The sequence below is a fragment of the Emydura macquarii genome, unplaced genomic scaffold, assembly GCF_026122565.2.
Source record: "Emydura macquarii macquarii isolate MOO-44397 ecotype Brisbane River unplaced genomic scaffold, CSIRO-AGI_Emac_v2 contig_1551, whole genome shotgun sequence".
Classification (NCBI taxonomy): Eukaryota; Metazoa; Chordata; order Testudines; family Chelidae; genus Emydura; species Emydura macquarii.
In genome coordinates this window covers 23344296-23452383 of record NW_027131688.1, presented here as the reverse complement: position 1 = coordinate 23452383, position 108088 = coordinate 23344296, and the positions used below count along the sequence as shown (strand labels likewise).

Genomic DNA, 108088 nt, shown 5'->3' with positions numbered 1-108088 from the left:
CCACTCACAAATACTTGGAAACAGTCTATACTTGGGCACCCTCTTCGGGGAAAAGAGATTATATCCTGCAATTTTATCCTTTTACAATTATTAGTGAATTTAGTGATTGCAAATGGTGCTGACTTAACTGTCATGAAGGATACAGTCCTCTCACTGTGCACAGAATAGGTGCAGCATGAGCAGTCACAGTGCAAGCTTCTCTGTGCTGCCCTGCATTACACTGATCTGAAGAAAACACCACTAAGGACAAGGAAGTAATTTAGTCTTTGTGGCAAACTGAATGTTGGCCTCTGCTAAACCTACCCAAAGTGGGGCCCAACTAGTTCTTGTTGTATTCTAGTGTTTATTGTGATGCAGACGCTTGTTCACTATGAGGCAGATTCTGATACCTTTACTCACAATTTATTCTGAAAATAGGCCCATTAAGGCAATGGGACTTCTCACAAACCAATGTGTTATTCAGTGTGAGACAGGGCAGGGCTGATGGAACAATTTTTATAATGTGGCTACTGAGACTCATTGAACCAAACTGTAAACCCTGTATATAATGGAAACCACTTCAAGCCAGGGGGTGCGGGAACATGCCCAGCACTCCTAGTTTCAGAACCTATGAGAAAGGGTATTAGAATTAGGCCCTGAGAACTTAACTAAGACCAACCCCAACGAGCCATCAAATGGTAAAAACTTTCTGTCACTACCAAACTGGATTAGATTTTAACCAATCACCTAGCAGTCAAACTCCATAACCTTACTACTAACTATGCAGAATGTGCTTGTGTTTATGAACTTCTCTCTCGACATTATTGTTACATTATAACATGATAATGGCTTTTCCGTTCAGTTTCAGTTAGCTACCTTTTGTACAATGATAGTATACCTTTCACTGGCCTCACAATTCATGTTGGCATTGTAACTGGGATTCTATGCTCTTGATCTGAAATTATATATTATTCACTATCTCACATTATAATGCCACACTGGTCTGTAAGATTTCCATGGCTATGAATTACAATACTTTTGATGTGAAAATGCCAAATGATACTGTTAATGTAAAATATATAATACTTTTGATATTTACTGTTATTGCAAAAGGGTTAGCAAAGAAAAAGGAGCAAAACAGCAATACAGTACTCTAAATATCAAACGTCTTTCATTATTGCATTGTAAATGGGTAGTGAGAGCAAAATTCCTTTGCTCTAAAATCAAAATAAATTATGTACTCACACTACACTTTGAAGTGTTAACTCTGGAAAATTCACTTAAGGATTTGCAAAAGCTCTTTCATTCTCAGTAACCAATTAGTTATTTGCATTCCATTACTCACTACAGGATATACTTAAAAAATTAAATAGTTATAAAATTGTGTTTCTGAAAATGAGATGTTGCCCAGAAATTTAACATTTTCAACATGCACAAACACAAATAAATCAATCCCTATGAATTGGTCAGAATGCTCCATTCCCATTTAGATAGTTTCAGATTTTCAAAAGCACTAGTTTATATTTGTGCGAATCCTTCAAGCATATAATTTACTGAATAATGGATTATGAAAAGAATTTTTTTCTTAGGTTAGCTGCGCCACCAGAGCTCTCACAGACACATTAGTGCATCTTTTAGATCTATTGTTCCATTGTGTACATTGTGAGGATATAATTTCTTTTTCATTTTGTGGTTCTATAGTGTAGTTTAATAAGATTATAACAAGTCTAGAAATCTTTACAATGAAATTATGATATTGTTTTTCATTTCTAACCTTTGGCCTCAGAATATAATGGCATAACAGTGTCTAGGGACTTTAACTGAAATTATTTTATTTCACACCATTCAGCTGATTTGCAGAGCATGGGTAGCTGATAGGTTTAATTCAGGTGTTACCTTTACAGGAAATGTCAGAGTTTGTCAACTTTTAGGTTTTAGATATTTAATCTTCCTTTAATGGTGCTGCACTTGCTTCAGTTTTGTATTTAATTTTCTAAATGGCTTTTAATTGCACATCACTGAACTGGTGCTGTGCTGCTCCATTTGGTCCTTCTGCCTGTTTTTCCAGATGTTGTGAAATATATTAGCTCCCCACTATCAAAACTTCTGTAGCCCTGGGATTTTATTGTGGGTTACATTGCTGACAGTAGATAATTTACTAGAAAGGTAATACTTTTGAATGCAATTCTTAATTTAACTCCTGCTGTATTGGGATCTCTACAGACCTACACAGAAATTGTTTTGGCATCAAAATCTCACATCATAATGAGGTTTTCATAGATTTATATTGAAGTTGTTTGACATCTTAATGAGGTATAGATTCCACTTGCATTGACATCTTGCTGAGAGCACAGTAATTATGTTAAATCTGTCTGGAACTAATGGGAAACTAGCATACTAAAACATATTTTTCAAGCTCAAAAAGTGAGAGAATAAACTAAAAATATGAAAAGGATGTTTTAAAAGGAAATAAATTCTCAATTAACATTTGTATTAAACCTGAACTCCATTTTCTTATGCCTAGATAGTGTAGCAGGTATCTATCTGCTGAAAAAAACAAGATATTTATCTAAAGGACAACCTAGTATGTTTGCAGTGATTGAATGGACCATGTATGCCTTACAGAGAAAGGTGCAGGAGAGCTATGTTAGTTCTGCATACAAGAAATATTACCGCACACACATTTAAAATAGCAAGGAAGCAATTACTAAGGCTAAGAAGGGGTCTACATAAAATAGTGATAAGCATAAATATAAAGACGGATGCTGATATGGCCTATATAATATATATTACACTTAAGCTGGCAATATGCATATTTCATCCCAAAGATTTAAAATTGTTGAGATATTTAAATCAGAAAATCAAGGCTTCTAAATTTTAGAAACCTGAACAGTAAAAAGCAGAACTGAGCTGGACTCGTGTGTATTCTGACCTGTGATCCTTAGTATCAGAAACTTCATTTGGGAAAAAGGAACTAAAGGTTTTGTCCCATTAAATCTGCTCAGTCACTTACTGGCATCTTCTTGTGTAATTTTCTATCCCAAAATTAAGAGATTTATTCTTATTGTACCTTGCTCCTTTGGTTAAGAGTGTTTTCTTTTAACAATAGTTTCTGCTTTCATTTGCTTGTATGAACAGTTATTTTTATAAAAACAACTAGAGTTCTGTAGCGCTTTAAAGACTAACACATTTAAGTTATTTTTATAGATCTCAAAGACAAGGCCTCTGTCCCCATCGTGCTTACAATCTAAATGAAATCAGAAAAATGGAAAAAAAGATTAAACCCCTTTTTTTCTTCTTCCTTGGAGTGAATGGAGCTAAACTTTAAAACCCTAAGCAGCTCCAAGCAGGAGTTTGCAATGGAGATGCAGCCAGCCTTTAATGAGTTACAGAGCTCGCTCCCTAGATCGGAGATTGTTTTACATTAAGAGTCTTTGTACAGTCTCTTCTCATCCTCTTCTCATTCCCCCCGCCCGCCTCCCTTATGTGACTGTGTGTGGATGCTTCCCAACATCAACGAACGATAAATCGCCCGGACGCTGCCTTCTGGACGGCTCTAGTGGTTCAGTCATTTATTTACACTAGCAGATCTCTCTCGCCAGCTCTCGTGTGTGCCGGGAGTGGCGCCTGCCTCCCCGTCTGGGGGCCGAGAGGCGCTCGGCTCCCCCCAGAGCTGCCAGAGTCCGTGTGCAGGGAGCGTGGGAGGTGCGGGTCGGGCTAGAGCGAGGGGCCAGAAATGGCTCCTTGGCTGTGCCGCCTTACACCAGACACGTTCATTCCTCTTCTTTCTCTCTCCCCCTTCCCCACCCCGCTTTCACTTTCTTTTTCTCCTTCCCCATCTCCCCCCTTCCCCCCCATCACTCGGGCTCCTTCCCCCCCACCCGGCCGCGCTTTCACGCGGAGCGGAGCCGCCCGCAGCATCCCTCGCTCTGGGCCCGGCTCCAGTCGGGTGCCCGTATTTTGAAAGGGCTTCGGTGCGGCCCCGCTGCTCGGAGGAGCGGCGCAGGCTGCGGCAGCAGAGCTGGGAATGGCCCTTCTCGCCCGGGCTGGGGCAGGGGCTTCTCCGCGGGGCGGGGGCGGATCCGGGGAGGGGAGGCTGGGCTAGCCCGTCGGAGAGAGAGACCGGTGGACGCAGCCCGATCCCTGCCTGCCACTCCCCAGGGGGAGAAGCAGCCCCACTCGCTAAGGGGAGAAATAGCCCCACTTCTCCTCCCCCCCCCCACGGGGCAAGGAAAGCACCGCCCCCCATCAGTGAGGGAAGCAGAAGCAGCCCCGCTTCCCTCACCCCAACCAGGAGACGGAGCCGCTAATTAACCCCCTGAGCCTCAGTGGGGGAGGCTGAAGCAGCTCCCCCCCCCCATCACACGGGAGAGGAGAAGCAGCCGCTGCTCTCCCGCTACCCGCTTCTTTCCCGTCACTGGGAGAAGCGGGGTCTCTCCCCCCCCCCGCCCCCCGGCAGAGGAGCAGCAGCAGCCCAAGCCCGCGCGGAGTGCCTGCGTTGCTATGGTAACTGACAGAGGCAGGCAGCAGGCCGGCCCCAGCCGCCTCAGCTCCTCGGTGTGTGGGTGAGAGGCAGCTGGGAGGGAGCCGCCGCCAGCGCCGGACAGACAGAGGCCGGGGGAGCGCGGAGAGCCGGGACATGGAGGACGGATTCTCCAGCTACAGCAGCCTCTATGACACTTCCTCGCTGCTCCAGTTCTGCAACGGTGAGAGAGGGGGCTCGGCCCCGCGGGAGCCCGCCCGGGTGCGGGGCTCGGGCTGCTCCCGCGTGGAAGGGGGGGGGGCCTGGGGACGGGAGAGGCAGCCCGGGCTGCGGGGAGCTGCCGTCTGCCAGCCGGGGCTGAGTGCGGAGCAAGGACCGGGCTTGGAAACCGGCCCCCGCCGCCCGCTGGCTGGGGGCTCTCCCGCGAGGGCCTGCCCTTGGCGCCTGTGGACAGTCGCCTCTGCCGGCTAAACCGTGGAGCTCTCGATTCCTAACTCAGCTGGAGAGGGAGGGGAAACTTTGCCCCGCCGCCCGGCTCCTTCCCTCCGCGCGGAGCCGGCCACGTTTGCTTTGCGGCTGTGCGCGCGCGGAGGGAAGGACGGCCCCTGCGCGGAACTTCTTGGGCATCTGCTTCGTTCGCGGGCGTGGGTCTGTAGTCGCGATCTGCTCTCCTCATAGAGCGAAACCGTGGAGCCCCCACGACCCTGCACGTCTGCATTTAACTGTGCATGAGCCAGAAGGAGCCACCACCTTGCTGGTACACACCATGTCCAACGGACACGTGTTTATTTCACATCCTCCTGTCTTATATGAAGCGCGCGGGGGGGGGGGGGGGGAGTTGAAAGTTGTAAGTGATGTGCATTAGGTAAAGATTTTCTCTCTGGGCGTTTGATGCTTTGTCTATTGCTGGAGATGTGTTACATTTGTGTGCTGATCCCAAGTGAGGCTATTTTTAGGATAAAATGCCGGTTTGAAACTAAACCCATCAGTTTCTAAGTTCTGTAGTTTCTGACATATTTCTTAGGAGGGATTTGTTCAAATCGCAGTTGTGCTTGGATGGCCACATGAAAGAAATGCAGCTTGACTTGCAATAAAAGAGTGTAAAAAAGAAGGAAAAGGGGAATAACCAATACTGTAAGAGAAAATACAATTGGCCTTGGAGGGTGTTTGGAGGAATGTTTATTTTAGCTAACTGCTGTTTGCTGCTGCTTGGGGAAATATTTTAAGTTAACTTTAAAGTAATATAAAATAAAAAAATAACGCTAACAATAAAATGCATCAAAATGTAAAGAATTTTTCATTGCAAATCTTACAACCCAGATAAAAATGTTTGAGATTTGTTTATTCCTTAACACTAAAATTGTAAGTGTAAATTCAGTATTTTATCTTAAAAGTTTTACTAAATATTCCTTCTTCCCCAGATTCCTAGTAATAATTGACCTAATTCTTGCTGTTCAAGTACTAGCAAGAAGGAAATGTTAAATTGTAATACCACAGTTGCAACTTCTCTTCAACAAATCTTGATGATGATGATGATGATGATAAATTCTGACTGATTTTTCTAGGGGGGGAAACTAAGCTAACAGGGAATCCTAATACTTATGGAACATAAGGATATGTGAATACTTTTTAGAATGTTGAGAATACTATGCATGATCCAAATGTACTATATTGCTATGTGTTACATACACTTTATTTTCTGCACCCCTGAAAACATTAAACTAACCCTTTTTTGTGTTAGTACTATTGTCTATTGGTAGACTTTTACATTATGCTTAAATGTAAAGAATAATTAATTCTGTTTCCAGGGATGAAATACATAATAGTTTATACTTTAGCCTCTAAAATATTATAGTGAGTTGTTTTGCTGAGCAAAATTTCTTGGTTACTTTCCTTTTAAATCATTAGTGATAAACATTTGTGAGCTTTAATAGATGTCCCTCTGAACAGGTTAACAAGAATATTATAATGTTGGACATAAATTTCCCATATTGATTTTGTTACGCTGGATATATCACTGTGAATGCTGTAAATATGGTACAGTACATACTACACAAAGGTTTAAAATCACATTTCATCCCTTCCATATTAACAGTTTGAAGCTGTAATACTGGATGAATGAATAATTTACCTGTTTCTTTTGTAACATAAGACTTCTAGGTATTCTTTAAATCATTTAATAGCAGATATAACAAATTGCATAATAAGTTAGTCCGTTTTATGGGGCAATGTGCATGTATATTTTTCTGTGTATAGGAGGAACAAATGGCTTGATCCTGCAGCTTTTCCTCATATGAATTAGTCTTCAATGAGACTTTCTAGGTGGGTGAGGTAATATCTTTTATTGGACCAACTTCTCTTGGTGAGAGAAACAAGCTTTTGAGCTTACACAGACCTCTTCAGTGAGACTAATTTACATGATGAAAGGCTAGAAATTGGACCCACATTCTCTGCCCTGAGGGGATCAGATAATTCAGACAGACCCATATGGCCCATGAGAAAACAATAAAGACAGAAGATGCCAATGGAGGTGTTGTGTTTGAAAGAGGAAAGATTGCTTTGTGGGCATGTGGGAAGCTCTTGCATGCATAATGGATTGGTGTGAAAGATGGTATGAAGCTGAGAGTAGGAGAGAGAGTAACAGAGAACAGTTAGAAGATTGGGACAGTATAGACTGGAAGTGTTAGAGATTTGAGGAGGAAAGATACTTAGTTGGAGCCTCAGAGAGGAACACGGTTTCAAAACCTGCATGTTGTATAGAGTGGCCTAGGGAAAAGTAAGATGTGAGGAGGGCAGATAGGTAGAACTTTCAAAGATAATCAATGTGAGTTTCAAGGTTTTCTGTGTTGAGAGGAAAGGATTCATTTTAGTATTGTAAGTGAAGAAATTATGGGCTATATTGACAGCTTGGAACTGAGGGGTAAATGGACAAAAGAAAAATCAGAGATGCATGCACCAGGCAGGATTAAATGTGTTTGATGAAGAGAACAGTGTAATGATCAGAGTAATTAGAAAAAAGAAGATGAGGAGAAGAAGCAGGAGGAAAAATAAGCTTTTTCAGTTTAATTTTGAGTTGACTTGCTTGTTAAAGCAAGTGCTCCAGCCTTTTCATTTTATGGAACACCAGGAAAGGTTTAATAGACCATAGTTTGAGAACCACTATGTTAGTGGGTGGAAATGTCAGTCAGGAGTCACAGATTCTATTTCTGGCTCTGCCACTAACTCATATTGTGACCTTGGGAAAGTTGCTTAATTTCTTTATGCCTCAGTTTCCTTATCTATAAACCGGGAGCAAATAGTGCATCCTTACTGTAGTGGGGTTTAGTAAGTTAGTTTGCAAATCACCTTCAAGATCTTCAGAAGAAAGTCTCTATAAATGTGCAAAATATTTTATTGTTTAAAAGTTAAATGGTGCATGTGTACATATTGCTTTTCTTCAAGTAAGACACTACCAGTTCCTCCTATTTGATTACTCTCTTGCACAGGTTGGTCATAAATTACATTAAAGCACCTTCTAGGCAAGCAGAGCAGATTTTATATCACATTCATAATTGACTTGGAATGTTAGAAATTAGATCTTGGATAATATTTCTCAGGTTTGGTTATGGAGATCTTATCTAATATTAGAATAGCTTTGCTATTATTTTTAGGAAGGAAGCCATTAAGTTTACCTTACATACAATTAATCACTGTTCGATTAATTTGTTCTCTAAATTAAAAAAGCAGCATTGTTGAATTAGTGAGAAAGATGTTCAGATCAAATACCATTTCTACAAATAGAAGAGGGCATGGAAGTATTAAAAGTGGGATTATGACTGTTAAGTAAATTTGTTCTTAAACTTGCATTTCAGCCCTCTCTCTGTTTTATTAATTGTTTTGATAGGGAGAATCTTCCTGGATGTGGAGGTACACTGACTAAGTCACACAGGAATTACACAGCACCTTTCTTGCCACCAGCTGAATTCTGAGATGCAGGAGTGAGCAGGAGTGACTGTACTATTTGTAACCCGGGAAGTGGGCGAGCATGAGCCCACCCACTGCTAAAGGCCCCTGCCCCTTAAGGGAAGGAGTCACTAGACCCCACAACTAAGTGCGTGGGACAGGTAGGTCAGGGAAGCAGTTAGGATGTGGGCAGAGGTTTGCAAACTGCATGGATTCACTAATCACAGTTCCATGTATAGGAGTTGTAGTAGCCAGTGTGACCCACTGCACATCCTCTGTACTTTAGAAATAGCTATGGACCTATTTAATGAGTGTTCAGTACCCAGGTGATGGAATTCAGGCCTCCAGTGTTTCTAAGTTCTGCAAAATACCCATTTACTCAAGGTTTGCACAGGGTGTGAGCTTTTTATCCTTAAATCCTAATACAGCACTTTAAACATCAAGAGTGTCACAAATCCAGACAGTTAGCTAGAGGATGAAAGTGAAACTGTCAAATATTTATTTCTGCAACTATAGACTTTTTGCATGAAAATACACTTTCAAATGTAGAATTTGTTTGTGTAGAACAGCCAAAAATTAATAAATTTTACCTCAGCAATGTGGTGGAATGGGCCAGCTGATAAATTACATTAATCTTCCAAGCTTATCCTAAATTTATATCTGATCCCTTATATGAAATTCATGTTAGAGTTTTTATGAAACCCTGATTTTGCAAAGGATGCCATGACTTTAATTAAAACAGGGTTTACTTATATATCAGAAGTAGCGGTGGTGCCTTAAACTCTGAAGTTTCCTAAAGTGGTAGGCTAAGTAGTAAGACACCTTACCCGCAATATTGAATTTTTATTTTTCATTTATATAAGTAAAGACAATAAGACTGCAACAGAAAGAAAACACAAAGGATCATCTGCTAGTGAGATTTTGCCATATAATATCTCTGTGTGGCCACATTGGCAGCAACTGGTAAAGTCACAGAAAAATTGTTAATTTCAGGGGAGAAAATAAATTAGCTTGGGCCCTGGTTCATGTGATTGTGGTCAGCTTCAGTTGTTTGTTCAATTTATATCCATCTTAAGTGCCCATTTGAACAGTCTTACAAACATTAAAACTCAGAATAATAAATACAATCACCAATTGCAATATAATAAAAATAGACTACCCATACTTTTTAATAGTTACCCACACCGAGCGAAATAAATAATTATACTCTGCTTCTTACTAAATGCCTCTAGGTGGAGATGAGTGTAGCAGAAGAATTTGGAGAGAGCCAAATCCAGAGCCAAGGAACTTTAATGGCGAATGCCCTGCTGACATCTCTCTCCCTTTAAACTTAAGTGCCTCTGCTGATCACAATTGTAGCAGCATTGTGCAATATTGGATGGATGAGGATATTAGCAATGGGATATAGAGCCTATTCACCTTCAGATACTAGTTCAAATCTAGCAACAGTTGGTAGTGACAGAAATTGTTGGTAGTGACAGAAAGTCCGTGATTGCTTTCCAGGGATGATGTGCAATGAATTAGGTCTTAATTCAGTTCTCTGTGGACAGATGTACACATCACAATACTCTCTGCACTGGCACTACTTGATGCTCTTGTTAGTCTCAGCAGAAGCCAAAAATTGAATAGGACATAGATACTAAACTGTCTCACCTCTTATTCCTAGACCCATTTCCTCCAGGAGTGTATTTTGAATTCACATGGAGAAGCTTGCAGTGCTTGTATCAGTTTTGTAGATCAGTGGAAGTATTCAGTAGCTAGAGCTGCTAATCTTGTATCTTCAGTGAGTGTTAATTTCATACCTTATAATAAAAAGTGCTAATGGATGAAACTTTATTCTTTTCTTTGGTATTTTCCTTTCATCTTTCCTATTGCCTTTTAAAATAAGGCCATTAAATTAAAGTAACAGAGAATCTATCTTTTGATACCTCAGTGTTTGTACCACAAACTTTTGAGGATGTGTAGAATGTCAGGTAATTTTTAATCAAACATTTATACTCACTCATTGAAATTCACTGCAGTGTGGAGAGCCACACAAAGCCCTTGTGCACCACATATCTACTGCTTGCAGAGGGCTTAATGGCATGAAAGCAAAGTGCAGAGGCCCTTGTATGTATGCTGAACTGGGCTGAATTTCACTTACAAACATTACCCAGTTTTCTTCAGAAGCAACACTATATTAAGGGTGGACTAATAAAATACTACACAAGTTTAATTTCAGGAACAGACTCCCTCCCCTTCCCTGCCCCCCATGTAACAGTTTATTTTTGAGGTCACAGATCACTGTGTAATTGCTGATTGATTTACAGAAGAACCAGAGAAAGTTTTAAAAATAGCATCTATGAACTATTATAAATGATACAATTCCTTCCCCACCCCCCCACCACACCCTCCTCAAAAATAGCCTGCATAAACCCAAAATATTACACATTTCTTTATGTGATAAATGTCTGTGGAATACAGTTGTATAATATGAAATAGAACTTAACTTCCAATAAGGTATGTTTTCATGATTGATATTCCTGGACCCAGTAAAGTTCAAACATATATATAATATATATATATATATATTTCAAACATATATATATACTTTTTTTTTAAAGTCACTAATTGGTATTATAAGCCTGCCTCTGTATTGAGCTATTTATTGCCAAATCACAGATTTTTATACAGAAGCTCATTCCTAGACATTGATAGTGTTAATTCTAGTTTGTTACAATTTAATAAAAACAGAAGCTATTTTAATCCATGTTTTAACACTGTATTGGCTTAGAAAATATAGCATCTGAATAAGGGAGAATTTTACAATAATAGTCAATCTTCATTAGGAAATCTGTGTCAGTGTGGATAATATGAAGTGAAACCATTAGTATCAATAATTTGATCATAAATAAAACAACATTCAAAATTGTAAATTAAAGCATTGGGCTCTCACTGGGAAATCATGTTTTATCTGATCATCAAGGAGTTATTTAAAAATTAGTGGTACATTACAATGCTGATAAAATGTGTTTTAATTTTTAATTAATTATGCCAAAATTCATTTTTGTGCTGAAGTCTAAACTGCATGCAGACAATTTAAAATGGATTTACATTTTCTTTAGAAGTCAATTATTAAACCATAAGTCAAACAATTCTATATTATTAAGTCTTAGTAAGTTTTATTCTGATTTTTTTCCCCTGGAAGCTTAAGGTGAAATATGTCATGTTGATGTTGCAATTACTTTTCTGTCACTGGGATCTTTCCTAGACCATAGTGGAGAATTTTTACTTTTCATTCTCATGGATGTAGGAGATGGTTGGGGGGAATAAATAGGGAAGTGGTCTGTAATAATCTATTTAGCGTTATTTGCAATGGACACATTAATCATGTCAATAGAAGCAACTGCAAGTTCATGAAAGGGGCCAAACTTTGTCTCAGCTTGTTCATCCTCCATGAAACTAAATTTAAAATGCTCATCCATTACATGATTAAAATGCAGAAGTAGCTCCTTGGGGATTTTCAGGGGGATGGGGTGGGGATAATGATATGTTAGCATGATTTCACTGAATTAGTTATTTGGAAAGTAATTAAGTGAGATTGCCCACAGTCCATTACTTTCAATGAGTGAAATCTGACATGGTCCATCATTTTCTTGTCTTCCCTTGAAATGACCTATGATTGAATAAATATAATCTGCTTGTACTAAAATTTGTATCAGAAATCTCAGATAATTGCCTTATTGAGTTTTAAATCTGAGATAAACATCTGATGTTAATATACAATTTGCATTCATTAACTGTATTGCTACTATAGTTGTTTGTAAAATTATGTAAATATCTTGTGGGCAGGAGGGAAATAAAATTTATTTTTATTTATACCTTTATAATCTGGCAGACTACACTCTTGCATATTGCATGTTCCATCTTACACTTAATAAATGTTAAAGCTGCCTGAGCATCATATTCTCCTTTTCAAATACTGTCCCCAAGAGTCTCCTAGAGCCAAGTTCTCAGAAGTTTAAATTGGAGCTAAATCTTGCATGAGTGAAAATTTGAACATGAAAATAGAGCAAATATGTCTATGATAATTATACCTAGAGCAGGTAAAATAGTCAAAAAAATTTCATGAAAATCTTTGTAAAATTCTTATATTTTATCCAACCACACTGAAAAAACTTTAAATCTCCAACTGTAATTTTTACACAAGGAGTGGGTGACAGCAGTATGAGCAATAAGAAGTCAAGACTCGAAATTACTGGAGGTTTCAGGAGGTTCTGCTACTCCTGTCAAGAGCATTATTGGAAACGTTGTTTTTACAAACAGCAAGCAAAACTACCATTCTAAAACTTGAGAAATACTGATAGTCACACTTAATTGAGGTAGCTGGGGTTAGGGTCTTCTGGAAGATGGGTTGGCTGGCTAGCTTGTTGGGGGTTGAAGTTCAGATTAGTTTTTATTAAAAATATTCCCTCCATCCCTAGCTGTCATACACTGCCATATGCCTGTGTTATATTTTTCCAAAGATAGACCAAAATTATAAGTTGGTGACAGCTGTGGGTGCTCAACTCATCTGAAAAATCAGGCCAGTATTATTTAGGTCCCTAAATATGGTTTCAGAAACCTAAATTAAGGCACCCAAGTTTGCAAATTTTGTTCATATATTAAATCAACTTTTTTTATAAAAGGTTTTGTGTAACAGAGGTCTCTCTTCTGATCCAAAGGTAACATATTGAAAACAATTATATTCAGTATAGTTTGTTTGGGGGCTAGAGAATTTCTGGCGCTATTAAAGTCATGGTAGTTTTGCCATTGATTTCAGTAGGGCTAGAACTTCAGTCTCTGAAATCAGTGGCAAAACTCACACTGACTTTAATAGGGCCAGGATTTCACCCAGAATTCTGTGCATTACTAAATGTAATATATACTTAATATACACAAGTTATCTGTAGGAGGTATTCACTTACTGTTCTAAGCAGCTGTTACGTATCATCCCAGAGGTAATTTTATTTCAGTAGGGGGTGAAGTAATTTTCTCTGTGTGAAGTTATTTTTATAAACTTTGATGGGATTCTTTTGGATGAAAGGTTTTATACATAATATTATTTATTATTTTTAAGTTAACTACTTATGTGTGTGCAGGACTGGGGACCTTACTGAGTAATGCTTCTTAAGGCAAGCTCCCTCAACTCACACTGAAGTTAATCTCATGAGGTGGTCAGCACCTCAGAAGATTGAGGCTGAATGGCCTGATTCAGAAAAGTACTTCAGAATGTTTTTAAATGTTGTCCTGAATAGGATGCTTTCTGGAATCAGTGCATTTATGAGCAAAAACAGTTTAAAAGAAAAAAGGAAGGACAGTGCATTACAAAGTGTACCTGATTTAATTTTGTTAGTTGTCATTCATTTTAAATTATTTATATTTTTACATTCTTTATATTAAGCATTATATTTATAAAAATACTAAAATCTTAATAATTGAGCCCCTACGGTAGTCTGGTATATGGTTTTGTGATTCCTCTGATATATTTACTGAGAAGTGAGGAGAGACCACCAACTATTTTATGTAGATTATAAATTTTTGTGGTATTGCAAATATGGATTTTTGAGGCTCTGCTGTACATTTTTTTTGAGTCAAGACTATTAAAAATGGTCAATTACACAACAAGTCAATTAAGGACTCTGGTTGCACTTGAACAGTTTTATCGATCCAGAACCTTTATCAAAATTCTTTTTCAATAATCCATTGTAAAAAGGGCAGATGGAAAATTCATGATGAAAAATGTAATAGCTCTAGATTCCTTTAGAACAAAAGACCAGTGTGTTACACTGAATTAAGCCCCAATCCTGTAATATGTAGTATGAGGACAGACTGCTGCACTTGTGCCTTGTCCCAGTAATTTTAATGTCCATAGCGGTCTGCTTGCCCACTACCTATTGCAGGATCGATGCCTTATTTTATAGTTTGTTACTATCTCTGTTTCTAAGGCTGAATAAACAAGAACATCAGAAAGTTATTTCTATTCTTGGAATATGGTTGATTGCCATAAATGATAACTGGGTATGTTTTTACTTCACTTTATATGTCAAGGAAATGTCCAAAAGTCTCTTAGAATGTAATATCTATTTATTTATATAAAACATTATTAGAAGAAAACTTTCACAGGTTTCTTTCAATAAATTACTATCTTTTTGGTGTTAGGAAAATAGGTTACAAACACTAGATTGGTTTCTGATTTCCTTTAATAGCACATATTTTAGCTGACTATATCAAATGTTATGTGCACATCAAATATAACATGGGAATAAATATTCAGTTATGGATTTAAAAATATGTCCATAGGTCATATTACTTTACAGTTAAATTATTCTTCATGTTTTATAGTTAAAATTCAGTAATTTGTATTAAAAGTTGAAGAAAATAGTTTAACTCAGCGAGGCTGTCACAAGGATATTGTGAGATGGGGACTTTGCCTTTAAGTACTGAGCTTCCCAGATAGTCTGGGCAGAGCATTATGAAGATCCTATTATGCACAGCCAGTTAGAATGGAACACATAATAAAGTAGATCTCCTGCAAGCACCTTAAGCACTGAGTGATCACTGAGCAGCACAGATAAATATTTACATTTAATTGCTTTGTATTGTGTTCATGGCTTTAAGAATATTTTAAATCCTTAATAGTAGCCTGTTTTATCTGAATATCACTGGCATGCCACTAGTAAAGCAGCAGATGTGACAGAAGAAATGGGAATGCCAGAGTGAACAGTAATGAGTGAATAATTGCCCATCCCCTAGCTGTAATTTCTGGGTAAGGACTAGAACTATGGCTGAAAACCTCTTACCTCATGAGATGGTCTTAGAATTAAGGATGTGGTTTATTCATGTTGAAGGAGTGTGGGGGAATACATTCCACTGACCCTACTATTTCATGGTTTTTTCAGGGCAAAACTGGAAAAATAAAAATTGTTTTTGTATGTATCTTTGTCTGGTTTGGTAAAGTTTGCTCTATCTCTATTTAACACACATTTGAATAAACATCAGTTTATTATTTTTTTAAGCATTATGAAGATAAAAAACACCACACGAGAATTTTTTTATGTGTGTATGGATAAAATAAGACACCACCACAGATCAGGGAAGATGTCTGAAGGATGTGAAAGAGGATAGATATCCTCTTGACATGTTAGGAGATGGGGAAGTGTGTAGGGCTGCTGAGGGGAAGGCTACCTGGAGATGTGGGAGCCTGAAGCCTGGGTGGCAGCTTGTAGCTGGGGAGAGAGATTATATTGAAGGAAAAGAGAGGTTTGAGACACCCATATGGGTGTGTGGAACAGTGAGGAAGACCATTGAGTATAGACCGTTGGAGTATAAGTGAGAGTAAAGAAACAACTTTTGGCTACTGCAGACTTGATTTAGGTTTGAGTCTGGTACATAAAGATAGAAGGTTCCCAAAAATTGTATATATCCTCAACAACCCAGTATTGGATTAACACCGTAGCTCAGTTATTAGGGAAATACTTGTACAAAGAGACTTCTTTCATACCTTAAAAGCGGAAGAGTGGCTCAGCAGTAACAAATTCCCTGGATAAAATGTGTGTTCTGCCCTTATAAATTCAAACCTGAGCTTCTTTAGCTGAAGCACCCTACTGAATACAGCTGACATAGTGAAGAGAGCAATATAGCTGGGTCATAGCCCAATTTAGGGACTTAAAGGTGAAGACCTTTTCCTGAAAGTGGATCCTGTAGTGGCCTCAAATATCTATTGAGCAAGAGGGACTCAACAAATAAGGATCCCAAGCAAGAGAAATCACCTGTCTAGTCTAACCCTATAGAATCTAAATGAGTGGAGTGAATAAAGTCAGCTAAAGTGGCTTTATTGACTCCTTCAAGGTTTTGTAGGCTTAGTCATATTTGACAGATAAATTCAGAAACACTTTCTTTGGCTGCTAACCTGCCAACCCAGGCAATTATGGCTCAGAAGGTGATGGGGATATGTGTATATAGAGTGAGATGGATGTACATTAGTTTTTTTCCCTTACTATTTTTATTTTTGTATGAATTTTAACTTTTAAAATAAATGCTTACCCTCAGGAGCTTTTGGTATCTGCTGAACTTGGCAGCTTCATCTTTAACTTGTGTCTCTAGGCATATTCAGTATGAAGTCTTTGAAGTAGCTGCAGCCCGGCTGAAGCTGCTCTGAAGAGGGGGATGGGGAAGGACAATACAATACACATTTTATCACTTTTTTCTCTGCAGAGTGGTTTGAGCCAGGCAACTATTTCAAAGACTTCATGCAAAACACCACGTGACTTTGACTATGTGCCAGTTTCAGCAGACACCAAAGATCTTAGAATTCTAAAGAACCTGGGGCCTCAAGTGGTTTCATTTTAAGTGGATTACACTCAACTGAAAAAATAGAACCATTGCAGAATTTGTCAAGTTTTAAAACATTACCCAGCTCTAGTTTTAGAAGTGGAATACCACACTCCACAGAAAGGCAATATGGTCTAGTGAATTGAACACTGAGTCTAGGAGGCAGAAACTCCAGAATGCTTATCCTGACTGTTTGGCTTTGGGCAGGTTAATTAAGCTCTTTCTGTGTAGTTTTTACTTCTGCAAAATGGGATAATGTTACCTACATCACAGGGTTGTTATAGGGATTAATTAAATATATGTAAAGTGGAGTACATTGTAAATATTCAATATTATTTACTACTCCATGTTACAGGGTTATGAGATTTATAATCTGCTGCTTGTGGTCCAAGACTTTTGAGATCATGTTTTACCATTTCATGTGAGGCATGTGCCTCCTCAACACTGAATGTTGTTACATGGTTCCTCGCAGAGGACACAATTTTAAATTGATTGATTTGGTTCAGTTTAGAGCTCTGAAGATCCTCTTCTTCAGAGTATGAGATTTTGTTTCTCAGTCCTTGTCCTGATGGTCAACAGATTAGGATTTTATTTAGTGAAGCACAGTTGGTTTTCATTGGTTTAACCTAATTCTATAATGTCTCCATTTTCATAATGACTCCTGTACATTATGAAAGTCTTGCCATGACTGAAACTTTAATTGCTTCTGTCATTTCATGTTACTGTTATAAACTTGTTTTAGAGAACAGTTTAATTAATCTGCTGATTCTAGTTGCAGGTTACCATAATAGCTTCTAACGATCTTTTCTTCAATTTGTTAAATATTTACTCACTTTTTTTTACAAAGTATAGCAATCCTTTATATTGAAATAAACTTGTAAAGCTGTACAGTAAGATTTAAAACATTCTCTATATTAGAAAGTAATATTTTACAGAAACTGAAATTCAGTAGGATCTTTTGATATGCAAATTTAGATGGTGATGTAAGGTCAAAATTATCTCAACATGGCTGCATCCAGGGAAGAATCTTAGAATAATTTAACTGCCACTGGGACTATAAAACTTGGGAGGTTCTTGGACCTTTTGTAGGCTCTTACAGCCAGAGATGCAACATCACACTGAACAAAGCAGTATTCTAAAAATGACATTTTCCAGCAGTAAAAACAACGAGAGTTCTGTGGCACTTTAAAGACTAACAAATTTAATATTTGCAGGCATAAGCTTTCGAGAGACTTCAGCTCTCTTCTTCAGATGCAGTAATACAGAAAATAGGTAACAGAGAGGCATCTTATAGATATCCAGGTGCATTGAGAACAATGGGGGAGGTGGAGTCCGGTACTTAAGACCTAATGACGACCATTGAGTAGGAGGTAAGAATGGGTGAGCAAAGTAATTTACCTTCGGTAGTGAGATAGCCACTGCAAGTGTCTGTTTAAACCCAGTTTGAATGTGTCAAGTTTGCAGATCATTTCTAACTCAGCAGTTTCTCTTTGAAGTCTGTTTTTGGGACCTCCCCCATTGTTCTCAATACACCTGGATATCTATAAGATGCCCCTCTGTTACCTATTTTCTGTATTACTGCATCTGAAGAAGAGAGCTGAAGTCTCTCGAAAGCTTATGCCTGCAAATATTAAATTTGTTAGTCTTTAAAGTGCCACAGAAGTCTAGTTGTTTTTGCTGTATACAGACTAACACGGCTACCCCTCTGGAACTATTTTCCAGCAGTGTTGAACTACTGATTATTTTTACATACCAAAGCTTGTAAAAATCATTGTATGGAGGCTTCATTGTGATTAAAAAATAGATTGTAAATAGAACTAAATATAATCAATATGTAACGTTATGTGTAGTTTTTCATTTTCCTTAATCCAGCATCTGCTCTCTCATGACCATCCAATAATGAACATGTATGCACAAAATGGAGGATATAATTTAAAGAGGAACCCAAAACCCAAAGGGAGTTATAAATAGGCTAGTAAATGACTGGATTTTATTACAGTGGTGCGGCAGTGCTCCACCAGTTACGGTTGTAACATGACTTCTGTTTAAAGGTCGACTTTTCTAAGTCCTCTAAAATCAACATGATGAATTGGGTTCCTCTGAAATTTGGTGTGCCTTGGTAGGATGCAGGTTAGGGTAATTGACCCAAATTTGGCATCATTTGAAATAGGACTTGTTGAGATACAAGCCCTAAAAAGTAGCAAAGTTTTCAAAATTTCTAGGTGGTTCTGTGTATGTGTGCACGTGCAAAACTAGAGACAAAACTATTGCTGTAAGTCTAAATCCTCTTGAGCTGTCAAGTTTTATTAAAGGTAGTGCGTGGCAGCCACCAAATATTTGGGGCACCCAAATTGAAAACGATGTTTAAGAAAATGTACATTTTTTATAGTACACATGTGCCAATACAGAAAAACAGCAAAAGGGTTTCCATTCCTACCATTTTATATGCTTTAATGCTAGACTCTTGCAAGTGCCTTAAAATCTGACTGGTTACATGGATTGCTTTGAAATGTAGTGTGCCTCATGGAGATGTAAGGTAGTATTAGTGATCCAAATTTGGAATCATTGAACCAAGGGGTTCCTGAGTCACAGGCTACCCCAAATCCTACTGAGGAAAATAGAAAGGAGCATAAATTCTGGTAAGTGTAAAAGTATAATTAAGCAAGCCAAAAAAGACCCTGATGCTGCTAGCAAAAGGCACAAAAACTAATAGCAATTTTTAAAAAAGTACATCAGAAATAAGAAGTCTACTAAACAATCCGTGGGACCACTGGATCTTTGAGATGCTAAAGGATCACTCAAGGAAGACAAGGCCATTGCAAAGAAGCTAAATGAATTATTTGCATTGGTCTTCTCCGCAGGGGATGTGAGGGAGATTCTCACACCAGAGCCATTCTTTAAAGTGACAAAATCTGAGGAGCGGTCCCAGATTAAGGTGTCAATAGAGGAGGTTTTGGAACAAATTGATAAATTAAACAGTAATAAGTCACCAGCACCTGATGGTATGCACCCAAGAGTTCTGAAGGAATTCAAATATGAAATTACAGAACTACTAACTAATTAACCTTTGTACCAGATGGCTGGAGGATAGCTAATATAACACTGTTTTCTAAAAAAGGATCCAGAGGTGATCCTGGCATTTATAGGCAGTAAACCTAATTTAAGTACCAGACAAATTGGCTGAAACTTAGTAAAGAACAGAATTATCGGACACATAGATTAACACAATATGCTGGGGAAGAGTCAACATGGCTTTTGTAAAGGGAAATCATGCCTCACCGGTCTATTAGAATACTCTGAGGGTGTCAGCAAACATGTGGACAAGGATGAGTCAGTTGATCTATTGTACTTGGACTTCCAGAAAGCCTTTAACAAGGTACCATACTAAACGCTCTTAAGCAAAGTAAACAGTCATTGGATAAGAGGGAAGGTACTCTCATACATAGATCGGTAACTAGTTAAAAGAAGAAACAAAGGATAGAAATAAATGGTCAGTTTTCACAATGGAAAGAGGTAAATAGCAGGGTCCTCCAAGGTTCTGTATTGGGACCTGTGCTGTTCAATATATTCATAAATGATCTGGAAAAGGGAGTAAACAGTGAGGTGGCAACATTTGCAGACAACACTAAATTACTCAAGATAGCGAAGTCCAAAGCTGATGCGAAGAGTTACAAAGGGATCTCACTAAACTGGATTACTGAGCAACAAAATGGCAGATAAAATTCAGTGTTCATAAATGCAAAGTAATGCTAATGTGAAAAAATAATCCCAACTATACATCCAAAATAATGGGGTCTAAATTAGCTATTGCCACTCAAGAAAGAGATCTTGGAGTCATCATGGATAGTTCTCTGAAAACATTTGCTAAATGTGCAGTGGCAGTCAAAAAAGCTAATAGAGTGTTAGGAACCATTAGGAAAGGGATAAATAATCAGACAGAAAATATCATAATGCCAGTATATAAAGCTATGGAAAGGCCCCACTGTGAATATTGTGTGCAGTTCTGATCACCCCATCTCAACAAAGATACATGAGAATTGGAAAAAGTGCATAGAAGGACAACAAAAATGATTAGGGATGTGGAGAGATTAAAACAAGGAGAGATTAAAAAGATTGGGACTGTTGAGTTTAGAAAAGAGATGACTAAGGGAGGATATAACAGAGGTCTATAAAATCATGAATGGTGTGGAGAAAGTAAATAGAGAAGTATTATATACCCCTTTACATAATACAAGAACCAGAGATCACCCAGTGAAATTAACAGGCAGCAGGTTTAAAATAAGCATAAGGAAGTACTTCTTGATGCCACGCACAGTCAATCTGTGGAACTCACTGTCAAAGGATGTTGTGAAGGCCAAAAATATTACTGAGTTAAAAAAAGAATGAGTTAAGTTCTTGAAGGATAGATCCATTAATGGCTATTAGCCAAGATGGTCAGTGATGCAACCCCTTGCTCTGGGTATTTCTAAGGGCTTGTTCACACTTACCCGGAAATTCAGCGGCAGTCGACGGGAGTTACGCAAACCACGCAGAATAGTTTGCGTAACTCCCGTCGACTGCTTCTGCGTGCTGTTCACATTGCGCTGAGCTGTTCCTGTTGGCTCAGCGCTACGCTAGTTGAGGCGGTGGACTTATTCAGTCGACTCCCTCATCGATTGAGCGGGTCTCACTGACCGCTCAATCAATCATGAAAGATCGATCTGGCGGTGGCGAATTTGCCGCCGCCAGAGTAAACATAGCCCAAGTCTCTCACTGCCAGAACCTAGGATTAGATGACAGGGAATGGATCACTCAATAATTGCCTAGTTCTGTTCATTCTCTCTGAAGCATCTGGCTCTGGCCACTGTAATTCACCCTTCAAATAATGTAACTATGGATAAATTAATCACAAGCCCCCACCTAAGTCAAAAGGACTGTGTGGCTGGAGGTTGCTACAGTTTGTGAGTCATATATGGCAAATTCATTTTGGAGGAATGTAATCAAAGTATTTTGGGGACTTGTGAATGTTTCTTGGGAGAGGAAGGGCACTGGGGTGGTGGAATGGGGGAATATGGGGAAATGAGGTTTGGGACTGAAGCAAGGGGAGTAGGGTTATGGGAAGAGAATAAATAGGGATGGGTGGTAGAGAAGGGGAAAGAGACTGGGGGCTCTTTGATGCAGAGGGATGTGTAGGTGAGCCATTTCCTTCCATAATCTCTCTTGATGTTTCCTGTTTAAAGAATGATGCTTCTAAATGGTCTAAAATTTGCATGCTTGTTTGGATTTTCTTGGCATTTGCTATATGGCATCATTTGAATCAGGGGTCCTGGAGATATAAGCCTGAAAAAATAGCCATTTTCCATAAAGTTTCTAGGTGAGGTTTCTTTGCACAGTGTTAGAGATTAAACTGTTACTGTGATGCAATGGAGTTTTGCCCAAGATAGTGCATGGCCCCACTAAGCCTTTGGGGGACACAAATTCTGAATGGTATTTAAGAACATGTACACTTCTACATTTGCATAGATGTGCAGTTTGGAAGGATTACTTTGCTCATGCACCAGTAAAGAAAAAACAGAGGGTTTCTATGTAACCACTTTATGATTACCTGCATAGTTTGAGGGAATGTACCAATATCATTTTTTTCTAGTCTGAACCTTTGTAAACCTGTGCAATAAAGATTTAATAACTCATGTTGCTTCTTACAAGTTGTCTCCATTATATTATAATGAGTTTTTATTTTATGGGGAGGTTTACTGTGAACACAGTAAATAGCCAGCAAACAGTCTAACCAAAATTATTGTTATATCAGCTGGGGAGAAGTCAGAGCCAGAGCACTTTGTATGGGGGTATGAGGTGTTGTGGCTGTGGAGGGGGCAGGAAATAAGGATGGATTGTAGGCAAGGCTGGGATGGGTTGGTTGAGAAAATCTGCATTTTACTAGCTCCTGGAGGAGATGTGGTGGGGGCAGCAAGTGGCTACATCCTGATCTTGGGGCAGTTTAATGTGGTGTTTCCAAAGTCACACAGCATGGAGATATGGAACTGACAGTGCAGGTACCTTGACTGCTGACTTGCCAACTTGTGGATTCTGGGCAATTCCTGTGTCAGAACATTACAGAAGTTTTCAGGAGAGCAAAGAGTACACCATGACATGGTGACTGCTGACTACAGGCTGATTTGGGTAAAGAGAGGTAGCCTGTTTTGCCTATTTGTAGTGCCCAACCACTGTCTTAAGAGGCTGTATCTACCAGATGTTGTGGTTATTCACTTGGGCGGAAATGGTCTGGGCCTTTGTCTGAAGTGTACACCAGAAATATGTATTGTATGAGAGCAGATTTGGACTGCATCAGAGATTTGTGTCCAGAAGCTGTGTTATTTCTCTCTGATTTGGCTGAGCATTTGCATAATTGCTACAGTGACAATATGAAAGCTATTAATAATTTTTGGAAAAAATGAATCAGAAATTGGAGGGTTCATGGCTGATGAGAAAATGTATATTGTGCGGTATAGAAACATTAGAAACCCTGACTTCTCACTGTTTCTCAGATATCTGGTATATCTGTTGGATATGGGTCAGATGATATTTCTCTCAAACATAAAACTGTCCATATATTGAAACAGAAACCATGCCTGGGATTTTTCTTGATGGCCTATCATAAATTTCACTCTCCCACCATTCTGAAACACGATCAGGATCAACATTTCTCTATAACATAGTAGTCCTTCACTCCAAGTACGGCATGTGAATCTGGTTACAGGAGGGTGGGAAGTAATGGCAACAGAAACATTTGTATACCATGGGATGAGGACTTCAGGGAGATGCTTTCCCAGCTTGTGGCAGGGGAGAGGTCTGAGTTCTAACTCCTATCAACAATATATCTTTTCCTGTTAAAAGAACTAGAAAATTAAATGGCAAAAAAATAAGTTAATGCAGAATTAAGGTAGGTTGGTGGTAAGTCATCACCTTGCAGAGCATTGGGTTGAGCAAAACTCAAATTTCTGAAAATCTGGAAACACACAGTAAAGTTTGCTTATGCAACATTAACTCTGCTCTCTTTCAGTAATGCCCCAATATGCCCCATTAACACATACACCTTTACCCCGCTAACCCCACATTGCTGAAATGTACAAGCTCTTCACCTCATTTTACAATCCATTCACTCTTACCCAAAGGATTCCAGCTAATATTATTAAAGGTCAAAAAGGAAGGAAGGAAAAAAAGAAAATTTTCTCTGGCCGCTTGTTCTCAGGTAAAGTCATGGGGGGAGGAGATCCTTGAAGCTTATTTAGTATTCGATGTAATCCCATGGGAAATGGATAAATGGGTGTTGTGCAGGTAACACAATTGAAGGTGAATCCAATTAGTGTTGGGTCCCATTCACTTAATGGAATTTTTCATGGGTTTAAGGAGCTACATTAGTACATCCATTTACATGATCAGTGACGTTGTGTGTGTGTGTGTGTGTGTGTATGTGTATGTATATTACTAAGGGTACGATTCTATCACGGGGGTCACAGATTCTGGGACCTCTGTGACTTCTTCTGTAGTGGAAGGGCAGGAGCAGCTGTCAGCCCTGGGTCCAATACACCAGCAGCCCCAGGCTAGAGCAGTGGCCAGGGTTGGGTCAGCCCCAGGGGGCTAGAGGAGCAGTGGACAGCCCCTGCTTTAGGAGCAGAGGCAGGGCTAGAGCAACGGTGGCAGTCAGTCCTGTGATTGCTGGAGCAGCAGCCACTGGCTAGCCCCCAGGCCACCGGAGCAGTGTCCAGCAGCTGCCAGAACAGCGGCTGGTAGTTGGCCCTGGGGCTGCTGGAGTAATGGCCCCAGGGCTAATGCAGTGGCAGGGGTTGGGTCAGCCCCTCTGGGGCTGGAGCAACTGCCAGCTCAGCCGCTAGTACACTCCAACTGTTAATCTGTTCCCCTCCCTCCCCCTGGGTATTTTTACTAAAGTCAGGGACAGGTCACGAGCTCTGTGAATTTTTGTTTATTGACCATGTTTGACACACTGCACCCTCATGTGCACCCTTATGGTGTGTTTGTGTATCATTCATGTTCACCTTTATAGTGCAGTTGTGTATTGTTTAATGTTGTATGTCATGTAAGATGTTTTTGGAATGCTCATGGCATACTGAACATTATTGTTATAGTAATATGTCTGTTGCAGTGTCCTGTATATGGTTATGAGGCTTCACTATGTAGTCTTCCCAAATATGTGTCTCATGGCTTGAGATAGAGCTAAGCAAAGCTCTTCAGAGCTGAAGGGCCATTCACTCCTCACTTGTATAGAACAGCCCAGCTCAGCATTCTGAGAACAAAGGACGAGCCTAGACATCAACAAGCAAATCCACAAAGAACCACAGTGTCTCAGGATGTGGAGAAAACCAAGCATGGATACTGTTTGTCACCTGACCCTGGAAGGCGGGGGCAAAGGGACATGTTGAAAAGGGGGAACATTTTGGCTGTGAGCTTTCTCTTCCATTTCATCTACAAACAACATCAAGCAACTGAAGTGTTGATCACAGAGGGAGGGCCTGGCTGGGAAGGACCAACCAGCCTGTGGTGAGAATCATAGAAGACTGTAAGGTTGCTGAAAGTGTTACGCTTAGTTTAGATTGTGATTTGTCTTTTATTTACTTTTGACCAAATCTGACCTGCTTTCCTCTGACTTATAATCACTTAAAACCTTTCTGTACTTAATAAATTTGTTTGTTTGTTTGTTTTATCTAAAACAGTGCATGTAGTTTAAGATGTATTAAGACTCCATTTGAAATGACAAGGCTGATGCATATCAATTTATTTGATAAATTGATGGACTGTTTATGAGCTTGCATTGTTCAGTGGGCAACACTGAACATTGTAAGATGGAAGTTCCTAGGGTTGTATCTGGGACTGGAGGTGTTTGCTGGGATCATTCTATTGCACAGTCCTATGACTGTCTGGCCAGAAGCACTCACCCACTGAACTGAGAGCTGCTTGCTTGCAGGAGGCTATGTGTGAACTGCCCAGAAGTGGGAGTTCACACAGCAGAGCAGAATGCAACGGGGTCCAAGAGTGAGGGATTGGATGACACAGCAATACACCAGTCCAGATTGCAGAAGGGAACGTCACACCACAATCTGTTCTTGACTTTTATTAAAAATAAGCATCTTAGAATCTTAATCTTATATATTACAAATGGAGCTGATAGCACTGCCTATTATTAAGGTTGGCCAACATTATAAGACCTTGTTTTCAGTTGCTTATAACTTTGCCAGTTTTAACTATTTTAGCTGAAATTTTCCATGCTTGATGTCTGCCTGAGACAGAATTATTTTGGAAAATTTCAGCCAAACTCAGGATATGTCTATACTGATGGCGGCAAAGTCGCTGCCGTCAAATCGATCTTTCTAGATTGATTGAGCAGTCAGTTTAGACCCGCTCAATCGATCAGGAAGTCGACAGTGGTAATCCACCTTCTCAAGTGGTGCAGTGCAGTGAAGACGGCATGCAGAAGGGAAGCACAGCAGTCGATGGGAGTTACGCAAGCTACTCTGCGTAGCTTGCGTAACTCCTGTCGACTGCCGCTGAAGTTCCAGGTAAGTGTAGACCAGGGCTCAGTGAACTGTTTTGAGAACTAAGCTAGGGAAAAAATACATTGTTTTGCCTATGTTAAAAAAAATTCTTGAGAACTTCCTTGAAAAGTTCTAGTGCCACTATGCATTGGTGGATGGACTTAAAATTTTGCAGGGGTTTCAATTATGTGTTATGGATGTACCTTTTGCAATCCCCATGAAAATCCACCCAAATTTGGCCAAGTTATAAGACTTTGAAAAATCACCATTTGCACATGCTCAGTAGAGTCTCCTGTGATTTTAGCAGCTAAAAGCTCTGAAGATTGTGTCCTCATTGAGCATTCTCAAGTCTCTCTCCACTCCTACCTGTGATTGGATGGTATATGTGCCATCTCTACAGAGTGACTGAGCATGCTTCACCCAGGTGCTAGAGGGATGAAGCCAGGCTTTCCCTATAATAATTGCTGCTGTGGGGCAAGGTGGGGCTGTGCATTAGAACTAAGAGTAAGGGAGTATGTCTCGTGTGCTCTCAGGGACAACCCCCTCCCCCACCTCATTTGTTGCAAAACTTGGAAGATATGTAGTGAATGAGGTAGAGGATTACAGGAAGAGAAAGGATGGCTTCATTGTAAAGATGGTTGAATACTGCTCTAGAAAATTGGATTGTATTCCACTGTGTGTCACAGAGTTCCTATGTGATGCTGGGACAGTCACTTAAATCAGACTTTTCAGAAGTGGTCACTAATTGTGTGTTCCTGTTTTTTCGGTTCCTGTCTCGAGACCCTAAATCTGATTTGCAGAAGTGTTGTACACTCACGGCTGCAACAGAAGTCAATGGGTACTATGATTTGAACATATAAAGTGCTGTAGCTATATATTGCTAAGTACTCTGAAAAATCAGGCCCTAGGCATTTCAGTCTAGATACCCAATGTTTAGTGGATACTTTTGAACTTAATCTTTGTGCCTTAGTTCCCATCTCTAAAATGGGGATGATATCAGCCCCTCACCTCACAGAGGTTTGTGAAAATAAATTAATACTTGTGAAGCACTCATATTCTGTATTGAGCACCATAGAAAAACCCATAAGAAAACTAATAATTCTGTCTTCAGACAAGCGTTTGACTAGTGTGTAGTAAAGAATGCTTGCAGCCACACATTGAACAATGAGGAGAAAACAAAATATTGAATAGCTGGTCATTAAGAAGAAAGATACTGGAATAAATGTTAAACAATCAATTTATAAGCACATAGAGAATAATAAGGTTATAAGGAATAGCCAGCTTGTATTTGTTAAGAACAAATAATGCCAAACTAACCAAATGTCCGTGTTTGACAGGGTAACTGGCCTAGTGGATGGGGTGAAGCAGTAGATGTGATATTATATCTTTATTTTACTAAGACTTTTGACACAGTCTCACATGAAATTCTCATACGCAATCTAGGAAAAATGTGGTTTGGATGAAATTACTATAAGTTGAGTGCACAACTGATTGAAATACTCTACTCAAATAATAGTTATCAATCTTTTGCTGTCAAATTGGGAGGATGTATCTAATGGGGTACTGCAGCAGTTAAAGTCTTGCATCCAGAATCATTCAATATTTTCATTAATGACTTGGATAATGTAGTGGAGAGTATGCATATAAAAATTTGCAGTTGACACCAAGCCGGTAGGGGTTGCAAGCACTTTGGAGGACAGAATTAGAATTCAAAACAACCAGGGCAAATTGGAGGATTGGTCTGTAATCAACAAGATGAAATTCAATAAAGACAAGTGCAAAGTACTTCACTTAGGAAGGAAAAATCAAACGCACAACTACAAAATGGGGAATCACTGGCTAGGTGGTAGTACTGGTGAAAAAGATTTGGGGTTACAGTGGGTTACAAAATGAGTGAGTCAACAGTGTGATGCAGGGTAATAAAATTCCCATGTGTATGAACAGGCATATCTTATTATGTAGGACATGGAAGATAATTGTCCTGCTCTACTCAGCACTGGTGAGACCTCAATGGGAGTACTTGTCTGGTTGTGAGCACCACACTTTAGTAAAGATATGGACAAATTGGAGCGCTTCCAGAGGACAGCGACAAAAATGAGAAACAGTTTAGAAAACCTGACATGTGAGGTAAGGTTAAAAAAAAACTAGGCATATTTATCATGAGAAAAGATGATAGAGCAGGACCTGATAGTCTTCAAATCTGTTCAGGGCTGTTATAAAGAGGATGGTGATCAATTGTTCTCCATGTTCACTGAAGGTAAAACAAGAAGTAATGGGCTTAATCTGCAGGAAGGGAGATTTAAGTTAGATATTAGTAAAACTTTCTAATCATAAAGGTTGTTCTGACCCAAGAATTCCTTCATGGCAGCTGACAAGGGTGTTACAGGAATGTCCTGATTCTGGTATTTACATTCTGGGTCACCAAAGAATGTCATGCAAGGTCTTAAATGAAAGCCGGAATCACACTGGCTATTAGTGCTGTTGTGAAATGTATGTCTAGATAAAGAAAATATATTTTAAAGTCTCTATCAAGGCAGAGTTGACAAACAGGTTTTCTGTCACCCAAAGAGATGTGTATCCATCTATCTGGCTGTTGAAATGTAAGGTAAATATTGTCTCATTCACGATGGATCTCCCATCACCAGTCTATATGAATGCAAATGAAAGACTGTAAGAATTTCCAAAAGGAACCAACAGGTAGTGAAATATAATGGGGAAAGAGAACCTTATCTTGAGATATACTTCAGAGGTGTGCTGGACTTAATTGGGAGATCAGAAAAGACACCCCATCATCCTGCGCCTAAGAACTAACTGGGCAGTGCATTTATATTCATGAAAATGGATAACTAGCCTTGGTTGAAACATTGCAGAGAACATTTGGGATAAGGTAAACATATTTAGACAGGAGGATAGCCGGTTAGTATAAGTTTAGTCTCCAGAAAGGGTTTTATGATTTTGTTTTATATGTAACTTTTTGTTTCCATTATCCTTACTCACTATCCCTGAACCTTGAATCTTTGGTAATAAATGTATCCTTGTTTTCATTATAGATATATCTAAGGGCTGTGACATTAAGCAAGGTGCTGATCCTGAGTGGAATCATACAGGTATAAGTGCCTCTAACACACTTTCTCACCTTTGCAATATTCTTGGCTAAAAGCCAGTAAATAATATTGATGATCTTAGACAGTCATCTCAAAAGGACACTTGTTTCAAGATTCTAGTTCAAGAGGGCGCTTGAGCAGTTGAAATGCAATAAGAAAGCCTGATCTTTTTGTGACCTCTAATAGGAAAGTCAAGGTTCAAATCTGTTTTTCCTTGCTCAGTAGCCCGTAATAAATGAGTGTACCAATTTTCTTTATTTCAGCTGAATGAGAATGTGCAATTAATAGTCAGTCACTCAGTACAATAGTCTTTAGTATAAAGTATTAGATTGTGTGTGTGTGTGTAATCTGGGCATCTCATTCGTATGTCTGGCTCAAGGATACCAAAGGTCATATTTTATGATCAGCCAAAGTAAGGCACCCATTCTTATGGTGGTCAATACAAATGATATAAAGACATGAAGTCAAACTTCAAAAGCATGTCAAGTTGACTCCAGCAACTGGGAAGCAACAGCCCACAACAGAGCAAGGTGGCAGCAGATTTGTTGTGATGCTGTTAACTACTTTGGACCAGCTTATGTGAAAAACATGAAAAACACAAAGCAAGGATACAGCAGCCTGCAATGGTCATGGACAATCATGTCTGTCCCACATGTAACTGTGTTTGTGGTTCTTTCATTGATCTGAAGTCTCACATACATGTTCACCTATAGTTTTTGCTATATCCTCATGTGTTGAGAATCGACGTGAGACTCCATCATCATCTTTATGAAATCCTCTTATTGCCATTTTTTGTTATCTTTTTTAAAATATAGCTAGTCTGGAATTATTTTTGGCATTCAGATGCTTGATACTGATGCTTAGCTATTGCTTATTAACGTGAGTGTAATTAGAACTAGTTGAAAAATTATATTTTGTTCCACAGAAAATTATGGCCGAAATTTGAAATATTTAGATTCAGAAATGATGCTGTGGTAAGATTTAGTTCAAGTTCCTCACGCTCACCCTCTGTGGATGGGGTGTCAGACATCTCCCACAATGCATCATAGTCCCCTGTCTTGGTGAGGAAGGTAGGGCATCATAGCAGTCACATGACTGCAGTGCATCATGGAAGATGGAAGTCCAACTCATCGAGAATAATTTGAGTATGAGGCACTCAAATTGAAATACCTCTGATGCACCTTGATGACATTTCACAATTGAAATATTTTGGTTTTCAGCTACAAACTAATTTTTTTTTCTTTATTTTTAGGCTTTCTATTTTTTGATGAAAAAATTGACATTTTTGTAGGAAAGCAGACACTTTTCACAAAAAAATTGTTTAAATTAAAAACTCAGTTTTCCATTGAAAAACAGTGTAGATGGAAAATTGTTGAGTGGCCCTAAGCTTATTAATATTAATATTTGTATTGTGTTCATATTTCCCTTCTCTGTTGTTCTTTCCTTGGCTTTCTGTCCATAGTGATTTTACATTTTATTTAAGACATTGATTTGGGGGAGCTGGAGTTGTACAATTAGAACCTCAGTTTTTATTTCAAATAAATTATGTTTTTGGCTTTTATGGATACAAAGAAAAGCTTGAAAACATGACTCATCTGTATCTGATGCCTGTCTGAGTCTGCAGAGAGCCTGTAATAATAGCTCAGTATATATGAATTGCCTCATTTATCTTAATTATGCAACCTCTTGCCATTCTGAGGGAGGACAGGACCATAATGTGGGGTTTTGCTTTAGCAAATTTCATGTGGGTTGTGTCTAGAATCCTGAAATACTTTAATTCTGCAATACTTGGGCTTCTGGAACTTTTCTTAGACTGTAGTTTAGACTAGAGCTACAGCTTTTCTCCTGACTTTGAAATGGCATTCAAAAGGGATTCTCTTCATTCTCTTTCCCACCTAGTCTTTTTTTTACATGTGTCTTTGGTCTATCTTTAATCTTGCTATATCTCTCCCTATAACTCCCTTTTACTTTCTTACTGCTACTTTCCTTTTACTAGTTTTTATTGATAATTCTTCTGTGATTTATTATTCTTTTCTCCTCCTAAACTGAATAGGCATCTTAAAAAGCAGCATGTCCTCTCAATTTGTCTGGGTACTGGCCTCACATTCTGAGTGAATATATTGTTTTCTGAAGTACCTGTTCAATGCAGTAAGGGAGAAGTGTTTTCCAGTTGTTTCCAGTGTTATCTAACTCCTACAATTCTAAACAGTCCTTAGTTCAATATGTTCAATTTACTGCCTATGGAATTCATTTCTGCTTTGTAGTAGCTAAGACATTTACAGTAACTGGGAACTTTAGGAGGGTTTGTTAAGACCATTTGGCAAATATGTATCAGTATGCCACTGAGGTACTCACACTTACTTAGGGGCTTGTTCTTGAACATATCCAGTTGTCTTCCTTCAAATGTCTGTTTAAGTCATAAAGTTGTACACAGTACTTATGTTGGGCTGGGTCATATTTGGTTGGTGACCTGATACTTATGAGGCTTCCGTATTGTATTCCAAAATCCTAACTAATTAAGAACAACAACAATAACAAAGTCTCTTGTAGAAAGAATCTTGAAGATTTGAAATGACTTTTTTAAAAATCAATGTAGCAATGTCTGCCTGAGTCTGCAGACAACAATTTTGAAAGGTACAAATTATACCATTCACCTCAGTGCCCAATAACAGACAATTCAGATGTCTGTTGGTCATTTAAATGCCATGAGTGTCAACTTTTCCACTGCCATCAAAGCACAATAAGAAGGCAGGGGGTACATCATAGATCTGCCCAATCTACTGTCAGTGATATCTCACTTTGGATCCATGAGTTGATGGCATTTGGGAAAAAAAAAACAGTGCTTCTCTTCTCTCCCATCCCCAAACACACAATCTGACCTATAGAGGTAAAAGGCTGGAGGCTGGGGGAGTATCTGAGCTCCACCAAAGGGGAGCCAGTCCCTCAAAACCCAGTGGAACTTCCAAGCCCCCCCAAACACTAAGTTCTCTTTGCCCCCTCCCAGAGTAGTGGGGGTCAGGCCTACTTTGGTATTGGTTTTGGAACCAGGTATCTTCCTCCCTGTCTCTAGTGGCTATTGCTGCAGCCTTTACTTGAGGCTGTCTGAAGACTCAGGCAGACATCACTGCATCCATTAATTTAATTTCATATTTTCAAGCTTTCTTTGCAACCATGAGGGCTAGAAAATAGTGTTTTGTTTTGTTCTTTTTTGAGTGGCTCTTTATGTTCCCACTTATAGGATACTAAGCTCCTTTGTGGAGCCTTGCAGCAGAACCGTCTTCTAGCAGCATCAGCTAGAGTGCTCTTACACATCCAACTCTCCCCTCAGTGTCTCCAATGTACTGAAGCTATGTAGGGGCCAGAGTGCCCTCACCACCTCAGTTCCTTTCAATTATGTGCGTGGCAGAATGCGAATTCTTCTAGTTGCTTTGAAACCAGAATCTTGTTTCTTCCAAAAAAGTTAGTTAGTGTTATCTTATGGTAAGTTAGTGAGTACATAATATGTCTCCCTGGTTTGGGGGTCTGGCAGAACTGGAAAAGCAAAAAAGGCTGTTTTAAAAGATGTGCTTCCTGACCAGCTGTCTTCTCAATATCAGACGACCACATGCAGTGCCGGAAGTGTCTAGGAGAAGACCACTCATCTTCTGGGTGTTTGATCTATCAGAACTTCTTCGCCAGAGCCCACAAGGACAGGGGCACTCATCTGCAACTCCTTGTGCGTAAGGAAGCCCTGGAGGCTAGACTCTCTGGATCTGTTCACACTTCAGTTCCAAGGTCTATAAAGAGTCAGCCTCACTCCCACTAGCTTCTATAGGTTCTGGTCGACTGAAGGGTTCCAAAAAGATGCAACCCCTATCTGGGCCAGATTTGGTTCCTGCAGCCCCCTCGGTCAGGGCCTTGAGATGATACATGTTCAAATCAAGGGCCGCATGGTCAGATCCCAGTGCCCCAGTTCCAGATGAAAGGATGAGGACAAGTTCAGCTGCCCTCACTCTTTCATTCCTTGTGCCTCACTGTGCCATACCTCGTGCCTCAAAGTGATACGACCCTGACATAACCCCTGCAGCTGCAGGGTGAGGGTTGGTTTTGACTGCCTCTTCCAGATTCCAGAAGATGGATGTAGGTGGTGCCTCTGAACTAGGGCTGTCAGTGAGTTCACTCTTGGATGTTGCGGCACCAAGGAAAAAGAAGCATAGGAGCAAGATGGCCAGTGTTAGCAGTGCTGATTTCTGAACATTAGTGCTAACAGATCCATTCAATTCTGATAGGGTTACCATGTTTCCGAAGGGAGACCTGTTCCATCTCCAACTTCAGTAACAAAGGTGAGCCCACTTGTATCACTGGATCCAATGATATCCAAATCTTTGGATCTGGTGTCATTTTCTGACCCAGTCTCTGAGTCAGTTCTAGCTACCTCCTCAGTTCCAGCAAGTTCTTCTTGGCAGTCCAAGTCCACCTTTCAGCTCCAGTCCATGCCTTGGATCCAGGTGTGACACACATGGTTCCTAAAAGGAAGCATGTGTCCTGAGTTCAAGGATCATCTTCTTCATCTCCTGTTAGGAAGAAGAGACCAGATCCTGGTGCTGGTTCTTGCCCAGAACAATTCCTGGTCCCTCCTCTTAGAACCCCTACAGGCTTTTTGTAAAGAGCTGGATCCCCATTCCTTCTTCCAGATCTGTTGCTATCCGCGGTACACTCTTTCTCAGATCTGGACCAGACCCAGGAGGAGGATAGAATAAGATTGCAGAGACCTGTAATGAGGTTCAGGCCACCACTTGTTTCCATGCCTTGTTGGCATGTTCTTGATCCCTAGCTGTTGGGGAGACTGGAAGTCTTGAGGCCTCATTAGGAGCCACCTCAGGATGTCCTCAGTTATCCCCCATGTTCATGGAGAGGCGATGTTTCATCTGCAAAGAGTCTGAAATCCCAAAGTTCCTTGGAATTGTCTCTCTGGATCCGTTGATACTACAGACAGGGATACCTGATACTTCATCTGGGGAAGAGGATGAAGAGTTAGCTCCTTTCTTTGAACAGGAGCATTTAAAAACCGACCTTAAGCCTGAATTTCCTCAAATGAATGTGTGGGATGTCTTCAGCCTCCTTTCCTTCTTAGGACACTATTCAGTTCCATAATTCAGTAGATGGCATGGTGTCCAACTTGAATCTCTCTGCAGTACTGGTGGAAGAGACATTCCACATAGTATTTGATATCCAGTGCCATTGCCAAGAGTAGGATACCTCTCCCAGTCCTGTGTGGTGGTACAATCCCTCTTCTTGTCAACCTATCTCTAAGAAGGCAGGCAAACTCTGCGAGATACCCTCTGAAAGGTTCTCTTATTTCCATGCTCATCCAAAGTTGATATGCTGGTGGTGGCTGCTGCCAGCAACAGGCTGGGATCTGGACAACCACATTGCAACCAGCCGATAAAGAAGACAGAAAGATTGACTAATTTGGGAGAAAAGTATTCTGCTCCTCATCCATTAGTATCAGGGTGGTGAATTATTAGGCAGTCATGGCTCATTACCAATTCTATCTCTGGCAAAAAATGTTGCTTTTTCTCCAGGATTTGCCTGACAAAAGGAGAAGATTGACAAACACCATTTTATTGAAGGGTCAGAATGTAGCCAAACGTTCCCTCAGGGCCTCCTTTTATGTTTCAGACTTTGCTGTCAGAGCTTTGTCATTGTATGTGACCATCATGGATTTGATTCTTCTCTCTAGTTGTGGACACTAGAAGTAAGATGGAATATCTCCCTTTTGAAGGGGAGGGTTTTTCAGTGAAAAGACTGACAATTTACTAGAAAATTTTAAGGACATGAGATTGACAGTTCAATCTCTGGGGTTGATTCCATTTACTTGAAGGAGATTCTCCACTCCCTCTTTCTGACACCAGAGGCTACAGCCTTCAATGTCCTATTTTTTGTCCAGCCAAAGACACCAACATATGAAGAGCCTGCAGCCTCATAGTGCCATTTTAGAAAGAGGCCTTTCAAGCAAGGTTCCAAATCTGTACAGCTTGCTTCCTCATCAGTGCCCTCATCCTGGAACATCAAGCTTCAGTTTTGACAAGATGATCAAGAGTTGAGAATCAGTCAGCCAGCACTTTTTTGTCCCTTTCTTTGGAGAAAGGTTAGCCCATTTCATCAACACTTGAAGGCAGATTACATCAGCCCAAGGGATCTTAGAGATCATGGAAAAAGGGTTATGCCATACAAATCAAAAGACTGTTTCCCCCTACCTCTGGGGACCTGTCTCACAAGGTAATTCTTTTTACAACACGATGACTTTATCCAACCCGATGACAAATGTAATGACTTGCGGTGTATTTTGAGTATGCTATCACAGGTGAGTTGCAGCAGCTCTTTTTCTTGATCAGGCATCAAGTTTAGCTCCATTATTGATTCAGGATTTTTGAAAGCAGGATTTTTCACCCAATGCTTTTCCTTCAGATTTCCAAACCCCTCTGCAGGGAAGTAGCAACTAAAATTGTCAGAGCAGTGAGATGTAACTGTGTGACACTTTTCCTTTCATTCATTTTGTCTTGACTGATGCTGTTCTCCTCTGTGTGTTGTAACAGTGTTGGGAACATGTAGTAGCTCACACGATTACTTTTCAGTCATGCTTGCCACAGTGCTAATGACTTTTGGAATGCTTATATCTGTTCACAGTGTCAAAACAAATCATTGCCTTTTCCTTGTAACTTCAAATTCAGTTCGTTTAAAATTGAGAAGATGTCAGCTAGATATGACAACTTTATTAACCAGCTGTCATCATCAAACGAATTTGTTAAGTTAGATAGTTTCTCTATCAGAAAAATGTGAATCTCATTCCTGTAAGTACCCTGCCCCATGACAGTCACTGTACTTACTGTGAAACAGTAAATGAATATGCTCCGCACCCATTTCTGAGCATAACACTTTAAAAAGCCTGCTATTCAGTGAGCTTCCTTTAATGAAATTAACAATTATCACTATTTCCTTCAATACTGCCTTAAGATCAGGGGAAATACTCTTGGACACCAAAGCTTGTGGAGCGTTTCCAGACATCATTATTAGCTGCCTCAGATTTTTTTTTCAGAACTCTGCTATTTCTACCTGTCATATTTGCTGCACCATCATTTGTAATTCCTTTCAATTAGCCTAGTCCAATTTGTATTTTCCAATTATGCAGTCATGCAGTGCTTCGAATATCTCTGCTCCTGTTGTATATGTTGGTAAAGTGAGACACCACCGTAAATCTTCCATAGCTTCCACTCAGGCTAGCTGCTCTCCCTGCTCGGGCGGGCACTGGGGGAAATTCCTGGGATCCAGCCGTGGCATGGCACAGTGGGTGACCTGCCTAGCAAGGCCCCTGGGTGGGGTGGGCACCAGCTGGTCCTGTCGCGCTGAGCTGTGGAGTACCTCCCGGCAGCTAGTGCTGCAGCTGAGCTGTGGCCGCCTTTTCAGTGGTAGGTTTCTATAGGGCAGCAATTGGTGGGGTCTCAGCCCTGCCACTGTGAGCTGATCTCTGAGCTGCATGGCCTTGGAGAGTGCCTGGCAATGGTCCAGCCCCATGCGGCTCCCTGCAGCTGACCCCAGAGAAAAGGGCAGCCACAGGCTGCAAGGAGCGGGAGGAGCTGCCCCTCAGCCTCCTGAGCTCCCTACCCATTGTGAAGGGCCGGCCTGGCACTCTTCACTTACCTGTCACTCCAGGCCCGCAGCCTGCCGCTGGCTCAGATGGGGCAGCCTCACCCCCCGACCTGGGGGGGGAACCTGGACCAGCCCTTCACAATGTGCAGGGGGCAGAGAGTGCTGGAGGGGCCAGTGCCCCCGTCCCCTGTGCGTCGTGAAGGGTCGGCCCGGTGCCCCACGCAGGCAAGATTCCTCAACCAGCTTGCTGCCTCGCACACCTCAAGTGGAACCAGCGGTGGCAGGCGCCAGGCTCCCCTCTCCACCCGCGGGTCCTGCTGAGGTCCCCCTTAGCCTGAGGCTCTGGGTTGCAGCCCCTAAAGCCCCTGCGTTAATCCGGTTCTGACTGTAACCGAGTAATAAGCTGGGCTTCCAAATGCTCTGCAATATCACATGTTTGCCGAGACACTGTGTTATTCCTGAGAGGAATACTTCTCAATTTTTCAGCAGACTTCTTGTCATAAATTATACACATCATATCCAGAGATGCAGGAAGAATAAGTTTTTTGGCAACTGTGTAGGGCCATTTTCTCTTTTTCTATATGGTAGGCAACCAAATATGATGCCAGTTGTGCCTTATCATTCAAAGCAGTTGACCAACTAAGAACTTGCACTGATAACTTTAATTTCCATTGCTTCCTCTGAAAATATTTAAGAGGCGTATCGAATTCCCCCTGTTTTGTTTCTAAATGTCTTTTTAAATTTGATGGTTTTAAACTTTTGTTTGCAAGCACCTTGCATTGCTGCAAATAACACACTGGGGCTTTGGATCTTGGTTTGCGTTAGAATAGTTGATGAAACCATGTTTCAAAAAAGCATCACTATACTGCATTGTCCTTAATTTGGTTTTCTTTTTAATAGGTGGTTCAGATGAGGTTGACGTGGCAGAATTTTGTCCATTATTACTAGAACTTTCCGTTACAGACTATATACTTACACTCGTATTTTCATTTCAGATGTAGATGGATTTGATGACTGTGTTTCCAAACTTCTTTTTCTTATTACAAAAAAATCCATGTTTCAGGATGAACGTTTGTTGATTAAGCCTTGCAACTTGAGTCTCTACAGCATTAACAAAACTGACAGTATGCGGAAAGCAGTCTTATTAGGTTAGACGATCACATTCAAAACAGCTACATTATGTACGCATGTAGTGCATCATGCATAAAAAGCTCTCCACAAACAAATGAGTCTTATTTCTGGAAATAAGTAAAACATCCAACATTTAAATTATTATAATATTCCTTCTTGATCAAAGATAACTTGAATTAGAAAACATTTCTCATAAGATTAATTATCAGTTAATCAAACAATAGTGTATTCCTCATCTGTATCAAGAGCTGTTCAGTGATATAGATGCTACAGAACTTGTCCATCCAGTCATTCTGGAGGCTCAGGATATCATAGTTTAGGCTGAGTTGAGGATTTGTTTGTTTTTTCAGTTAAAGCTGGGATTCAACCCACTTTGTTATTTATGAAAAATACAGCATAGACTCACCAAAATGTCAATATTTACCCTTTAAGTACAGAATACATTTTCTTGAGAATTTTCAAGTAAATCCATTAATTAGTTTAAATTCAAATGTTGCACTTTGTCAAATGTTTGTGTGTGTCCTGCTGATCTCAGCTGAGACACTGTCTACACAAAAAATGACAGAGAAATTAATCTTGAGTAGATTTGGTGCAGTAGATAGCATTTTCAAAAAAAATTTTAGAATCAGTGGTTATTTTTACATATTATCTTTAAAAACTGGAAGTTTCTTCTTCAGCAGAGGTTGAAGAATAATCTCCTTCAGAGAGAATCTCAAGAATGACTCTCTTTCAAAATGGTTGATATCTCCTATTGTTTTCAATGTGAATGAGAACACAGGCTGCTCTCAACTAAGATGGCCTTTTCAAAAAGGTTACCATCTCTTTGTAGTGACACCATGAGGGGGATAATATGAAAACATCTAACTTGTTTTCAAAATCTGGGATCACAGACACAAACAGGCATTAGTCATAATGATCATAATTAATAATAATGATATGTTTACTGCATGGCAAAACTACAGAGTAAAACTTGTGTGGGTATCTTCTCTATGCATATCCTTGTTTTATCATGTTTGGCTTTCTTTTGTTTACTTTTATATTTCCTGGGTTTATTGTGCTTTTTCTGGGGATAAGAACAACATTACTAAAAATATTTTACCTTAAATTACTGATATGTATTGTCAAACTTAACTCCATTTTAATTTATTTTTTGTTTGGGAATATTATAAGAGGCTGTTTTACTGTGGGACTTGGATTTTCTTACAATCTGCTGTGTTAAATGAAGCTGGTGATCCTAATACAAAGAGAGGATATTAAAAACTAGACTGCCAATATGGAGTTAAGTTTGTTGAGCAGTTATTATCTTATGCTTCAAAAGCAGCTACTTCAGAACAAATCAAGATAGAGGGTCAACCATAACTGAAATTTGTGGCCTTTTCATGTCTTTCTCTTTTCAAGGTATCTAGCAAGTTATGCTTAGTGTATAATTTTTAACTTATTCTTCAGAATGCATACACACATTACGTTCGTGTATACATTCATGAGCAAATCAAATTTATCCTAACTGGATTCTAATGAATCTCATCTCTGAACTTAACCTTTTACTAGCACTTGAACACTCATTTTGTTCTGTACTCATACTTAATAGGGAACTAGGTCCTATAGGTCAGTCAAAAAGAAAGAGTCACGGGTGGCTCATGTTCAGAGGAAAGAAAGCAACAAGGCATGTTTGGAAGCTAAATAGAATCATAGAAGACTAGGGTTGGAAGGGACCTCAGGAGGTCATCCAATCCAACCTCTTGCTCAAGCAGGAACAATGCCAACTAAATCATCCCAGCCAGGGCTTTGTCAAGCCAGGCCTTAAAAACTTCTAAGGATGGAGATCCCACCACCTCCGTACATAACCCATTCCAGCACTTCACCACCCTCCTAGTGAAAAAGTTTTTCCTAATATCCAACCTAATATCCAACCTAGACCTCCCCCACTGCAACTTGAGATCATTGCTCCTTATTCTGTCATCTGCCACCACTGAGAACAGCCTAGCTCCATCCTCTCTGGAACCCCTCTTCAGGTAGTTGAAGGCTGCTATCAAATCCTCCCTCACTCTTCTCACCAATGCTGAATAAAGGGGAATAATCACTTCTCTCGATCAGCTGGCAATACTCCTGCTAATGCAGCCCAATATGCTGTTAGCCTTCTGGACAACAATGGTACACTGTTGACTCATATCCAGCTTCTTGTCTACTGTAACCCCAGTTCCTTTTCTGAAGAACTGCTTAGCCAGTTGTTCCCCAATCTGTAGCAGTGCATGGGATTCTTCCATCCTAAGTGCAGAACTCTGCATTTGTCCTTGTTGAACCTCATGAGATTTCTTTTGTCCCAATCCTCCAATTTGTCTAGGTCACTCTGTATCCTCTCCCTATCCTTCAGTGTATGTACCCCTCCCCGCATCTTAGTGTCATCTGCAAACCTGCTGAGCATGCAATCCAGAGAATTAATAAAGATATTGAACAAAACCAGCCCCAGGACTGACCCCTGGGGCACTCTGCTTGATATTTGCTGCCAACTAGACATCGAGCCGTTGATCACTACCCATTGAGCCCGATGATCTAGCCACTTTTTACGCCTTGGACGCTCAGGAAACTGCAGGAAGTAAGAAAGCCTTCTGCAGGGAAGACCCTGATACCGGGGAGGGGTTGGAAGCCAGAGCCAGAAAACTGAGGCTTCAGTCAGGTAGGGCCTGGGAGTGGCTTGCCAAAGTGGGAAAAGCCCCAGACAGGAAGGCCTGAGTGTAGAGTGAATTGAAAACTTGCTGGGAGTGAGCAGATTTCACCAGAAAAGGATGTAGGGTTACCCTACCAAGACTACAGGCAGTAAAAGCATAGAAGTGACTCAACAATGAGGTAAAACCAATGGACTGCATTTTGGGACTTTTAGTTTTGTTATGGCGTTTTATTTATATAAACGTAGGCCTCCAAGAAGGGGGGTGAACGGACAAGAAAAGCCTGTGTGGAGTTTGTTTAAGAAGGTGTTTGAAGGATAAATTGTTACCAGGGCACTGCAGAAGTACCTCTGGGAGGCAGCTGACCCCACTACAGTATTAATAACAAACTTTTCCTAGTATTGTAAAAACAAATATTTTTGTTGTAAATCTGTTTAAAAATCACTAGGTTTTTTTTGCTTTATCGTTTGTACTATATCTGAGCATACACATATTATTTTTTGTATTTTTTTCTTTTCTTTTTTCTTATGTAAGATGAGAAATCAAAATTTATAAAAGGAAGTATGACGTTCCTCTTTGAGTGATTGCAAGTGTCCATTCTACTTCAGGTGTGTGTGCTCCCATTTAAACAGAGTTGGAGACTTTTCCCTTCGTGGTGCCCATTGGGGTGTTGCATGTGCCCTCTATTGCCTTGTGTTGCTGCACTGTGGTATAAAGCTACCCCAGCTCATCCTCAGTTCTTTCATACCACCTGTGATTGGTAATGGGAACCTGTCAACTTGCTTCTGCAAATTTCTCTCCTTACTGGGAATTTATCTTATTTTTTCTTTCTGTAAATAGTTGGTACTCATTAGGTCTTTATATTTGTATAAGTTTCATATTATTTTTATTGTTTTATTGGTGTGTCGGTTTCTTTTTTTTATGGGGTGCTGATCCTGGGTATTGGGGCGTGCCTCAGTCTCTGGGGTTTAAGCCTTATGCTGGCTACAAAAGAGCTATGTCAGTGAGTGACCCTGATTCCACCCGCCTAAAATTTCTCAGCATGGGTTATGCTACAGATGCTGCCAAATTTGCAGATCTTTAAACTGAAAGAAGAAAGACAGAGGTGAGGCTGCGCCACATCCTTATTGAGACTGCTCTGTGTCCATTTTATGAGCCTTCCCGCTTGGGAAACACACCAACTGCTTTGGCATCGATGCGGAGTGCTCCTCTGGATATTGCCTTGGAACATTGGCACCGATCCCCTTCCTCAGTGCTGAGGAAGAAGCATAAGAGGTCAGATTCATCCAAGGAGCTGAGACTTGTTTGTGCTAGAAGATCTAGGTTCCTGGTGCCATCCACCAATAAGCACTTGGGAGGACAAGGGAAAGGTGTCCTCTGGCAAGAGATGCTCGCTGGTACAGACCATATCCAGGGCCATTGAGACTGAACCCCTTCATGGTACCAACTACTTCTGTGCAGCATGAAAGGATTTCAGCACTGACAATGCCGAAGGCATATGTAGTAGCGCAAGACATACTCTGTCTTTTGGTGCTGGACTCACAAGGTAACAGGAGACAGCTCGCCCAGTCCCAGTGTATCCTTAGACACCAGCTACAGACATGCATGAGGCTAATGGCGTTGGTTCTGTGGATGGATAAAACATCAGACTGTCTGATGTTTCTCAACCAGTGTAGTCTAGGGGGGGTAAACCTACCTTGATATCCCTGGTACTGATCTCCAGAGCAGCACAGTTTAACCTCAACATTGCTTGGTACGGCATCACCAGGGTCTGCTGACTCAGGGTCTTCCTCAGAGTCTGAGGTAGGCTCTTGTGCCTCTCACTCCTGAGATAGACAACAACACTCTCCTTTTCCTTCCTCAAGAGAGTTTTGTTGCTTGTGCCCACTGGAGGTACAGAGATGCTCCAGAGAAAGGGAACCTTAAATCACTCATGGTTGGGGTCTTATGCTATGTATCCATGGCTCTCCTGAAACCTGTTTCCAGATCCTCCCCAGTTCCTCAGTCGAGATCTGCTACCAGATGCTATGAGGAGATCTAGAAGGATGTTATAAGTAGTGAGCAAAATCCTCAACCCACTATGCTGCAGGAGATCCAGTCTACATTACATTTGTCTTTGTCATTGCCTGATGAGACTGTAGCTCCACAAGACACTTTACCAGTAGGGTGGCTACTGGGCTTACCAAGACATTTTCAGACGAGTAACTACCTCTCTTGATATCCCTGTTGAAGTGGTCCAGGAGAGTTTGCCTAGCCTCATAAACATTCTGGTTTTGACAGGACCATCTAGAGTGGCTGTCTCTATCAATGTGGCCATCCTGGAGTGTGCAAGATCCTTGTGGCAAATGCCTTCCTCTCTGCCTCCAACAGCCAAGACAACTGAGAGAAGGTACCATGTGCCTTTTCAAGGCTATGAGCATTTTTATACCCGTTCTTCGCCAGGTTTCTTGATTGCCTCAGCAGTAAATGAAAGAGCACATTAGGGATGGCCTTCATCTACCCCAAAGGATAAGAATGTAAAGAGACTGGACCTTTTCGATAGAAAGGTTTACTCCATAGCTGGCCTATAATTTCATATATGTAACCAGGAAGCCTTGCTGGCCAGGTGCGACATCTCCCTCTGTGACATGTACTGATATTTCCAGAGAATGGAGCTAGGAATTCCAGGCAGGAATTCCAGACCATCTTAGCAGAGGGCAAACTGGTGACTAGGACCTCTTTGCAAGCATCTTGAGATGGGCAGATTTGGCAGCCAGAGCTATGGCATCTGCATATGCTCATGGAACTGAAGGGATTCTGGGGCAGCTCCACCCTTTATATCACGCAGTAGCACGAGGTAGGTGATGGCCCATATGCTGTCCCAACACATACTACTAAGGGAAAAATCTCCAACTCTGGTAAACTGGGTGCACACACAACTGAAGTGAAATGGACATATGCAACACATCTTGAAGAAAAAAGGTTACAGAACTGGCTAGTAACTGTTTTTTTCTATTTAATAAGAAATGGAATGGAATACACAAATAGGAATACAGTCCAAAATAACTCCATTTACTGCTTTGAGGTAAAAAGAGTGCACATTTTCTGACATGCTCTAAGCATGTACCAGTTTCAATTATTTCTAAATATAGAATTAATTATAAAGAAATTTGAAGACCAGCTGTAAATATACAGACTATGGGCCCAGTCCTTTGAGCACTTATACATGTACTTAATTTTTCACATTTAAATCAATGAGACTACTTCCGTAGATTGTTACTTATGTACATAAGTGCTTGCAGGATTGGGCCAATATTGCATCCTTTTACAAGTGTCTCAGTAAACCAAAAATGATACACGTATAGATGCAAAACAATTTATTGGTCTTCTGTTATTTTGGGTACTGACAATATTGGCTTGTCTTTATAAAGACAGGAGCTTATGTGGTAATAAATTGATTATATTGATACAGAATACAATTAATTTATTGTGGTTGAAGAATGAGTTTTGGAAGTAAAGCTATGACTGTAGGGGGCTGGATTTTACTCAGAAGCTTTTGTTTTCTCACACATCTCAAAACATTCCTTTTTATTATAATTTAATAGGACTGAAGAAATAAATTATGCTTCCAGTTAACTTAGATACACATTCTATAGTTTCTGATAACATGTTGAGATTACGTTGTTTTCGCACCATTTTGTTTAGATGACAGTGCCTCTGCTGCAAGCAGTATGGAGGTAACAGATCGCATTGCTTCTCTGGAGCAGCGTGTCCAGATGCAGGAAGATGACATCCAGCTGCTCAAGTCTGCTCTGGCTGATGTGGTTCGACGTTTGAATATTACAGAGGAACAGCAGGCCATGCAGAACAAGAAAGGACCTACCAAAGGTTTGTATATAAAATATATGTAAACAAATATATTTAAAATTGGTCAAACATTTATAAGGTATTAAAGTTTGTCATTTTGTCTTTTAAAGCACTCAGAGTGAACAAGAAAAATGAAATTTAAAAACAAAATTCATAGCCTACTAAATAACTGCTACACTTCCTTTTTTATCTATTTTTTCAGAAACTCACACAACCTATCAAAGCATCTGCATTTTCTTACTGTTTTAATCCACATTTTTAATTTGCCCACAATTCCTATTTGCTGCCTTTTGTCCAAAATTAGATCATAAACTCTTCAAGGAGTGGGTCATCTTCTGTGGACGCATATCCCTGCTTTGTTTTGGCAATACACATAAAGCTGATCAGCCAGTAAAAATGGCTAACCTGTCTTTGAGTATCTTGTACTAACTTAGCTTGATTCATGTTGTGCAACATAATGTCAGTTTATTCAAAGGTAATCAACAAAATTTAAGTTGAGCATCCAATATTTTATACATAGCTAAGGTTTGCTGCAGCCAGAATGACATGATGTAAATAGTAGTAGTCTGATGTAGTCAGATTTGCATTCGGTAAAAGTGTGGTGAGTTTGTTGCCGTTTGAAAGTTATTCAAAAATACGTATTTTTCTTCTTGTGGCAAACTAGATGTGAAAACTGATACCTGAATTATTAAAGTACTTTCATTAAAAGTGGGATATATGTTCACTTAAAACTTAACTTTTTACATGTATATTTGAAGGAAAATATGCATGTTACAGTCTTGTAATTAAGTTATGGGGTTGAGAATCAGGGATCTGGACTTTACTCCCAGGTCTGCCACAGACTTTTTGTGTGACTTTGTGCCGATCACTTACTTCGTAGGACCTGATGCAGCAAAACAGTTGAGCATGTGCTTTGGTGAATTACTACCTTTGTATGTTTTAGCAGCTCGCTGTGGCGCTAAAGTAATGGGTTGTAAAACATGTTTCTTGGCTGGAACATGCTGAAAGAGTCCACAATATTATTTTCTTTTTATCTCTTCTATTGTTGTCCTTGTTTCTTTTGCTGCCAGAAACTGTTTAAGGTCTGATAAAGTAAATACTACTGTAAGTCACCTCAGGAAAAACATGCTCCAATACAATGTAATTTTTGAGGGGTTAAGAGGCTCCATGTTACATTTATAGTCAAAATTCTTTGAGGTGAGAAAAAAAAAAGGCCAGTCACTATTGTCAAATTGCAGCCAGATCAGTTCTTATCCTTAAGCTGCATGTCAGTGCAAGAAGTACAACGACAGGGCCAGTCCTGCTTGCGTTAAAGATAATGGTACATTGACTTTGGTGGGAACAGAACTGGGCCCTAATTTAGCAGATACTTTCTTTATGATGGCAACTTTCTAAGTAGCTTGTACCACATACTGCAAAGAAAAAGCTTCAAGTAACATGAGCTGTTCGGCCATCACAAACTACTGAAATAAGTATTGATAACATTTGTGATTTGCTCTAGAACAGTTTCCCATTAATTTCCAGAAATAGGTGCTACTATAAATATTAATATAAAATTTATTTTTATCGTGATATTTCACCTTCATCATCACTGTCAGTATATCTCCTTGGAGATACAAAGTAGAATTACAAGCATCTTAATAATTTGTTGCTTTTAGCAGTTTTGACAAAATGCTAATCCTCAGTTGTGGACGTTTTTCTCATGAATTATAGGTAAAACTATTTTTGAACAAACTGTACCTCAGACAGCAGTGTAATAACACTTAATTTACTATATGTTAAAATTGCAGTTCACCTCACTTATAGGAATAATTTAATAAATTCAGAGTGATAATTTAGATTAGCAGTGACTGACAATGAGCATTACAGGAGGGATTTGACTAGAGGTGGGCAAAGCTGGAAATGCGGACATCTTGTCATGGGAGGCTGACTGAAACTCAAACTTTTCCCCATCCTCTGCACCTTTAACCCCCAATGCTACAATTATTAAACAAAAAATTGAACTTGAATCTTAAATATTCTCATGCAAAAGACTGACACATACTAGTCAGGATTTGAAGTGCAATATATCTTGATTCATGCAAGTACTCAACAATTCTCAGAGGTGCCGTGTTGGGATCCATATGAGAGAGGTCAAGACCTGGCACTGGGTATTGCAGTGGGCTGCAGTTTCTTGACTCAAATTTTCCCATGGCACAATAGTTATTAGGCTTTAAACCAAGCAAATTTGAATCCCAATTTTAGAGAGTATAATGCAGATAAAATCAATTATTGTTTGTTTCAGTGTTGGATAAGCACTTGTTTGAGCTTTCAGTCATGTAATTAAAAATACATATAATGGAACTTCAGTTGCTTACCTAGTCCACTTAGGAGTTCGTTTACTAATGACTTTTTAAAAAATTAATTAGCCTACTATATAGAGTTTGTATGACTTCCTGCCTTTCTTTTATTTTTGTTTGTTATTTTTTCCTTTTTTCAATTATTGGTTTGTAATCTTAATAGCCCTATTAATCCATAGATCAGAGTATGACTAAAAAAGCAGCTGCTGCTGAGCCTGATAAACATGTCAGTGCTGCTACCACAGGTAAGATCCTGAAGCAACAGAACTTGCAAAATAAATATATAACAACTGACAAAATAATAATATGAATGACTGAGTTACAGCGAGCTAACAGTACTGACATGTTTGGAGCTATTTGATTGCTATAGCTATTTAGAATAACTATAGTAAATAAAACTAAAAAGCCACAGAGTGCATAACTGATTGATTAAAGAATTTTAAAAGTGTTAATAGTGTAGCACTTCACAATTCCAGGTTGTTGCTGTGTTGCACACCTTTTTCACTTTAACTTTGCAGTGGCAACAGAGATAGAACTTGGATGCTCGTGCTCCTGAAACACAGGTCATTACCACTTGATAAGAAGGTGAATCTTTGTTAGCTGATTACAATATAGCATTTGAGACATGCTGAGTAATTCTGATTCCATCCAGATAGGAAGGTACTCAGTAGCCAGCTCATTCCAACACTTGTTAATGGGTTTGGGGTGTTAGACATGTATCCAGTTAAGAAAACACAGATGCTGTTGGTCAACAACAAAGTAGTTCTTCCATTTTAAAAATAAATGAATACATGAAGAGCAGATTTATATTTTAACATTGTTAAACAACTTGTTGTGGTGTCTAATTTGTATTGCAAGATGCGCTAATCCAGTTATTCTTAGTATCTCTAACACTTTCTGTTCTGGTATTGACAAACTCATATAATTTAGTGCTCTCTTCTTGTCAGATGTGCTGCAGGCTTTCATGCTCAAAATGGACTTCAGTGCACAGACATGTCGGCTAAAGTCAGCTAACATGCACAAACACATGAAAGCTTGTTTTGTTCAGTGTTTTGAAAACCAGAGGTGTGCAAGGCAATAGTGATTGAGACACTTACAACCATCATGTTCTGATGTTGTAGAAGCTGGAAAGAGTTGTTCACATAGTGTTATCTAGAATCATGTGCAGTTTTTTTCTTAGTGCTTTTACAATAGTGGTTTGTTTCACTGGTCCAGTGCCCATGGAGCATCCTCTGAGTCCTTTTAGATGTAATCTGTGTTCCCAGTAGGAGCATGAGAAAAGAACTAACTTCTTTCCTCAATGAATACGGTTTAATGCCAAAACTGAGTTACCAAGTTCAATGGGACAGTGACTGACAGCTTGTAGTTTGTGGAAATGAAACCAGCGTAGCCAATTAAAGCTCAGGACCTCATACTCTAGGCACTGTACAGACACATAGGAAAACATGGTCTCTGGCCAGAATTTACAGTCTAAGACCCCAGTGTGACCCATCCGTGCCTAGGGTAGACCACCTGAAAATGCCAAGGTCAGTGCAGGCTGCAAAAGGAGAGCAGATTCTCCCAGCAGTGGTGGTTGACACTAAAGTCAGACTTCCAACCAGCCACAAACAATGCTTCTGATTCCCCACACTGGTTATCAAGAAACTAAAACAAAATTACACAGCCTCCTGTACTGCATTTCAGTCTCTGGCTCCCAATCAGCCACTAGGTCCAGTAAAGAGATAAGTTATTTAAAAAACCAAAAAGGTTCTCCTGACCCCAAAGGGTCAGCCACATTACCAAATCATTATAAATTTGGATCTTACCCAAAATACTATGCTGGCAGCCAATCATTTAGTATCTAAAACTAAAGGCTTATTATAAAAGAAAAGAAACAAACTATAAGAGAAATGTTAAATGATTAAAGCAGTCAGATACATACAAATGATTTGAAAGTCCATATATATCAGGCTTTTATTAGAATTGTGGAATTTGTAGGCTTGTATAGTTCCTCTGGTGTACATCCAGTACCTGGATGGATCTCAGTCCTTTGTTTTACAGCTTCAGTTGTAGATGAATTGATCCAGAGGTAGGTGAAGATGATTAAAGACAGACTGAAGACTAAAGACAAAATGAATGTGGTGCAGCTGCCTTTTATGTCCCTTGACCTTTGCCATGATGCTTGTGGAAATTTACAGAAATAAGATGGAGTCCGGGGTCACATGAGTAAGTCCTGGTGACTCATAAGGTGTAGCCTCTGGGTTCTTTTCCTGAGCTTATTGTACCTTTGAGTTCCCTTAATGGGCCATCAAGCAGCTAATGTTGCAGCCATCCTGTTAGGGGTGTGGCCCAGAAACACAGCACAAGTTGAAATACAGATACATCAAACATATCCATAACTTCCAATACAAATATGACACATGTACATACACAATGTCATCATACTTAGCAAATTATAACCTTCCTAAAATGGCATATTTAATATGAATTATTGTAATTTTAAAATATTTATGTTAAATAATATTATAAATGGTCCCTCCTAATCCAGACAGCATGGAAAACATGGTCCCTGGCCACAATTTACAGTCTAAGACCCCAGTCCCTCAATTTACTGCATGTCTGCCATGTGAAGCTACTTTTGGCTCTATGTTGGCGCGGTGATGCAATGAATTGTAGGATCAAAGCCTAAGAAGTCTGAATTCTGCCCATGTCAAGACATAACAGTAGGGCAAAACTGTCAAAAGCACTTAAGTACCATTTACAAAAGTGACTTAGGAGCCTAAATCTCATTGGCCTTCAATTAGATGTAGGATCCTAACAACTTAAGTCACTTTTGAAAATGGGATTTAGGCTCTTATGTCACTTAGGCACATTTTTAAATTTTTACCCATAATCTTATAATGAAGTATGAGTCTCATTGTAAAACACCCATTCTTGCTCTTTTATGCATCAGTACCTATAGCAGAAACAGAATGGACATCTGTAGAGCCTGCACAGATACAAAATCTGATCTGTGATCCGCAAACATAGTCTGCAGATATTTGTGGATATAAAGCAGATATCCCCAGATTTGCAAAGCTTTAGACATTTGTGATTGGGTAGTCTGCCCCCATAAGGGTGCCTAGCAGTCAGCCCACCACTGGTCATGTGACATGGACCTTTAAAATGTTGGGAGTGTTTGTGGTGTATGCAGAGGCCTAGGAAATAAGCTGTATTGGTGGAGAGGAAATGGTCCCAGGAATAAGTGGTAATTTGGAGAATGTCAGTTCCTGTTGCTTTAAGGGACCAGGAGCCTTGCAGAAAGGTCAGGGCAAGACTCCCCTCTCACCCAATCAATTGGGAATGATCTGGGAGAAGGAGACTAGCATATATGCTGCCTCATAGCAGGGCAGAAATCATCAGGAGAAGGCTGTGACTTGCTGAATCCTCCAAGATAGAGGATGAATTGGGAAAAGGTGCCCAGCTGAGGGTGAAACTGGCTGAACCACAACCCCAGCTTCAGGAGGTGAACTTCTGCCTGAAAAAGGTAGCTCCAAGAAGAGAGCTGGGGCTGGAATCACTGCTTTAAGGAAGGAAATGATAAGGATGGTTTGAAACATAACCCAGTGAGTGCTAGGGAGGCTGAGACACCACTGGGAGTGGAGCAGGAGCTTGAAATAACAGGTGAAGCTGGAGGAGAAGCCACCAAAGAATCTCGGGAGGAGAGTACCATAGGGTTGAACCAGGGGAACAGTATATAGGAAAAGCTCAGTAGAAAGCAGGCCAGGGAAACAGGCTTTATACAGGGCCTTGGCCTGGAACCTAGGGAGCAGTCAGGACTGGGTTCCCCTACCAACCTAGCAAGAGGGTTTGTTAAGGACTGGAGCAAGTGGGCCACACTCAAAGAGACATGAGGCTGCATGCCCCAGTTAGAGAGACAGGCCTCCTGAAGCACCCTGAAAGGGGACAGACCCCCAACAACCCAGCTGGAGGGCTGACATTGTGGCAAAAGACCAGTAAACGAGCTCGATAGCAAAAGCTTCTTCAGAGAGCAGGAGGGAAACTGAGGCAGGCTAGCTGTGTGGCCTGGCTTTGCCACAAGTGGATGTTGAATATCAATGATGACTGTTAATATAATTATGGGCTCAATCCTGCAAAGTGCTGAGTACCCCAGCCAGTCCTGCAAAGCACTTACACGCAGATTCAGCAAAGCACTTATGCAAGTCCTGCTAACTTTTATGGGACTTCTCACGTATATAAGTGCTTTGCTGAATTGGTCCAGAGTTCTCATCACATTGCAGGAATGTGCTCTAAATGAATGACAATACCAAAAATGACAGACCCATACATAGTCTGACACAAATAGATGTGACAAACCCGTCTAGATCAATATTCCAGGAGCCTGCGTACATCTGACTTATTACTAGTTGTTTGGTTTGGGGTGAAAAGCATCAAAAAACAAATTAAAGACGTCTGTTGAAGTTGGCAGCATTATCACCAAGAGTGACAATAAGCCACACAGTCCAGAATTCAGGAGTCTAGCATCTCAACTATATTATTCCAGAATGACTGAAAAATAAAAGCAATACGTGAAATAGTCTTACAAAAAGCAAATGAATTTTGCAGAATTGTATCCCGTCCCTCTGGCTGGTGTGTTTTTCGATATTGTCCCACCTTTTTGCCCTGCCACAGCTTTCCAATAGTAATGATCTAAAAATATACAATAATCTCCAGTCGTGAAACAGCTCCGCAGCTGAGACTTGCTACCTGATTAGCTGCTTCCAACATTTTAATGATAGTTCACATTTTATATAGCGTCTTTTTGGATAGATGGATCCTAGAGTGCTTTACAAACTGATATACCAACTATTTACTGAAACCATTTGATGGGCTTCAAGCACAGCAACTGTTTAAAACAGCCTAGCTCCACTACATTTTAGGGCAGGAATTAAATAATATTTATTACATTTAAAAGGGCAGGAGAATGCAAAGAGGCAAAATATAATTTTCAGAGCTGGAATTTTGCAAGGAAATTGAAGTTACATTTTTGGTCTTGTAATAATAATAATAATAATAATTGGATCTTTTAATTATAAGTTGGTTAGAACCTAGGTTTTATAGCTTCATTGAAAGATGGTACCTCCAATAGCAATGCATATTTTAGAATCACAGTGGGGTACTGGTTTGATACTAATTTTAGAGGGAAGAGAATGCCTTCTGAATCTCACTTCTCCTGAAGATGCCTTCTTTTGGTTAGTGTCTTCCTCTAAGTTCAAAGACTTTGTCACCTTTAGAAGGGTGGATGGAAGATGACCTAGCCCAGCCAGTAGCTGCTACTCCCCTCACAGTTAGGAAAACCCAAGTAAGGAAGATCTGGAAATAATTTGTAGCAGAAGTTATCAAAGATAAGGTTCCATCAAAGTTCAGATAGCTCTATGAACATTGCAATTCTTTGCTTTTTTTCTGTAGGTAGAGAAAACTAGCCATGTTGAAAACATGCAAAAAGTTACTGTTTGTATTTGCTAATTATTTACATAAATTAAGAGAAACAGTTAAAAGTCCAGCGGTGGAATTAAAAGATCCAGTGTCAAAACATTTTCTCTAACTATATTTACTTATCTTTATATTTTCTGTTGTTCACAGCCTTAACCATTGTTTGTTTACTAATACATTTGAATTGAATGAAACGTTTTGATAAAAACAGATCCATAAATTAATCACACATATGGTGTGTACATAATTTATTTTTCTATATTGTATTTTTTTCGTCAAGATGACATGAGAGTAGAGGATCTCAGTTGATTATATCCATGGTTCTATTGATTCCAATGGCATTTTCTTGCTTTAAAAATATATACCTTATATATCTCCCCCGTTTGCTGGGTTATTGTCAGACATGAAGCCACATACTTAAAAGAAAATTTGAATGCAGTATATAGACCTTGGGAAAACTTGTTGCATAAGCCACAGTGTATAGTTTCTTTATTGAAGAACACAGGCCTCTCAGAAGGCTATTCACCTTCCTTTCTGGTGCTACATTGAATATACTTTAGAAGAAGGAAAATGGATTTTTTTTTTTTTGGAGAGCGGGGTTATTTAGAGTTGTGGTGGTTAGTATTGGACTTGCTCATGTAAGCAGTCCCATTGAACTCCAGTAACTCCCAGAATTAGGCCATTAAGCAGTACAAAGGTTTTTTCACTTATGTCAATATGAATATATTTAACAATAAAAATGATTTACTCCTTGTAGCTGAGATTTAGCAAGTGGAATTTCAGAAATGTGACTACAGGAGTATTGTAATGAGAAGTTTTTGAATGCAATAAATGATTCGAGTTGTAACATGTTACTAGTTAAAATTCAGTTTAAATTCTTATTGGAAGTCTATTCCAAAATGATTTCCTTATAATAAATAGGCCTATGTCTGAAGTTTAGTTAATTTGTCTCCGGTTAATTTTTAATCCTTAGTTTATTGAAACAAAGTTAACATTTCAAAAGTGTCTGTTAAATGTGTGTAACGTTTTCAATGCAAGCTATGATTTTTACCATCTGTCTCTCTTACAGCTAGACCCTTGGTACAAACACTGCCTTTAAGGACTACTGTTAATAATGGAACCGTGTTACCAAAGAAACCAAGTGGCTCTCTACCTTCCCCATCAGGAATCAGGAAGGAAATTGTGTCACCAGCAACGAAAAGGTATGGAGAAACATGAAATATGTGTAAGGTTATTAAACTAATTGAAAAAGTAGTAAATCTCATTATTAAGCTTTTATAAGAGCTTGTATGTGTAATTTTTCTCTCCTTAGATAACACTTTCCAAGTAATGGTCTAGATAATTAAAAGTGATTTACAGTTAAAATCTTGTACAAGTACTTACAACATCTCTCTATTCATACTGAGTTAATTAATCAGGCCTAATGTTATTGCAATAAATACCATAGGAATACACAATGATTAGTCTATTGTTTATATAGTTTTTTCTGGGTTCTGCAATCTAGTAGATTAAGAGTAGAAAATTTCTAGTTTGGATTTCAGAACACATTCTGCAAAGCAGTGCCTGGGTCTTTGTTATAGACAATAGAAGAAACAAAATCTGGGGAGGGCACGCAGTCCTGTGACAAAGTCATATAATACATTTGGTCACTTTCTCTCAGTAAAATTATTTTATGTAGAAATCTAATTTCCTGTGTTGTACAAGGAAATTTACTTATTTCAAACTATGTCTAGCAAATACTTATGCCAATTAAAATAACCCTTCTCTGACTTCTTACTGTTAACATGTATTTAATTCCCTTTTAAAAATTCCTTAAATGTCTTCGGTCTCATTAAAAATTTAGTATGCTGCATATTTGCCTATTCCTATGTATATCCAAGCTCTGGGAAACCTAGTGGGATGGGTGGGGCAAGTTCAATTCAGGCAAACTAGAGATGCACTGCAGAGCCAGTCTGTTATGCCCCTTGGTGCCAAAGATAAGATTCTGTGTGTGATTGATTTTTCTTTCTACATTCCCCTACCTTGAATGCCAAGCCAGCTTTGAGTTGTGTTGATGCTATCAGTCTGTGGAGGGCAGGTTGTAGAGACGTGTCCAGAAATGATGTGTGTTTGTTGAAGGGGCTACGGATACAGAGAATACAGATTGTATGTTAAACATGAGGGGGAAATCTGTGGTGTGCTATGATGAAAACCAGCCATTAACATAATGAAAGGGTAATGTTGCTGATTACCTAGAATCTTCAAGTTATTGTTATCACACCGCTGTCAGCACAAAGCAGTTTATACTCTACACCACACAGTGGTAGAATCGGTAAACCTCACACTGTTGTTTCTACCTAGCTCAGATGGGGTTGGGCCCCTATGACCTGGGGGCTCACTGCATTTGCAGGTTCATCAGTATTGTTTGAAGCAGCCCTGCTGATGGGAAGGAAAGGTAAATTTAAATGGGTGAAATGGCATCAGAATGTTTGAAAGCAGGTGAGAACTTATTTTAAAAAAGAAAACCTGTTTTTAGTGGTTCAGAAGTAAAGTAACACTGACTGTATATACTGCATTTTAGGGTGTTTAATTTTATTCAACATATTTCCTTTCACTAGCACTAGTAAAGAAGAGTGAAGTGCAGAACATCAGTATTAACAGACTTCACATGTACACGTAGGGTGTTATTCCATGCTCTGCAGCTAAGAGGTGCAGAAAAGAATTTGCAGCCCAGAGCTGGGGGTGACTAAAGTGAGTTTAAATCATCCTGACACTTCCTTGATTCTGGATTAATTTAGGAAGCCCCACAGGCTGACCCCTGCAGCCTAGAGGCATCATCATTGCCTGAAATCCCTGCTGTGCAAGCTATGTACTGCAGCCTTACATCTTCCATAGCCTTTCCCCCAGTGTGCCCCTATGCTTGGGCTGGTTGGAGGACAGCCTGTGGCTGTCTTCCTCAGTTCTTGTGCTGTAGAAATTCTTCACACGCCTTTGTACCCAGCATCAGGGGGGCCAAAGGAAGAATGAGATCTAATCCATAGATTTTAAATAAACAGTGAAAAAATAGCCCGTGAGATCTTCATATGGGAGAAGAAAAAGTAGACACAGGCAATCTTGCCTGCTAACTAGATGCTTATTAAGACAGTGTTATTTCTCCCATTCTCGCAAAAATGTAATTTATAAATTTAAGTGCTATAGTACATGGGATAATTGTTTCTTTAAAAAAAATCTTTTTTTAAAATGAACTGGTAAAATGGCAAATGTACTTACAAGTAATCTTCACTTTATAAAATGTAGGTATTTAATATAGAATTTGCTATTATCAAATTAATTTAAGTCTGTCTCTCAGAAATTTATATTGTACACTGTTACAGATCACCATGTAGCTAAACTTCAGGAGAAACAGAGATTTTAAAAAGTACACTTGGGTATGAGGTACTTCAATAAATTACTGTGAAAGGAAAACTGTTTTTACTTTGTAGATTATTGTCCACTGCTGATAATCCCTAATCTAACTGGTAGGATTCCAAGTTTTGATGGTAAATTATGTTCCAGATATTTAGTATTTGGAGTAGCTTTATTCTGAATAAGTATTCTATGCTTACAAATGGTGAGAAAAATTAATTCATTAACTGCTTTGCATTTATATTGGTCCATTCCACATTCAGATACTGTGGAAGAGTACGCATGTGGTACAAATGAAAATGTGTCAGCAAGAAGGAGGAACTTTTTTTTACATAACTCTTTATTTGCACTAAGCAGCTTCACTTGTTGCTTCGTTTATATAGTATGTGTGATTTTAAAGAGGCTATTATTCTGTGCTGATTTCAGTGAGTAAAAACAAGTCATTGTTCTTTTCAAACTGAAAGATTTGAAAACATTCAACTGCTTGTAAATTTAAGTATTCCAGAAGCATGGTGATGAATGTGTTAATAGGGCACAGCAACTCTACATAGTAACATACACTTAGGTGTTTTTATATCTTCATAGTATTTTACAGACATTAACTTCTCACAACATTCCTGTGAAAGATAGAATTATCATACTCATTTTACAGGTGCTGAATCTAAGGCCGAGAAATTGAAGGGATGAAGTCAAATTGTACTTCTGTATGAATTTTTTTAAACCTGTTATTGTTACTTACAAATAACATTTAGGATTAGTATAACTGAAAAATTGTTAATTCTTCAGTTTGTTGTGTGTCTGACAGCACTTCGTGTACATTCTTTGTCACTGTTTCCCCTGAATAGTCATTCAGTTCCCTCGGTTGATGTGGATCTTTCACCCAGCATAGGAAGACAGAGAGACATCTTTTAAAACAACCAGAAATATATTATTGTAAAATCACAGAGTTAATAGGGTTTTTGGAGGCAGGTGTCATACCTAAAACTACTTTTAAGTGATTTTTTAAAATTGACTAGAATTCCAAAAGATGGAGTCTCTTTCAATTGCCTTGCTCAGGACTGCGTTATCAGAGCAAGGATTAGTTCTCAAGAATCCCTGATTCCTAGTCCTGTGTCACTTGTTATTTAGCAATTTAGGACAACTAAAACTGGATCAAGGTGTCTCTTGACATCAGTTTCTTTTAAAATACATTTAAAATTTGGTGGCTAACTCATTTGGACCCACATTCTTGTCCTTCTCATTCGCTTTACCATAGTAAAGAGATCTGGTTTAGAGTTCACCTGGTTCACTAATTTGGTACTTAATTTTTGAATTGGAAGTGACTTCTTCCACTAACAGAGATGGAGGGTGGGGGGAGTAAGGAACTTGTGGCTAAGGCATGGAACTGGAACTCACAGATTTTTATTCAAGCTCTACCACAGACTCCCTGGGTGACTTTATACAAATCACTTGGTACCTTGGTTTCCCAATCTGTAAATTCAGTATGATACCAGCCATTCTCACATGGCTATTAGGAGGCTTAATTCATTAATAAGGACATGATCTTGTAAGGTGTTGAGCACGCTCAGCTCCAATTGATCTCAGAGTTGAGGGTACTTAGCACCTTTCAATATCCAGCCCTAATATTTGTGCTTTGGCACCTTCCACCTGAGCATCTCAGTGTAAGTGCTACATAGGTATAAATTATTTACTGTACAATCAGGCAAATGGTTTGGATGTTTTTGAATATCAGCATTTAGTATACTGCCTATATTATTCTGAACAATATGTTTATGTACGTGGAATAATTATTTGAAATTCCCATTCAGAATACAAGAAGAATTTTGTGTCGTGAACAGCTCATTTTTTTCTCCTCAAGATATAAAGCGGCTTGAAGTTCAGTATCTAACACAAAGTTTGTGTTCCAAGGCAGTCCAGCACACAGTGCAATTCTTTCTGTTCACAGTTAAAATCTAGATTTGGAGCTGATTTGGGATAGGTTTGTTTCCATTAGTCAAAAGTAAAAGAGGAGAAAATGTAGGGGAAGAGAATGCAGGCCATATCTTGCTCAGTAGGCATTCTGGTGTAGTCTTTAGACTAGAATGTACCTTGGCTTTCAAAAGGAAACAATCACTCATTCTCCGTGCTTGAGTAAAGAAACTGGTACCAAAAAAAAACCCCACTATAAAAAGCATGACAAGAGTTCTGTGGCACCTTAAAGACTAACACATTTATTTGGGCATAAGCTTTAATGGGCAGAAACATCGTCAGATGCATGAAGTAGAAACTTCAGTTAGGTAGGTACATGTACACATTCAAGGATGGGTGAGTTAAATCACAGTGAGGAGAGCAAGTGTTAATGAGGTAATTCAATCAGGGTGGATGAATCCCATTCACAACAGTTGATGGGAAGGTGTGAATGCCAAAAGCAGGAACATTATTTTTTGTAGTGGGCTAGCCATTGCCAGTCTCTGTTCAGACCTAGTCTGATAGTGTCAAGTTTTCATATGAGTTCCAGCTCTGCAGTTTCGTGTAGAAGTTTGTTTCTGAAGTTTTTTTGTTGAAGTATGGCAACTTTCAAGTCTGTTACTGAGTGCCCACTACAAAAAATAATGTGATGAATTAGTTTATCAGATACCTTTTGACCATTGCACCTCCATTCTGTCCACTTATCCATCTCCACCAAGACTTATTCAAACCTCTGAACAGCTTCAAACATCTGCCACTCTTTAAATAGCCTGTTACACAAGTTTCCTAATTCCGCCCCCAACCTGCCCAATTACACTGGTCTTTGATTCAAGATGGGCTGCTATCAGCCCTGGACAGGGCTTAAGCTCCAAGAAATAGAATTAGGCACTTTATGCCTTTGGGGGGAAACTATTTCCAGCCAGGGGGTAGCACTTGTGCTAGTCCTGGAAAGACCCAATATATTAGATTTTAAAACTTTGACCTTTTTAATAGAAAAGCTATTTCAGGTTACTTTTAGATGTTTTCTTCTCCCTCTGAGTTTTGTGAAGTTACTTATGGTAAATATATAGTACCTTGTTTTCCTAGTAGGGATACAAAAAATGACTCCAATGTTTTTAAACCTTCTCAAATATCTGTAAAATAGTTTTATATAAAATAATATGGTATAAAAGCTTTACTGCCATAGGCTTTCATTGCCTTGTTTATCTAACTTGTGACTTCATCACTGCTCAATGCAACCATCCTAAATATTTCTACCATTACCACACTGTTGTGTTGTGTGTGTGTATATATGTAATGATTTATATTCTTATGCTTATCCTTGCTATGTGAGTAGTAATAGTGTCTTGTTCTCTAGCTTGATATTATCCATTTTGTTTCTTATGATATCCGCTTTGATTTTCAAGAGAACTTAGGCTGTTTGTTGAAGCCGTGGATATAGTCAGCATATATAGAGAATTGCTGAACATTCTTGTCATGCAAAGATATATTGTTGGATAGTAAATACATATTTTGGACTGACCACATATCTTACTGAGGAGCCAATAAAATCCATGATACTTCGCTCTTGCATGTAATTTCATGTCTTGGATGTGCAACTATGTGTGTCTTTAATTGTAAGTTTGTTTTAAATGTGTCTTGCTTCCACACTTGTATTCACTTTTATTCTGCTTTGTTTATGCACCTCTCAGTCATGGATTAAACAGATCTGTGAATCTTCTCAATGCATGCAAACTGAAAAAATCTACTCTAAGGTGAGGGATTCTTAGTAGTATTGTAGTGTCATAATTCAGTACGTTTCCCCTCCTGTCATAGCTATCTGTACAGGATGGTTACTTTAGTGGTGGTCTTTATATTATAATACATAATAGTAGTAATTATTACAACCGTTAGTATTTTCAGGAATAAATTTTGCAACGTATATTCATAACCAATTTCTTTAAACACATCAGAACTTTTACGAAGTAGTTAACTAAATAATGGTATCTCTACTTTTCATGCTAACACTATCTCCATTATAGTGATGATGTTTCGTAATGGACATTCCTTCAAACATATTTGCTTATTGCAGCTTATTTCCTAAGTATTGTACTTATAATAAAACTTTTTATCCTGGTTTTGTACCATTAAAAACTATCTTTTCTTGAGACTAATCATGAAGGCCAAATTCTGCACTCAGTTATTCTTGTATAACCTTATAAGTCAGTGCCCTAGTTTCTGTGATCCATACACTTCTCATTTAATTTCCACTTGAAGTATCAGTATATCTGCTATGTCCAGAACAAGCATGTCAATAGTGTTCACTGTAGCATCTTAATTTTTAATTATATAAAAATAAGGTATTAAACCTACCAAAATGTGTGCATCCTTAAACTGAGTTAACAGTAATGGTGTTGCCGTAACCCTCTTCTTTTCTTGCCTCTTCACTTCCCTACTGCCTGTAACTATTGCTCATTGTGTCAAGTCTAAAATCTAAATTGTAAATTCAGTGAGGGAGGGACTATGTCCTTCTGTTTCTTCCTAGCATTCCCTTGGATCCTATAAAATAATAAAGGGCTTTCATAAGTAGGGTGACCACCCATCCCTTATTTTAAGGGACCATCCTTTATTTCATTAATTTCTCCCTTAGGGTGATCTCACCCATCCATTATTTTAAGATGTATTGAAATGTATTAAAACTGATAAGTACCATTTTAAACATTAAATTGAAGCCTATGATAATTATATTGTATATTTAAGGGCAGTAGAAATGTCCACTTCAGAGAAAAATACATGATATGCTAAAGGAAATGATGTTTCCCTGAAATATCCCTCAACAGGGAGCATTGTCTTTTATTTTTCTTGTGGTTTTCCCCTTATTTTCTATTAATAGGTGTAATTGGGGTTAGATTTTGGCACATAATCATAATCAAGGATGCACAAGGGATATATTAGAATGCATGTGTTAGTATCAGTGTCTAACATACTGTGTCATTATTAATGAAGTACTATTAGTCAATAGCAAAGTCATACTTAACCATCAGTTTTATGTGGAACTTTTCTGAGAATAAGTTTCAAATTTCTCAAACTGTCACACATTTTTTAACTGAAAACAGTGCTTTAGTTAGAAGAAGGCACTCTTAATTTCAATTCTCTTAGTATTTGTCCTTGTAATTTTTTGTTTTCAGGTTGAGTTTAAGAACATTACAAGTGAAATTGAAATTATTTATATTTAAACACAAATTCAAACATTACCATTAATGATAGAATATTAATTGCAAAAATATTTTTGTATTTAAGAAAATTGTTTTTGCCCTTCCATATTAATATACTTTTAAAATGAAACTTCTTTATCCAGAAAGAAGGCAGCATTTCGTGTGTTAAACTTGTCATTTTCACTTTCGTCCACAATTTTACAGCTATTTAATAGTTGTTGCTAATTTTTTGACATTTAAAGTGAGATTAAAATGTGTTCTGTAACTTACAAATTATCTGACATTAATGCAACAAGTTGCATCTTTAAAGACATCATGTAGTACCATTAAGTGATGTTACCTTTTCATTCCACAGCTAGTGAACATAATACAAAATATAGGCCCTGATTCTACAAACACTTATGCATAGGCTTAATTTTATGCACTGGTGTAATGTCATGAAGTTCAGTGGGCAACTCAGGCAAGTAAAGGCACTCATAAGAGTAAATGTTTTCAGGATCAGGGCCTTAGTTTGTAACTGGAGCAAAATTAAAATGGGACAACATTATGAATTAAAATGTTTTCATTATGTTCTGGCTACCAATATTTTATCTGATTGGTTGGAGGAGCTTGCTTTGAGTGTTCCACATTTATCTCTTTCATCCAGGTCAGCCTAAAATGTACTAAAGTGAAGGCAAGATTTGATCCCTTACTGCCATCGTTTCCTTGTTGGCAATTTATTTTTCCCACCTAGCTTCGCAGCTTAGCAACTCACTGTTTTCTTACGTCACTTCATCACTCAAAAGAATATTCTTATTTCTACTTAATAATTTTCATTGTGTTTGTTTTTTGTACCAAAATGCATCCAAAACAATTTGCAGCACCTTTAGATGCTCCAAAGAGAGAATATGGTAGTTGGCATAAAGCTTTCCAGGATGCATCTGATGTTCCTGACCATGTAGACTTTAACATAAATGGAAACATCCTTTCAGAGTAGTGACGGGTTAGGTAGCAACTTATCAGCTAGAGAACAGTGGTTCAGGTCTGGCAAGTTGGTGAAGTGACCACAGTGATCTCTCTCCCCCTTTAAATGTAAAGAGTTATGTGGCCATCTATTTCACTGGTTACTAAAACTGCTTATCATTGAATCTTGTGTAAAAAGAGCTGGATGCTGAAGACACACTAAAGAGTGATGCAAAACCCTCCTGGCAGATACGTTTGGAGGAAAAAAGGTTGGAAGGGAAGATTAGCCCTTTGAGAACTCTTTCACAGAGAAAAAGGGGGAAAGATACCTTTTTAGGATCTTTTTTTTTTCATAAATGTAAGTAGGAGTGTCAGATGTTGACAAGATAATGATTGAAACTGCAGAAATATTTAAGAACTCTCAGTTCTTTGGGTATATTAAAACTGGGTTGAAAGTAAAGTGTAGAGTGTTTGATAGTGAATTAATGATTGAATGGATATGAAGAAACATGGTCAACTTATTAGCACTCAAAATTTGACCTACTTTGAGAATTATGTGTAACCTGGCTGGGAATGTCATGTGTTATACCTTCTTTTTAAATCTACCACTCCATTCTGTACATTTAGGTAGTTTGGACTGATGTACAAAAATTGTAAGTGTGACCTCTTTGATATGCTGCTTCAGCAATCTAGTATTACCTGAGCAGTGGATATTCCACTGGCATCACTGATGCTAGTACAGCACATCTTGTAGATTGAAAAATAAGCAAAAAAGCAGCCACATTGATCTCTATTGCAGTAGACACCCAGCAAATTATTCTAACTTCTGCAGTTCTGTTCTTAGCAATCTAAATTATTATCTGTGCTAGAAAGTAATTAAAAGTGCAATTAAACTTTCTGAGGTATAGTTTATCAAAATTATTTTGTAATAAAATACCTTTTATATGTATTGCTATATAACTTACTCCCTTTTTTGTTAGTACTGTCAAAAGAACCAGCTCAGCTGAACGTGTATCCCCAGGAGGTCGAAGGGAAAGCTATGGAGATTCCAAAGGCAGTCGCAATCGCACTGGATCCACCAGCAGTTCTTCTAGTGGTAAAAAGAACAGTGAAAAGTATGGGATGTTTTTAATGTTTCCCTTCTCCCCACCCTGACTGTCCTAATAATGAAGTAACTAGTTTTAATTAAGTAACTATTGAAAGGTTGGCTTTTCTAGTGATACAACAATTAGACATAAGATGCCTATTCTATGTTGAACAGAGGGGAGTTTTAAAGTATTCATCATCTAAACACTTTTTCAAATTAAGAGATTACACTTTTTTTTTGCTTTATTGCATTCCAAGCCATGAGCAGTGTGAGAATTTTGAGTTGCATACAGCAATGCCAAAAAAGCTTAGAGTTATAAAACCTTCTTTCCAATATGTTGTTGGGCTTCTTCATGCTGCTTCTCATGATTTTTCTCTTGGGATAATGCAATCACTTGACTAGGGCATCATATCTGCCCTCTGCTGATACGTTAGCAGATTATTACATAAGAACGGCCATATTGGGTCAGACCAATGGTCCATCTATCTCAGTATCCCGTCTTCTGACAGTGGCCAATGCCAGGTGCTTCAGTGGGAATGAAAAGAATAGGTCTTATAAAGTGATACATCCCATTGGCCAATCCCAGCCTCTGGCAAATATTAAAGTGACTGTTCATATTCATTATGTAGGCATAGGTAACGTCTCCATAGTTAAGGTTATGTTGAGATTTTCATGTAAAGCAGGACTAAAATCTCAATTTCAAACTTTAAAACTGATTTTCGTTTCCAGGTTTGGCACAAAACTCTTTATATGACAATTGAAGTTTCCATATTTATTTTAGTGAAATATTTACTAACTTTTGCGGAAGACACATGTAAACTCCATTTTGGAAATTTTGTCTGTTTTCCTTATTTTTTTATTCTTTCTAGATAAATTATCACAGAGCTCATAAACTCTGTGCACACACATGGTGATAACCTTTTGGACACAGACCATCTTTAAAATTAAACAAATAAAAAGTTATTTTTATTCAGTAATAACAGCTTTGAGCTCCACAAAGTTTAGGTGACAGAATAGCTCAGATCTTTCTGCTACTTACATTTGCTGACATTGTCCTGCATGTATCCATGATGAAGCAGGTTTAGGTGGGGCTTTGGAAGAGAGATGAGGGCTTTGGGTAGTATGATGTGTAAAAGAGGCAGGCAGACTGAGTAAGGCTTTGCAGGGATACAAGGGGTTGAGAGGGCCTTTGGAAAGACAGATTTTCCAGGAGCCTGAGTGGAGAGAAGAAACCTATGTGCAGATGCTGTACAGAGGGCTTGGGATGAAGGGAAGCCCAGTACCTTAACACCTTGGCATAGAAACACTCTCTTCTTCTGGTGCTGCTACCTTGGCTCTCCAATGCAGAATCACTGGGGGAGACAAATGTCTGCTGAGTCATTTCCACATGTAGGATGGTCTTGGGAGGGTAGTCTTCTGTCTAAGTCACTGGAATGGCAGTCAGGAGAGCTGAGTTCATCTCCTGCCTCTGTCCCAGGGTTTGTACATGGTTTTGGCCAAACCATGATCTCTCTGTGTCTCCATCCCCATCTGTAAAACGGGGAGAATACTAATACTATTCTACCTCACAGAAAGTTAATAAAAACATTAACGTTAATGAGGATCATACAACAATATAGTGCTGCTATTCTTTATGAAATTCCTTTCAACCATGACCAGTTGACTGATTAGGGACCATTCTGGGCTTTCCCAGTTCTGTCTTTAGTGCCTAGATTAGATCATTAGTTAAAGGTTTTAGTGTAGCTTAGATAGTTTTTTAACAGTAATTGTTAAGGATAAAATTTATAGTTAATTTTAGTGATATGCTTTAATCAAGTTTTCTTTGGCTCTGGGATGCTTCATTTCATATACTTTGCTAGTGTATCATCTAGCATCTCATAATTAATTCATCATTTGGGAGTGGGCAACATGGATTGGCTGACATTCACTTTCTCATTAACTACTCACCAGGACACCTAATGTTGTGCTGTTCTACAGGGTCACTTGACCCAGGTCAGTTAGTTCCAGATTCACCATTACCCACCTCCACGTGTACAAACTAGGTGAACTGGCCATTGGCTGACCATTACCATTGGTCTTCCACGTCAGCACAGTTGCACAGACAGGGCCTGGACAAACATTCAGTGCCAAGTGCAAGTTTGGCCTTCTCAATGCTTTTCTACTGTCTAGTGCTGAGAGGCCCTGCTCCCAGAATCCTATAGCACTCAGGCTCATCAAATGTGTCCATTGCAATACTATATAGTAATTCAGCACTATCCCAACACTGAGCTTGATAAGTTTATGGAGGGGATAATATGATGGAGGTTGCCTACAGTGTCATATGGCCCATCCACGACTGCTATTAGCAAATATCTCCAATGGCCAGAGATGGGACATTAGATGAGGAGGGTTCTGAATTACTACAGAGAATTATTTCCCAGGTGTCTGGCTGGTGAGTTTCACCCACATGCTTAGGGTGTAACTAATTGACATATTTGTGGTTGTGAATGAATTTTCCCCCAGTTTAGATTGGCAGAGACCCTGGGGTTTTTTCACTTTCCTCTGCAATGTGGGGTATGAGTAACTTGCCGGTTTGAACTAGAGTAAATGGTGGATACTCTGTAACTTGAAATGTTTAAGTCAAGAATTCAGGACTTCAGTAACTCAGTCAGAGGTTATGAGCCTGTTATAGAAGTGGGTAGGTGAGGTTCTGTGGCTTACCATGTGCAGGAGATCAACCTAGATGGTCATGATGGTCCCTTCAGTTTCAGAAATCCTTTACTCGTCCACACCTCTCCTTAGAGATGACTGTGTTCTCTTTTCTTTTGGGGTCATTTGTATGAAATATACCATAGTAATCTTTAATTTTAAAGGTTTATTAAATATAGAGAAAATGGAATTAAAAGAAACTGTTTGCTTCACATATCTAGATTTACACTTCTCATAAGTGACACTAGACAAGCTGTGCTCAGCTTAGTTACAGAAGTGGGGGGTGGGAAAGAGAAAATGAATATAGCTTACATCTCTTGAAAACAATCCTCTCTCTCTCTGACTACTTTGGTCTCTTTGTCAGCATTGCATACTGTCTAGATAGCAACTCCTTTCTTGTGCCCCTGCAAATAGTTTTAAAACACACCCACACATACAAGTTTGTAAACAGCTTTAGTCTCTACTTTTCGGAGGTGATCCACTGAGGAAGAGGAAACACTTAATAATGATTGATAGTTGCCTTTCAAAGGCTTACCAACCTAGCTCAGATACCACCTTTCACAGACTACTTCAGCTGGTTGTACCCACTTTTGGACAGGCTTCTTAATTCTCTCCCCTCCCCCCCATTACGGGGTTTTGGGGTTTTTTTTCGTAAATAAACTATGAATTATGGACAGAGGCCCACTGTCACACTGATATACAGATACTTTTTTAAAAATAGAATATCTTTCTTTTCTGGTGTAGTTGTACAATTTTTGGACTAGCAAGCATTGGTGGCTGATGGACAAAATGATGATGGGATACTGTAGGTGCTAGAGATTCTTAATGTCTGCCATAGCTGGATTAGATTTTCAAAGGAAAAAGCTTGACACCAAGTGGGAGAGAGGCTGGGACCCCAGAGATGTGAAAATGGTACTACAATAAATATGAAAAAAAGTTTTGGCATTTGTGAGCTGCAGGGTACCACAAGAAAAATGTTATTTTTGCCATGTCCAAATGTTGTATGTGCTTTTTACTTAATTGATTTTATAAAATTATATGAACTGTTACTATGGCATATAAAAAGTGTTGTGTGCATGAAAACTTTAAAAGAAAACTCCCTGATTATTTTCACAGCAAACCCAAGGAACCAATGTTCAGTGCAGGTAGGTTCTATTTTATTTTTCTCCATTTCTAAAGGGAGAACTTGCATGCTGATACAGTTTTTATTTGTACAGTGATTTAAAAGGAAAATCAGCATAAGGATTCAGAGCCTTTCACTTACAGGCCACTAGTGGCCTACTTTCAATGAGTTGGTCATTCAGTCTAGTTCCTAGTGGCCAATGGGTCTGCATTACGACTGGAATCCTTTTTGGCAAGAAAGCCAAGAATGAAAAGCCATGAAAATGGAAACTGTCTTCTTACCCAATAGGGATATTCCTCTTTACAAGAGGATTAAGGTTTTTGTGGGTTGAAGTATATGTGAAGCTCAGACTATGACTCTGCACTATACAATATTTTAAGTGTGATTCTACTCATAAAAATGGGCAAATGCAATTGAGAGATTTCATATTTATGTCTCTGTTCTTTCCTAAAAAAAATTGCCAAGTTACAAATAAAAATATTGTTTTTCTAACTGCAGCTCTGGAAGCTCAACTTTTGACTTGAAAGTCAAGGTTGTTTTCTTTCCTGCTCATGAATCATCACAATTAATAAAGTTCTGCTGGCCACATTGTAAATGTAAATGAGGACAGAGTTTATTTGGCTCTGCCATTGAAACTTTACAAACAATCCTGTTTATGGCGTGTGAGACAAAGCAGAGCACAGTTCATTTCCCTGTTGGCTCTGCAGAGCCAAGCAAAAGTAAAAAGTAGTAAAAACTTACTTTGTCAGTGGACTAAGCAAGCGTGATGGAATGCACACTGAGAACCAATCTGCTTGTGCAGCACATGGCCTATTTACAGTTATTTTTCAGACTATAATTATACTTAAGTTAAAAATTGAGGATTTCTGTTTATTGGACTGGTAATCAAGGCCCCAGCCCAGCGAAGCACACAAGCCTATGCCTGACACCAAGCACTTAAGTAGTCCTGTTGACTTCATTGGGACTACTCATGTGCTTATTGTTTCTCTGCATCACAGCCCAAGTCCCTCCTGGACACTTAAGTTTTAGAACAAGAAAATAGCTTCTGATATGCTACATTTGGAATTTTGACTCATAGTCACTTTTTTCTTTTTCACTGTCCTGTAAAAAAGCACCTTTGGATTTAATATTTGTTTAAAAAAATGTCCATTGAGATTTATAACTTGAATGAGTAATTTAACCTATGTGAGTCTGATCATACCCTTCTCAATCAGGCAAAGCCTCTGAAATCAGTTAGAGGGTTTTTTCTAGGCAAAATTCCTAAATATTTAATTATTTTTAGCATGCAGTTTGATAATGGAGCTTAAACCAGTCTTTTAATGGTAAAATATCTGTAAATGTATTGCTGTTGGCTAAAAACAGCTTTGAATGCAGTTACACACATTCCATTGAATGCATGGGTCAATGTTTAGTTAAGCAACAGGTTAGCCTCTAATAGGATACAGCTGAACAACCAGTAAAGCAGGGGTGTAGGTGAGCCTGACTGTACTCAAACACATCTTTATCTAGCACTTCTGTCTCTGTCTCTGTAATCACAAGGGAAGCGCCGCGTGACACACTGCAAAGGTAGGCGTCACTTCTAAAACCTCATAGCTCTCTAAGCAAAACTGTTACCAGGGTGACAGAAGCTGTATTTTTATACAGCCAATATATGTTTTTTATTGCAAAGTTAAAGCTCTTCAATTTATTTTGAGTAAGGTTAAAAATATTCATGTAACAGTGACTGAATTATAACCCTTAGGTGCACTTTAATGATAACAATGGGTTATAATTTAGATTTTGGTTGACTTTGGTAGATAACTTTTGTTAAAATTCAGTGTTGAGAGAGCTATAGGGCAGCACCTGGATGTCTCACTGTGTTTGAAATGCTGTTTTGCACTTCTGCTGACATGCCGTATGATATAGAACCTGCTCTGTTTGCTGTTTTGCTGCAAATCTAATGTATGCTTATAGAAGCATTGTTTTTTCCCCTTCTCTATCTTCCTTGGTAGATTGTAGACTTATCAGAATTATCAGTAAGCAGAACTAGGTATATAACCAGTTTTAAATGCTTTTTGCACAGTATAGTAATACAGAATTATGTTTAGTAAATGTATAGTATTGATTTCTGAAACATAATTGAACTGAACAGTAAATATGCACAGTTGATACATGTCTGAAGCTTGTATCTGTGATATAACCAGAGATCTTTCTTGTCTTGCATTTTAGAAATTGCTTATTCTTAACAACTTTTTAATTAACCTGCATCTTTTAGCTTTACATCAGTTAAGTCTAAGCCCTTATAAAGGAATGATTGTTTTACTCTCAAGACTAAATTTTTGAAGGGGCCTCAATGCCACCACTATGTATTCATCATGCAGTTTTATGTCTGCAACCAATAGTGGGTTCAATTGCAGATCCACTTAGCTCTAAGATATCTGACTACCTAAAAGAAGAAAATGTTATTTATTTATTTTGCAATCCTTTGCACCTGTATTTGCTTGGGCTCACAAAATTTGTGGGTGCAGAAGTACAGGCTACTTAAAAATTTGGTCCTTGGTTCTTGTTTCTAGTTTTCTGATGCCTCTGTGCCTTTACATGTATAGCTTTATAGTGATCTGTTATTTAATTACCTTTGCTATGGAAAGTAGGGGGAAAGGAATGTGTGGCATTGCATGTGTAGTTTTCATGCTTTAGTAGTCCAAATAGTAAAGGTCACTGAGATTCAAGTGACCAAAGCAGTTCTCATAATAAACTCCTTCCTCCCCTACCTTTCAATAATCATGATTATTATCATCACTAAAATCTATTAACTTTCCAAATATACTGTCTCATAATGCTTCAGTGTCTTTAGTGTTGGTAATATATTCTCAGCCTAGGCCCTAATCGGAGGGGTATCACGTTCTAATACAAACAGTGGTATAGTTATCTATTTTGTGCAATACAAGAGCATATTTTGTTTGTTGGTAGAGAACTAGAAATTTAATTATTTGTATATAGTGAAACATGTCTTCAGTGTTATCAGTCATCTTCAGCTCCACACATCTGTTAACATTTTAGTTGTGTCCACTTTTAACATTGTCTTCCATTCTTTCATTAGAAATCTCAATTAAAAAACTATTAGTTTTTTTATATAGAGCCATAGTTATACATGACATTGGCAGTAGCAGTGCTATGGCAGAACAACTAGATTCCTGACCCCAAGGGATTACAGTCTGTAGGCAAAGCACATACATTTCTGCAGGCAATAGCAAAATATAGTTTAAACATATGGCATTTCTTTATTGAATGAATTCTCGATATAAACGAGAGTAGAGCCAATAATGCATGCATGTACTCCTATTAAAACACAGCTTTTAGCTTTTAAAGTTAAAATAATACTGGCATGCGTGTTAATGATACTTGAAAATCCTTAGCATAATTTTAACAGACCTAAATTGTGTAAGTTTTATTTACATAATTTTGTTACTTCTGCCCTTCCATTTCCTCTGTGTGCATGATTATTCTGTCTAGTAACTCTACAGATGTCACTGACTCCAAAACTGCTTGATTCACATGAGGGCAAGGCTGAATCCCTTGATCTGCCGATGGAGCAGCAGGAGCCAGCAAGTTTTGAATCTGGACAAACTTCAGCCGAAGTTCACAAGACACCCTGTTTGCCCCTGCCAATTTCTAAAAGTCCTAGTCAGACCTTCATGCCATTTCCTAGATCTCCTAGTTTTATAAGCCCCATGAAATCCCCCAGTCAGTACTTTCAGATCTGTTATTAATTCATGCTTCTGTTCTCAGACATATTTCTTATAAGATCCCCAACTTCAGTATTTCTAGTGTTTTTTCCTATAAATATTTACTTTCTATCAGCAAAGTTCAGTTTTGTAGCTTCTTTCCTGTACGTCATTTTTCTTTTGATAATATGTTTTCAGTGTTGTCATTCCTGTTTCAATGTTTAGCTATGCTTTAAGCACTTAACTGTTCTTGCATGTGTGTCAACATGATTCTTCTTTACTAATTGTTTGTGTTCTTTATACTTAATGTACCTTTCACATAATGTATCAAGTGTAAAGTACATCTTTACACTAAGATGCAAAGAATGCAACTAAGCATTGAAAAGTATTTTTTTTAGATGTTGATGCTCAGAAATGTAAATATCCATCAAAAATAAATAAAAGAATTTTAAGTGACATTCCTGCGTTAATTGTAATTTTTACTTTGGCGTTTTCCTCAGTTGTGGTATAAAAAGAAAATATGTACATACGGCATTAATTTTCCCTGAAAGTAATGGTTTGATCTTAATCCTTTCATTTCTATAGTTCTTTGTTGCATAGTCCTCTTGAACAGTTTGCTACTAATCTCAAAATATTTAGCGCAAAAGGGGACTTCATGCCCTTTGTTTTATAACCCCTATCCAGCATTAGTTTGTGACTAAAAACAAAAACAAGAAGCTGTATGTCATATTATATAAGTTTGAAATGCCATGTTATGTAAAAATATTATTCACTGAAATGTTAGGTGGGAATGGTTGGAGGAGAAATCTTTGTTGAAGTTTGTATGTGTAACTATCTAAACATTTCTGATCCTTTTTGTAGAAGAAGGATATGTAAAAATGTTTCTGCGTGGACGTCCTGTTACCATGTACATGCCCAAAGATCAAGTGGAATCATACAATTTGGAAGCAAAAGTAGAACTACCAGCCAAGAGGCTTAAACTGGAATGGGTGTATCCTTTTTATGCTAGCAGTACTAAAAACTACTATTTTCTTATTGATCGTGTTAAAAGTTTGTTTTTAAAAATATTAGGCAAAATTGGGGTCTTTATGTCGAATTAGTTGCTTTAATGAAATATTAGGCCACATTCACTTTTAATTAGGTGCTAATGTCTTGAGACTGCTGCTCCAGATTTTATGCATAATAGTCAAGCAGCTCAAGGAAGGTTTCACTTAAATGTTGCCTGAAGGTTATGTTTAAAACATGTTAACTATCATTGAAAGGTTGAAAGGTAGAGGAGGAAAAATATTTCCAAAGAATACCATGTAGAATTTTCCTTTTCTTTCTTTGGACGTAGTCAGTGGGACTGCTTGCAGGCTTAAAAGTTAGACTCATGTGTAAGTGTTTGCAGGGTAGGGCCACAAAGATGTCCCTATTTTTTATTATTACTTGTATTAACATAACACTTAGGAACCCTAGTCGTGGACCAGGATGCCATTGTGCAAGATGCAAGACAATGGTCCATGCCCCTAATTGATTACCACCTAAGTATAATGATAATGGTGTCTCACGTCAGTGTCAATATACAAGGATTCAGCAAACACTATAAGTGAATACATATGTGAAGTCAGACCAATGAGAGAAGTGCAAGCACAGTTCCATGGGGGGCAGGCAAGATTGTCCATGACCACTGCAGGCTCTTATATCTTTGCTTTCACATTTTTTACATAAGGTGTTAACGTGCCTTGCTTCAAAGCAGTTAATGGCAACATGACAAATCTGCAGCCTTCTTGCTCAGTTATAGGGTGTTGCTTCCCAGTTGCTTCCCATGCTTTCAAGTTTATTTCAGTGTGTCTGTATATTGTTTGTAGTGGCCTCCAGGAAAACAAGTGCATTGCTTTAGATGACCATAAAGTATGGCCTTTGGTAGACTCAATTTGGCCATACAAATGAGATGCTCCGACCAGTTCAGCTGAACTTTTATGAGCATGCTTTGAATGCCAGATATCCAAAAATGATTAAGGATTTCAGTATTGGGAATCTTGTCCTACCATTTGATCCTGCAAACAGACTGAAGACAGCACATATGGAACTGATCAAGTTTCCTAATGTGGCAGTGACATGTTGTCCAAGTCTCACAACCATATAGAAACTTTGTAAGCACGACTCTCCAATAGACATTTAGCTTAGTGCTTATTTTGATGGTCCCTATTGTTCCATATTGGTGTGAGAGCATTCCAAGTGCAGAACTGATCTTGGCTATGCGATGGGTAATCTCATCATCAGTTGTGGCATTCTCTAGGTAACAAAACTTCTTCACAGATTTGAGAGGAGTGTTGTTGATCTTAATGAGTGGTAGGCATATGCATCGCTAGGCGCAGACTTCAGTTTTCTTTCAGCTGATTTTGAAACCAAAGTGATTGACTGCACTAGCGAAGTGATCTGGTATAAATTGAATGTCATCAATCAAGGGAGCAACTAATGCACAGTCATCAACAAATGAAATCTCCTTAATGAGTAAATCCACCACTTCTGTGTGAGCACAGAGTCATTGCAGATTGCACAGCTTCCCATCAGTGCAGAACTGGATAAATACTCTTCTGTGAATGTCACACAATGCATCCATAAGCATAGCCGAAAAAGGATGGGAAAGAGTTAGAGAGCCAATAGGCAACCTTGTTTGGTGCCACTGATGACTGGAAAGCTCCATTATCTCACCATTTTCCACTACTCTGGCCATCATCCCATCATGGAAGGACCTAATGACAGTAATAAACTTTACAGGGCATCCAGAGATGAACAAAAATTTCCAGAGTCCCTCATGATTTAGAGTCTAAAGCTTTAGCTAAGTTGGTGAACTTATATAGGACCACAGTTTTGCTCCCGGCACTCTTCCTCAAGGTGACGGACTATGAAGATCATGTCTGTAGTGCCCCATCCAGACCAAAATCCACATTGAGATTTGGGAAAGGTGATTTCCACAAGATAGGTGTTAAGTCTTCAGTATGACCCATGCAAGAGTTTTCCCAGCAACAGAGAGTAGGGAAATGCCATGGTTATTATCAGTTTGCCATATCACCCTAATGTTTATAGAGGTGGACAATTCTGGCATCCTTAAAATCCTGTGGCACCTACTCCTGCTCCCAGATAAAGCAGAAGAGCCACGTTAGGAGCCTTTCAGTCTGGTAGCCACCCTTCTTATAGATATCTGCTAGAAAGCCATCCAGTCTGAGTGCTTTGCTTTGTGACATCCGCTTGATTGCTGATAAGGCGGGGGCTAGTGCAAGTTCTCCTTTTAATGAATGTTGTGGAAGAACATTAATTGCGTTCTTGGAAATTTTAGAAGGGTGATTAAAAAGTGAGCTGAAATGTTCTGTCCATTGATCATGTATTTCTTTTTTGTCAGTTAAGAGTCAGTTGCCATCCCGTGTGCATACAGGGGTTATCTCATTGCACCGGGGGCCACCACACTGCATGGATGGTCAGCTAAGTATAAGACAAAAAAACCAGAGGGATATAGACAGGCAGACGGGGAGAGCAAGCAAACAGTATGATAATGTTGGTCAGCATGATAGGCAGTGGTCTCAGCACATCAGAGGCCTAACCATTGTCAAGGTTTTTGTAAGCATCTTGGTAAAGGAAGGTTTTGAGGAGGATAGTGAGGTAGCTATGCAGATGTTTATGGGGTGGTCCTCCCACCCAGGAGAGGCAGCACAGGAGAAAGCACAAAGGTGTTTGTTTAAAATTTCACAAATGGATGATGGAGGCTGGCATTGTAAAAACCTGCAGGGCTGGGACCATGGGGTTCTGGTCTGTTGACACCTCGACATCGCCACAGGAGGCTTAGACTGCGCTCCTGTGGGAGGACCCTGTAAGGCTGTGCTTAGCAGGAAGTACTGCCCAGCAAGACCTGAGTGACAGCTTCTCACCGCTCACTGACTGGCTGGCCCCTGCACATAAGCCAGGAAGCCAGGATGGGGAGCTGTCTGAGCAACAACACAGTCTCCCTGCCTGTCGCTGCTTCAGATCCTGCATGTAAGAGCCCAGACTCCAGCTTCCAGCTCTGCCTGTCTCCTGATGCCTGACTCTTGGTTTGCCTCTGGCCAAACTCTGGCCTTCTGGTACCTTACTCAGCCTGACTCCTGCTGTGACCACTAGGTTTGACCACCCATGTCCCTGTTGTGACAGGCATTCTCTGATTGGAGGTGGGAATCGAAATCTCAACAGATAGGGTAGAGATAGGCCTTCAAGGTAAAATGATGACAACTAGTATATGTTTTACCCTTCTTCCAGGTGGTGCAGGCAGCAACAAGGGCTGGGTTCGATACCTAGGGGTTCCTCTTAACAATACAAAACAGAACCAGCTTGAGGAATCACCCAGTAATCTGGGAAAATTAAACACCACCTCTGGACATCTCTAAGAGACAGTATTTCCCCACAAGCACTGAATCTATATATAACAAAATAAAATGAAGAAAACACAGCATTAATTTGGGATAACACTGCAACAATGACTTGAAAGTACATGGCCAATGAGTAAAACTCTTGCCCCATGTATCTTGGGCAGTGTCCTTTTTCTCTGTTTCCCACCTTGGAAAGTCCAAGGGATGAATGTCTTTTTATCATGCCACTCCCCTTTTTTCTCTGCTGCACTCCACTCAATTTATTGTCCAAGGTCAGCAACATCCCAGAGTCTGGGATATGTTTGGGTGGGTTCACCTCCCACCCTTGAGGGTAGAGGATAGTTGAGTGATTCCTCCACCTCTGCCCATCAATGTCTCTGCTGTTGTTTGTCTCTGTCAGTGTCTCTGCTTGTCACTGCTGCTCACAGCTGCCACCATCACTCCTGCCTATACCTGCAATGCTCTGTTCTGAGGCTCCACCACTTAGCTCCTTTCTCCGTGATTTCAGCTCTTTTGTTATTTCGCTGGATAGTGGGGAACCTCTCTTCTCCTGCCCCTTCTGCATTGTCTTTTCACCTCAACACTGTCTCTCTACCAGGTCTAAATTTCTGCCCCCTTAGATCAGCTTAGTAGTGAGCGCAGCTCCAGTAATCACTGAGAAAAAAACAGGACTTTCAAATCAGTCAAGTCAGTTCTGTCTTTTCAAACACTTGAGGAGGGAGGGTCAAATGGTTTCTGGGACTCTTTAAACAGGTCCACACTACCAGGTAGGAACATCTGTCCCTAACCCCTCTGACTCTTGGATTTGGAATCACAACCCTACACTTAATGAGTGAGGTTAACATTAGGGTGACTCCCTCAATTAGGGCAGACTAAATACAGCCCTTCCAGCCTTTACTATAAGGATAACAGCAATTCATTTCCCTTGTATTCAATACTAAAGTGAATTTTAACCCAAAACAGCCAAAATTGCCTTTGGCAATGTCTGTCTGTTGATACCCTAGGCAGAGTAGGTGTATGTTAGCAAACAGTCTGCTCCTGAGGTCTTTTCCTCCAGTGCGTCACTAGATGTCAGAAGAGAGCTCATTCTGACCCTGCTGACATATGTTCAATGCAATACAGAAATGGGAGCCAGTGGAAGGATGTGAAGAGAGGGGTTGACATGATCAAGCAAGGGGGTAGGAGATCCTTGAATCAGCATTCTGACTGGATATGATCATGGCAAGATTGCATTTTTCACGGCCAGAGAGAAGGACGTTGCAGTAATCTAGATACAAGATGATGAAACCTAGATGAGAATGATAGGTTTGTGGATGGTTAGGAAAAGCTGCATCGTAGAGATATTATGCAGAAAGAATTGGCAAGCCTTAAACATAGCTTGCATCAAAGATGACACCCAGATTATGGGCCTGAATGACTGGCACAATGGTGGTGGAAGTAGGAGGGTTTAGAGGAGACTAAGAGCCTGTTTTAGCCTGCGTGAACTTGATCTGACAGCTAAGCACAGATAAGGTGATATCAGAGAGCCAGGCCAAGGTTTTGGTTTGGACAGAAGGAAACAGGTCTGGAGTAGAGAGGTAGATCTGTGAGCTGTCAGTGTAGAGATGGGAGTTGAATTTGTGTTTGCGACTTGCAGGTGACATTATCCAGAGATAAGGTGTAAAGTGAGAAGAGAAGGGAATCAAAAACAGAGTCCTATGGACCCCTGGAGGGAGAATGAGGTGAATCCTCTAGTGGACATGATGAAGGAGGGATTAAAGAAGTAGGAGGAAAACCAGGAAAGGACAGAGTCACAGAAGCCAAGGGGAGGACAAAATTTCACGAAGAAGAGTATGGTTGACTGTGTCAAAGGCAACTGACAGGACAAGTAACATGAGGATGGAGCACTGGTTCTGACCTTAGGCTAGGAAAAGGTCATTAGAGACTTTGGCAAGAGCTGATTCAGTGCAATGCAAGGGATGGAAGCCAGACAGGAGGGGGTCTAGGATAGAACTGGAGGGAAGGAACCCCAGACAGTGACTGAGAACAGCTCTTCTCATCTTAGAGATAAATGGGAGAAAGGGCAGTAGTTGAAGAAGCAAGGGTGTTTTGGTTTTTTTTAAGATTGGTGAGGCTAAAGCCATGTGTGTATTGTGAGCCAGGGGAGAGTGAGAAGTTAAGGAGAAGAGATGGGAAAGGATAAGAATGGGCATGAGGAAGCTCAGCTGATTGGATGGGGTCACTGAGGCAAGTAGATGGGTTAGAGAAGGAGAGCGGATGAGGAAACATCTGCATTTGTGAAGGAAGAGAGTTGTAGGAGGGGAAGGGGAAAGATCACTTTGTATTTTGTTCAGTTTTCTCTTGGAAGAAATTAATGAGATTTGTGGAGGGAGAGGTAGAAGCGGGAGGAGGATTTGAGGAGTGAATCTAAGGTAACAAAAAGGCAGCTGAGACTGAGGATCTGGGATTAAATTAAGCTAGCGAAGTAGGGTTGTTTAGCTAGGAAAATGGCAGAACTGAAAGAGGAGAAAACAAATTTGTAGGGGAGGATGTCAGCTAGTTCCTGGGATTTCTGCCAGAGGTACTCTGTAGTGCAAGAACAGGAGCAGAGGAAGCAGGTATTGAAGATGAATCATATTGGACCTTGTGATGGGAGGGTGGGGGAAGAGTCAAGAGAGTGAAGCATGGAGAGAATTAACAACCATATAAATGAAAGAAAGGGAAAAGAGGACTGAGAGCAGAGGAGAAGTCATCCACGCTGATGGACTGGAAGTTCTGTAAAAGCCAAGTGACCAGGCATGGGAGAGGGGGATAATGGGTGATGCTGAAAGAGACCAGGTGATGGTCAGAAAGGGAGGAACTCAGCAACAGAGAGATCAGAGAGAGAGCAGTGCCCATTTTAGTGAGAGATTTGAGCCATGATGCTCATCAAATTAAGAGGTGAGGGCTAGGTAACATGCAGCTAAGGGGTTGGATGGGTCATCAACATGGACGTTGAAGTCACAAAGGAAGAAGATGGGAGATTGTGAGAAGAGGAGAAGAGAAAGCCAAGACTTGAAATTGGAGAGGAAGGCTGATGTGGAGGAGTTGGGTGGATGTAGGTAACAGCAACATGGAGGGTATGGAAAAATTGACTGCAATGCTGCTCAGAAGAAAGTGGAAGATCGGGGGAGGAGAGGGTATTTTTTTTCCAACTAGATAAATATTTTATATATAATAGTTACTTGCTCAAGGATTTCTTCCATATAAATAAAGTTACATGCCATAATATTACTTAACTTCTTGACTTTCAAACCCTCATACTTCTAACCTCCATGTGCTTGATATTGACTTCAGTGGGAACAGGATCAGACTTGACAAATAGGAAGATCAAGCCAAAATGGTGTCCTGTAATCCAAGGATCAAATATTAAAAATAGCAAACTTTTAGTTTACTCCTTAATTGCCAATAAGTTATCCTTAAGAAAGACACTTACTGTTTTCATTCATGTATGCTTCTTTATTGCTGTACAGTTACGGTATCTCAAAAAACTTAGTGGAGTTCTGGTTGAAACTTTCAAAACTGGTAGCCTAAAATTGGGTTCCAGAATACATATTTAGATGCCCAAATACAAGTGGCTGTATTTTCAGAAGTGCTGAACAACCGCTAGTCCTGTTGAAATCAATGGGAGCTGCAAAAGTTCAGCACCTTTGAAAAAAACAGGAAACTTTTATTTAGGTGCCTAATTTTAGGTACCCAGGTTTGAAAATTTTGGCCTTATTTCCTGGGTCATATCAACACCTGGTTGAACAGCAAGGTCAAATCATCTGTGCCCATAATGAATAGAGAACAAAATATGTACTCATTTCTATATTATTTTTATTATTAAAAATCACTTCTAAACCACAGTAGATTTGTACTGCACTTTATAAGTATGATCTCTGCCTCAAAAAGACTGCAGTCTAATTGCATATATTAAAAGACCTGGGATAAAAATAAAGCATTGTGTCTTATTAATATTGTACAATAGTGGTTTCAACCTTTTCCATAAAACAACCTCCTTTCTTCCATGCTGGACCAACTGGGAATGTCCTCTCATTTAGCCAGGACCTAGGTAGACCACACTCTCCATATTAGCAGGATGGCCATGACCCTTGACTCCTGTTTGTTATGTACTTGAGTAAGAGAAATTAATCTGGCCAAACTGTGATCTCATTTACACTGGTTTAAACCTTTAAACGCCAGTTATTTCATTGGACTTAATTTGGTTTAGCATTGATGTGACTGGCATCAGGATCTGGCCCATTGTCTTTTAAATACTGTACCAGTTAATTGAAATGTATGATGCAACCCTTTACCATCCAGATGGATATAAAACTGTAAATGACAAGGATAACGAATCAATCACCCTGAACAAAGGATAAGGCAATCAATCCTAACATGATGCAGAGAGATACACTGGATGACCTACTAGAGTTCTCTTCCAGCCCAAATGATTCTTTCATATAACCAATCAATGTAAATAAGCACACTTGAAACAAAGCTGGTAGTGTTTTAACCTATAGTTTCCAAAAATGTCGAGGGATAGTAAAGATAGCATTTGCAAAACTCTGCAGGAATCACCATGAAAGTATATTGCTGGCCCTGCAAGTTTTCAGGGACCTGTAAGAACGTGGTATATTTTCACTTTACAGAAGGGGCTACAATATGTTGTTTTCCATGTGTGTGGTGCCATTTCATCTTAACAAGCATACTAGCTATGGGTATAGGGGTCGGGACTGTCGCAGTAACCTATACCTACTTCCAACGGGTGAAACTGTGTATTTCATTGCATCAGTAGTTGTGTTATACAATGTTGAAGAACAACTTCAGAGACATTACACTGGTCACAATGATGATGTGAAGTGGTAAGTCTCCAAGACATTCATTTTTTATAGAATGGGGCTCTGGGAATCTGTAATGTTGCCTTTTAAAAAAATTAATGAACATTCTTTCCTTTCTGAAAAGAGAATTTTAGTAAGTTATCCTCTAAATCTTCATGGGTTGGGTGTTTGTTACTTAGGAGACTGCCTGTCTCCTTGGCTCATCTGCTATTGCATTTCCTTCCAGAAGATCTACTTCTAGTCCATCTATCATAGTATCCATAGTATTTATGTGCCTTTTGTTCTAGGTCTGAACAAAGTGCTGGCACAGAGTGGTTATAAAGTGCAGATTCAGTTCCCTATGTTTGGTTCCCATAACTGGTATCTCTTTACATACTTAGAGAAGGTGGAAAACCTAGTAATTTGACTTTGGTGTTAGACCAACTTAACCTTCAGGTTCTGCTGTCTATTTGTCTATATTCCCCTTCTTTTTGTTGTTAAGATAATTTGATCATGACTTTTGTTTATCCAGTCATACCGAAAAGTGTTTCTAGCTTCCTTTATCTACATCTTTATCTAGGTTAAGCATTATGAAACACCTGTTTGCCTGGATAAGAAGCTAAAAATAGTACGGAAGTGATTAATGGAATCTGGTTGCAACCTTAACTATAGTGACAGGAACATGCTCCATAAAATGAACTAATCACATAGCCTAGTTGTTTTACAGTGAGATTTTAAGTTGGGTTTTGATTAACTGTTGCATCTCATCTCTCTTCTCCAAACGCTCCTACTCTTTTGAAATTTTCAAAGCATTCAGGATTTTAGAAAGTGGATAATATTCTGCATTGAAAGTAGAGAGAATTCCTTTTCGCCTAGCTATCAAAGTTCATTTTGCTTGCCACTCTGCCTCCAGAACTAAGTGAGAAGCAGCTGCAGTGAAAGAAGAATTAACATATCTGCAGTATGGCTTGCTCTCAAACATTACATTTTCTCTTCTCTTGGGTACAGTGGTACTTGCTGAGTACCTTTTGTTTATCTGGCAGCTGATTCTAGGGGTCAAAAGGTGTCATTTCTTATTTCTGAGACTTAGATTCACTGACCTAAAATTTGTACCCTATAACCATAGTCTTTTTCCAGAGCAAGAGGAAGACTAAACTTGATAAAAAGAACCAAGTAGTACGGTACTACTGTACTGTATGTTAAGATACTGGAAGGGCACAAATGAATTACCAACTGGTTCTAGTGTCTGAGTTGTGGTGACAGAAGAGGTTAGGAAATAAAAGGTTATGAACATAGTTTTGTCTCTATTTTATGGTTACATTTTTAGTTGTTAGAGTCCCATTAAGCATTTATGTAGTTGAAGTAATAAAACTAACTCTGTAGATTCTTACTTTAGTTTGCATGGAATTTGGCATTTGGATGTGACAATATTTCATCAGTGCTTTCAATATGAGATTTGACAACTTTTTCTTTTCCAGCCTAGCTGTCCATCCTGACAGGATCACCATAGCAACAGGTCAGGTTGCAGGTACCTCTAAGGATGGAAAAGTGAGCAAACCTTTTGTTTACAGAAACACTCATGTTTCACAAGAATGTGTTTATTCTAGACATATAGTTGAATTGAATGGTATGCTATTTTTGTGAAGTAGTTAAATCACTGTTGAATTTTAAAAATTAAAAATGAAAAGCATTATACTCTTATTTGATAGAACCTAATTGGCCATGGTAGCCAATGGAACTGTCAAGTTCTATCAACTAGTTCCATTTCCTGAAGCTGTCTGTCTATCTGTCTCTAACTCTCCACTTCCATTGCTTACAGTAACGATGAGGAGGTTTGGAGGTGAGATACAGAGGAGAGATGGGACCATGGGGTGGTGAGCAGGGACCTGTTTGAGAGTAAGGATATGGGGGAGTTGGAATGGAAGAGAAGTGCGGGAGGGTGTAAAGGAGAAGAGAGGATTTTTTTCTTATGAACCACAGAACTTTATGGTAATGTGGAGAAGGAGTTGTATGTTGCAAGGGTTGCATTGCAGATTGCTCACTGGATTTTAACAAGGCTTTTTGTTGTTTGGGAATATTAACCAAGATTTCAGTCTCTGGAACTCCGTTCCTATGATTTCCTAAACACAATTACTTGAGAAAGGAAGGCTACTTTACATTTTGTATTATTTTCAGTGAGATCCAAAAGTTTGATATCTGTGTTTGTCTTGCTTTTAAAAAGTCCACATTTATTTGAAAGCAGCTGAGTTTTCTTTAAGAGATAATTTTATTACTTATGATCAATAAGAGATCAGGAGTAATAAATGGGCCTGATACAGCATTAAAACATCAGTTGACTTCAAAGTTTTACATACACACATATACATTTTAGAATTTGGCCTTAATTTATTAGTTTATTGTATGGATAGAATAAATTCTGTGCAATTCTTCCTAGCTGCTTTGAGATACTTTTAATCAACATATACCTACTGCCCTCTAGTGGATTTAAGAAGCATTTAAGTCTCCATCATATTTGAGCAATGTGCTGCTCTATTATCATTTGAAATACTGTTAGTGGTTGTTAGGAGAGAACTTTAAATATATAAATTTGACATGTAGATAATTTTATTTTTCATATATTGAATTAATTTTAGGATAAACAAAGATGGTTATGACCAATGTTATAAAAAAGGAGACTGATGATAAAGTCCTTTCTATGGCCAACTTTCTGCTGTTGTTGAAAGTAATTAGCCAGTCGTTTACATACATAACTGATTTTCTTATTTTTGTTTATTGTGCATTACTCATTTGATACCAGATAGAAACATTATAATGTTCGCTGCTGTTAAGACTCTTTGACCTTGGAGGAGGACATGAAATGAGCTAATTGGTAGATCTGATCTTGCAAGGTGCTTAACACCTCCCACTTAGTACTGGGCACCTGGGATTTGAGGATGCTCTTTGCCCTGCCAGATTAATCCCAGTGACTAGACGTATGTATGGGTATTACTGGGTCATGTGCTAGCCCATCTGTCATTATACAGCAGGAGAACTATACTGGTGTTCCCAGTAATAATGACATATTAAATGCTGCTAAAATGGGTTTTCATGTGTTTTCAAATTTTAAAAATCGCTGATACTCTTTTCCAGTATTTTTTCACTTGTTGCTTCTGTTATAATTTTTTACAGCAATTACCACCCCATGTACGTGTTTGGGATTCTGTTACTTTGAATACACTGCATGTCATTGGGATGGGCTTTTTTGACCGAGCTGTCACCTGCATTGCTTTTTCTAAGTCTGTAAGTAAATATATGCATATATAAATGTCTGCTGAACGTATAGTTAAATAATTTAAAGTTTCATATACACAGCATTCTTGAAAAAATTGAGGGCGAAATCTTGTACAACTCAAGCAAAATTCCACAATTAACTGCAGTGAGTTTTGTTTGAGTAAATCTGTAGGATTTGGAACTAAATATTTTAATTGGAAGTAAAATAAAACTTTTCACTTTCAGTTAGGCTGTCGTGTTTAATGACTTTTAGATTTGTACCTAAGCATTACTGAATAATTTAATAATGATTTTTAAAATGTTTTGCTTCAGAATGGAGGAAGTAATCTTTGTTCGGTGGATGATTCAAATGACCATGTGCTTTCTGTATGGGACTGGCAGAAGGAAGAGAGGCTGGCAGATGTCAAGGTGTTGCAATAAGATATTTTGTGTACTACTGTGTGCTTGTATGTAGATCTGAATTTTTGTCATCAAATGTCTTTATGTATCTTTTAATTCTTATTAGTGCTTTCATTTTATAGGATAAAGAATATAAAGTATACCTAACTGTAATATTCTCATGGTTGAAAATAATGTGGGGGGCTTTTAGGGACGGAGGAGAGGAAAGGGAGGGGAAGAAAGTCTTGTTTTTTGCTTTGCTGTCATAATCATGTTAGAGTTTGTTAGGAAATTTTAAAAATCAACTGTAGGAATTTATAAAAGGGCATACAAAAAAGAAATCTGCAAACGAATTTTAATTTGAGGGGTTCCCCTCAAGAATATCTGACATAATTTTGAAGACATGCTTCAACTTCTAATACTAACAAAAAAAATGTTTTCACTTCAGCTCTTTCCTTCAAGACGTTTTACCCGAAGTGCTTGTTATGTCAGTCTGTTGTCACTTAAAGTAAAAAAGTCAGCCAAAAAACTTTCAGTCTAAATATAGTACATAATTGTTTACTATAAGTTGATCAATTTGTTTAACAAGAAAACACTTGCAAATTAATCATTTTGTTTTATCTGTATTTTAAATTTTGTTTCTCTCTCTCTTTCTTTTCAAGTGCTCTAATGAGGCAGTATTTGCTGCAGATTTTCATCCTACAGACACAAATATAATAGTTACTTGTGGAAAATCACATCTTTACTTTTGGACATTAGAAGGGAACTCCCTTATTAAAAAGCAAGGATTATTTGAGGTAAAGCAATGTATGCTCTTAACTTTTCTTTTTTGTTGTTGCTGGTAGTCCATCACGAACGATGATGACATTATTGCAATTCTCATCTATAGTTGCCCATGGGGCAGGCAAGGTTTGGGCCACCTTTTGTAGTCCCTCCCTTAAAAAGGGTGAGCAGTGCTATCCTAAAAAGGGCTGCTCAGTTGCCTAGGATGCGGCCGAACTTCTCCGCTGCACCAGGGATGGAGATGAATGGCCACTAGTCCCAATGCTGCCTATGTGGATTGTGGCTACGACCGCCAGGGGTCATCTTCACCTGTCTATGTGCCCCCATCGCCGCAGAACTTAGATTAATGATATAACGTTAATTATAATGAAATTTGATAAGATGATGTTAATAGGATAAGATTTGCAAGAAAAACTGTGCAGGAAAATTTTTAAGTGAGAAAGGCCATTGCATAGGGGCAGTCCCACTCTCTCGGCTGCGAAAGCCAAAGAATCTTTATAGCTAGGGACTTCCTTAGCTTCAGTGGGTGACCAGGACATCTTTAGTGCCTTGTCATGCTCTCCGCATCCCACAGCAAGCTGCTGAACCGCTGTCATGGCTCTTGAATCACAAATTGATTTCCTCAGCCCAGTCCACCCTAACAGTCTTCACATGCTAGAGAAAGATAATTTCCCTAACTCACTGAGGCTAAAAGACCCATTGGATTTCCTCACCTGGTTTAGCCCACTTATTGAAGTGGTTTACCGGGGTGTGGCTGCTGTCACATGCAAACATCTACTTGGAGCTACAGGTGAGAGTTGGGTGGTGGGAACCAAAACAGATAAACTGCTCTGCAAGAAGCACAATGTGTTTCTCCGCCAGTGGTACTACCCCTCCCTAGTACTCCACCATACACCCCAACTTTTCTTTTACAGCAATGCTATGCGCATACAGCAGTAAAGTTTATTTAAGGCTGGAATGAATCAAAACAACATGGTAGTTAAACTTGCTATTTTATCCTCTTGTATTTTGTACAGCATTTGTAATATATTATTACAGTACATTAGCATAGCATGTAGCAGTCCTAGATCAGTGGTGTACTGATGAGGGGTTGCGGGTGGGAGGAGCCATGGCTCCCAGGCATCGGCCGGGGGGGGGGGGGGGGGGTGGACGACATGCCGGGCCCTTCAGCGCAACATTGGAGAGGGGTGGGGTGGGGCGGGGCTAGGCCAGGCTGGGAGGGGGGCAGTTACCGTGCTGCTTGGGGCGGGGGACCATGGGCCAGACCCATGGGGGGATGGGGGCCCAGGCTGCCAGTGCCGGGAGTGAGTCTAGGCTCGGGCTGACACAAGACCGGGTTAGTCCCCAGCCCCCAGCAATGTCATGCCCTTGCTGTCTGCTCCTTGGCCACACTCCCACAATCAGCACTATTCCCCCAGCTGTGTGGGTCTCCCCTCAAGCAGCGTGCCCCCCCCCCCAGCCATTCCCTCCCGGCCATCTGTTCCCCGCCCCCACAGCACCTCCACCTGCCATCTGTCCCTCCCCAAGTAACACACCCCTCCTAGCTGTGTATGCCTCCCTTTAAGCAGTGTGCTCCCTATCCATTCTCCCTGTCAAGCAGCATGCCCCCACCAGCCATGTCGCCCCTCCCAGCTGTGTGTCTCTCCCCCATCAGCAGCGCACTCCTCCTGGGCCGTGTCCCCCTTCAGGAGTGTGGGAACCGGAGCCACACCCTCCCCCCCAACAGCACAGGGCCCCCCCAGCGAGAATTGGGGGTCACAAATGCAAGCATTGGTCCTGGGCACAGGAGACCCACAGTATTCCACTGTCCTAGATGGTTATCACTACAGTGAAGGTCGAAATCTGGTTTCCATTCTAGACCCTACATTTTTGTTTTCACTTTCTTTTAATTTTCTCAAATTCCTTTTGGGTTGAAAGTTTCCTTGTTTGGCCTTAGCCCAAAGGTAGGATTTTTTTCCCAAGGATAATTGCAGAAATACAACTTGATTGACTTTCAAATCTTTGTGAATTTTCTTTCCCATATGTTCTTCTCAGATCTAAAATTCTGCACATACGTATTTCAAAAATAGACAGCTAGAAATTCCACTCTTAGCCTATTTTGTAAATATCATTTTTACTTCAAGGTCTGGTTTTTAAAAAAGCAGGTCTAAACGTCACTTTCATTTTTGCAGTTCTGTTTGCATTCATAATTAGTGCAGTTGCATGCACAAATAAAGTGTTTCTGCAGTGTATACAGATGGCTACTATGGTGCCTAATTAACCATTGCTTGTTTAAATGATCTTACTTGCATATGCAATCAAAGCAACTGCACACAAATGTCAGCATGCATAATATGTGTGTAACAGAGATGGATTGCAAAGGTAGCATTATGTTTAACTATAATACACTTCTGTTTTTTCTGAACCTCAGCTTAACTCTTTGCTGAAGCACAGGCCAGAGTTCTGTCTTTTCAGGACTTTTCAAAAAACATTACACGGTGTTAAATCTCAAGGCTGTTTGATGTAAAACCATGAAAGTAGCTGTTAATATGATTTCTCAGTCTGCTTCAAAGAGAGAGTACCATACAGTTCCTTAGTTAACAAATATTGTACACACACAAACATTGTAAATAGCATTTGGAATACTTACCAATAACTTGTTAAACAAAAGCTATTAAGTAGTAAATCCTTATACAGACTTTCTTACTTTGTTGCTGTTACATATATTTAAATGAAAGGTTTTAACATGATGTTTATACTTCCATACTTTACTACATACAAAATCCCTGATATTCTTTCAGGGATAACCTTTCAGTCTCTGTGTAGTGGCCATAATATATAGCGTGTGTCACCTGGATTCTGCAGAGCTTGAGCAGAATGACAGCACTTTTGTTCTTTTCTGAACGCTTCAACGCCTTGTCAGCAAACAAAAATCTGGGGATCCTTACAGCTAGCAGCATGCCAGTCCTTGAGTTAACAGCCACCTGGTGTACTCAGTTGCTGATGAAATAGAAATCTGTAGCCTATATCCAAAATGTTACTCAGCCCTCAGAGCAGACAGACATTTCTCGTCGTCCTACCGAGTCCACAACCAGTCAGCCATAGGGCTGTCTTCTCTAGCTTCTCTATCTATAACCTTCCTACACACCTCCCAGCTCAGATTGACTAAGCTCTCAAACGATGAGTATGTGTCGGACCTGCAAGACTGGCTTGCCCTAAATGAAAACTTCTTATACAGCTTCACAAACGGCTACTGAGCATGCTTAGGAACTGCCATGCCCTACTTTTGGATGTTTCTGCGCCCTCTAGCTGAGTTTCTCTGCACCTATGCACAGACTATAACATATTCAACAACAACAAAAAATCCATTATCTCCTCCCCGCTGCTTCTCTCCCTTTCTTTGGGCTAAAAAATAATCAAATGCTGCAGTATAAAGCATGTGGGCTATATGTGTTCCAGTTGGCTTCTACTTTTAAAATCTGTCTCCTTAAGGCAAGCCAAATTGAAGAAAATTACTCAAGTAATTATAAAGTTATAAACATTTTAAAATCTGCACTCTTAAGTCTGTGCTTTGACATTTTCTGTGTGTTATTTTTAAATGCATTTTTAAGGATAGCCTGAGTTAAGCTGAGGCCATATTACAGATGTGTTTTTTACCTTTAGAGCAGAGGTTCTCAAACTGGGGAGCAACCCCCCTGGGAGGGCACAGAGTGTATTCTGAGCAGGGCATGAGAAGCTTTAGGAAAAAAAACTTACAGCACACATTTTACTCACCGCCATGAATAACTAGCCACACTGATCCCTCCAGACAGATCAGGTTCTCAGCCAGCGCTGTGCATTGGACTCGAGATGGCGCTGTGCATTTGGACGGATTTCTGTTAAGCTTGCATAGCATTATACAAAGTCATTGCATCTGTACTTTAATCCGTTTGCTACGACGCGGTATGCACATTTAATTGCAAGCATCGATCACCAGGGCATTTTGCTTTTGCTCCTATTACAATGGATCGTGGGCTCTGTTTCAATCAATGCCTTGTTGCTTTTCATATTTAGTGAGAGTTGCATGTTGGTTTTTCTTTCTCGGTATATGTAATTGTGTGGCGGTGGAAAGGGCGTAAACTACTCCAGACACAAAGAAGGGGGGCAAAATCAAATAAGTTTGAGAAGCACTGCTCTAGAGCAAATATGCCCAGAGCACCTAAATTTCACAGAACTGCCACATTGTTCTTCAAAGAAATCTCAAGCTTTTCTGACAGAGTTTGCAAAATTTAATTTCTGCAAGCCTATAGTAGCTCCTGATTTTTTCTTCATATGCAAAAAAAAATTACAGTATTAATATTAGTACTGTAAGTCTAAACTGAATTAAATATATACATATCTAAAAGGAATGGACTATGTGTTTCTGTAAATGTACTGATTTTCTATCCTACAGAAACAAGAGAAGCCAAAGTTTGTCCTGTGTGTGACCTTTTCTGAAAACGGTGATACCATTACAGGAGACTCAAGTGGAAACATCTTATTTTGGGGAAAAGGTAAGACAAGACAAAGATTATAAACATTGAATTGTATACTTGATTAAAATAGGACAACTGTTTATTTTCCTCTGAGTGATTCTGCACATATACATTCCATGTATGCGTGTATATGCGTGCCCAGTTCATTTGAGTCAGATAATTTTGACAGCAGTACCACTAGGCAGCATATGTGATCCTGCCTGTCTTGTGCTTAGAGCCAAGGGCATAAAAGGGGCATGACCACTGCCTCCTTCTCGGTTCCTTTTTATGGCAAGAGTTGGAGCTCTTCATTGCTCTTGAGCCTCAGTTAGCCAGCTTAGAAAGAGAATTTCTCGCTTTGTATATAGCTGTAATTCATTTAGTATAGTTCCAGAGGGGTAGCCGTGTTAGTCTATATACAGCAAAGACAACGAGAGTTCTGTGGCACTTTAAAGACTAACAAATTTAATATTTGTAGACATAAGCTTTCGAAGTCTCTCAAAAGCTTATGTCTACAAATATTAAATTTGTTAGTCTTTAAAGTGCCACAGAACTCTCGTTGTCCTCATTTAGTATAGTTATAGTTAAGTAGGCAATTAGATGACAGTGATTTTAGGGATTTTTGCCATGCAGAAATCCCCCAGATTTAAACAATGTACCATGTACAAGACTGTTATCCCTGTCACTGATAAGCATAAAAGCTGCCTATTTATTTAAGTGAGACATGGGAAGGACCGATGCCCTATCTGTCCCCTGTTCTCCATGAGGATGAAGAAACAGGGATTTCTGCCTGAAGGTTCATCTCCTCTAAAAGGTTCTGCATCCCTCTTCAGAGCCTGACCCTGACCACAAGTAAGTGGAGAGGTCCTCCACAAGGAGTGCCCCTCTGGCTGCCACAGCTTCAAAGCTAAGATCTTCTCCTTGTCCTGCGGCTTCCTTGAAACATTCAAAGCTTTCTGAGGAGAATCAGCCACACTCCTAAACTCACAAAAAGGCGCTAAAGTTCTGTTGTGCCAAGGTCTGGACATGAGCACCAACACTCACCAGTGCCATTGTTGATTCTGGTTGTTGAGACTGGTTCCATCTCTATTACTAGAGAGATCTTCAACCCTGGCACCATTGGATCTTGTACCAGCTCCCGCAGCTGCAAGCTTACTTCTATTGTTGGTGCTGCCAATGCAGCAAATGACCTACTGTGCCACCCTGTGCTGTACTCATCTCTGCTGCGTCATCCAATTCTGACTGCAGTTGCTTCAGCTCTGTCTGCTCCTCCCTCAGTTCCATCAGCTCTTCTGACACCACCTGCCACTACAGCTTCTGCATCTTCAATGCAGTACACATCAGCATTGTTGACAATCGATTCACCTTTCAACATTCTGTTCACCTTGTCTGCCTCCTCTGGTACCGTCAGATATTTCTTCAATGTCAGTATTTTAGGGTCAACGCCATGTATCTCCAAGGGGTGTTGGATGTCTGGGCACAGAACTGACTCATCCCTTCACTGAGGAGAGTCATACTTCCTCCTTGTGGGACTCCAACCCTGATAGATCTTTATTTCTGAGGTCTTTCAGATCTCCATGCAGATCTTACTATACAGATATACAATCCAGGGATCAAGATCACTACACTTATAGAGATGCCCCAGTATGGTGCCCTTGACCATGGGCACTACAAAAACTGGGTCTTTGTAGACTGCTCTAATGCCCTCTGGACCTCCATCAGCTACACAATCCAGGAGGAGTCACCTTCTCCAGCTCCTGTAGCCACTTCTGAAAGTCCATGGAACCACAAAGTCACCCCTTGACGGAGTCCACAGACAAAGAGGAACAAGAAGGAACCCCAGGTTATTCCTCCTCGCATTTCTTCCTTTTGTCCAGATGAAACTATCACACTGGAGTCAACTTCATCTCCACTTGAAGACTTTAAGGTCTTTCATGACCTCATGAGGAGAGTGGCTACTTCTTTAGGAGTACAGGCAGAACTTGTGCAAGATAATCTGCACAAACTGAAATATCCTGAAGACTTTCTCTAAGTTGTAGAGGGAGGCAGCAGTCACACCCCTTTTATGCCTTTGACTGAGCAGGGGCACATGCGCCCTAGCGTTACTGCTGGCAAAAGTCTTTGACTCGAGTGCATTGGGTGCACATACACCTACAGTGCAATGTATATGTGCACAACACATCTCAAAAAACAATAGTTTACTGTATAGGTAAGTAAAAAGTTTGAAGGTGTTGCTGTGAATGATTAGGCAAAAATTATTATATTTTTAACAAGGATAAACTTGACTTCTCTGTGGGCCTCTGCCAAAGTCTGCAAATAGAATTTGATTTTCTGTTCCCAGGTTTTAGCAGCTATATGTTTAGCAGTCATAGCACCAAACTAAAATGTAATGTGCTCTCTGTATTCAAGTGCTAAATGCCAGAGCCCAAGATGAAAATAAAACAAACTGCTATGCAGAGTGTTATGGATATTACTGACAAACAGGAGAAGTGGCAGAAAAAAGTTATTTTCTTTAATCAAAATAACTATAAGCTACAGTATGAACACTGTAGTTCTAGTTTCCTTATGGTGATCACATGTACTACTGAAGTTATGCCTGTGTATTGATAAGAGAACAGGTCCTTTAAAAATTAACAAAAAACCCTTGATCGATTATTTGAGATGTCACGGTAACAGTAGGTCTGAATGGGTTCCAGTGCTGTTATAGTAGAAGAGTTAGAACAACTGAACACAGTGACATGATGGCCTTTATATGGCTACTCTATTTATTAATCCAAATCTTCAGTTTTATTGAAAAAAACACTTAATATGGCTGGCTCCATCGATTTCATTCTCTAATGAAATGAGAGTGGCTCAGGTTTTTAAGAAAACAATTGTAGATAGCTTAATGGTCCCTCACTAATTCTTCGTTTTTGAGATTTCTAGAAAGAAAACCCTGTGTCTTCAGGCAGCACTTGCCTGAATACAAACACCAACAACGCCCTGCAGATATCTACTGTGGGGGCAATGGGGTTAGAAGACAAACCCCCGAAAAGGGTCTGCCAGCAAGGGGAGATGGGATATGGGTCACAGGCACCTCTGTTTCAGCTTCCAAGAGACTAAAAATCCACTCTGTAGGGCAGGGGAGGAAGTGCTGATGAAATCTTCAGGCAAAGTAATATTCAAACCCCACTGATCTGGTCTTGTAGAGACTTACTTACCTGAGAGCTGTTGGTCAGCTCCTACTTCTGCTCTTCACAGGCACTTTGGACTGCTGTTGGGGAAGGCAGAGGCAATGGTATTGTAGCTCAGCTCCTTTCTCTCTCTCCTCTTTCCTCAGATCCCCACCAGTCATGCCTCAAAGCAACAGATTTGACACCCATCCACTCCAAATGGAGTTAATGGGTCTAGGGTAAGAACTGCAGCCGTTTCCTCTCCCTTCCTCCCAGCTATCCTTTTGTGCTGCTGGCAAGGGAGGAGGAGTAAACAGGTGAGCTGACAGCAGCTAGTGGCTTTGCATGGGGAGCTCAGAGCTCAGGAGGTCAGTTTGAGCTCATGCTAGTTGGCCCACTAGTTTCTCCCCTGGCTGGTAGCACTCTTTCTCCCCACACAGACAATTTTAAAATCTTTTTGCATGATGGGAGGAAGTGGTAGTGGTAGGGGGAGATATTGTCCCTTGCAAAGACCATCTCACCTGCTCAGTTCTTCTGGGGACAGGCACAGGTGTTCTTCTTTCCTTCCTCATTTCAGTGCTGCAGATTTTCTTAGAGTTCTGCTGTGGTTTGAAGCAGCAGCCTGTGTTCGGGCAAGTAGTGCTTCCACCTCTTTGTAGTATCCTGAGTGGAAGGCTTTTGTCCCCCTTCCCCCTCCCCCCACACACACCCCTAAAAACAGGTAAAGGAGTAGAGTGTTGTGATCCAAACAAAATCAGGTAATCTGCAGTTAAAATAAACAAGATTAAAAAGCAAACAATCAATATCAGTCTCCCCTCACTTTTTTAAGAATTGGGGATTGCTTAAAAAAAATTAGGCATGCTTGGTTGGAAAATGCATGTTTAAATAATAGAATTGTTAATGTTTTCTTTGTGTCGTTCGCTATCACTGTGATTCTCAATTGCAAGTAAAACCTGTAAGTCAATGTATTTGGGTGTATGTCACTTGGGAGATTTACTGTTTGAGCTATGACACATATCACTATTGGCTATAATTCCAGACTTGAAGGTGAAGTGAAAAATAAAGTCAAAATGATCCAGTGAAATACATATTTCAGTAACAACATCTTTTCTCCATATGTCTAGGTACAAATAGAATAAGCTATGCACTTCAAGGAGCCCATGAGGGTGGTATTTTTGCACTTTGTATGCTGCGAGATGGTACACTGGTATCAGGAGGTGGAAAAGACAGAAAATTAATATCTTGGAATGGGAATTATCAAAAACTTCACAAAACTGAGGTGATATTACTGATCTTTAATGTTTACTTATTACTTTAAGTGGAAAATTTAAAAGAACTGTCTTATGAACTGTGCCCCCTAAATCAGTACTATTGTTTAGGATTCTTAATTCTGTGGCAATCCCAGTCAAATCAATAAATATAATATGATTTTAACACTAAAATTATACATTAACTGATTTGTTAAATAATCTTTTTAATTTAAGACCTTCAATAGTTGGTAGGAAAGCTCCTAACGAAATTTTGCTTATATTAATTCTGCTCTTTTTTGTCAAATTATTAATAGTGATAGGCATTTTTAATTGCAGGTTATTACAGTGCTTGGCATTTGTAAATATTAAACTACTTTCACACTATTTATTTTCCAAAATGATGATGGTGATGAGGATCGTTTTTATCACTTTCCATTCATGGTCTTAGTCCAGCGGTGAATTTTAAAATTATTTACTGAAACTCCTACAGCCATTATGTAGGAATTTGAAAATTTAAACTTTACATGGGAATATCCCCAGTGAGTACATCTGTTATATCTGAAAAACATAATTGTTTGATAGAGTTATGTGACCATTTAGACATTGTGTAAAGAGCATGATCAGAGGAAAACTGTGTGTTCTGGTGGGCAAACTGTAGAGGCATTGCACATGCTTTGGCAACTTGAGTAGCATGTCAGTTTTTTAAAACAAGTAAGAGCCCTGGCCACTGAAAATAGTCAGACTTCCTGCTCACCTATTCTCAACCCCCAAATAATAATTTTTATAATGGCTTACTATTAAATCACTTATTCTATTCAGATTTCCCACACAGCTGAGCTGTCCACACCGGATTGTCTTCCAGGAATCAGAAATTACAGAAGCAGTAGTGCTGTACTTATGCTTAACATGTCAGTACTTCCAAGAACAACTCAATGATTTTTAATTTCCTTAAAAAAGAAAAGGATTTTGTATACAAAAAAAGTTAATCCAGTATTAATTAGTGCGGTTTATAAAAAGTGGCTGAATTAACTGCAACTGCAACTGCAAAACGTAACCTTTTCATTTGCTGACTTACTTGGGTTTAGCTGTGCAGATTTTATATCCCATTAGTGTAGATGTCTTTTTGTGTAGTGTTATGTTAATTGTCATAGCTCTATTGAAATCAATGGATCTATAACAGTTGCATCAGCTGAGGATCTTTCCACAGCGTGTCCTACATTCTTTTATATTACATTATATAGCCTTGTATTTGACAAAACCCAAAGCCATGTGATTAGTTAAAAAAATCCATTTGTCAGGCAATACATCTTGAAATAACTACTTTAAAAAAAACTAAGACTTAAGAAACCATTTTGTACTGACTTACCAATTCATTTATCTATTATGATCACAGATTCCAGAGCAGTTTGGTCCAATAAGAACAGTAGCAGAAGGGAAAGGTGATGTTGTATTGATAGGCACTACTAGAAACTTTGTTCTACAAGGCACTCTTTCAGGAGACTTTTTTCCGATTACCCAGGTAAGGTGTTGCCTTGAACACATTAATGTTTAAAATATATATATGCAATAATAGCACTTGTCTAATGTTATGAAAATTCAGAACTAATTGATTAATTTACCAGCACAGTGACTTCAGCAATAAAGAATCTGATAAAATAAGTACATATCCAAGCTAAGTAGAATTTTTTACAGCTTAATTATACAGTAAGCTAATTTTAATCATGTTCATTGGGAAAGAATTAAACTGCATTAAAGGTGTTTAACTTGGATGTTACTGTCCATCGTCTGAAAAAACGTTGTTTGTATTTGTATAGGGTCACACTGATGAGCTATGGGGACTAGCCATCCATCCCTCGAAACCTCAGTTTTTCACTTGTGGGCATGACAAACACATTACTCTCTGGGATGCAACCAGTCATCATCCTATCTGGAACAAAATTATAGAGGTATATCTCTTTCACAGAATAAAGGTTTTCCAATAAGTTAATTTAAAAACAATTTTTGTTGGATTATGATGGAAGGGAAAGAATCAGTGAGATAATATAGAATTTAACTTTTTTGAAAATGTATGTACAATTCTAAAACCTGTGGCAGTGTTACGCCAAACATTCTAAACTCCAAACCTTTCTAAACATTCCACTGACCCTTTGGCTAAACCAAAACTAACTTGGCTGCTACATAATACAAAAATTATACTGTGTTGTAGGCACTTTATTTTATTCAGAAAAAAAATCACAAAACTGAAAGACATTTGGCATTTTATTGTTTTTTAGAAGTGTCAGACATACACAGCCTAATAATGGCTTGTCTACATGGAGCAGCAATGCACGCTTTGGGGGTGTGATTTCTTTTCAATATTACCTGCTTGCCCTCTTTCACAGGTCAGGGCACCTGCATTCTTCCCTCCATGATCCACCAAGGGTACCCAATTAAAGGTTTTTGGATCCCTTGGGCAGAGACCCATCTCTTTCTGTCTCCTGACTGGGATGGGAAGGCTGCACAGCTTTCTCATTTACACTGTGATATCCCCAGCAAGCCAGACTGCCTAAAAGACCAGCGTCTACTCTTTGCTTTCTCTTCGAAGACTATAGACAGAGCCTCTAATTAGAAGTTACCACATTATAAATTACTACACAGTCCTTTATAAGTGAGCACATTTATTCTTAAACTGAAAGGATTACAGAAAAAATATTAAAAATAATAAAATACATGTATGCAAAAAGATTACCAGAGATTACCCCAACTCCAGTCTTGTGCTCTGGTAGGTGGCAGTCCTTCAAAATCTACAACTGAGTTTTCCCTGTGGTTACAAGTTCATAACTGTCTTAGATTTAGAACCAGAACCAAGGCAGGCAGAGAAACTGTTTCCTTGTAAAGTTCGGAGCCTTTGATCTTGGTCTTCGGTGACAAATGACAAAGACCCTCTCCTCAGAGTGTAGCTTCAACAGGCTGGGTTTTTGCATAACTGGAGTTGGGTAATTTGCATTAACTTCTCTCTAGGGCAGTGGTTCTCAAAGTGGGGGGTGGGCCCCTCTGTGGGGGGCACTAGATGGATCATGGGGGGGTGCGGAGCAGGGACAGAGTCAGTCCAGCTCCACACTCCCCGGAGACGGAAGCAGCTGCCGCCCACCTCCTGCAGCAGCAGCAGCCCGCTGCCACTGCTGGGAATGCCCCCCGCGCTACTGCTCCCCTTGTGCTGCTGCGACAGCTGCTGCCTCTGCTTCCTGATCTGCTGCCGGTGCTTGCTGCTCCCTGCGTTGCTGCTGCCGCACTCCCTGCTTCCCGTGCTGTAGGCCCTGTTTTTTTCTGAAAGGGGATTCCAGGGGAGGGGGGTGTGATTGTTAGGGCCTACAGTGCCCCCTTTTCCCCAAACTCCCCCTTTTCAGGAAAAAACAGGGCCTACAGCACGGGAAGCGCCCCCCTGTTTTTTTTCTGAAAGGGCCCCCCGTTTCACAAGAAGGAAAGGGGGGTGCGATTCAGGGGAAGCGAAGGCTCGATTGTTAGACAAAAGTCCACAGTGAGGCTCCGTTTAAAAAGTTTGAGAACCACTGCCCTAGGGTATCCCAGGAACTCCACTTGACACTTATTGTCTCAAAAATCCATTCTGGTCTGGCACATTTTCAGCATAGCATACCAACTGTTTTTGCACTTGGGAGAACTAGGACATTGCATAAAGTTTACAGTTCAGCTCCTGGGAGATAAAGACAAATTGGTCTAAAGTAGATAAGCTTAGAAACAAGCCATTTAAAAAGGAGAGTGGCAGTCCAGATTTTAAATATCAAAAGCTAATCATTGTGAGAAATAGTATGGAGACCTTCCAGGGATGACAGTGACATTACATTTTTCCTACCTTTCTGATTATTTTACTGTTTAATGTACTTGTCATGGAAAGAGAATTTCCAGAGATTTAAAATAAGCTTTTCTGGCGGTGGCCCTTAGAAGTGGCCAAATCAAAATGACAGATAAAATTATTCTTGCGAGAGACAACATTTTTATTGTTCACATGAACTTGTGTTGGGTTGTAACCAAAGATGCAAAAAGTAATCAGTACACTTTAGGTAAAAACTTAATTACAGTGATAACGTATTTTTAAAAAGCTATGACCAATTACAAATCAAATTACCAAAACACAGGGTCCTGGAAAACCTGCTCTAAGGAAATATATGCTAGATCTGGCACCTAAGCCTTTGATGTTGCATTTTCGAAGAGTAAACTTCGGAAACAAGCTAGTCTTTGTTGTAGTGGAATGTGTAGGAATGTGAAGAGACAAATTTTAGTAGTCTTTTAAGAAAAGTTCAAGTTGATTTATACTATGACCTGAGCTATTAAGATATTAACAGATACCCCTCTCTGTTCTTATCAGACTTCAAAGCAAACTTAAATTGATTACTTAGAAATGGCACACATTAATAATTTAAAAACTCTTTACATTGTGGTATAACACTAGTAAGAATTGTATGCATATAATGGAGTGGAGAATAGATCCATGAGGTCTGTCTGCATGTGCATTTTTAATATATGTCAGCGTAGTATCAGTAAGCCATTACATGTATTCAATTGAATATATCGATGTGATAGTCTCTGAGTGCCTCATACCTCACTCTGTTGAGTATTAAAATATACTTGTGTTAATATATATATTATATATAACATATATATAATTATTATGTATTATTATATGTGTGATATTATTATTATGTTTCTATTGAGTAATCTATTAGCAAAATAAAGTTCTTCCTTAGAGTCCTCTGAAGCACAGCAAGTTCCACTAGCTATCAAACAGGTCCTTATCCTTCTAATCTTGTCCTTAAAAGAGAGGAAGTAACGATCAGTCCATTATGGGGCTTAGTTTTCACCTCCTTATTTTTTGCACTCATCTTAAAAGTAGGATTGAGAGTTTGGCTGGTTATGAGTAAATGCTATGATTAATTTGTTAATAATCAGGCAGGCCTTTGAGGATATAAAACATTAAATAAATAAGTATTGTTTTTCTTATTACTGAAGCGATGCAAATCCATGCAAGTCATTTTGATTCTTGAGAGAGAGTTATATTTTGACTAGAACAACTTAGTCTATTGAAATCCATCTAGCCAGATTTTTATACGGATAAAGCAGTCATCCAAATACCTTTGCTTGATTAAAGCAGGATTTCAACTGTCAAATCACCTTGACAACAATCTTCTCACATCCACTTTGAAGCATCTTAGAGACCTTATTTCATAAGTCACTGCTTTCTTACATAGAGTGGATAAATCTTTCATTTGATACTATAGCCTATTTGTGTTACAAAGAATGATATAAAAATGAATGTCTTAATACACTTGTCATTATGGTTCACCAGCAAGTTGTTGTTGAGGTTGATGTTGTAAGTGACAGGTGAAACACTGTGGTTCTCCAGATACATCAATAACAAAATAGTAACAAATATGCTTAAACATGTATGCAAATGAAAATGTTGTAATATCAGACATCAAAGTGAGAGATCCAAGTTCATTATTTAACTCAAACTTCCAGTGACTTGTAACTGTTAGGGTACTGCAAAGCTGCCGTCTGCATTGTTCAAGGTAAAGTCAGGCCCAGCCACTACTGCATTCCATGCCATGTGACATATACAGCAGTAAAATAATCGGCTTGCTCATCCTGCAGGTAGTAAACAACTGCCATCTACAGGTTAGACATTTATAAAACTGAATTAGAGCTGAGTGAATAATTTATTTAGTTAATTTTACCTCTTTCCCCTTTTGTGATTTGTCCAGAAGCGCCTTTTTCTCAATTTTATTTTGTTTGAAATTATTTGCCGAATAATTTTTAGGTTAGATTGTGCACAAAGGAAAACTGTGGCACTGTATATAGGAAACACTGTATTCGGTAATTTGTAGTGGATTTTAAAGTTTAACTAGTTTTTTCCTCAAATATAAAAAACAGAGTTTACTCTAAACAAAGAATGAGGGGGCTTAGTTTGTTACTTCTTTAATTGTATTTTTATTATTAGTGCCTCTGGCTATAAATGTATACTTCATTTGAAACTTTATAGGATCCAGCACAGTCTTCTGGTTTTCATCCTTCAGGATCTGTTGTTGCAATAGGAACACTAACTGGAAGGTAAGAAGAACAAAAGAGTGGGTATCAATGAATAGTGTGTAACTGTCCCTGTCAACAAATCAAAGTTGATATTCTTGTTTCTCCAACTGTAGAGCCAAATTCTGCCCTCTTATGCCTATGCTCACCTCCTGTTGACTTCAACAGGACCTGAAGGTATTGGTGGTGGTGTTAATTATTATTTGTATTGCTATAGGACCTAATAACCTTAGTCGTGGACCAGGACCCCATTATGTTAAACACTCTACAAATACAGAACAAAAAAGACGATCTCTGCCCCAAAGAGCTTACAATATAAGTATAAGACACGATAGAGCAGATGGATACAGTCAGATGAATGGGGGAATATAAGGAAACAATGAAGCGGTATTGGTCAGCATGAAAAACAGTCATGGCAGTGCACCCGTAGTCTAACCATTATCAGTTTTGGGGGATTTTTTTTGTAAGCATAACAGCAAATGAGAGTTTTAAGGAGGATTTTGAAAGATGATAATGAGATAGCTCTGTGGATATATATGGAGAACTCCTCCTCTCAAGTGTGAGAGACAGCACAGGAGAAGACAAAAGGTGTTTGCTTGAAAGTGTAACATATTGTTTTATTGTTTTTACCATAGTAATGTCCAAAGCCCTAAATCAAATTTTGGCCAAGGCCCCATTGTGCTAGACATTGTACAAGCATATAGTATGAGACAGTTTCTGCCAGAAGAGCTTAAAACTTTAAATAGACAAGACATATGAGGGAGAAAAGAAGTACTACCTCCATTGTATAGAGGGAACTATGGCTCAAAATTGCATAAGGAACCAGTGGCAGAGTCTTGATTTGAACCCAGAACTCCAAAGTGTGTTAACTACAAAACCCTCCTTTCCTTCACTGTCACCTGAGGGCAGAATTTTGTTCCTAGTATTTAAAATATTTGTACTTCATTTTCAGATACCTTTTTATTTGATGACACGTGGTTTTAATAAGTTTTGAAGCAAAATTTATTTGGTTCTGTGTTTCTCTTAATATCTAAATAAAAGTGAAATGTTTTGGGACCAGTCTTTATTTTTTATACTTAATAAACTGAAATCATCATTAAAATGCAGATTTTCAAAGTGAAAAATAGTGCTAAGTATTTGTAGAAACATGTCCAGAGAACAATATGTAACAAACCCTCAATCTAGCTCATAGGAGATTTATGATGATCTGATTTTTATGTATCTAATACATAGTGGGCCTGATTCTCAATAACACTAAGCCACCTTTTCACTTCTCTAGCCTTTAAAGAAGATACAAATGTAATTAAATTACATTTAATTAAATGAAATGCCAGAACACTATAGAAGGGCCTTAAAGAATGTGGTTCAGTATACAGAAGATACACAAAAGTATACATCAGTCATACTTGTATATAACTAGTGACAATTTGTAAAATGATAATAAAATCTAAATATAGACATTAGGCTCAATATCTGATTGATATTCTGTTTATCTAGTGTTGAAAATGTTATTTTCAGCTGGGTACAAATAAAGCAGAAAAGGTCCCCTTCCCATTCTTTTCCTGTTAGTGCAAAACACGTGGAAGACTGCTTTTTGACACAGTGAACAGTTGATTAAAACTACAGTAGATTTGCATTCCTTACTGAGCAACTGATTGGCCTTTTACTGTGTTTACAACAGGTGGTTTGTGTTTGACACAGAAACAAAAGATTTGGTCACTGTACACACAGATGGAAATGAACAGCTGTCTGTAATGCGTTATTCACCAGGTTTGACACACTCTACTTACTGATTAAAGAAAGAAGTGATTGTATACTATATAGGGTTTATTTTTTAAATTTCCCACATATCATATTTAAATTGGGTATAGATACATGAATTAAATCTGGCCCCATTGAGTCAGACTTTAAGCCTAATTTCCTGGTTTTTGCCCCTACAGACTTTGATGTTTAGTTTTCAGCGAGATAAATGCAGAAATCCACTCTTTCATTTAGATGTGCATGTAGTGCCGTGTTTAGGCTGTCTTTTTTCTCAGTTGCTTTATGAGGTTTAACTGCAGTGTTTGCTATATAAAGCTGCTATTCTAATTGCAGTGAAACATATTCCATCGAACAAGGATAAGAAGAAAATTCTAGAGTTGTTTTTACTTTATTAATAAAGGTTTTAAGAACAATGCCCATTGTCCATGACACATTAGTACTTCATAGATTAGTTTAATTCTTTCTTGCAGATGTCATTTATAATTCACTTTTTTTATAGATGGAAACTTCTTGGCAATAGGTTCCCATGACAACTGTATCTATATATATGGTGTTAGTGAAAATGGGAGAAAATATAGTAGAATTGGCAAATGCTCAGTAAGTGACCTTCTTACTCCTTATTCACTAATAACAAATAAGCATGTATACTTTGTAGTACATATTAATATCATACTGGGATATGCCATGTTAGTGGAATTAATACAATACACTTCTCTTTGTAGGGTCATTCCAGCTTCATTACTCACTTGGACTGGTCTGTTAATTCACAGTACCTTGTGTCCAATTCAGGGGACTATGAAATCTTATACTGTGAGTAACAAATGGTTTTCTGTGTTTTGTGCAGAGTTCATTCTAGGACATCTAATGAATTTTTAATTTATATAAGATCATATAATTGCTAGGCAAGAACATATATTTTAATTAGTCTGCTACTTTTTAGCTTAAATCAATTCCCATGCAGTTTCAAAATTGAAAATGTCATTTATTTCTCTTTCTGTAGGGATCCCTTCTGCTTGTAAACAAGTAGTGAGTGTTGAGACTACTAGAGATATAGAATGGGTTACTTACACCTGTACTTTAGGATTCCATGTTTTTGGTAAGTTTTTTTTGCTTCTCCCTCTCACAAACTTATAATTCTTTGCTTGTACAATTAGCTAACATTCAGACTGTCATCCTCATTTGAAACATGACTATTCAGATTTCAAAGTGCAAATATAAACTTCTATTGTACAATTTTTATCACTATCTGTCCTCTTATTTTGATCCAAGAAACCTCAGATTTATCATTCTTGGTAGCTTTCTATGCAATTATTAATGTGTAACACAAGTGGAAACCAATCACAAACTACCTGCTAGGACAAATTACAACTGTTTTTTTCATATTTTTAGAAAGCATGTATTACAATTAGGAAATTTTCATTTATGTATTTGTATTCCTACAGCACCAAAGGCCCCAATCAGGATCAAGTTCCTTTGAGCTAGTGTTGTACAAACAGTGTACAATCCAATTCAATTATACATGGTTATGCACAAATAGTGACGATCCCTGCCCCAAAGAGCTTAGAGTGTAAATTGAGACATGCATAAGAAGTGAGTGAAATGAACAAAAAGGAAAGAGAAAGAGGACAAATTGAACAAAAATAAGGTGTTCTAGTTCCAGATGTTTTGGTTTGTTTTATTGATTTGGGGGTTGTAATTTTTTTTCTTTCTCTTTTTTTTTTTTTTTACATATAAATAAAATAATCCCCCGTGATCAACCACCACTGATGGTTGGCTGATTTCTTGTAGGCCTCAAAGCAGAGGTTGGTTTTGAGGAGAAATTTGAAGGAGAAGAGGATAGTTGCCTTACAGATTAATTCAGGGAGGGCATTCTGGGTATAAAGGGGAAGTCCGGAAGAAGTCATTGAGATGGTTTTGGGAGAATTCAGTAAATGAAGCCTGTTATCACTGGAGCTGAGGAAGTGGTGGGATAACACAATAAGATATACACAATAAGATATAAGTGTGTACAAACAGAAAGGGTAAAGTTGTGACGGGTCTTAAAAGGTGAGGACAAGATACTGAGCTTGGTATGATGAAACAGAGATTTAAAAAAAAAAAAAGTGATGTGGTCAGAGAAATAGGCAAGAAAGATTATCCTAGCAGACATGGAGAGAATTCCAGAAAGGCTAAATGATTGTAGCACTCAAGACTGGAAGAGATGCTGAGGGCCCGAACTACAGTTTTAGAATTGTGACAGAAAAAAAATGTTGAATTTCGGAAACACTATGGAAAAAGTAGCTAGGTTTGAATATAGATTTGACATGCAGGTCTGGAGAGAGGGTAGAATCAAAGATGACTGGCTGCGTGTTATTTAAGATGACAAAATTCTTCTCTCACTGCAGGAGCAACCCCTACTGAATTTTTAATATTTCAGCTTCTTAGGGTTAGGATTTGAGAGTCCCTGACACTGTTAGTGTGTTAGGCCCAGATTTTTAAAGCTGTTTAGGTGTTGTCGCACTCAGCGTCACAACACCTTACTGATTTAGGAGCCTTAATCTCATTTCCAACTGTTGATGAAATGTAGACTAAGTGCCTAAATCCTTTTTGAAAATGAGATTTAGGCTGCTAATACCAGTTAGGTGTTGCGATGCTAAGTGTAGCAATGGCTAAATAGTTTTTAAAATCTGGGCCTTGGTGCTTAGCTTCAAAGGCTCATATATTCTGAAAAGATGCATATTTTATAATGAGGATTCCCTAGTAAAAGCAATAGTTTGTATATATCAGATCTGTAGAAAGCATCTGCTGTCTTTTTCAAGTATCTGAAGAAATTACTACAATGGTCGCACCCAGTAACTCCACTGGTTCCCAGTTCACTTCAGGATCCAGTTCAAAGTGGCCATCTTTGGTTTTTATACCATAGTTCCTTTGTGAACTCTATCCAGCCTGTCACACAGACTTCTACAGTCTCTTCTCCCCTCTCATATAGCTCTCTTCCTTCATATAGTTTTGATTCTATTGGTGTAAAAGCCTTCTCGCTGTCAGCATTAGTCATCTAGAACAGCTTTTCTCTACCTCTTCACTTAATTTTTTTTAACCTCATTCATAATTTTATCTCAGAGGAAAGCACATTTGTTTCTCCTTTGCATATCTCTTTTAATTAATTTATTTTTTACCTCTTGATCATGCAAAGGGATATTCTTGCATAGAGTCCAACTGAAATCAATGGAATTTGGAGAATCGGTACTTCCCTTTGTTGTTATATTGTTTACTTTGATCTTTTAAACTGTTTTGGTATAGTTAGTATAAAAGATGCTATAGAGAATAAAATGTATACCATTGATTAAAATCATAAAACCACTTTCTTCCATATTTCTGAAGTCATTACAGATTTATAAGTGTGTGGGGGGGTGAGGGGGGGATTGCTTCAATTCAGACACTGAATGTCATAATAATTTAATATTCAACAAAACAAAAAACCACACCTGGCTACAACATTGGACTCTCTCAAATGATTAAGCAACCTCTGTGCTGAGTGGCAGAGTAGATCAAATCTAAAGTACAAAAACCACTAAAAAACTTAAGCAGCAAATAGCTATACACAAAGCTTTATAAAAAGAAAATTTAAGTTTCTATAACCTGTTTTATTATTTTTTTTACAGCACACAAAAGCATGCAGGGGCTTAACAGACCAAACACAATAACCTGGTCCTTCCCCTGAAGAGTTTACAATCTAATTTTAGAAGTGACACAATATATGAGAGCAATGAGCAGTAGGGAACTGAGATAAGGAAGAAGGGTTATCGTAACAAAAGCATATGATAACTCAGTTATAACGTATTCATATCATCTCGATTGTTCACTAGTCACTTCATTATATTTAATGGTATAATTCTTATAAACACCACAAGTGGGGTTTGAGGATAGATTTGTGTGAGGAGAGCTGGTGGTTGTACCTTTTTAATAAGCCTTCTACCCATGAACTGTATATAAGAAGTCATTCATTATCTGTAAATTGTAGGGAAGGAAAGGAGAAAAGCAGAAGTTTAAAATTGTACCTCCAGCAGTTGTCTCTTTTGCAGACATATATTACAATATAATACCTGAAGGCTCACAGTTGAGGCCCCAATTCAGCAAAGCACTGCCAATGTCCTCCCTGTTCAGCAATGGGCTTATGCATATGTTTTATTCCCGTTCAGATTTTGGTATTATGCACATGTTTAAAGTTAAGTATTTGATCTTCTGAGTCAGGGCGTGAATTACTAGTAATTTTGAGGGATTTGGAGGTGTATTGTTTTAAAACAGGTAGCCTTTTCATTAATGTCGCAACAAAAAAAATGAGCTAACAATTCTGTTCCGTATGTGTAGCAGAAATATTAAATTAGTCACTATATGTTTTCAGGTGTATGGCCAGAAGGTTCAGATGGAACGGATATCAATGCTGTCTGTCGATCACATGAGAGAAAATTGCTATCAACAGGCGATGATTTTGGCAAAGTACATCTCTTCTCTTATCCGTGTTCACAATTTAGGGTAAGATATTTAGTTTGTTAAAGTACAATCTTGCAAACCCTCACAAACATGGGAAACTTTGTTAATCTACTGAGTGTCAAAAAACCCAAAATTAAATCAACGGGACTACTTACATGCGTAAGTGTGAATTTATATGCATAAGTATGGATTGACACTTTAATATAGAAGTCTACATTTTAAAATAGTCTGACTTCATTGATAGAAATAAGGTGACAATTCTATTCATTGTAGTTTGAATGCTATACATAGTTAAATATTTGTTACAGCAATGTATATTATTTATCTCCAGTAATAACGTCCTGTATTGGTATTTTCCAGGCTCCAAGCCATGTGTATGGTGGACATAGTAGTCATGTAACTAATGTAGATTTTCTGTGTGAAGACACCCATCTCATCTCCACAGGTGGAAAAGATACAAGTATTATGCAGTGGCGAGTCATTTAGAGGAAACATCGGTGTGAACACACAGTCATGAGATGACCATGCACAGAAATTCTGTACAAACTGTATATTTAAAACTTAAACAGTACATTTGCAGTTTAACCTGGTCACTGTGATTTTCTTTAAAAATTCTTACAGACCTCAGGAAAATTAAGCCCTGTGCTGGTTATCTTACTCAGTTTAGTGATTCATTAAGTATCACTTCTAAAGAATGAGCTATATTTTCTCTTTCGTTGTACAATATACACAGCAGTACAAGTTAATATAAAAACGTGGCTTGAGAGTTTGCAATACAGTGATAGCGCAGAACTGGTGACTATCTTAACTGTTTTCTACAAACTCTACTAAAATGGTCACAAAAATGCCTTTCAGAATACTGTATATATGTGCTTAATGGTCTCACTGTCTATACTTTGTCCTGTATAGCTACCTATTTAGAAAAATCTATGGCAACATTGAGGTATTGAATTGTTTCTGATGGATGGTGATGAATTCATACTAAAGGAATAAACCAATATGAAAATGTGAATGTCAGAGTTCAGTAATTTGCATTTTCTAGGGAATAACAAACCTTTAAATTCCACCAGTGAGGAACTGTATTCTCTTTCAAATCAGCAGGTTATACCCCAGTTTAACTTGAATATCTCAACAGAGTTTACAGACATTTATCTAGTTCAGGTATTCCATATAAGCTTAAATTAAAAAATCTTTTTTTACTTGTATATGAACAACTTATTAAAAAACAAAAAGCAAAATTTGACTACATCCCCACTATTGGTTAATATATTTAACTAATATGTATATTAATCAGCATGATGCTATATTGTACATGTATAAGATTTTAGCAGTTCAGAATAAATGGTAAGGCAATCTAGGCTTTACTTTTTTATGCTTATGGATATTGTATATTTGTATTTTAAGACCAAGTAGACCAAGTCTAAAGATATCTTTTTAAATGTACCATAAACTGCAGAGGGAAAAGGAAGTATTGGAAGCCTACATGAAATATTAATGTGTAACTTCTGGCCTCTGTGTTTTGTGCATGGATGGATATTTATAGTATGAAATAAGATTGTGTTTTGCAATGAAGTAATAGTGGAGGTGGTTTAAAATGGTTAAGAAGGCCTTATCAATTTTGATTGTGAAACAGATTGAAATTTATTGTTTACCTTGAGGAATGTATTAAAGAATTTAAAAGAGGAGAGTTATAAGCAGACTCGGAAAAGTTAATATTAAAATTTTGCTTGTAATGGACAGTAAACATTTTAATTCTCTGAACTCTAAAACACTGGTTGTTTGTTTAGAGTGGGTAAATTAAACAGAATCAATGAATTTTGAAACCTTTTTTTATTACATCTCCAGCCTGCTATACTGAAAGTACAGGACACCAATAAATCATGTATTAAAGTGATTTGTTTGATGTATTCTTCCTGTGCAGTTTAACACAAATTCATTTCTACATTAAAGTTTTACTGTGACCTGCTTTCGCTTAATGAGATAAATTTGTAAATTCCAAACCAGATGTTCATGTGAAAAGATTGTTGGGGAATGAAATCTAAGTTTTTGTGTATATAATTATATGCATGACTATAGAGGATGCTTTTGAATATTTGGTCAATAGTGTGTCATATAGGGTGAAATCCTAGCCCCGCTAAAGTCAAGAGGACCAAGATTTCAACCTACTAGTTTATTTATTGATTCTAACTCTTTAATACAACAAAATATTTCAAAGTTCTGCTGTTAATTTCTGTACTTTCCTTATATTATGGAAGAGAGGATTTTCATACAGTAAATATGAATGTAAAGAATGGACCTTAAAAGGAATATTATTCCACAGTTGGGGAGATGGTCTTTATATGCAAACTTTGCAGATGATCCATATACATGTTTAAGTTCTGTACATTAAGTGTTATCACTTTTCTCCAAAATTGATGAGGATGTATATTCAGCTTGTTTTCTGTGGCCACAAAATTTTCAAACTGGTTAGTTGCTAGTTTGGTTAAAAAACTCTGTATCTCTGAAACTAGTCAGATGACAATATGTTAAAGTTGAAAATCAGACCTATTTTTACCCAGAGACTTTCAACAGGTCAGTCTCCTATTTCCCTCTCAACCTCAGTTCAAGTGTATATAAATCTTTGATGTACAAGGCAACACCTTCTTCCTTTTTTACCCTGCCTGTCCTTCCTGAGCAAGCTGTACCCTTCCGTACCTATGTTCCAGTCATGTGTATTATCCCACCCGTGTCTCTGTGATGCCGGCTATGTCATAGTTG

The 108088-nt window shown here is 38.9% G+C and overlaps 1 protein-coding gene across 3 annotated transcripts; it reads left to right on the top strand.

Moving 5' to 3' along the window:
- Nucleotides 1–4468: 4468 nt before the first annotated feature.
- Nucleotides 4469–107626, top strand: EML1 (EMAP like 1). Of its 3 annotated transcripts, XM_067555063.1 has the most exons (24): nucleotides 4469–4685; nucleotides 44495–44677; nucleotides 47175–47240; nucleotides 53516–53648; nucleotides 62894–63028; nucleotides 66805–66833; nucleotides 68351–68377; nucleotides 71377–71506; nucleotides 79613–79762; nucleotides 81196–81265; nucleotides 82886–82996; nucleotides 83300–83395; nucleotides 84028–84162; nucleotides 88560–88659; nucleotides 92897–93051; nucleotides 94416–94541; nucleotides 94837–94968; nucleotides 99057–99124; nucleotides 100782–100870; nucleotides 101361–101458; nucleotides 101584–101671; nucleotides 101862–101957; nucleotides 105243–105373; nucleotides 105692–107626. In XM_067555063.1, exons 1-24 carry the CDS (start codon nucleotides 4619–4621, stop codon nucleotides 105815–105817), a joined length of 2541 nt encoding a protein of 846 aa, XP_067411164.1. In that variant the 5' UTR covers nucleotides 4469–4618; the 3' UTR covers nucleotides 105818–107626. The 3 variants fall into 3 exon arrangements, with proteins under 3 accessions (XP_067411164.1, XP_067411165.1, XP_067411166.1); XM_067555064.1 differs by lacking the exons at nucleotides 47175–47240; nucleotides 68351–68377; XM_067555065.1 differs by lacking the exons at nucleotides 4469–4685; nucleotides 44495–44677; nucleotides 47175–47240; ... (2 more) ...; nucleotides 66805–66833; nucleotides 68351–68377 and adding an exon at nucleotides 68660–68752.
- Nucleotides 107627–108088: the final 462 nt, after the last annotated feature.

Bases quoted from the DNA above. Each gene is read 5' to 3' on its own strand.
- EML1 (XM_067555063.1), top strand. From the start codon at position 4,619: ATGGAGGACGGATTCTCCAGCTACAGCAGCCTCTATGACACTTCCTCG. The intron at 94,542-94,836 runs GTAAGGTGTTGC...GTATTTGTATAG, and splicing joins ACTTTTTTCCGATTACCCAG to GGTCACACTGATGAGCTATG. The intron at 101,459-101,583 runs GTAAGTGACCTT...TTCTCTTTGTAG, and splicing joins GTAGAATTGGCAAATGCTCA to GGTCATTCCAGCTTCATTAC.